The sequence below is a fragment of the Marmota marmota genome, unplaced genomic scaffold (assembly GCF_001458135.2).
Source record: "Marmota marmota marmota unplaced genomic scaffold, marMar, whole genome shotgun sequence".
Lineage (NCBI taxonomy): Eukaryota > Metazoa > Chordata > Mammalia > Rodentia > Sciuridae > Marmota > Marmota marmota.
Window position 1 is genome coordinate 38,788,429 of NW_026000082.1, and position 108,807 is coordinate 38,897,235.

Below are 108,807 nucleotides of genomic sequence, written 5' to 3' on the forward strand. Positions count from 1 at the left end.
TGCCCGCCCCTGCCCAGGCCGTCGGCCGCCCCTGACGCCCCCACCTTCCCAGGGCAAGTTCCAGGGTCTGGACCTGAACGAGGAGCTGTACCTGGGCGGGTACCCCGACTACGGTGCCATCCCCCACGCAGGGCTGAGCAGCGGCTTCGTAGGTAAGGCAGGACCCCCAGGAGCCTGCGGGGCACGGTGGCTGTGGCCCCCTGGCTCATGCTGCCCTCTGCCCCCAGGCTGTGTCCGGGAGCTGCGCATCCAGGGTGAGGAGACCATCTTCCAGGACCTCAACCTCACTGCGCACGGCATCTCCCACTGCCCCACGTGCCGGGACCGGCCCTGCCAGGTCCTGCCATGCCCACACCCCCCCACCGGCTGCCCTGAGTCCTGCAGGGAGGGGGGAAGGACGGGGGCGTCCTTGGCCTGACCTCTGGGGGCTGATTTTCAGAACGGGGGCCAGTGCCAGGACTCGGAGAGCAGCAGCTACGTGTGCGTCTGTCTGTCTGGCTTCACAGGGAGCCGCTGCGAGCATTCCCAGGCCCTGCACTGCCACCCCGGTGCGTGCCCCGCCCTGCCCGTCACCCTGGGTGCTGGCCTCCGCCCCTGCTGCCCCTTTGTACCCACCCCCTCCCCAACCTCTGGGGAGCTCCCACCTCTCACCAGTCCTGCCCAGGAACTGAACTCTTCCCTTCGCAGCCCCCCAGGTTCTCTCCCCGGCTGGTCACTGCTCCTGGGCCCTGCCACCTCCCCATCTTATTACCCAGGAGCCCGTCACCCTACACGGTTACCCAAACGTGGTCTTTTTTTGCGGGGGCGGTGGCCAAGTACAGTCTCAGAGAGCCCCAAGCACAGTCACTTCTTCACGCCCGGCTGTCCCCGCCGTGCAGCCTCTTCTGGCCCCATCCCTCCTCCCTCACGCCCTGGGCGGCCCTCTCAGCTGGCCTGGCCCTGGGAAGCCAAGCCCCAGGGTGCAAAGGACAGAGCGCAGACCTCAGTGTCCTCACGGCCCCTGTGCTCCCCAGAGGCCTGTGGGCCCGACGCCACCTGTGTGAACCGGCCCGATGGCCGAGGCTACACCTGCCGCTGCCACCTGGGTCGCTCGGGGGTGAGGTGTGAGGAAGGTGAGTGGAATCAGGTGTGACACCCACAGGGTCTCAGTGATGGCTGTGGAAGCTGGCCAGGCACTCAGAGGCCAGACTGAGCCCTGCAGGGGATAGTTATTCCCCGGAAGACCTCAGATCGGCTGCGCAGGGTGGCACACGCCTATGATCCCAGCAGCTCAGGAGGCCGAGGCAGGAGGATCGCAGTGTAAAGCCAGCCTCAGCAGTTTAGTGAGACCTTGTCTCTAAAAAATAATATAAAAAAGGACTGGGGATGTGGTTCAGTGGTTAAGCACCCCAGGGTTCAATCCCCGGTACCCAAAAGAAAAAAATCTCAGCTCCCTTGGCCATGCTGTCTCATGCTTACAGCCTGAACCCTTACCTGCGCCCCCACCCAGAATGGCTAACTTATTGGTGGTCCCTACAGTTTGATCTGCTGCCCCAGGGCCAGGGCTGCTGGGCACTGCAGCCACATGTTCTTGAGCCTCTGGGTTGAGGACTTAGGGGTACTGGGGTCCCAGGGTAAGACTGAGTAGCTGTCCTGGATGAGACCTGGGACTCCACTGTCCCCACTGCCCCTGGCTGACCTGTGACTACTGCAGGTGTGACAGTGACCACACCGTCCATGTCGGGCGCTGGCTCCTACCTGGCGCTGCCCGCCCTCACCAACACACACCACGAGCTGCGCCTGGATGTCGAGTTCAAGCCGCTGGCACCTGAAGGCATCTTGCTGTTCAGTGGGGGGAAGGCCGGGCCTGTGGAGGACTTTGTGTCCCTGGCCATGGTCGGCGGCCACCTGGAGTTTCGCTATGAGTTGGGGTCAGGTAAGTACCTGGTACCAAATGCAGGTGAGGCTCTGGGCGCCAAGCCCTGTGTCCTCTTTGGCTCTCGTGCCCCAAGGAGGCGCTAAGGAGCAAATTCAGGAACCAACGCGCCGCTGTCCCTATCCCTGCACGTTTCCCTTGCGTGGCCTTCAGCAGCCCCTGGTTCCTCCATGGGCAGCCCCTGAGGAGGTCAGAAGCTCCCCTGTATGTGGGGGGACCAGAACCCTGGTGCCCAGCTCCACCTGGCGCTCTCCCCAGGTCTGGCTGTCCTGCAAAGCACGGAGCCGCTGGCCCTGGGCCGCTGGCACCGCGCGTCCGCAGAGCGTCTCAACAAGGACGGCAGCCTGCAGGTGGACGGCGGGCGCCCCGTGCTGCGCTCCTCCCCCGGCAAGAGCCAGGGCCTCAACCTGCACACCCTCCTCTACCTGGGCGGCGTGGAGCCCTCAGTGCCGCTCTCCCCGGCTGCCAACGTGAGCGCCCACTTCCGCGGCTGCGTGGGCGAGGTGAGGAACCGCCTGTGAGGAGGAGCAGGAGGGGAGGGGACAGACTGGGCCAACCTGCAGCTAGCCCTGGTCTGGGGCCACTCTCCCCCCCCCCCNCCCCGCTCCCCCCCTGCACCTTGGTTTTCCCCTCCATAAAATGGGGATAATAGCACGATGGCACAGCCTGTGACCCCAGCGGCTCTGGAGGCTGAGGCACGAGGATCGTAGGTTCAAAGCCAACCTTAGCAATGAGGAGGCGCTAAGCAACTCAGTGAGACCCTGTCTCTAAAATATAAATTAAGGCTGGGGTGGGGCTCAGTGGTCGAGTGCCTCTGCGTTCAATCCCTGGTACCCCCCAAAAAAATGATATATATAGGAATGCTAACCCTCACTTGGAAGGACCGTGCTGGGCATCAGCAGGGTGCACAGGTGTTCTTGGCGCCTGGTTCCCAGCTGCTCTCCGCTGTGCCCTTCTCTCTGCTGCCTCATCCATCTGCATCCCTTTAGTCCCTCCGTGTCTCTGTGCCCGCAGGTGTCTGTGAATGGCAAGCGGCTGGACCTCACCTACAGCTTCCTGGGCAGCCAGGGCATCGGGCAGTGCTACGACAGCTCCCCCTGTGAGCGCCAGCCCTGCCAGCACGGCGCCACGTGCATGCCCGCTGGCGAGTACGAGTTCCAGTGCCTGTGTCAAGACGGCTTCAAAGGTGCAAGAGCTGCCCCGGGGCGTTGGGGACACAGGTGGTCAGCGGCACCTCTAGCTCCTGCCCACCTACCCACCTCTGCCCTGGCCTGCAGGAGACCTCTGTGAGCACGAGGAGAACCCCTGCCAGCTCCGGGAGCCCTGTCTGCATGGGGGCACCTGCCAGGGCACCCGCTGCCTCTGTCTCCCTGGCTTCTCTGGCCCACGCTGCCAACAAGGTACCAGGCCTGGCTTCTGTCCACCTCCCTCTGGGGCCCAGGGGCTGGACACCCCAGGTGTCTGTACCCACCAGTTAGAACCTGCCCTTCCCCACAGGCTCTGGACCTGACGTGGCAGAGTCCGAGTGGCATCTTGAAGGCAGTGGGGGTAACGGTATGTACTTGCTATGGCCAGCCAGAGCAGCCATTGTCCCATCAGTTACCCACACCCTCAATTCCACCTCTAAACAAAACAAGTCTTGGAGGGACTTGCCAGGCGCAGTGCTGTGCGCCTGTAATCCCAGTGGCTCTGGAGGCCGAGGCCGGAGGATCACAAGTTGAGCAGTTTTCCTGGGTGCTTGGTGGAGAGTAGCAGAGTGTCCTGCCCTTGCACCTGCCAGGCCTGTGCTGCCCGCTGGCTTGCCGGTGGGTCTGAGTGGGTGGTGTTGGGGTGGTGTGGCCCTGGAGCCAGCGGGCCCAGGTTGCAGGCTTCCCACCTGTAAGCCAAGGATCACCTGGGCTCGGAACAGCCCGGGGCCAGGGACTGGGGCAGCCAGCTGTCCCTGTTTGCTGAGGAATAGGGGTTTCAGAAGCTGTGGGGCTTTGAGGGCTCAAGTCAGACAAACCCTGGTCAACAGGGATCGGGCCCACCCGCCATGGACCCTGTCAGCTGCAGGACATAAGAAACACAGGATTTCAAAGGAAACTGGCTAGACTGAAATGAAGTTATCAAACCACTTTTTAGATTTGCAACAACGTGCTTCTTTATTAGCACATTCAACAGCAGGGTCTTGTGGTGGTCTGAAGAGCTACTGCTGTTTTCAAAACAGCAGGAACTGAAACAATATTTTAAAACATTTGCAGCTAAACAAAATGGCTACTCTAAGGTGATAAGCAAATATTAGTGACAGTCACAGGCCCCGCTACTACTGCTCTGGTTGGTCACCTCCATCCCTGGTTGAAGAAGTATCAGGAAGACGCACAGAGAGGCAGAGTTTCCCCTCCCAGTTCACAGACCCCTAAAGGTGTTGATGGCCCCTCTGCCTGCCCAGGTGTCTGGGTATCAGGGACCGCAGGGTCCTAGCCCCCGGCAGTGGGGTGGGGGGGGGTCAGGGAACCCCCGGGGACCTGATGGGAGCAGGTGTGTCCCCACTCCCACCCCACCTCGCAGATGCCCCCGGGCAGTACGGAGCCTACTTCCACGACAACGGCTTCCTCTCCCTGCCCAGCCGCGTCTTCTCCAGGAGGTAAGAAGGTGTTGGTTGGGACAGCCTGCAGACCCAGGGGGAGGACAGGAGTCTCAGGTTTCTGTCCTCTCCCCCTCTCCTCCACCACAGCCTGCCTGAAGCACCCGAGACTGTGGAGCTGGAGGTTCGGACCAGCACGGCCAGCGGCCTCCTGCTCTGGCAGGGCGTGGTGAGTGGGCACTGGCCCTGAGTCTCAGGACTCCTGGGCAGAGGCTGGGGCAGAGGGGAGAGAGGAAGGTGAAGGCCCCCGCCTTAGAGGACCTCGGCTTTCTAGGCTGGGGACCCTAGAGACCCTGTGCTTCCTTGGCAGGAGGTGGGAGAGGCCGGCCACGGCAAGGACTTCATCAGCCTCGGACTGCAGAATGGGCACCTGGTCTTCAGGTGAGTCCTGGCCCCTCCCACAGGCAGCTGCCACTCCCAGAGCCACCCCCAACACTGTGCCCACCCTTGCCAGCCGCACCTCCAGTCCTGCCCCAGCTCACGCCTTCACGGCCTGTGTCCCCACAGCTACCAGCTAGGCAGTGGGGAGGCCCGCCTGGTCTCTGAGGACCCCATCAATGACGGCGAGTGGCATCGTGTGACAGCACTGCGGTAAGGATGTGCCCAGTGGGCACCGGAGATAAGGGCCCACGGTGCTTCAAGGGGACAGGATGCCCATGATGCCCAGAGAGGTAGCGCTGAGCTTGGGAGGCCAAGTGTGGAGCAGGGGGCAGCTCCCGGCAGGCTCAGGGAAGGCCCTGGAGGCGGAGGCCGCGAGAGGGAAGACCCTGGAGCAGGCTCGGGTGGGGTTCGCGGCCTGCTCTCCAGAGGGAGGCGCTGGGAGCAGGCGGGGGCTTGTCTGGAGCCTGCCAGAGGGGGGGGTTACTGTGGTTGGGAATTCGGGGCGAGGGCCTAACCCAGTTCCACCACAGAGAGGGCCGGCGAGGCTCCATCCAGGTCGATGGCGAGGAGCTGGTCAGCGGGCGGTCCCCAGGCCCTAATGTGGCAGTCAACACCAAAGGCAGCGTCTACGTCGGTAAGTCCCGTGCTGGGCCTTCTGCTGGCAGGGGAGGGAGCTGCCCCCTGCAATGCTGGTGTCCCCTGGAGTCCCCTGGCCTGCTGGGCTCCTGGGCTTCTGCAGCCAACAGGTCCTCTTACTCCACTCCCCACAGGCGGAGCCCCGAACGTGGCCGCGCTGACCGGGGGCAGGTTCTCCTCGGGCATCACGGGCTGTATCAAGAATCTGGTCCTGCACTCAGCCGGGCCTGGAGCGCCACCCCCGCAGCCCCTGGACCTGCAGCACCGCGCCCAGGCGGGGGCCAACACACGCCCATGCGCCTCCTAGGCACCTGCTGCCCCACACGGACTCCGGGCAGGGCCCCCGCCAACCACATCGAGTATATTATTATTAATATTATTATGGTGAATTTTTTGTAAGAAACCGAGGCAATGCCACGCTTTGCTGCTACGCCCTGGGCTGGACTGGAGTGGGCACGCCACCCGCCCACACGTGGACAGGGCCGCAGGCGGGTGGGCGGGCAGGCAGGAGGGGAGTAGGTTGCCTCTGAAGGCCACCAGGACTCGGGGCCGACACGGGGGCTGGGTGGAACTGCCCCTGCTCTCCTGCCCACAGGGGGCTTCCCATCATAGAGTTGGGGTGCCATCTGGGCCGCCCTTGGGCACCCCTTCTTCCACAGAGAGCAAACCTTAGCTCACCACCTGGGGCCTAAGAGCAGGCGCCGCAGTGGCCGTGCCCACCTCTCTCCAGAGCTCTTCAGTGCCCGCTGTGGAACCTGCCTCCTCCTAGACAGCAGGGCCACCTGCCCCGGCAGCCTCCCCGCAAGCCCTCCGGCCTGCACCCCACCCCAACACCCAGCCCAGGGCCCTGCCCTCAGGGGCTGCAAGGGAAACCCCTTCCAACTCTCACTGGCAGCTGCCACAGGCAGAGGCCACCCTGAGAGGCCTCCTGCCACACCAGGCCACACCCCCCACTCATCTGGAGGTGAAGGCCCAGGGATGTGGGGGAGCCTTTGGTCAGGAGGAGCAGTGCCTTGGGCTGGGGAAGCGAGACTCCTGACTGGAGGGAGAGGAGGGGAAGTGACCGCGCTGCCCGCCTGAGAGCCTCAGGACCCAGCGGGGTCAGCGGGCCCTGGACTGTGGCATTGGACCCCTGGCCTCAGGGTCCTACAAGGGACCCTGCTGTGGTCTTTGTCTTGATTTTTCTTAATAAACGGTGCTATCCCCGCCAGGGGTCTCCTGTGTCTTTGACCAGTCCTGCCGGGCTGCACCTGAGGGTGGGCCAGGGTGGGCCGAGCTGGGCCACAGAGACCCTGGAGTGACGCAGGGTGACCTCGGTGAGCAAACCCCTCCCTGCCCTGCTCATGGAGTCGCACCCTTCCGTGATCCCACAGATAGGAGCCACGGCACAGCTGTCCCCCTTCCCCACGCCACGGGACCAGTTACTGTGTGTGCTTTAGCTCCTCACGACTGGGCAGCGGGACTTGCACTGTTCTCCAGAGGGGTAGACAGAGTCTCAGAGGGACAAGTGACCTGTCCAAGGCCTGCCAGCCAGCCAGGACTTGGAGCTCAGGGCGTGTCTGGCCCCAGAGCCCACTCTCTTCCCCAGACCCCCATAGCCTCTCTAGGGACGGTCTCCCGATCCTGGAAGGCCAGCCCACTCTGCCGTAGCCCCCCAGGGGCAACCCGGTCAGGACACATGTGGCAGATGTTGCAGGGTGCACTGCGTCGGAGGCGGAGGCCATAGACCCCAGGTTCCCAGGCCAGGCAGCCCAGGGAGCAACAGCACCACAGGAGGCCCACGAGGAGGCCAGCAGAGGCCAGCAGCAGAGAGGAGGCCAGCGCCATCCCCTGTAACCCAGGGCCTGCCCAGAAAAAGGGAGTCCAGTTAGCCACAGCCTGGGCCCACAGCCCCGTCCCCCTCACCTGAACAGGGACGAGTGTGGGAAGAGCAGGAATGCACGTCACCAACAGCCGTCTGTCTGTCTACCTTCCAAAGCTGCGTCCTGCTGGGCAGGGTTCCCGCTTCCCGGGGGGCTTGTCTGGGCCGTGATCTGGAGGGGGTCTGCAGAGCTGAGAGCCAGGGGCTCAGAGGCGTTGTCATGTGTGCTCCTGGTCCATCTGGGTACTGCAGAGGGACCTGCAACGGGCAGTGACCGCTAGCATACAAGGGACCGCCCCTCCTGGGCACCTCCTCCTGCAGCCTCTGAGTTGGCCTCTCTGAGTGCTTCCGTTTTACAGGCTGAAGTCTCTTGCCAAGGTCACACAGTGGGAGGGGAGGAGGGGGCTTGGACGCCCCCATGTGGGAGCCACTCTGAGTGACTCGCATCTTCCATCCTGGAGTGAGAGGCTCTGACCGTCACATACCAGGCGAGCGCTCTTCCACTGAGCTGCAGCCCTAGCCCTGGTCACTACATCTCTATCAGTACATTCAGTACATTTTGCAGTGACCTGGACGTTGTCCCAGTCCAGGAAGTTGAGGGCGTGTCTTCAGGTGTGGGCGGGTCACCCGTGGGGTCGAGCTACACTCATCTGTTCCTTTGTAATCCTACCCCTTTGACCTGTTTGGGATAGAATGTTGAAACGCCCTTTGTGTGTCCCCTTCTCTTACTGTGCCCTTGGGTATGGCCTTCCTAGATGTCAGGCAACCTGCTAGACTCAGACCCCTCAAACCCAACCCCTTGCTGCATTTGAATGGTTTCTCCTCAATAAAAGGGGTCAGCGCACACGTGCCTGCACACTCTCTCTTTCTGCGGACCCTTAAGGTCAGAGGAGCAGTCACAGGACCCAAAGAAAAAGGTACCTCTGTCTCTTGTGAGGTCATTTCGTGCAGCCCAGTTCCCCTGCAGTGACCCTGACGCCCCCAGCCTGGCTCCCGAGCTCCTTCTCAGGAGGGGACAGTGCACAGGCAAACCAAGCACCTTCTGTGCCCTAAGCACCGCGCTCTGCAGGGCCCTGTCCCCGCAGTGCCTCCCCCCAGCTCCTGCCGCCTCTGAATGGGCGTATCCCCCATCTCACAGAGAAGGACCCGGAGGCGGGGAGCGTTTCATTCTCCCCCTCATCTGAACAGTGTTTCCAGGCAGCCCCAGCTGCTCCAGGGACTAGGGGAGGGACGAGGACAGACGGACAGAAAGTCCTTGGGCTGCGGCAGGAGGATCAGGAGTTGAGAGCCAGCCCAGCAACTTAGCGAGGCCCTAAGCATCTCAGTGAGCCCTTGTCTCTAAATAAAATATTTAAAAAGCGGGGGGAGGGGAGCTGGGGACCCGGCTCAGTGGTTCAGAGCCTCCGGGTTCAATCCCTGGTGCCAAAAAAAGAAGAGTTAAGCCGAGACCTGGCCTGAGGCGAGGGGAGATCCTGAGAGCTCTGAAGAAGAGCCCCGGAGTGTTGTCTCTGCTTTGTGACCTTGAGCAAGACACGGACTCTCTCCAAGGCCTCAGTGTCTCCACGATGAAGGTTTTGAAAGTGTCTCGAGGGTGATGAACCCAGGACCCTTGGACAGACGTCAGGCAGCCGGGTGAGGCCCCCCGGTTCCAATTACGCAGAACATCTCTCCTTTTGATGTCACCCGGGGCCAGGGCCCATCCGAGACGTTTGCCACTAGCCATCACGTCCAAGCACTGAACTGGCTCCTCTCGGTGCTGCTCCCACTCCAGCTGCTCCGGCCTCCAGCTCTGCTGCTGCCCGACTCCTCAGCCCTCCCTGGGGTTCCCCTGCCTCCTACCTCCTGCCTCCCCACCTCCTGCCCCAGAGCCTCCCTGGCAGCCGTTCTGCAGGGCCCAGGCCACACCCGCCACTGACCTCTACAGCTGGCTGCTGGCCAGGAGCCCTGGTCACTGCCGTCACCACAGTTGTCCATGCCCCAGGGGTCACACACCAGGCTCGGTGGGATGCACCTGCCATTCTGACAGCGGAAATAGGCTCCACAGGGTCCTGGGGAGAGAGGGGATGGCTGGATGAGGATCCTGGATCCATAGGGCGTGTGGCCCTGTAGGGAGATGGGGGTGTGAGCAGAGGGCTGTCAGGAGCACCCAGACAGGAGCATGAGGACGGTCTCAAGGGCAGGAGGGGTCAGATGGATGAGGATGAGCCCGCTGGTGGTGGCAGCTAACACTGAGTTTCTGTTCTGTGCCAGGCAGGGTTCTAAGCGTCTCACCCCAGCTTACTTAGTCCTCCCAGCAAACCCATGGAGTACATACTGCTGTTGGCCCCATTTAAGATAAGAAGACTGAAGCACAGAGAGGTTAAGTCCCCTGACCAAGGTCACACAGCTTGTATGTCAGTCTGAGGCAAGCTGGTTCTAAATCCTGTGCTCATAAATTAACACCGGCACATGGTGGTGCGGGTGGGTCTGCACACGTGTGCACAACTCAACAGAGTTTCTCAGTGAGCCTCACACCCCCAGCAAACCCTTGGGTTTTACCTTGCCTTGCACTTGCCCTCAGCTCCTCCTGGAATTCTGTCTCCTGGCAGCCCCTGACCCATGCTCCTCCCATCACTCAAGTGTGACCTTCCCCATCCTGAGGAAGCCCAACCCCCTCACCCATAGTCCTCCCTCCCTCCTGATTTGGGGTCTTCTGCAGCACTCGCTGCATCTGCAGAGCAGATTCACTGGCTGATTTGCTTATGGTCTCTCCCCACCCAGGTCAGTTGCTGGGGCAGGGAGCTACTTTTTTGGTCACTGCTCGATCCCTAAAGCCGAGGGCAGCCCGCAGCACATAGCAGGTGCTCAGCTAATACTCATTAATGAACAAACATGCACAGGGGAGAGAATGGCGTGACTCCCTGCGCAGGGTCAGGCAGCCAGGTTGGCACACCTGGCAACCCGTGCAGTGGACAAAGCTAGCTCACCTGGGACTGATCATCACCACACTCAGCTGTGCACATGGGACCTGGGCCTGGCCATTCAGAGCATTCCCTTTTCTGGCTGCATCAATGGACACATGCCCCATGATCAGATTTGGCCTCAGGACTTTTGCTAGAACTGTAAGAAAACACACTCGCTCTCTATTTCCCGAGGGTGGAGCCGTAAGGGTGACTGTGGACTTGAAGCTACAGGGTCACTTTGTTGCCAAGTCAAAGAGGAGCTGCCTGAGATGGAAACCACACAGACTCACACCGTGCACCCACGGACGGAGAAAGGGACCACAGAGACAGCGCCTGAACTCCTGGATCCAGTTAGACCTGAACCAATTCCTTAATATCCTACTTTTTGGAGCCCCTCCAAAACGCTAAAGAGCTGTGACTTTCGTGGCTCGAGGCCACAGAAGTGAGAGAGGAGGGGGCAGCTGATGTCCTCCCCACCGCAGGAGAGTTGTAACAGGACAGGAGTTTTGGCATCTAGAGCCTATAGGACCCAGAGAGGGGCCCTCTAGATGCTATTAGTCATGGCCCCAGGGATCTAGGGTACTTCATGAAGTTGCTGGGCGAGGGGGTACATGCCTGTAATTCCAGCAGCTCTGGAAGCTGAGACAGAAGGATCACAAGTTTAGGGACAGCCTCAGCAACTTAACAAGGCCCTCAGCAACTCAGTGAGAACCTGCCTCTAAATAAAAAATATAAAGGGCTGAGGATGTGACTCATTGGTTGAGCGCCCCTGGGTTCAATCCATGGTACAAATATATGTTTCTCATATAGTTTATCCCAGAGCCAGCAACTGTGGTAGCAAAGGGGGTCTAAAATCCGAAATTCAGAGCATGCGCAATTCCAGGGAGGAAGAAAGGAGACATTTGACTAAGGGGACAAATGAGCCGGCGTGGGTGGGTGTGTTCCCACCAGCTCGCTGTGACAGGGCTGCCCAGGGCCCGCTGTCAAAGCCTGGTTCTTCCTGACCCTGTGCTGGCGCGAAAGTGCTCACCGTCCTGTTAGTCCTCTAACTGGGGATTTCCTGGGAATGGCCATAAAGCTTCCAGGCTTTGGGAGCTGATCTGCTCACCATCACTGCAGATGATGGGGACATCAGCAGGTGGCTGCCGTCCTAGGAGAACCCACCAGGGCTAAAACCTCAAACTCAGTTTAAACTGAAGAACATCCTCTTGGGGCTGGGGATGTGGCTCAAGCGGTAGCACGCTCGCCTGGCATGTGTGCGGCCCGGGTTCGATCCTCAGCACCACATACAAACAAAGATGTTGTATCCGCCGAAAACTAAAAGAAAAGAACATCCTCTAGCATGAAAGGCCAGCAGCTTGACTTGTGGGTGGGGAGGTCTCAGGCACCCAACCTTCTGGACCAATTCCCACCCATGATGTGAGGGTAACAGTTCTGGCCAGAAGCCAGGTGCAGTAGCACGTACGTGCCTGTGAATCCTGGGCCTGGGGAGGCTGTGGCACGAGGATCTCAAGTTTGAGGCCAGCTTCCACAAGGTAGTGAGAACATCTCAAAAATTTAAAAAATAATAATATCACTGGCCAGCAGAGTTGCTGTGGGGCCTGCCGGAGCCCAGGGGACCACGCAGTGCTTAATGAATCAGGACCTTTAACTTCCCCTCCCAGGGGCCCCTGTTGCTTGAGTGTGTGTCCATTACTTGCAATCACCAGAGGCCTGACCATGCCCTCTGCAAACCTCTGAAGGGCTGAGCAGGAGAGAGGACCAGTGTGTGACTCGTTTAAGTGTGTAAGGTGGCACTTCCTGTGCATAGGTGTGTAGGACGTGAGTGGTGTGTTGCGTGGTGGAGGGTCGGGTGTGCACTTGGTGAGCTGTGTGAGTGTGCATGGCTGTGCCCGCAGCTGTAGGGCGGCCATCTGGTGGAAGCCAGATTCACGGGGTTCTTTGGGTCTGGAATGTCCCTCGCTGGGACACCCCACCCTGCCCCCTGGTCACCACCTCCTACCCTATGTCAGGACCCACGGCCCTCCACCTTCTGTGCCCCCACCTTGCCCTGCTCTCTGCAGCCCGTGTGCTGGGCCCTCTCCTGCCCTTCAGCCCCAACTCACCCAGCCGGAAAGAGGTGACTTCGCCCACAAAGTCCACGCGGGGCTGGCGGCCTCTAGTGACCAGGCGCAGCCCTAGGGAGCGTCTCGAGGATGCCACGGGGGCCGGGATGGTCAGGCCGCAGAGGGGAGGCCCCAGGGGCCGGGGCGCCCCCGGCGGCCCCTCGTAGAACTGCAGGTAGGAGCCGGGGGCGCACGGGTCTGCGGGCGCCAGGGAGGAGTTGGGCCCCCCGGCCCCCGAGGTCAGGCTGTAGACCAGGAAGAAGTGGAATTGGAAGCGGATTCTGTCGCCTGCGGCTGCTGCGTGCATCCAAAACCCGCAGTCCGTGTGCGGAGCCACGAAGTAGAACTTGCGGGACGCGGAGTGCGAGCGCAGCAGCAGCGCGTCCCCGCGCCACGCCTGCCCGCACAGGTCCACCAGGTCGGCTGCGGGGAAAGGGAAACCCCGGGTCAATTCCAAACCTGAGCCCTCTGTGACCCCAAGCAAGTGTCTCACCCTCTCCGAGCCTCAGTTTCATCAGGGAAAATGAGGATGATTAAGCAATCCCAGAATTTTGGTGAGGACTGAGCGATTTAGTTTAATTCAACTCCACAACCCCTTATCCCACAGCCCTGGGTGTGTTTCAGAATTGTCCACAGCACAGAAAAAATGAAATTAACGCGATGTATGTATGTTCTATTAAGCTGCAGTCAAATGACATCCGCAGCAGCTCTCCGAGAGCAAATACCATCTCCAGCGCCCCCCACGGACAGTCACCCCAAGTGGGGCAGACAGGGGCGGTCCACAGCCGCCGGCCAGTCCCAGCCTAGTGCTGCACTGTGAATGTTGGAATCTCAACCAACGGATTGTGGATGCGGACTGGTCAGGGGTCGGGCAGCACCTGGCAGTTAACAAGAGATACTTAAGTGTCAGCTACTACTATTACCTTATTCAAGGATGGAGTGGACACATTTGGGTGCTAAAGGGACTAAGTTTTATACTCCTAATCTTCTTTGCCAGGCTTAGGAACGGGCTCGTAACCTGGTTCTGAACAATGAGACTGAAGGAAGATCTGCTGGGAGACCCTAAGTTTCCTAGGTTTTCCTCCCCATAAAAAAGAGGGAGTGCTGTGTGGTGAGGAGTCCCTTTTTCTTCAGGCTTCTGAAACAGTTGATTGAGGGTGAGATGTCTGGAGCTGCAGCAGTCATCTTACAAGGTGAGGTGGTGAGAATCACAGGGAAATGCTGACACAGTTGAGCTGCTGACTTAGCTCTGGAATCACCTTCAGCCACCTTTTTTTTTTTTTTCCCCCAATACTGGGGATTGAACCCAGCCTTGCTTTACCACCAAGTTACAGCCCCAGTCTTTTTTATGTTTTGTGTTGAGCAGGGTTTCACTAAGTGGCTGAGGTTGGTCTTGAACTTTTGATCTTCCTGCCTGAGCCCTCCCTAATTACCAAGATTACAGGTGTGCGCCTCTGTGTCTAGCTTCAGCCTCTCGTAAGGGAAACAGTGTCTTTACGTTTAAGCTCCATCTAGTATATTACTTACAGACCAAAACATCCCCCTCTAATTGCGAGGATTAGATGAGAAAATGTGTAAGTGTCCACACTACGAAGATTTTTCTAAGCGCAGGGATGGAAGAGGAGGTGGGTCGCCCCGGCAAGGCGGGAGCTCCAGGGGGTGCTCCAGGACCAGCCAGGATGTTGGGCTTCACGGAGGAGGTCTTTCCCTGGCTCAGGGTGTGTCTGTGTAGACCCGCTGTTGTCAGAGCCTGCCTTGGAAGGAGGGAGTTCAGAAAGGGAAGAAATTGGGTCGGGCTCGTGGCTCAGTGCTAGGACTCTTGCCTAGCGTGGGGGAGGCACTGAGTTCGATTCTCAGCACCGCATATAAATAAGTAAAATCAAATTTAAAACGTGAGGAAATTGGAGCTGGGGTGGCAGACAAGCCCGTAAACCCAGTGACTTGGGAGGTTGAGGCAGGGGACACAAGTGCCAGGCCAACCGGGCAACTCAGTGAGACCCTGTCTCAAGATAAAAAACAAGGGCTGGGGATGTGGCTCAAGTGGTAAAGCGCTCGCCTGGCATGCGTGCGGCCCGGGTTCGATCCTCAGCACCACATACAAACAAAGATGTTGTGTCCGCCAAAAACTAAAAAAGTAAATAAATAAATATTAAAATTCTCTCTCTCTCATTCTCTCTTTAAAAAAAAAAAAAAGATAAAAAACAAAAAAGGGCTGCAGATATATAGCTCACTGGTAGAGCACCCCTGGGTTCAGTCCCCAGAAATAAGTTTTTTATATAAATAAAAGTAGAATAACCTTGTAAAGGTCGGGCGGGCAGAGCTCAGGGGAACTGTACTCGCCTAGCTGGGCGAGGCCCTGGTCCTTCTCCAGTATCAGGAAGGGAAAAGAAAAAATAGAGGAAGAAAAAGGAAAGAGTGAGTCGATTGGGCCACTCCCTGTGCCAGGCAGAGGGCCTGGTGTGGGGGACCTTGTCGTGTAGGCACAGTGGTGGTCCCTGACGCTTGTCCTCTTGTCCTTTTTAGGTCTGGGTAGGAACCAGGGCCGGCTCACCCCAGGCCTTGCCTCACCACCAGGCCTACCCAGCCCTTTGCTGCAGGACCCGAGACCTGGAGGGTTGAAGGATGAGGAGGGGCAGAGACGTGTCACAGGCAGGGTGCACGGGCACCTGATTCCCAAGCCACGATAGTTTGCATTTCAAGCAACTGTCCTGCCTGCCCCCAGGCCCCTGCTTCTGGGTGACTTGGAGCTCTGGCCTCTGGAAGGGTTTGGGGTGGACATGGGGATACCAAGCAAGACTGGGCACAGGGCTTCCCAGCCCCCTCCACTCAAGGGGGCCCAGTCCCTCGGGCTGAGTGTGGACTCGGGGGACACAGTCTCCAGAGTGACGGGGCTGAGCCTCCTGGGTGCCTTGGCTGGGCCCATACTCACCTGTCTCCGGAGCAGACGCAGCCAGGGCGGCCATCCCCAGCAGGAGCAGCCTCCGGGGCAGGAGCAGCCCACAGGCGGCCATCCAGCAATGGTGTGCCCAGCAGCGGGCGACCTGAAGATCCTTGGGGCCACAGGGACGGGCCTAGCCCACTATGGGGCAGCTGGCAGGACACAAGGACAGGGAGGCACGTCCACCAGTGACTGTGGCTTCTGCACTGTGGTCTCTGGGCTCCCCCTTCTAGACCCATCTCCTGTGGGACGGGATTGTGTCGAGGGTTGCCATGGAGATTTGGGGCCAGAATGGAGCCCTGGGAGAGGAGGTTGGGAGGACTTGGCTCACCCGTGCCAGACAGGAACCAGGAACTCAGATCCGGCCCAGCCACGGGCCTCTAGAGAGGGCCCCAGGCCAGGAGAGCTGTGGCCTTGGCCTTCAGACCCAGCTGGGGGGAGGCTGAAGATGCCCAAGGAGCCTCTCTGAGGGTCCAGAGAAGGGGCACGTGCAGAAGCAGCAGGGGACCAGGCAGCTGCTCCTTGACGGGCTGCGCTCCTGCCACACGGAGCAGGTCCCCTCTGCCCCAAGTGTTCTTCTCCACTGGTGTCCATGGCTGGTGTCTGCAGGTCATTGTGTCACGGCTCACATGTCACCGCCCCAGACCACTCTTTCCTGGCCTCTTGTCAATAGTGTTCCCTTGGGTCCCTCAATCCCAGCTCCCTGAAATGGCACCGGGTCCGCACTCTCTGGAACCATCATCATTGGTGGGTGTTGTCCTGTGGTGCCAGGGCCTCTATCCCGAGCCACAACCCCAGAGATGTTCCAGTCAGCTCTCTCGCCACTGGGACCAAAAGGCCTGACAAGAGCGACTTTAGAGGAGGAGAAGTCTATTTGGCGCTCACGGTTCCCGAGGTCTCAGTCCCTAGAGGACCAACTCCATGGCTCTGGCCCGAGGTGACACGGCAGACGTCATGGTGGGAAGGTGTGGTGGAGGACAGCAGCTCAGGACATGACAGGGAGTAGCGAGAGCTCTCACTCACCAGGGACAAAAGCAGGTCCCCAGGGCCCCACCTCCTCAGCCACACCCTACCTGCCTACAGTTGCCAGCCAGCTAATCCATTCAAGTAGGTTCAAACACTGATTGGGTTAGGGCTCTCAAAGCTCAGTTACTTCACCTCTGCACTTTCCTGCACTGTCTAACACGAGCCTTCAGGGGACACCTGATATCTAAACCAGAACGGGACTGAACACAGGAGAGAAGGGGGTGTTATCTAACTATATCGGTCCTCAGGGGAACTTGACTGGCATCTTTGGTGCTAGAGAAAAATGCCGTCTAGGGGGCAGTGGAAGAATGAGGGGTGAGGAATGAGGAATCCTGCATGTACCCCAGAAACACTAGGGGAGGCTGCAGGACGCCCAGGAAGGTGGCAGCTCACCTGGAAGCCCAGCTCTTGGCACCTGGGCCGATTCCAGGTCACTGGGGAGAAGAACAGCTGCTGTCCTCACCCATGTGCCCTTTTTATTCTGTAAACTAGGGCAGCAGGACTTCAAAGGCTGAGCCTCCGCATGGGCTGGTGCACTGAGGGTATCGCATCTCTCTGCCCCAGGCTTTCAAGAAAGCTTCATCTGTGGAAGGGGTTCAGTGGTGGAGTGCTTGCCTAGCGTGCAGGAGGCCCTGGGTTTAATCCCCTGTACTGCAAAAGAGAAAAAAAAAAGGGGGGGTGGGGAGTACAGTTTGGCGTTACAAGAACCAGGGCTATGGGAACAGAGTGGGGCACCCCCCTCACCTGGGCAGAGAAGTCAGAATAGTAAACTAAACATATGTTCATAAAATCAGTAAGTAATCAACACTTAATAACAAAATGTGTTGAGTGCTTACGTTGTTTGCATGATGTTTCATCTATTCTTCACCATAATGCCGGGGGTAGGTGCTATTAACCTCATTTTACAGATGAAAAAACTAAGGCACAAAGATGTTAAGTATAGAGATGTTACATAACTAGCAAGTGGGGAGCAGTGTGGTTTCCCAGAGGAGGAATTGTCTGGGCTGAAATCTGAAGTCTGGAGAGAACCCAGCTCCGTGAAGAGCAGGTCAACAGGAGAAGCACACACGTAGCCTGGGAGGCTGGGAGAGCCCACCTTTGAGTTTTTTCCCCAGACATGAGAGAAAGCGCTCCCTTCTGGCCTCAGAGGGCTCACGCATGCATGATGCACACAGGCCAAGCAGGGCGCTTTGTTCCAGTGGGAGTGGCAGAGTCAGGATTTGAACCCAGGGTCTGTCTGACTTCCAAATACATAGTCTTCCCATGACAGCAACATTAAGCAAGGTTTCTGAACATCAAATCATGTGGGGAGACAGTTTTTTCCCCTTTCTGTTGCCCATATATTGGCAGAAGTTGTTAATATCCCACAATACAAAACTCAAGAACGGCTGGGCACCATAGCCCATGCCTGTAATCCCAGCTTCGTGGGAGGCAGAGCCAGAGGATCACAAATTCAAGACCATGTTGGGCAACTTAGTGAGACCCTGTCTCAGAATAGAAAATGAAAAGGAGAGCTGGGGTTGTGGCTCAGCGGTAAAGCACTCACCTAGCACGTGCAAGGCCCTGGGTTGGATCCTCAGCACCACATAAAATCAAAGTATTGTGTCCAACTAAAACTAAATAAAATAAAAATTTTAAAATAATAAAAAAAGAGAAAAGAAAATGAAAAAAGATTGGGGATGTAGTTCTGCGGTAAAGCACCCCTGGGTTCAATCCTCAGTACCAAAAATATATATATATATATATATATAAACCATGCACAGTGGTGCATGCCTATAATTCCAGCCAATCGGGAGGCTGAGGCAGGAGAATGGCAAATTCGAGGTCAGCCATGGCAAGTTAGTGAGATCCTGTCTCAAAAAAAAAAAAGGGGAGGTCTGGGGTACAGCTCAGTGGTAGAGCACCCCTGGGTTAAATCCTCAGAATGGAAAACAAAATACCCCAGCACACTCCCAAAAGTTGTCCAAAAAAAAAAAAAATCTCAAATCTGCCAAGCTTTGCTGTTGTTGAAACCTGGCAAACAACATAAAAAGCTAACCGAGGGTCAATCAATCTGGTGGATAGACCGAGGACACTGACGGGATCACGGGGCAGCAGACGTGCCCTTGGTGGGGGCTTCTTAGGGTGCAGACTGCACAGAGAATACCTGACCGACAGACGCTTAGCCGTGCTGTGAGACCTGCCCCCACCACAGACGCCGACCAAGAATACACAGGAGGGAAAGGGGCTTGGGCCAATAGAGACACCATACAGAATTTTTCCATGCTTCATAATCCTACAGGAGCAGAAATGACAAAAAGATACAATGGGCCAGACTCGGGTGAAATACACGGTAAATGAAACGATGTTCTGGCAGAATAAATTGTCTAAATTACACAATAAACAGCTTCTTCCTGACACCCTAAAACGATTCCCACAGCGCAAAGAGGCAGATAATCAAGCATGAAGACATTAACGATTGTGGGGGACTGAGGGTACAAAAACAAGAGCCTTTTGTTATCGCTTTCAGAATGAAAAGGCCTTTCCCTTGGTGGCTAAACTATCTAAACTATCCTCACCTCTGACACTATGTGTCCTTTTTTCTTTTTAAGGTTTTTTAGTTGTCAATGGACCTTTATTTTATCTATCTACATGCAGTGCTGAGAATCGAACCAGTGCCTCACCCATGCTAGGCAAGTGCTCTCCACCCCCAGCCCTATGTGTCCACCTTTCCTGTAAATAGACTGACCATAATCCAATAGGTTGACTTCATAACCTGATTACCCCAACAGGTCAAACCATAATCATAATTTGTATTCCTAGTCTCCAGAATTATGAAAGAATAATTTGGGGGCTGGGGTTGTGACTCAGCAGTAGAGCACATGCAAGGCCCTGGGTTGGATCCTCAGCCACATAAAAATAAGTAAAATAAAGGTATTGTGTTCAATCACAACTAAAAATAAATATTAAAAAAAATAATTTGGGGGCTGGGGGTGTGGCTCAGGTGGTAGTGCGCTCGCCTGGCATGCATGCGGCCCGGGTTCAATCCTTGGCACCACATACAAATAAAGATGTTGTGTCCACCGAGAACTAAAAAATAAATATTTTTAAAAAATAATAATAATTTGGGTTTTTAAATTTATTTTACTTTTATTTTTTTTGGTACTGAGGCTAGTGTAAAGGTAAAATTTCTAAGCTGATTCTAAGCCGCAAAGCCTGAGTTAAAATGTAAAAGACTGGGCATTGTAAAGTTTCTAAACTGCAAGGCCTGGGTTAAAAAGTAAAAGACCAAGTATTGTTAAAATTCCTCTGCTACCCCCAAAACCTGAAATCCCTGTAGCTGTTAGGACAATACTGGAACTGCCCAGTAAATATTCCCACTGACTCCCTGGTTGTCTAATAACCTGGGACTCTGTGTAACTTGTCACGTAGTCATTTAGGTCCTAAAACCAATCAGTTTGAATGTGTACCCCGCTTAGGAGTGACCAATCACCCCCGTCCAATCTGTTCCCGCCAATGAATGTACTAATCATGTCTCAGAGTTGTTGTTCAATTTTCCCACGCCTCATGATGATTTGTTCTGATGTATGCAAAGCCCCCCGCCCTCCCCAAAAAGTGTACTTAAGCACTGCTTGACCTCTGCTCTGGGCTCTGGGCTGCCCTCCCTTCTTGAGCAAGCCTGCCTGGAGCCTCAGCGTGCTGAATTGGATCCTCAATAAACTCCCTCCTGCTTATTGCATGAAGCCAGTCTCTTGTGGTCTCTTCCTCCGACGCTTCGCCAGACCCTTACACTAGAACTCAGGGGCTCTTTTACTCCCAAGCTACATCCCCAGCTCATCCCCCGCCCCACAGGCACTTATTTTTTGAGAGGGGGTCCTGCTAAAATTACTGAAACTGGCCTAGAACTTGCGATCCTCCTGCCTCAGCCTCCCCAGTTGCTGGGATTATAGGTGTGCACTGTAATGCCAGATTCGTGGGATCCCAATAGACCTCCAGGAGCCGAATCCGATGCAAGCACACAAGAGTCTTTATTGCAAGCTCGAGCCTGGACTCCCGTTCCCGACGCAGAGGTCCCAGGGAGTGAGTCCCAGCCCTTTGTTCAGTAAGATTTTATAAGTTTTGGGGATACTCTATGCGTCACAACATCACACAGCAAATCATTCCATATCGTGGGAAAATCAAACAACTCTTAACATTGATTAGCACATTCACTGGCGGGAACAAGTTGGGTAAGGGTGATTGGGTAGTACAAGAGGGGGACTCATTTGAACTGATTGATTTAGGCCACGAGGGGTGTACATGCTGAACTACATGGTTTCCCAACATGTTACCAACCACCATAAACTACTGGGGGGTCATCTGTCATCCCAAGTATTCTCCCTGTCTCATGTTGATTGCTGGTTGCTAGGGGGTTGCTAAGGGGTTACCTAGCTTAACTGAGTCAGGGACACCTGTTATTTACAGACAAACAACTCAGCAGGGTGGGTATGTGCTTAGGAGTGCTCTGTGGGTTTTTCTAAGGACAAGGGTCACACCCCCTTCCTTAGGACAGACCTTGAGGTAGAAGCTGCTGTTATTTATTTTCAAAAATGGAGTCACATCAGTTTCTCAGCACCACTACACCTAGATTTTTGTTTTTTAAGAGATGGGGTCCATGTTGTCCAAGCCAGCCTCAAACTTCTGGGGTCACGTGATCCTACTGCCTCAGCCTCCTATGTAGCAGGGAGTACAGGCACACACCACCACGCCTGGCTTTGTATGCATTTTGAATGTATAGCTGATGTTTTGAAGGTGGATTGAATGTAAGAGAGAGTGCAGGCAGCTCTGCAGGTAGGAATGTGGGGGGTCACCCACAATAGCGGATTCTTAAAGCCACAAGAGGAGAAGAGATGATGGAGGGAGTGAGCACAGGCAGGGGAGAGGGCCAAAGATCTGCCCTGTAGGCCACTCAAGTTGGCAGGATGGAGAATGAGAAAGAAACAGCAAAGAACATTGGAGAGGAAGGGCCAGGGAGAGATGGGGAAACAAGGAGAGCGTGGTGTCCTGTGAGCTGAAGTGCTTCCAAGAGGAAGGAGTGAACACTGGGTCAAATGCTGCTGATCGGTCTATTAAAATAGGGTCTGAGCTTGACCATGATTCAACATCATGGAGGCCCTGGGCCACTTTCTCATGAGTGGTAGTAAAATTATGGAGGAGTCAAAAAAATTCAGGAGGCCGTTGTTTTGTACTATTTCCAGATTAAAAATCAAAATAGAGGCCAGGTGTTGTTGTGCATGCCTGTAATCCCAGCAGCTCAGGAGGCTGTGACAGGAGGATCCAGAGTTCAAAGCTCAGTTTCAGCAACAGCGAGGCACTAAGAAACTCAGTGAGACCCTGTCTCTAAATAAAACACACAACAGGCCTGGGGACGTGGCTCAGTGGTCAAGCGTCCTTGAGTTTAATCACCAGTACCAAAAAAAAAAAAAAAAGGGGCAGGGGGCGGGGGTTGGGGGGGATGGAGAGGGGAGAAGCAGCTGGGGAGGCTGGGGCTGGGGCTCAGTGGTGGCACGCTTGCCTAGCATGTGTCAGGCACTGGGTTCCATACTCAGCACCACATTAAAGTAAATAAAACAAAGGTATTTTAAGGTCCTTGCTTAGCATCTGGATGGTCATCTTCAGTGACAACCACCATTTTAAAGAAAAAGTTCCTCTTTCCCAGCCCATGGGCCTTTCTGAGAAAGGCTCCCCAGTCTCTCACCCCAACCCCACCCCAACCCCCTGCATTAGGACCCTCCTGGCTCTGATTCCTGGGCCTCCTGAACCCCAGCCTGTGTAGCCTCTCTCTCCTGTGGAGAGACAGCCTTTGTCAGCTCTGACAAATAAACTCTCTGTGATCTCCGCCTGGACTTCATTTCTTGCTTTCCCTTCATTTTGGTGCCAAAACCGGGATGAGGTTCCCCAGTGTGCCCACTCCCCTCTTCAAGGGTCACTGAGCATCTCTGGGCCCCCATCCAGATTCCATCTTGGGACCAGGCCCTCCATTCCACTGAGTGCCCTCTCCGCACCCACCACCAGACATTTCATGTAGACCCCTGTCTCTTGTCGACTTAAACCACCTACGGGTCCTGGGAAGTGACCGTTGATCCTCTGGCACTCCCAGGGTTACCGTGTGTGGTTGGGGGCACCCCCAGTCACAGCTTTCACAGCTACAGCTGATACCTACTGTCTATAGGCAGTTTTTTATTTGGGTCTTGGGTTTTGAGGAAAAAAAAAAAACACGGAGGTGATTGGTTGGGAGTTGTTCCTGGTGAGAGCTTGGCCTTGGGCTAATCTATTCAGCTTCTGCCCCTACTACGTAGTCCCAGCCGGCATCCAAATGCCTCTAAGGGCTCCTGCCCCCGCACTTACCCAGTGCTGGTGACTAACTGTCCTCTTGACTAGGTGATACTAGAGACTGGGGGACGCCCCACCTCTAAACCCGCCTCCACCACGGGTGGCTCCTTATCCATTCCCTCCCAAATTCCCCTAGGCTGCCTCCTGGCTCACTTCTCTAACCTCTCTCTTTCTCTCACCCTGGACCTAAACCCCCCAAAACTTATCTGCTTGGGCAATCAGATCTGGCCTCAATATCCTTTGGATAACGACTCTAAATGGCCACTTAAGGGCACTCTAGATCCCAATATTATCAGGGACCTTTTCAACTATTGTGAGCGGTCGGTCAGGAAAATGGAAAAAGTTATCATATGTTCAGGCTCCTCCTCTCTACGTTCTGAGCCCTCTCTCTGCAACTCCTGCTCTCCTGCACGAGTCCTCTTAGCTCACACCTCCCCTACGCCTGCTTCCAAAGGGACAGAAGATCCTACCCAGGACTCCTTCTCCTTGGACCCAGCGGATGAGCCCCTGCCATACCACAATTCTCTTTCTAATGAAGCCTCCACAGCAACTGTCCCCTTATCCCCTCTGCCCTTCTCTCCTCCTGCCACATGCTCATGGGCTGCTGCTGCCCAACCCTCATCTCTGTGTCCTCTATACTGAGTCAGGGACACCTGGCACTGCAGACCTCTCCTGTTATTTACAGACAAACAACTCAGCAGGATGGGTATGTGCCTAGGAGTGCTCTGTGGGTTTTTCCAAGAACAAGGGCCATGCCCCCTCCTTGGACAGGCCTTGAGGTAGAAGCTGCTATTATTTATTTTCTAAAATGTTGTCACATCAGTTTCTCAGGTTCACAGATGGCTTCTCTGTTATGCTCGAATTCGGGACCCCCAAAAGACCACCAGAGACCAAGATGGATGTAAGCAGCAAAGAGGTGTTTATTGCGAGGTAGCTCGGTCCTCCGCGCACACACAGCAACTGGTGAAGCTGAGAGGCCCGAGCCCAGGGTTTGCAGCAGTTTTACACATTCTTTGGGGAAGGCAGGGACTTCACATACATCATAGCATCTCTTAGCAAATCATCACACACTGCGGGAAAATCAAACAACAACTCTAAAACATGATTAGCACATTCACTGGCGGGAACAAGTTGGGTAAGGGTGATTGGCTAGTACAAGAGGGGGACTCATTTGAACTGATTGGTTTAGGCCACGAGGGGTGTACATGCTGAACTCCATGGTTTCCCAACATGTTATCAAACACCATAAACTACTGGGGGATCATCTGACATCCCAGGTATTTCCCTGTCTCATGCTGATTGGTGGCTGCTAGGGGGTTCCTATGGGTCCTCACCTAGCCTGACAGAGTCAGGGACACCTGGCTCCACAGATCTCTCCTGTTATTTGTAGATAAACAACTCGGTAGGGTGGGTATGTGCCTAGGAGTGCCCTGTGGGTCTTTCCAAGGACAAGGGTCACGCTACCTTCCTTGGACAGGCTTTGCTCTGAGGTAGAGGCTGGTTTTTCATATTCAAGACCAGATTCAAAAGATCTCTAACCAAACTGTGCACCAGCTTCTGTTACAGGACTTTTCACACCCTCACCAAAATTGGAGTCAGCATTGCCCAGCACCTCCTGACCATCACCACTGCCTCAATGACCTCCTGCACCCCTAACAAGGGTCCAGATGCCACTCCTTCCCAGCAGGAAGAAGCTACAGAAGGTTGATCTACACCCCTGTCCCTTAAGGCTCTCAATAAGAAACAAAAAAGGAGGGAACATAGGTCCTTGCTTAGCATCTGAAATAACATCTTAAATAACAACCACCATTTTAAGGAAAAAATTTTGCTTTCCTGCCCAGGGGGGTTTCTGAGAAGGGCATATCACCTCTTCCTCATACCAACCCCACCCTTAGCCACCAGAATTAGGACCCAACCTGCTCTAATCCCTGAGCCTGTCCCATAAAAGTCCTGAACCCCCAAGCCTGTTTTGCCTCTGTCCATCATGGAGAGATGTCCCTTTATTTGTCAGTGTACCTCTGCCTGGTCTTCCTGTTCCTCATTTTCCTTTCACCTTTTAATGCAGTAACTCCAGGCTGAGGCATGAGGACCTCAAGTTTGAGGCCAGCCTTAGCAATTTAGTGAGGCCCTAAGCAAGTTAGCAAGGATCCTATCTCAAAATAGGAAAGAAAAATGAATTGGAGATAACAGCTCAGCAGAAAAAACACCCCTGGTTCTATACCCAGTACAAAAAAAAAAAAAAAAGAAAAAGAAAAAAGGGAAGAAATGATAGGACAGTGGCTAGAAGGAGGATATGGGAATCAAGAGTTTTGTTAAACTTGCTTAGTCTGGCATCAAACTCAGGATCCTCCTGCCTCAGCCTCCCAAATTGCTGGGATTACAGGTGTGTGCTCCACCACGCATTTGCCAAGGATGATATGAAAGTCCAATAAGAGATAGGGGAAGAAATACTGGTCAGATCATATCAAGTGGCAGGGAGCAAATCTAAGCCCTAAATACCTTTCAAATTTTTCTCCTTACTCCAGACCTGTTACACTGCGCCAGTTCATGCCTTCATTATCTCTGGCATGTATTATTGCAATTGTCTTACAAGAGGTTTCTCTGCCTCTGACCTTGACCCAGACTAAAGAAATTATACAAAATGCAAATCTCCATTATTATTCACCAGTTTAAATTTTTAAAAACATTTTTTAGGTGTAGATGGACACAACACAATGCCTTTATTTCTATGTGGTGCTGAGGATCAAACCTGGGTCCCGCCTGTGTGAGGGGAGCGCTCTACCACTGAACCACAGTCCCAGCCCATCACCAGTTTAAAATTTTCAGTGAGTCCCTTGGATAAAAGCAAAGTCTGACTTGCCTTTCAATTCTAATCTCTCATCTCGCCCTGTCTTAGACTTTGTGGCTTCCTGTGCCCTTGGTCTGGAATAATGTCTTTCTCTATCATGACTAAAGTTGCACTAATTTTTATTTTTATTTTATTTTTTTGTAGTACAGGGGATGAAACCTAGAGACATTATCACTGACCAACAAACCTAGCCCTTTTTATTTTTTATTTTGAGAAGGAGTATCATGATGAGGAAGCTATGCCATTAACATAAACAAAACATGTTTCCACAATGTCAATACCACTTTCAGCAGTGGCAATTCACTGAATACCCATGGATCACCTGAGAGTCATAGCAGGTAATCCAGGGTTTTTTGCTTTTTTGGTCCTGGGGGGTTGAACCCAGGGGTGCTTTAAAACTGAGCTACATCCCTCATCCTTTTTATTTTTTAGACAGGTTCTCCCTAAATTGCTGAGGGGCTTGTTAAGTTATGGATGCTGCCTTGGAACTTGTGATCTTCCTGCCTCAACCTTTCAACTCACTGGGATTAGTAGTCATGCACCACCCTCATACCAGTCTGTAGATATTCATAGCTAATAGTGAAATAAAAGAAATGAAAGAACCTGCAATCCTAGTGACCTGGGCAACTCAGGCAGGGGGATTGCAATTGAGGCCAGACTCAGCAACTTCGTCAGACCCTGTCTAAAAAAATTACAAAGGACTGGGGATGCAGCTCAGATGCAGTCCTTGGGTTAAATTCCCAGTACAAAAAACAAAACAAAACAAAACAATCCTAAGAACTTACTCAGGGTACAGAACTGCCAAAGTGCAGGAACTTATTCTAGGGCAAGGTCCAGAGGGACAGATGTTCTTTTTAGGGTGTCATCTGGAGTGGGTAGTCCACATGGTAAGAGAAACCACACTCTGCCAAAGCCCAAGGACAGAGATTGGGGTCCATCACTGTGGGGATTTTCTTGGGCAAGGCTGTTGAGGAGTGAGCAGGTGACAGGGTCCTTGTGCTTTGGTGTCCAGTCTCATAATGATCCTCCATGATTTGATAGGTGTTGGATGACAGGTTGCTTCACTTGGTGGTCTGACATGTTCTATATGCTTATGGGCCTGTTTTTGTTTTTTTTTTTTTGAGGGGGGATTGAACTTGGGAGCACTCAACCACTGAGCCACACCTCCAGCCTTATTTTGTATTTTATTTAGACAGGGTCTCACTGAGTTGCTTAGTGCCTCACCTTGCTGAGGTTGGCTTTGAACTTGTGAACCTCTGTCTTAGCCTCCTGAGCCGCTGATATTACAGGCATGAGCCACCACGCCCAGCTATGGGCCTGGTTTTGTTTTGTTTTGGGGGGAATACCAGGGATTGAACTCAGGGTTACTGGATCACTGAGCCACACCTATAGCCCTGTTTTGTATTTTATTAGAGACAGGGTCTCACTGAGTGTCGAGAAGGGCAAAAGGTGTGACTTAAGCAGTCTAGGGTGAGAAATAAAGAATGTCCACCCGCTTCTGCCCTAGTTAATGCTTTATTCACTCAAATCACTCAATACAATTTCTCTCTATAGGTTCTTTTTTTTTTTTAAGAGAGAGAAGAGAGAGAGAGACAGAGTTTTTTTAAAAATTTTTTTAGTTGTAGATGGACACAATGCCTTTATTTTATTTATTTATTTTTATGTGGTGTTGAGGATCGAACCTGGTACCTCATGCATGCTAGGCAAGCGCTCTATCACTGAGCCACAACCCCAGCCCCAGAGAGAATTTAATATTTATTTTTCAGTTTTCAGTGGACACAACATCTTTATTTTATATATTTTTTTAATATTTATTTTTCAGTTTTTCGATGGACACAACATCTTATTTTTATGTGGTGCTGAGGATGGAACCCAGTGCCCCGCGCATGCCAAGCGAGCATGTTACCGCTTGAGCCATATCCCCAGCCCCACTCTATAGGTTCTTAATCAAGAAATGACAATCCTTAATGTAGGCACTGCAATAGAGATGATAAATTCACAGCAAACAATTCTAGATTAACTCTAAAGCACTCAAACACACTTAATCATGACAGGCTCATGACAGACATTCCCTCTGCATGCTAAGTTCAAGTGTCAGATCAAAAGTCTCAAGCCTTGGGGCTGGGGATGTGGCTCGGGCGGTGGCGCGCTCACCTGGCATGCTTGCGGCCCGTGTTCGATCCTCAGCACCACATACAAACAAAGATGTTGTGTCCGCCAAGAACTAAAAAAAATAAATAAATATTAAAAAAAAAAAAAAAGTCTCAAGCCTTAGGCTTTGAACCAAGACAGGCTTCTCCTGGGGTGGAGCTGAGGGGCCACTTGAGGAGCGGGTCATAGGAAGAAGTTGCAGCTCTCACCAGGGTCAAGATGTGGCTGTAGAGTTTGAGATTGGTGAGGAAAATTCAGAGGATCAGGCAAACAATGAAAAAAAAGTTTGGGATGTCAGTCCAGGTCCTTATTAGGCTCTCAGGCTGTGTGTATCAGTGTAGGCTGGCTGAATGTTTGTTCATTTGCCCCATTTATTCTAAATTTTGGGGCTTTTGACCCCCTTTTAATCCGTTTCAGCTGCCACCAGGTCTCTTATAGTTACATCATTTACCCTGAGGTGAAAACATCCAGTCTGGTGGTCCCCACCCTGATCTTTTTGCCTTTGAGCAAGGACAGCCTGCCTGAAGTTTCAATCTGAGTTTATCAGGGTGGGGAGAAGTGACTTGTTTGTGCCTGAGGGCCATACTGGAGGGCTCCCTTAGGCGTGCCTGGTGAGACTGCAGGTTTCAAACCCCAGTTTTTTAAATGGAGTTGCTTATACTCAGGCCTAAGGCTATTCTTACACTGAGTTGCTTAGTGAGGATGGCTTTGAACTGGGATCCTCCAGCCTCTGCTCTGAAGCCTCTGGGATTACAGGCATGCGGTATGCCTCCGCGTGCTTCTAATTCAGTAAATTCACAGGTGGATAATTTTATTAGCACATTTAATTTATCAGTTTGTGCCTTTCAGTTGTGCTCGGCTCACAGTGATGGGTGGTGGTTTACTCAAATGAGGCGCAGTCATTCTACCTCACAACAGGCCCACTTCATGCTTCGAACATGACCCTCACTGCTCTGCCACTGAAGTTTATTTTGAAACTGATATTTTCCCCTTTCTTTTTTCTCCATAATCATGGGGTACACAAGATTAACCTTCTTCCCACCCGAGGCCAAGTTATCTGTACTTAAGCTCACAGACCACAGGAATGAAGGCGTCTGACTTGGGAGTTGGCAACCACAGACCTAAGAAATGGCTCTGAGGTACTGAGGATCAAACCCAGTGCCTCACACTTGCTAGGCAAACGCTACACCACTGAGCTATAACCTCAGCCCCTTATTTTTGTTTTCATATTGGGGTTTGCACCCAGGGGTGCATAACCACTAAGTCACATTCCCAACCCTTTTTATGTTTTGAGACAGCTGTTTAAGGCCTTGCTAAATTGCTGAGGCTGGTTTTAAGATCCTCTGTCTCAGCCTCCTGAGTCAGTGCGATTACAGGTGTGTTCTACCAAGCCCAGCCCTGCAACTTAGTTTTAAAATTGATGTTTCTTTTCCTTCTTTCCCTCCTAATCTCTCCCTCTCTCTCTTTCTGGCTTTGGATAACCTTTCTTCCTCATCTTACACATCTTACATCTATCTGTCCTTAAGCACACACTCACCACCCACCCACAACAAAGTATTCAGATTTGGGAATGGCTCCAGAAGATCTAAGAAATGGCTCTCTCAGATTAATACTCAATTACAACTCTAGACAGAGAACACAGGGAATGTAGCCTTTGAATCATCTCTTTAAAAGCCCCCGGTTCTTGCTGATGGGCATAATCACAGGTTCTGGGACAGGAGTTCCCTGTGTTTCTCCTTTGCTAGCAAAGCACTAAAATTTTTTCCTTTTTTTCCCAAGCCGTGTTCTCCTTATTGGATTGGCATGGGAGTCCAGGACGGAGCTTTTGGTAATACGGCCCCTGAGCAGTGTAATCTACACGTGCGCTGTGGCACACTATTCCATTCATCCTTTAATTGGTAGGTTAGGGGGTTCTTCGGGGAAGCCTTTTTTCAAGTACTCCACCCCCTACCCTTCAACAAACAGGGAAGGATATCTTTGAATTTCTAAGGCTCGACCCTCATCCAACTCCAAGGGAAGGAACCACTTTTTTCATCACACTCAAAAAATCCAGTTCAAGGTAACCCAGCTGGAGAGCAGTTGACTCAGAAATTCGAGCTTAGACCCCTCCCTCTTAGAATTCTCATTCAAATGTAAATTAACAGCGCCCTTCGCAGCAGGCAAAACATTTAGATAAAGGTTACTTTTTATGCCTCGTGGCAGAAATGGCTGAAAGTAAATGATTTCGTGCCCAGGAGCCAGGGAGGAGGGAGCCAGGCGTGGTCGCGCCGCCCGAAATCCCGTCCATTCGGCTGTGGCAGAAGGTTCGCCAATTTCCACCCCCAGGCTCAGCAAAGGAGCAAGACCCTGTCTCAAACAAAAACAAAATGTAGTTGAGTGGTAACAAGCTCGTGGATTTAATCCCCAATAGCAAATGGTCAAGAAACGGGAGCCCACTGCAAGACCCTGCGCGCGCCCCACACGATCTGCAGCGGCCCTAGCCACGCACCTGCAAGACTACATATTCCAGTGCGCCTCGCACCGAGGGGCAGCACGCAGTGCACGCCGGGACTTGTAGTCCCGTTCTAGCTCAGGAAAAGCCAAGAACGCCCCGTGACGTCAGCAGGGCTCGGGAAAGGAGTCGGAACCAGCTCAGGCTCAAGTTAAGTCTTCCTCAAGAGAGGTGACCCTGGTTTCTGTGGTGACCCGGTTTCTGCTGTAGACAGGGCCCACCCCGCAATCCAGGAGGACCTATGGTGTGCGTTGAGTAGCCTCGCGCGTGATTCCACTGTTAAAGGGGAAGTATCGGAGGCAAGGACACTCAGCCTTCTGCCCCACGGTCGCGGGCTTGTTAGAATAGTGGTACGCAGGACGCTACCCTGGGGGTTGAGACGTTGCTTCCCCCGCTGCGGAGGTGAAGACGTGGCAACACTGCCTTGGCCAGCCTCTCCCCCTTCCGCCGCTCGTCCGGTTAGAGGCGCGGGTGGCGCAGGGGCTGCTGGGAACGCGCATGCGCCCACCGCTGCGGGGAGTACACCTTCAACGTCCGTGGACGCGGGTGGTGTCGGGTGGCGGCGGTGGCGCTTTGCGGCCAGTCGTGCGGGTTGGGCGCGGGCGGGCGCGGCAACAGTGGCGCGCACAGGTGATTGACTGGCCGTCTGGCTGAGAGAGCACTTGGTCCTCTTCGCTGGCAGGTGGCGGAGCCCGTCGGGCGGCAGCGGAGGCGGAGGCGGCCCGGCTTGAGGGGCGCTCGTTGTGCCAGGGCCATGGCCCCGCGGCTGCAGCTGGAGAAGGCGGCCTGGCGCTGGGCGGAGACGGTGCGGCCCGAGGAGGTGTCGCAGGAGCACATCGAGACCGCCTACCGAATCTGGCTGGAGCCCTGCATCCGCGGCGTGTGCAGGTGAGGCCCGCGCACCGGGCTTCGCGGGACCCTGGCGCTGGATCTTGGGAAGCTGGGGCGGGTTGGGGGAAGGAAGACGGCGGCCCTTTGCGTGCATTTGGGAGGCGCAGGGAAGAGCCAGGTGGAGGTTCCCCCTTTCTGCGCTCTGCGCGACCTGGGAAATGCAACCTTCCCGGGCTCTGCGCGGAGGTGATGCTGTTGAAAGCCCTTTAGAAAAGGTGCTGGGTTCTTATCCAGAAGATGGCGGTGGAGGTGGTTGAAGGTAGGGACCGAGAGCAAGCAAACATTGATGGTTTGTCTGTCTTGGCCACAGCTAGGCGTTTTCACTTGTTAAAAGGAACTTGCTGGAAGTGAGCTTCTTCTTGGTAGCCGTGACGCCAAAAGGCCTTATCATCTTAGTATTGTGTTTGGAGAGAGCAGCTTTAGGGAAACCTTTGGTTAACCTACGTCATCTGTACCCTCCATCCCGACTTGACCTTCCCTCACTCTTTGAGATCTAGTATTTTAGTTTTCTCAGTCTTTTTTTCGGGGGCGGGGGTCGTCCTGATTGCATACGACTGCGCGTTTGAGCTATGCAAATGTTGTTCTCTTTTGCTTTCCCTTAGACCTTGCGTTTTCTTAACACTATCTTTTAGATTGAATCGTTAGGCATTGTGGCAGTCTTTTGGCTTTTTTTTTTTTCCGCCTTGTAACTGTATTTCTAGTTTTCTTTCCGGAATGTTGTTGAGTTGACTTGGCCAAGCTGGGCATACTCAAGTGGGTAGCCTTCTTTCAGCAGGCATTTAGTAAATGCTTTCTGGAGCTTTTTTTAAAAAATATATATTCTTAAGTTTTAGGTGGACACAATATCTTTATTTTACATTTATGTGGTGCTGAGGATCGAACCCAGTGCGTTCTACCACTGAGCCACAACTCCAGCCCCGCTTTCTGGAGTTTTTACATTCTGCTGTGGGATCCAGAAGGAATGGAAGTTATGGTCTCTGGCTCTGGAGTTACCTTGTTTAAGAAGTGGAACAAGTGGGGCTGGGGATGTGGCTCAAGTGGTAGCGCGCTCGCTTGGCATGCGTGCGGCCCGGGTTGGATCCTCAGCACTACATACAAACAAAGATGTTGTGTCCGCCGAAAACTAAAAAAAAATAAAAAAATAAAAAAAAAATAAAAAAATAAATAAAAAAAAAAAAGAAGTGGAACAAGTTAGGAAGCTTCCAGAAGTATAGCAAGCCAATCATTCCAAGCTCAGGGCATCTGGGGCACAAGGAGGGTAAATCTGACTCCCAGGTGTAAGTTAGTGAAATGATTGACATCTGCCCTGCGAATTTATTTATTTTGGTACTGGGGATTGAACCCAGGTGCATTTTACCACTGAGCCACATCCACAGTCCTTTTTTACTTTTTATTTTGAGACTGGGTCTCACGAAGTAATTTAGGACCCTGCTAATTTGCTGAAGGTTTGCCTTGAACAGGGTTCTCCTGCCTCAGTGACTGGCCTAAAACATTTAAACAGCTTTGTTGAGCCATATTTTGCATATCATACAATCCACCCATTTAAAGTGTACAATCCAGGTTTTTTTTTTTTCCTCTTGTATATTTGTGGAGTTGTGCAGCCATCACCACAATCTGGTTTATAACATTGTTGGCTTTTGTGTGTGTGTGTGTGTGTGTGCGTGCACGCACGCACGCACGATGGGGATTGAATCCAGGGCTGTGTGCATTCAAGGCAAGCACTCTACCAACTGAGCTATATCCCCAGCCCACATTATTGGCTTTAAAAACAAACAAACAAACAAAAAAACCAAACCTGTACCCATTAGATTAGCACTGTGTCCTGCCTTGTCCCCTTTGCTTGCCTTCCCTCCGAGCAATCACTGATCTACTTTTTGTCTCAGCCTATTCTATACATTTCATATAAATGGAATCACACAATATGTGGCCTTTTGTATCTGGCCTTCACTAAGCTTATTTTTGAAAGTTCCTCTGTTAAGGCATGTATCGTTATTTTATTCCTTAATGGCTGAATAATCTTGTGTGGATGTACCACATATTATTTTTTCAGTGCTAGGGATTGAACCCCACTGCTAACATCCCCAGCCTTTTCATTTTTTATTTTGAGACAGGGTCTTGCTAAAGCTACTCAGGCTGGCCTTGAACTTGTGATCTTCCTGTCTTCTGAGTCACTGGCATGCACCACTGCCCCTGACTATCCATTCTAAAGTGGATGGATATTGTCTGTTTTTTAGGATACATACCTAGGATTGTATCTATTGGGTCATATAGTAATTCTATGTTTATCTTAAAGTGGAACTGCCAAGTTCTTCCCAAACAGCTGCAATATTTTATATTCCCACTAGCATCCTATGAGGATTCCAGTATGTTCATCCTCACCAACCCTTGTTTCCTGTTTTTTTTTTCTTTGTTGTTGTTGTTTTGTTTTTTAATCAGACCACCTTAGTGGATGTGCAGTGATACCTTTCCAGAGTCTTGCACATGCTAGGCATGTGCTTTACCCCTGAGCTACACATCCTCTATCGAGCGTGCTACCGCTTGAGCCACATCCCCAGCCCCAAACACCGCATATAAATTAATGAACAAAATAAAGGTCCATCGATGTCTAAAAAAATTAAAAAAAAAAAAAAAAAAGTTCCCTGTTCTTGCTGATGGACAGAATCACAGCCTTTGGTACAGGAGCCCCCTGTGTTTCTCCTTTGATAGCAAACAATAAACCATCTTTTTCCTTTTTCTCAAAACCCTGTGCTCGCTATTAGATAGACATCTGGGACAAGGACTGAGCTTTCAGCAACATATCTATAGCAGTTTACGTGTTTATTAGTTGATGGACATCAGAATTATTTGTTGGCTATTATGAATAATACTTTTGTGAACGTTTGGTATGAATTTTCCTATGGATGTTTGTTTTCATCCTTCCTGGGAATAGATAGATGTAGGAGTGGACTTGCTGGGTCATATGGTAACTAACATTTTGAGGAATTGTCAAGTTGTTCGGGGGCTCACAGCAACGTGTGAAGATGCCTGTGTTTCCTCACCTTGCACTTGTCTGGCTCTCCTGGTTTTGATTTGCATTTCTTTGAATAATAATAATATTGAACATCTCTTTATGTGTTTATTGGCCATTTATATATCTTCTTTAGAGAAATGTCTATCCTGTTCCAGCTCTGTTCCGTTTTTGTTTGTGCTGCTGAGGCCCTAACTCAAAGCTTTGGTAATGCTAGGCAGGTGCTCTATCACTGAATCCCTTTCCTAACCTACTTGTCTCATTTCCTCATTGGCACACCTCACTTTTCCTCCTTAACCCAAATGAACTCTTAAAAATCACCAGTTTTGTATAATTGGTTTGCTAGGTGTCATGCTCCATGAGCCAGTGCCCTTGTCTGTCCTTGCATGTCATCCCTGCATGTCTTTTCTGTTGTCCAGGGCATGTGTGCCTGGGAGGACTTCATCCCTAACCAACTGTTGCATGAAAGCAAAATCCCCTGCTTAAGCCCAGGCATCTTCTTCTTCTTTTTTTTTTTTTTTTTTGGTATCTGTTAAATTCAAAATTTGGGTGGGGGGTGGGGAGAGTGCTAGGCAAGTCTCTATCACTGAGCGGCATCCTCAGCTCTGCCTTATTATTTATTTATTTTTTTTTCAAAAAAATAGACTTCATGGGCTGGGGATGTGGCTCCAGCGGTAGTGCGCTCGCCTGGCATGCGTGCTGCCCAGGTTCGATCCTCAGCACCACATACAAACAAAGATGTTGTGTCCGCCGAAAACTAAAAAATAAATATTAAAAAAAAATTCTCTCTCTCTCTCCAAAAAAAAAAAATCTGGTACTGGAAGACTTCCAGCTTTGCGCTGGCTCCCCCCCTCTCTAAAAAAAAATAGACTTCATTATATCATTTAAGTATATACCATGCTGTTATGGGAGAGATGTAGATAGTAAATGTTGCCACTGTGAAGTGCATTAACATCCAGCATTTCAGTTATTTTGTGTGTGGGGAGGGGCAAAAGTAAGTGACATCAAGTTTTGTAGATCTTAATTGACTTTGTAATTTTAGAATCAGTAGTTTGGACCAAAAATGATTTGGAATGCTCCCTGCTTTATCTTTTGTGGTATTGAACCTGGTGGAGTTCTACTGCTGAACTACATTCCCAGCCCTTTTTATGTTTTGAGACAGGTTCTCGGTAAGTTAAGGGATGCTTTTGATAAGTTGCTGATTTTTTTTTTTTTTTTTAATTTTTTTTTTTTTTAATATTTATTTTTTAGTTTTCGGCGGACACAACATCTTTGTTGGTATGTGGTGCTGAGGATCGAACCCGGGCCGCACGCATGCCAGACGAGCGCACTACCGCTTGAGCCACATCCCCAGCCCCAAGTTGCTGATTTTTTTGGTACCAGGAATGGAACCAAGGGATGTGAGCCACATCCCCAGCCCTTTTTATTTTTTATTTAGAGACAGGGTCTTGCTAAATTGCTTAGGGCCTCACTAAGTTGCCAAGGCTAGCTTTGAACTTGTGATCCTCCTGCTTCAGCCTCCCAAGCCACTGGGGTTACAGGTATGTGTCACTGTGCCTGGCTAGATGTGTTATAAATTATTTAACCAGTTTTCTATTGATGGACCTTTGGGTTTTCACATTAAAAAAAAAAATATATATATATATATATAGTTGTAGGTGGACACAATACCTTTATTTTTATGTGGTGCTGAGGATCCAACCCAGCCCCAGGTTTTAATATTACAGACATGCTGTGGGTGTTGAGTATCTTCCCATAGATTGTAGGATGATAAATTGGTGGTGTAAAGGGCATGGCTGCCTACAATTTTGACAACTGAGTTGTGTACAGTGCCCTCTTGTAATGTATCCACTTCTGAGGCTGAGAGAGGAGAATCACAAGTTCCAGGCCAGTCTCAGCAATTTAGTGAAGTCCTAAGCAACTTAGTGAGACCGTGTCTCAAAATAAAAAATAAAGGGGGGGGTGGTTGGGACTGTAGCCCAGTGGCAGAGCACTTGCCTAGCTTGTGTGAGCCACTGGGTTCGATGCTCAACACCATATGAAAAATAAATAAATAAATAAATAAAATAAAGGCATGCTGTGTATCTACAACTATTATTATTTATTTTTATGTGGTGCTGAGGATCGAACCCAGGGCCTCACATGTGCTAGGGGAGCACTGCACCACTGAGCCACAACCCCAGCCCCTGCATCTACAACTGTTAAGAAAAGAAAAAATAAAATGGACTGTGGATCTAGCACAGAGATAGAATGCTCCTGGGTTTGATCCCTAGTAGTGCAAAGAGAAGAGAAAAAAAAGATACATGATAAACATTCATACCCTTTAACACTGTCATCTACAGTTGAGTGCCTCTATTACCTGGCCAGAGCATTACCAATTCTCACCACCAATCTGATTAGTGAAAGATAACATCTTTTTTTTTTTGAAGGGAGGATACCAGGGATTGAGCTCAGGCACTCAACCACTGAGCCACATCCTCAGCCCTTGTTTTATATTTTATTTAGAGACAGGGTCTCATTGAGCTCCTTAGTACCTTGCTTCTGCTGAGGCTGGCCTTGAACTCTCAATCCTCCTGCTTCAACCAGAGCTGCTGGGATTACAGTTGTGTGCCACCCGCCTGGATTTAAGATAGCATACAAACTTCCATTTGTCTGTTTTGCTGGAGGCATTGAGCATCTCTTTTTGTATTTACTCTTTGTACTTCTGTGAATGGTGTGAAGGTGTGTTCTAGATTGTGCGGTCATGCTTTTTTTTTTTTTTTTTTGGTGGTACTCAGAGTTTAACCCAGGGGTGTCCTACCACTGAGCTACACCCCCAGTCTTTTACATTTTTTTTTATTCTGAAACAGGGTCTTACTAAGTTGGCAAGACTGGCCGCTCACTTGCTAGCCTCCTGCGTCATCCTTTAGGTGCCCTCCTCCACGCCTGGGAGAGCTAGTAAGATTTTGATTCTGGCAACAGATGCATAAGAATGTTTCTTTTGTGATAATTAAGTGTGATGTAATTTTTTATGTATAAACTTGGTTGTGGTGGCACATAACCTGTGATCCCAGCAACTTGGAAGGCTGAGGCAGGAGGACTGCTAGTTCGATGTCAGCTATTTCAGCAGCTTATCAAGATTCTCAGCAATTTAGTGAGAACTTTCTCAAAATAAAGAATAAAAAGGGCTGGCGATATAGGTGAAAGGTAGAATTTCCCTGGGTTCAATGCCTGGAACAGTAGGAAACAAACAATGGAACAATACCCCTTACTGGCTCTCCAGAGCAAGCTTGCTTGCGTTTTCTCCTATTGCTCCCTGCCATGTCCTTCCTCCTACTCCAAGGTAACTACCATCCTTATTTTGAACACCACAGATTTAGCCTGTGTTAAACTGTGTGCAGCTGTGGTTCCTTCTGCTCAACACTGCAGGATCCATCCACACTGTGGGTAACAGAGTGTTCGTCTTAGTGCCGTGTGGTGTTCCATTGTGTGACTGCATCTCATCTTTCTCTTGGTGATAGTTATTTGCAGTTTTCCCAGGATTTGGAAATTGTGAATAAGGCTGCAATGAACATTCTTGTACATAACATACTTTTTGGTGCAATATGGGTATATGTATGTATACACACACGCGCGCGCGCGCGCGCGCACACATTATTTATTCAGGTACGGGGGATTGAATGCAAGGGTACTTAACCGCTGGGCAACACTCCCAGACCTTTGTATTTTTTATTTTAAGACAGGGTCTCCTTAAGTTGCTAGGGCCTTGCCTAATTGCTGAGGCAGGCCTCAAACTTGTCATCTTCTTGCTTCAGCCTCCCGGGTTGCTGGGATTACAGGTGTATGGCCACTACACCTGGCAGTATATATACTTTCTTTTTTTTTTGAAATAGCATCTCTCTCTCTCTAAGTTATCAAGTCTGGACTTGAACTTTCCATCCTCCTGCCTCAGCCTCTGAAGTATCTGAGATTACTGGGGGTGTGCCACTGTGCCCGGCTTATATATACATACAGATTTTGATAAACAGAATTGGTGCATCATAGCATTTATTTAGCCTTAGGAGATAATGTCATACTGTTGTCCAAAGTGGTTGTACCGTATCATACCACCCATGTTCCTCTGCATGCTGTGTGCTGGTTGTGAAAAGATTATACGGACACGGGAGTAGTTTTTTCACACAGTTGTGGGTAAGACAGCTTTCAAGGTCCTGCTGTCATGCTGGAAGGGGGAAGGGCAAGAGAGCATGTGCACCTGGAATCTCCTTATTTATAGGGAAACTAACAAAGAGTTTTTGATAGAATGTTCTTCCCCAAATAAGGCAGGGGGTGGCCTGGTCAAGCCCCCCTAGGTAATGCCCAGGTCCGGAGCCATGAGGAAGCAAAACTTCTTTGCCCAGTGAAGGTGGAGGCCACCTGGATTCCGCAGCCTATAGCGAGCTGCAATGCCAGACCTATACTCTTGGCTCAAGGCTGAGAGAATGCTTAACGTAGCTCATGGGCAGCCCCCCACAATATCATGCTCTCATGAGCAGGAGAGAGTGCAGTTGCTGCATATTCTTCTAGCACTTGTTAGAGGTGTTGTGGTGTGGCCTGATTTTTTAATTAACACTCATGACAAGTATATGGTCTAAAAAGTACTGCCTATTGGGCTTGGGATGTGGCTCAAGCGGTAGCTTACTTGCCTGGCATGTGCGAGGCGCTGGGTTCGAACCTCAGCACCACATACAAATAAAATAAAGATGTTGTGTCCACCAAAAACTAAAAAATAAATATTAAAAATTCCTCCCCCTCCCCCCCTTTAAAAAAAAGTACTGCCTACTAACTCATTTTGCCTGCCTGCTTGCTTACTTTTTTTTTTGCTGGGGACTGAGTGGGAAGAAATTGGGATCCTCCTGCTTGCTTCAAGCTCCCCAGTAGCTATAATTACAGGTGTGTGCCTCTGCCTGCCCTAAGGTCCTTTATTGTGGATACAGATGCTGTGCTAAATGTACACCTTGCAGGGATCTTCTATTCTTGCCTTTTTATGTTTTTTTTGGTAGTGGGGATTGAACCCATGGGTGCTCTAGCACTGAACTACACTCTCAGCTCTTTTTAGTTTTTGAGAGACTGGATCTTGCTAAATGACAGAGGCTGGCATGGAACTTGCAGTCCTTCTGTCTCAGCCTCTCAAGTAGCCCAGAGTGCACCATAACTCCTTACTATTTTACCTTTCTTTTTCTTTGGTGCTGGGGATTGAACCCAGGGCCTTGTGCATGTGAGGCAAGCACTCTACCAACTGAGCTATGTCCTCAGCCCCTATTTTATCTTCTTATTTATATCCCTAGTCCATCTGGAATGGATTTCTTTCTTTCTCTCTCTTTTTTTTTTTTGGTGTATGTGGTGGTTATCAGGCACAGAACCTAGGGGTGCTTAACCACTGAGTCACAAACGCAGCCCTTTTTATTTTTTATTTTGAGACAGTCTTGCCAAGTTGCTGAGGTTGGCCTTGAACTGGAATGGATTTCTTGTCAGTTGGGTAGGGAGGGCATGGAAGAATTTAGAATTACCTGTTCTCTATGATTGTATTAGTCAGCTTTTGAGTACTTCAATGAAATGCCTGACACAGGCTACTTGTGAAGAAAAGAGGTTATTTAACTTACACAGTTGTGGAGGTTCAAGGGAAGTTGTATGATGTGGTGAGGGCCCTCTTGGGTACCTCAGATCACCTGGGATGGCAAGCAGTCGCATCATCAAATGGGAAGCCAGAGAGAGTCTGGGTGGGGCCAGTTGCAGACAGTGGCAATGACTCTTTGGAGAACTGCCAAAGACTAGACATTGTTTGTGAAACTGCCTTAATTCTTTCCCAAAGGCAGGGCTCCGCATTGACCTGAGGACCTTCCTCTCCTAAAAAACCCCATCACATAAAGGTTCCACCACCTCTGAATACTGCCACCCTGGGGACCATGGGCTCAATCCATGGAACCTGGGGGACCCCAGCAGACTCTCCACATCATAGCTGTGGTTTTAGCAAAGTAGAACAGTGCTACTTGAATGACTGCTAAGAGTAAATATGTCGGAGACTAGAAAAAGTGTGGTCTATAAGCAAAGGGGAAGAAATCTAAAGGGCAGTCAAACACAGGATCAAAAAGTGTGCGACTGTGTGTTCTAAAGACAGGTGTAGCCTGCGTTGGGTGTGGTTGTGCTGGACTAAAGGCCTGTGGGAGCCACCAGGAGGAGATAGTTGAGAGGACAGAAGGAGAGGGTGTTGGTTTGGAGGTCAGGCCTAAGAGCCCCTCGGATTTGCTTCTGGGAATGGTTCCTCTGGATAAAGGAGGCTTGGGCTGTGGTCAGCCATAACTGACCCACTAGTAAGATTAAGAACTTTGTGGTAGGGCTGGGGTTGTGGCTCAGCGGTAGAGCGGTCGCCTAGCATGTGCGAGGTGCTGGGTTCGAGCCTCAGCACCATATAAAAATAAATAAGTAAAATAAAGGTTTAAAAAAAAAAAAGAACTTTGTGGAACTCTAGCTGTCTGTCACAGATCTGGTTTCCTCCTCATGCTGTCAAGGACAGTGGGACTCTTCTGGTTCTTTTTTTTTCAGTACTGGGGATTGAACCCAGGGGCGCTCTACCGCTGAGCCACATCCCCAGCACTTTTTGTTTTTTATTTTGAGACAGGGTCTAGCTAAGTTTCTCAGTGTCCAGAGTGGTGCTTTAATAATTACTCGAAGGCGGATTGTCTTGGAATGCAAGTGTGTATTTGATCGCACCAATCATCAAACACAAAGCTAACTCAGTTCACAGTAATCAGACAAAGCAAGCACACCACAATCCCAAGGCAACCGTGAGTCCCAAGGTACCTCGGATGCCTCGCATGCCTCGCGACTTCTCTTGGCTTGAGAGCAAACATTGTCTCTGTCCAGTGGTTTTCTCCGGCTGATGGTTGGACGACAGGGAATGGTGGAGTCAATCCAGGGATGGACAGCAAGGTGGCCAGTCTCCACTCTGATGCAGCAGGACAAGTGGTTTAAATGGTTTCCAGTTAATATCCATTGGTTGCACCCAGAGGGAGTCGTAACTGGATATGCCCATGAAGTAACCTTGGTAACCATGCATTACTTGGCCTGTCTCTAGATGATAGTCCTTGTCGTCACATCCAGACATTGCTGAGCATGCCTGTGGCCAGTGCTCCTTAAACTCAGGCTGGCCTTGAACTAGTGCTCCTTCTGCCTCACCCTCCCAAGTAGCTGGGGTAAATGATGTGTGCCACTGCAGCAGGAAAAAGTTATACAAGTGGCATGAATACTTTAAAGGCTTTCAATACAGCAAGTCACCAGGATCTGCTCCCACTGCTGTGAGGATTTGAGCATTCCCTTCTTTCCACTCTCAGAAGAAAGAGGGTATGTTTTGATCACCTGTGAAGTTGGACCATGAGGCAGTGTTTTTCAAATGGTGTAAAAAGTCTGGGAAACAACTCATCCTCTTTGGAGAACTGAGAAGTCACACTGTGAGGCAAAGAAAGAGAAAGGAAATTTTTTAGTTTATATTTAGTTAAATAAACCTGTTTAGATAGGGAAAGACTACTTGACTTGCCAGTGAGTGCTCCTGCCCAGAAACTTTTTCCTTTATTCTCAGTTTGGAAGGTAGCTTTTTACAAAGGAGATTAATAGTCTTTTCAGATAGAGTCACTTTTCGGTGCCCTTGCTTGGCTAGGCCCCCTTTCCCGAAAAGCCTACATTTTAGGCCAACTGGATTAATATGGCAATTAAGGAGTCTTAAAAAGCTGCAGGTGTTTTTTGGGTTTTTTTTTTGGGGGGGGGCAGTGTTCTGGGTATTGAACCCAGAGCCTTGGGTATGCTAGGCAAGTGCCCTACTGAATACATTCCCAGCCAGTAAGCTGCAGTTTTTGATTCCTTAAGCTTTTGTTTTTGTTGTTACTACAAAAATTTTTTATTGAGGTATAATCACATACTACTTCACCTTCCACAAGTTTTTTTTTGTTGTTGTTATTGTTGTTCTATGAGATAGGGATTGAACCCAGCACTTTGTGTATATTAGATAAGTGACCTACCACTGAGCTATCTATACTGTAGCCCTAACTTTTGAGATTTGGAAAAATAAAGGTATTTAATTTTTGGTTGGATGGTTGAATTCTTAAGTTTTAAAATATATGCTTAGGCTCAAAAAAGTTAACTTTTGCTGGGCGCAGTGTCACACACCTATAAACCCAGCTACTTGGAGGCCCAGGCAAGAGTATTAAACATTTGAGGCCAGCCTAGGCATAGCTTAGTCATTTCATTTTAAAATAAAAAAGGAGTGGAATGTAGCTTAGTGGTAAAGTGTCCCAGGGTTCAATCCCCACTACTGCCCTTTTCTATTTTTTTGTGGTACTGGGTCAATTCTTTTCCAAATGTGTTTTGCCCTGGTAGATTGGGGATATAAATGCTAGATGACAGGTTTCGATCACTTTGTTATTATGTTTGCTTGCGTCTTTCACACCTAATCTCCACCTTTTTGCAGGGGGTACTTGGGATTTGAACCCTGGGTGCTTAACTATAAGTTACATCCCAAGTGCCCCCATATTTAAACAAACAAACAAAAAATTGTAATTGTAGATGAACAGGATGCCTTTATTTTTATGTGGTGCTGAGGATGGAGCCCAGGGCCTCACACATGCCAGGCAAGTGCTCCACCACTGAGCCGCGACCCCAGCCCCAAGAGCACTTCTGTCACTGGAAAGTTCTTCACATTTGTTCCTGCTTAGCTCACCCACCCCTGTGGGCAGCACTGTTCTGATTTCTGTCTACACAGATTAGTTCCACCTATTCTTGAACTTCATATTAATGGACTATAAGAGTGGTTGTCCTTTTATGTCTCTGTTCTTTTGTTCAAAAAAATTTAGATTATTTATAAGTATTAGTCTTTTACTTAATAGTGTTTGTGGTATGAATATATGATAATTTGTTCCATTGATGGGCACTGGATCACTGGTTATAGGTTTTAATACACTTTGGGGGGATCCTGGGGATTGAACAAAGGGCCTGGCATATGCTAGGCAAGTGCTCTACCACTGAGCTGCACCCCCAGCCTTTGCTTGCAGTTTTTAACTGAGGTGTATAAAAGTTGCTGTAAATTTTTGTTTTGGATACTTGCATTTGGATACTTGCATTCATTTTTTCTTGGTCCCTCATTCTTATGTACAGTTACATTGTATATATGTGTCAAAGTTTAATTAACCAATCTCCCATAAATGGTCGCTTGGCTTGCTTTCATTCAGGCTTTGCTATTTGCAACAATGCTTCAAGCAGTGGCTTTGATTTAACTTATTTTGCATGTGTGCAGGTATGTGTGTAAAATAAAAACTCAGTGGAATTGCAGGATACATGGGTAAATGTACTGGAAAAGTTGTGAATGTCAGAAACTGTTCATCACAGATATCATTCCATTTTTTAGCTTCACTAGCATGTATGAGAAGCTACCTGTGACCCTATGGCCTTGTTAGAGGATAGTACTTTTGCCAAAATGATAGGAAAGACCCAATGTACTAGAATGGGCTAGGTTATGCTGTGGGTCCTGGTAACTCCTAGAGCCTCAGTGGTGGAAAGAAAGAGGTTATGTATATTGCTCCCTGGAGTATTGGTGTAGGTAGGTGGGGTGGGGAGGCTGGCTCCTCCTAGTCACTTGGATACCCAGAGTAGCAGCCGCTGCTTGAAACTTGGAGGATTTCAGGCCGTTAGAGAAATGTTTGTCCTGGAAGTACATGCATGTTTTTTGTTCACAACTTGGTTGACCTAAGCTTATTTCATGGTCCTACTCCTTCAGAAGGTATCCAGCAGGAGAAAGGCCCAGTAAATAGCACTGTTGATGACCACACAAGGCACCCGCATCTAGTTTTATTTTGTGTTTTCATTTGTTATTTATTATTATTATTTTTTCTTTGTGGTCCTGGGGATTGAACCCAGGAATGCTTTACCACTGAGCTACGTCCCCAGCCCATTTTATTTTTTATTTCAAGACAAAATTTCACTAAGTTGCTCAAGCTGGCCTTGACTTTGAGATTCCTGCTTCAGTCTCAAGTAGCTAGGATTATACGCCTGTACCATCTCGCCCTGTTGTTTTAGCTTTGTGCTGCCACAACAAAACACCTGAGACTGGTGGCATAGTGATCATTCTCACAGTTCTGGAGGCTGGGAAGTTCATCAAGGCTCCGGTATCTGGTGTGGGCTCCATTACTGTGCCCTCACATGGCAGAGGGTGGGACGGCAAGGGACTCTGTCCTTACAGGCCAGAAGAATGAAAAAAGAAGAAGCCACCTGGACTGGGGGCATTAATCCCTTCATGTGGGCAGCACCCTTATGACCTGACCATCTTTGGTAGTCTCTACTTCTAGACACTTGCGCTGGGGATTAAGTTTCCAACACATGGATTTTTACATTGTTTTAATTTGGCAACTCTACCTTAAGATTCAGTATCTGATAGGACTTACTCTTGCCTTGTACTTTTAGCAGTTTAACATTTGCATTAAGTCCACAATATATGTGTGCTTGGTTTGAACAATTTTTGTTATAATTGTGTAAGATTTATGACCCACGAGAATGCAGCATAATCCCAGGACGTGTGGAGAAGCAGTGGGTGGTGACTTTGGTGCTAGGGGTTGAACCCAGGGCTCACAAATTGTGGTAAGCACTTGCTCTTCCTCCGCTCTTTTTCTTCTTTCTCTCTTTCTCTCTCTCTCTCTCTCTCTCTCTCTCTCTCTCTTTCTTTCTTTTTTTGACAAGCAGGGGTGAACAGCTGAGTTTGTTTTTTCCCTTCTCAATTTGAGTTCAACTTGGCGCAAGGAGCAGGGCCCTCTGCAGGTGCTGGAGGAGGGTGTTGGCAGCCTTTAAAACTCTACTTGACTATTGACCTGAATTCTTTTCTCCTGGAGGACTTTTTTTTTTAATATTTATTTTTTTAGTTGTAGTTGGACACAATACATCTATCTATCTATTTATATTTATTTATTTATTTTTATGTGGTGCTTAGGTTCGAAACCAGGGCCCAGGGCCCAAGGCCTGTGCTCTACTGCTGAGCCACAAACCCAGCCCTCTCCTGGAGGACTTTTTAGTAGTTAATTTGCTTTGGGGAATTTTTCTTTTTTAACTTGCTCAGAGAAATTGAATTCAAATGAAAGTTCCTAATGTAATACTATTTAACACGCAGAATTTCTAAAGTGATAAGTGTCTTTTTGTATGCCAATGAGGTTGCTCAGTGTTGGTGCTCTTGCATAGCCTCCAGATGGGGCTGGCTGGCTGGGGAGTAGAAGTTGGAACTTTCAGCCTCACCCCCTGGCTTCCAAGAAGGGGAGAGTAACAATTGAATTGATCACTGGTGGCTGGTGAGTTCTTCCATCCTGCCTACCTAGTGGAGACTCCATAAAAATACAGGGCAGGTTCACAGAGCTTCAGGGCTGGTGAATGCTGCCAGGTGCTGGGAACTGGTGCACCCTAATTCCACAGGGATAGATGTTCCCTTTATTATTATTTTTATATATTTATTTTTATTTGTTTATTTTTATGTGGTGCTGAGGATTGAACCCAGGTCCTAACTCGTGCAAGGCAAGTGCTCGACTGCTGAGCCACAACCCCAGCCCACCTTCATTTTTAGTTTTTGGTGCCGAGGTTTGAACCCAGGATTGCTTAACCAATGAGCCACATCCCCAACCCTTTTTTACAGCATCTCACCCAGTTGCTTAGGGCCTCGCTAAGTTGCTGAGTCTGGCTTTGAACTCGCAATCCTCCTGCCTCAGGTTTCTAATCCAAGTTCCTTGTTACTGACCTTTACATACTTCATCACTGTACCTCTTCATTTGACTGATCATCTGTGGCCTTTACAGTGTCTCTTGTAATAAACCAGTAAGCATAATAAAAGTTTGCTCTGAGTTCTGTGAGCCTTTCTAACCATTAAACTAGAGGAAGAGGTTATGGGAACCTTTGATTTAAGGCCAGTTAGGAGTGCTGTAGACTTTTGGTTGGCATCTGAGTGGGCAGTTTTATGGCAGAGTGCCCTCACCCTAACTCTGGTTATAGTGTCAGAATTGAATCTTAGAACACTTTGCCACATCAGATTTGGTCAGTGTGGGAAAAGCCTGTGCATCTGGTATCAGAAGTTAGAGTGGAGAAAAGCACTCTTTCTCTAATGGTGTTAGTTATCAGCAGTGAGAGGATAGGGGCTCTCACGTGACCTTGGTTCTTACGAGTATTAATATTACACAATTTAATGATTGGATAAGTCAAAACACCTTTCATGACTGTTTTAAATTTGCATTTCTCTGGAGTTGAATATTTTCCTCTATAATTTTGTGTGTGTGTAGTTAGTTTGCACCTGGCCCCCGTGTGTGTGTGTGTGTGTGTGTGTGTGTGTGTTGGTATTGTGGATTGAACCCAGGGCCTTGAACAAACAGACAAGTGCTTTACCACTAAGCCACATGCCCAGCCCTTTTTTAAAATTTTGAGACAAGATATCCTTAAGTTGTCCAGGCTGGCTTCAAAGATGGGATCTTCCTGTCTCCGTCTCCTAAGTAGCTAGGTTTACAGACCTGTACCATTATGCTAGCAAGCTTTGGATGTTTTTAGTAATAATTACATTAGTGTTTTTACTTAATTTATTGTTGAAATTATTCTACATTATTTGGGTGTTTTAGTAATTTTTAGTAAAGACTATTTAGAAATTAATATTAGTATTTCTGAATTGGTAGCTAATTTCTCTGAAAAGGAAGCCTACTGATTAGAGTTTATCCTTTTTATCTTTAGCCTACTGACATTACCCAATGAGCTTGCTAATTAATGACTCTCAAGTGACTTGATCCTGGGCATCCTTCCCGCCCCCCATATTTCATTCTGGGGAAATATGAATTTAGGATGCCTACAATTCTTGTGTGCCTGTGTTGTAAGAAATGTTAATGTGCTCCCCCAGTTAAATAATACGCGGATAGGTAGATTTGGAAGTTTCATATGCCCATTTACCCTGTTTAAACTCTAGTTTTTTTTTTGTTGTTGTTTTGTTTTGTTTTGTTTGATTTTGCAAGTTGTTGCTGATGGAACCCAGGGTCTTGCATATGCTAGGTTAGCGCTCTACCACTAAACTACATCCCCGGCCCTGAACCCATGTTCCTGTTGGTAGTTTTATTAGATTCTGGTTTATTCTTTTTTGTTTCTTTCTGATCAAATGAGCCAGTACATGTCTATTTTCAGATTGCCCACCTTCCTCATATGAACATAATGTACTATAGATGCTGTTTAAGACACTAAAATACGTTAGTGTTTTTACTTAATGTATTGTTGAAATTATTCCACATTAGTTACATCTCATTTTTTTGTTTGCTTGTTTTACAGTTGTCTAATACTCCTTTGTGGGTTTTGCTGCATTCTCTGTGTTTGAACATTTGGGTCATTTTAATGTTTGGGGTTAAGTGCTGACTTAATGCTATAATGAGTATCCCTAATTTAAATGTTTTTGCATTTTGTTTAAGTATTTATGTTTTAGAAGTAGTTGGACACAATACCTTTATTTTATTTACTTTTGAGGTCCTGGGTTTGATCCTCAACACTACTTAATGAGCGCCCTACCCCTGAGACACAATCCCAGCCCCTGTTTTTGCATTGTTAAGGTTATTTTTTTTGGAGAATTAATTGAAAAGAGATTTTGAGGTCAAAAGATAGCCTTGTGTAGGTCTGTCAGAGGTTGCGAAATCCCCCGCAGCCAAGCCCCAACAGTTTCCATTCCCAACAGTAGCGCACGCTTGCCTGTTTCAGAGTGTCTTGTGCTTTCTCAGTTTGGCTAGTTTATTGATGATAAGTAGATGACAAATTATGTCTTATTGTAGTTTTAATTTGCTTCTCATCATGAAATTATGGAATTTTTATTTTTTTAATTTACATTAAAAAAAGGCAGCTTTATTGAGATAATTCATGTACCATACAACGCACCCATTTGAGGTGTACAGTCTAGTGGTTCTCAGTATGCTGTGACACTACATTGGCACTTGCTGTTTACACACATGCGCAGTGCTGAGGGTGGACCCAGGGCCACCCGCGGGCTGGGCACATGCTCTGCCATTGAGACACATTCCCAACCACCTAAAAAAGAAGCTCCATAATAACCATTTTTAGTCATCGTTTCTTTCCCCTGTCCCAGGTATTTTAAAATTAAATAATATTTGTTGTTTTCTTCCCTATAGACGAAACTGCAAAGGAAATCCAAATTGCTTGGTTGGCATTGGTGAGCATATTTGGTTAGGAGAAATAGACGAAAATAGTTTTCATAACATCGATGATCCCAATTGTGAGAGGAGAAAAAAGGTAATCCCTCATTTTCTAAGTGATTGCTGTGATTGCTGTGTCATATTTCTGGGTTTTTGTTTCGCCTGTTATTAAAACCATTTCAGACTTCATATTACTTCTTTGCTTTAAGATAGCAATGGGACTTCGCGACTCTGAGACACTCGAGTTGGACCAGTTCTGACTGTTATGCTTTTGAGAGGGAGCTGTGCAGTCTGTTAGCCTTTAGGAGTTTTAATTTGAATACACATTCTCTCTTTGCTTAATTGCATGTTTTATTTAGAACTTAAAATGTCCTTAAAGGAGATGCTAATTTAAGGAACAAGCTCCTAGAAATGACATAACTTTGCTTTCTAGGGCTTATATTTAAGTTAGTTATTCTGTGTATGTTTATATAAAATAATTTTGCTTTAAAAAAGGTCGATATTCCTAATCATAAAACTTGGCATTCACAAAACAGCTGTCATATAGCTATTTTGTTTATTAAAAAGAATAATTCTGTGTAAAATTGCAGATTTTTCAGTCTTTGTAAAGAATATGAGCCTGTTCCCTTCCCCCAATCCCAGTCTCCCATACCTCATCTCTAATCTCCAGGATGTAAAGGAACTGGTCTAGAAACTTTGTTGTCCTACTGAACTATGGCAGTTCAGGAATACAGCAAATAGAAAGGGTATGTCACGCTCAGAGCTGGCCTTTTCTGGACCCTGCTGCAGTACCTGGGTATGAGTGGCTGGAGCAGTCCATGCCACCAGAGTCTCTTCCCCACCACAGAGGTTCCCTTAAGACTGCTTGCCACTAACTGTGGAGGCTGTATACCATGTTGGTTGGGGCAGTCTTAAAACTCTTTAATCTGAAAAATTTTAAATAACGCTCCCTATAGACTTTTTGTTTAAAAGGGAATGAATATCATAATCTTATTTCTGCAGAACTCATTTGTGGGCCTGACGAACCTGGGAGCCACTTGTTACGTCAACACATTTCTTCAAGTGTGGTTTTTAAACTTGGAGCTGCGGCAGGCCTTGTACTTGTGTCCGAGCACCTGTAGTGACTACATAATGGGAGATGGTGTCCAAGAAGAGAAAGGTGGGTTGGGATTGGGAGGGGAGTGTGCCGGCCAGGGCCCTTCTGATCCAGCTGAAGGGAGTGAAACCAAATACCAGGACATGGCAGGCGCCAGGCTCCGTGCTGGGTCCTGTAGAAATGGAGTCGGAATTCAAGGTAGTTTCCCTTCTCCCTCTCTTGTGTAGAGATCATTTTGACATGAAAATGGTTACTGTTCCAATTAAGGAAGCACATTTGGTTATTCTTAGTAAGCTTAAATCTATAGATTTTCTGTGTAGTACTCTGTGATTATAGTCTGTTAATTTGTAGTGATTGGTAAAAATTAGTAAGGCAGAAAAGGTTGTTATTCTGTTGCCTAGTTTGACAAACTTAATAAATATTTCAGTGTAACCACAGTCCTTGGGCCTCATTCCCAATTGGCTGACTTAAGTGAAATTCTCTAAAATTAAGATTAAATTTATTAGCCATGGCAAAACCAACCACTGACATGCTACTGTCCTCGTTGTAAATTTGGCAGAATCAGTTTCACTGTTTCTACTGGAACCACAAACTTATTTTCATGCACAGAATATGAATTATTTTTGAATGGTATTGCTTTAATGCTTAGAGATTTCCTATTTGAGTTGGCTTTCTGAAATGAATTAGATTCTTCTCAAAGATGGAAGGCAGGGCTGTGTGTTTTAAGATTATGTAGGTCTGGGGGCTTCACACTGGGAATTTCAACTCGTGCCTCCCAACTCCAAGACCTGTGCTATCGTTTTATCTTCTCTGAAAGAGGCGCATGGCCCAAGTCTTTGGATCCAAGACAGAAAGCAGGTTTCTTATGCCCATGACATCATGCAGCCCCATAGATAGTGGTAATAGTTTGGTCTTGGTTAATAGCAATCTTTGCTTCAAAACATGGTGCTCAAAAAAAATTCTTTAGGGGAAAAAAAATTTTTTTTAAAGGTACCAGGGCTTGAATTCAGGGGTGCTTTAACACTCGGCCATATCCTGAACCCTTCTTTATATTTTACATAGTGTCTTACTGAGTTGCTTAGGGCCTCACTAAATTGCTGAGGTTGACTTTGAACTCCTGCTCCCCTTGCCTCAGTTTCCCAAGCTGCTGGAATTACAGGCATGTTCCACCACACCTAGCTCAAAAATTCTTTAGGACTTACGATACAGATGAGTGGTAGTGTTTGCCTAACAAGCTTGGGTTTGATCCTTGTGCCAAAGAAAACAAAAAACAAAAAATTTGTAGCAAAAATTACCAAAGTAATTTCTTCAAGGTTTCATCCCTGTAGTTGGATTTTCTTTTCTTTTTCTCCTTTTTTTTTTTTTTTAATCTGGAGATTGAAAACAAGGTCACATCCCCAACCTTTTTTGAGACAGTCAGTCACCCTAGTCCTGCTAAGGTGCTGAGACTGGTCTGGAACTTGTGATCCTGCTGCCTCAGCCTCCTGAATAGATAACATGTGCCACCATACCTAGCTAGTTCTGCATCTTTAAATCTGTGTTCATAGTATTTTATTTAAAGTAGTGGTCTAACCTGGTACAGTGGCACATACCTGTAATCCCAGTGACACTGGGGGCTGAGGCAAGAGGATCACAAGTTCCATGCCAGCCTCACCAACTTAATAGCCTCTTAGCAATTTAGTGAAATCCTGTCTTAACAAAAAAAAAAAAAAAAAAGGCGTAATCCCAGAGGCTGGGAAGGCTAAAACAGGAGGATCAAAAGTTCAACGCCAGTGTTAGCAAAAGTGAGGTATTAAGCAACTCAGATCCTGTCTCTAAATAAAATACAAAATAGAGGTGGGGATGTGGCATGTGGCTCAGTAGTTGAGTGCCCCTGAGTTTAATACCCGATACACCGCCCAGCACGGTGGCACATGCCTGTGATCCCAGCTACTTGGGAGGATGAGGCAGGATGATCACAAATTTAAGGCCAGTATGAGCCTCTTGGTGTGTCCCTATCTCAAAAAGTAGGATTGGGGATATAGCTCAGTGATAGAGCATTCCTGTATTCGGTTCCCAGCATCAGAGAATGAAAAACACAAAAACATTTGAAAATTCTGGAGTATGCTTGTGTATTTTTATGTATGAAACCAGTTCTGTGTAGTTCAGATTGGTTTCCTACTTGTGATCTTCCTGTCTAAGCCTGTTCAGTAGCTGCAATCAGATCACCAGCACTCATCGCTGCACCAACCTGGGATTTGACCTTTTTCACTCAAGTGAGCATTGTGTATTTGAGGTTCTTTTAATTATTCCATTTGTGGCACCACATTAATGAGATTACTGGAAAGTGTTTGGCCATCATATGCTGGTTTTTGATACAAGAATGGATGTCTCAATATGATTTGATACTCTAGAAAGTCGTCATTATTGGTGTTAGTGGTGTAACCATGTATACAGCCTCTTCCCTTAAAGTGTGTGTGTGTCTCTGTGTGTTGGGGAGAGGGTTGGGGGGATAGGACCCAGGGGTCTCAGCCCTTTTTAATTTTTGAGGCAGGTTCTTGTTTGCATCAGATGGCCTTGAACTTGCCATCCTCCTGCCTCAGGTTCCTAAATTGTTGGGATTATAGGCCTGCACCACGGTGTATAGTTTAAATGTAAGGGTGTTTAATTATGTACTCAAGTGGAAAGGAAGTAGGACTTTTAAAATAGAAAGTAGCAACTTTTAATAAATAAACTTCTTTTCAATAGATTATGAGCCTCAGACAATTTGTGAGCATTTGCAATACTTGTTTGCTTTATTGCAAAACAGTAATAGACGATACATTGATCCGTCTGGATTTGTTAAAGCCTTAGGGTTGGACACTGGGCAACAGCAGGTAAGGACTTTATTTACTTTTTAATATTCTGAGAAATCTTTAAAAAAAAAAAGTGTGTTTTTTTGTTGTTGTTGTTGTTGTTGTTGTTATTGTTGTTACTGGGGATTGAACCCAGGGGCACTTAACCACTGAGCCACATCCCCAGTCCCCATTTTTATAATTTTTTTTAGAGAAAAGGTCTTGCTGAGTTTCAAAGGGCCTTGCTGAGTTGCTAAGGCTGGCTTTGAACTCAAGATCCTCTTCCCTGAGCTTCCTAAGTCACTGGGATTATAGGCATGCACCACTGCGCCTGGCTCTTAAGTGTTGTTTACAATGCTTTTTTTTTTTTTTTTAAATAGAGAGAATTTTTATTTATTTATTTTTTTAAGCTTTCGGCAGACACAACATCTTTGTTTGTATGTGGTGCTGAGGATCGAACCCAGGCCGCACGCATGCCAGGCGAGCACGCTACCGCTTGAGCCACATCCCCAGCCCTACAATGCTTTTAAGGGAAGATGAATTAGGACATTTTTTAAAAATTGTGGGGTGGGGCCCGGGGGTATAGTTCAGTAGTGGAGCTCCTGCCTAACATGTATTAAGGCCCTGGGGTTGATTCCCAGTACTGCCAAAAGAAAATTTACATATTCTTTTGTATTTTGAATTAATTGATCTGTTACATAATCCATTACATTACACATTATAATTTCATTTCTGAAAATTCACGTGTACAAACTGGTTCCACATGGCAGGTAGTTCTAGTTCAAAAGTGCTAACTTGAAAATATCAGTAGTTTCTGGAAATTTTTTTACCATTTGTATTAGAGGTTGACAAGCAAAAATACAGTATTTCTTTTCATTAATCCAAACTTGTAGGATGCCCAAGAATTCTCAAAGCTTTTTATGTCCTTATTGGAAGATACTTTGTCTAAACAAAAGAATCCAGATGTGCGGAACATCGTGCAGCAGCAGTTCTGTGGGGAATATGCTTATGTAACTGTGTAAGTCTGTTTCAACTTCTCATGGTACATTTTCTCCTAAGACAGTTGCTTGTGTTATCTGGTTTTCAGTTCAGGTCCCAGGTGTAGCTTTCATGGGTGATCATGGGACCTGGAATATTTATAGTCATATGCCTCCATGGGAACCCATAAGCAAACCACTTGATAATTGCAGTTGAGCCATCCAGGTGTTGGGAACTGTAACTGGTTGGACTTTTGCCATTTGCTTTATGGCTGTGTGGAGTGAAGCAAGAGTAAAATGGGCTGGATAGAACACTCAGAGATGGACACTACCTCTCTAAAAATTTCCGATCATGCAATTCATGGCCTTACTACTTTTTGTTTTTATGTAATTTTTTAGTATGTGTTGTACAAAATTTCTATGAAAGAGAACTAATTAAGATACGATGCTTCTTTCCACCTTTCTAGGATGTACTATAATAAAACATGATTGCTTTTCTCACTCTGATCTTAATTTTGTCACTCTCATTTTATTGTAGCTGCAATCAGTGTGGCAGAGAGTCTAAGCTTTTATCAAAGTTCTATGAACTGGAGTTAAATATCCAAGGCCACAAACAGTTAACAGATTGTATCTCAGAATTTTTAAAGGTATTCACATTTTGGCATTTATTGTTTGTTTTTTAAATGATGTTCTGAATAGTATTTAAATGTATTATGTCAGTCTTTTTGATGTAAGAAGTTCTGTGATGATCTAAAACTTTAGATAAGGTACTGAAGCAGGCTGCATCTTAAAGTAATTTTTGGCTATTACAAGTCATGCATAGTATGTGTGTGTGATGGGGATATCTGAACTTTGTGACCATAAAATTGATTTACCTTTTCATGTCATGAGAATGAAAATGCATTAAATGCAAATATTTTATATCAATGATTATTTACATGGAGATATGAAAGTGGTTCCCTTTTGTTCTGAGTGGAAAACTAAGAGGAAATCTTTGTTACAGGTATAAACACAGCTTATTGCATAACTAATTTTTCAAGTGCTTTACCTACTTCGCTGCCATATTTGTTAGCATGCCTGAAGTAATCATCTTTGATGCTTTGTATCAAGCACTATCTGGGCTGTTGGGAATGACAGTGGTGAACAAGCCAGATACAGTTAGCCTTTATGGAACTGGCAGCTCAGAGCCATGAATACCAGAGAGGGTCAGGAAAATAAATTTAGATAAGATATATTATAGTGTGTCAGATATGCCTGTGGATTGAGAACAGCAAGGAGTCTGGGGTATGGGGGTAGTGAGCCAAATAAATAAGCACAGGGAAAATGATAGAAAAAGAGTAATCGAGGTAGCTAAGGGTTGTAGCAGACAGACCCAAGTAGAGAAGAGTAGACCGTTTTCAGGACTTTGACTTTGAGATACAGGTGCCCTTGGGCTTATAAGCACAGGAGTGACACAGTGCATTTAACCAGACCATTGTAGGTGGGGTTTTGAGAATGGGGTGGAGGCAGGCGCCAGAGTTTGCTGAAGAGTTGATGATAAACACTATTTGGCTTTACATACATATTCAAAGTAGAGCTAACAACACATGAGCACTGAGTATGGAGAGAATGAGTCATGGATTACAAGGGTTTGTGGGCTGATCAGCTGGGGAATGGAGTTGTCATTATTGGGATGGGAGGACCAAGGTGGGAATAGGGCTGGGAAAGGAGCTAGGAGCTTCGAGCTGGGGCTGTAGCTTAGGCGGAGAGTTAGCCTAACAGGCACAGCCCCTGGCTTCTCCCCCGAAAGAAAAGTTTTGACCTCATTAGATTTAAGAAGTGTAGTTCTGGGGAGAAGTCGGGGTGCACAAAAATCGCTGAGGGAGTAGAGAAAGGTGAGGGAACCGGCTGAGCCACCAGGGGTGTAGTTAGAGGACGGTGGGTGAGTGTGGTATCCTGGAAGGCAAGTGAGGAAAGGAAGGGCATCAGTATTGTACTAATCTGTATCAAAGAGCTGTTATAGAAATGTATAGGAAAATTTGACAAAGAAAAAGGGCTCAGTGGTTAAGCATGCCCCTGGGCTCAATCCCTAGAACAAAAATCAAAAGCAAAAACACACCTCACTGAACCAAACCTTTTTTTTTTTTTTTGCATTCTTGACTTAATCTCATGAACCTGATTTAGTAATTTTAAGCAAATATATAGCATTAAATATAATTTCTGCCCCCTTTTCACTATTTTTAAGTAATTTCGCATCAAAGTACATGGGACACTTTTTTTAAAAAAATTACCTAGATTTTTAAAATCACACATTGGATATATAAGCACAGGTAAAACTAATATGTCATCATCTTGATCAGGAAGAAAAATTAGAAGGAGACAATCGATACTTTTGTGAAAATTGTCAAAGCAAACAGAATGCCACGAGGAAGATCCGGCTTCTTAGCCTTCCCTGCACTCTGAACTTGCAGCTGATGCGCTTTGTCTTTGACAGGTGAGAATGGGCATGTTGGAAGTGCATGGACTGAGATAGACTTGTCTTGGGCAGGATGATAAATGGGGGCAAGTGAAACTCTGGATTAGATTATGGAAGTTACACATGGAACCTGTGATTTCAGAGAGTTAGCATGTTATGATTTTATCATAAAATTCTTTAAGCCAATTATATGTAATCAAGAACTAGAAGATTAGGGGAATCTTTTTTATCCTAAGAATTATTAGTAAAAACTGCAGTGAACTGAATCACCTCCGCATTCCTTATTACTGTCAATTTTAAGTAATTTTTTTTTTTACTTACTATAGTAACTTCCACTTCCATGAGGATATGTCTTTCATTTGTATTTAAAATCAAGGCAGTTTTGTTCATATGCACGTTTTATACTTTTCAATTTATATTTGGAATCAGTACTTTGCATTGATACCTTTTTAATCTGTTAGTCATTGTTTATGCAATTATCGAATTGTACAGGCTTTTATGCAAGATTGCTAAACGAAACCTAGCTACTATTGAGTTTATTAAAATGACTTGATAGAGCTTATTCATTGTCTTCTGAGTGTTTTAAATATAACTGGCTTTCCTCTTTATTAGGCAAACTGGACATAAAAAAAAGCTGAATACCTACATTGGCTTCTCAGAAATTTTGGATATGGAGCCTTATGTGGAACATAAAGGTAATATATTTACCAAGCAGTAAAAATTATGAGGGAGATTAGAGCTTGTAATCTATATTCTGATAAATATTGAGTAACAATTTACTGGTAATTTCTGTTTGCTAATCTGTCTGGGAACAGATGTTTTATGAGGTCAGACAAGATGTTGTTTTCCATTTTCTTTTTTTATTTACTTATGTGGTGCTGAGAATTGGACCCAGTGCCTCATACATGGTAGGCAAGCGCTCTACCACTGATCCACAACCCCAGTCCAGTTATTTCCATTTTCTATAAGTAAGCACAGAGTAAACATTAGGTGGTTCATCAACACTGACATGATTAAAGGCAATTTAATTTGTAGCCTGGAATCACATCCTCTTGGGGGCCTGAGGCAGGTGGATGGTTAAGTTGAAATCTAGCCTGGACAACTTTGCAAGACCCTATGTCAAAATAACAAATCAGTGAGTGGTTGGTGGTAAAGCTTAGTGATGAGGTCTCCCAGTTCAATCCACAGGACTGAGAAAAACAAATAATTTGGAAAAATGGAAAGGGTATTTTACTTATTTCTGAATCCACGCTTACTACCTTAGTCTGAATATTGTTGTCTGTGAGTCCTCATAAGAGTTTTATGCTTACATTCACATTTGTTTTCGATTTTTGGTGCTGGGAAGCAAACTTCGATCTTCACAGGTGCTAATAAGCACTATCTACACCCTCAGTCCCGTTCACATTTTGCTAAAGAAAGAAAGAAACAAAACCCGCTTTATCAGAAATGTTATGTGGCGGGGCTGGGGATGTGGCTCAAGTGGTAGCGCACTCGCCGAGCATGTGTGAGGCACTGGGTTCGACTCTTAGCACCTCATAAAAATAAAATCAAGATATTGTGTCCACCTAAAACTAAAAAATAAATATTTTTTAAAGAAAGAACCGTTATGTGACATAGTCCAGTGTTTCTACTGTAATTCCTCATCTTGTAACTGCTGACATGTCCTGGGTTGCTGTGTATAGTTTGAACAAGAACCAATTTTTGCTCCTTTTTGTGGGGAGGGTTCTATTTATCTTATCAGGCGGATGGTTTCTGTTAGAGAAAACATCTTATACTTTTGTTGCTCTTGCCTTGATTAGAAGGACCATTTTTCTTCTAACTTGCTCTTACTACTAATGTAATTTTAAAGCATCCAATAAATTCTCCTTTGCCCCCCAGAAGATTTAGAGGCAGCTTACAATAGAAATAAGCAGAAAAAAAAAAAAACTTTTAAAGAAATTGAAGTTTTGGGGAAGATTGTGTTGAACAAATAAATAAGCTTTCAGATGTGATGCTCTGTCAATACTGTGGTTTAAATTTTCCACATGCACAGAAGGAAATTGCTACAAACATTGCTTCTTGGCCTCATTGTTGTTATATTCATTGAATGAATGAATATGGCTCTGGACACTTCACCTAGTTTGCTTCTTTTCTCCTTTCTTCAGGTTATTGTGTGGAATTAGGGAAGTCTATTGGGTTATTGGCTTTTAGAGTCCAGAAATTGGTTGTGAAATCAGTTTTGGCTTGACTGACTATACCAGGAACGCTCTACAACTGAGCTGTTCCCCTAACCCTTTTTATTTTTTGTTTTCACATAGTCTTTTTTTTTTTTTCTAAAGAGAGAGAATTTTTAAATATTTATTTTCTAGTTTTTCAGCGGACACAACATCTTTGTATGTGGTGCTGAGGATCGAACCCGGGCCGCACGCATGCCAGGCGAGCGCGCTACAGCTTGAGCCACATCCCCAGCCCCTTCACATAGTCTTAGTTGCCCAGGCTGTCCTTGAACTTTTGCTCTTCTTGCCTCTGCTTCCTGAGTAGCCGGGCTTATAGGTGTGCATCCCTGGACTCTATTTTTATTTTGTAGTGCTGGGGATGGAACCGGACTTCACTTAAGCTAGATGTATATCTTGTTCTGCCATCAAGGTAATTTCAGCCCCGCTTTCTGTCGGTCCTGACCCCCCACCCCCCAATTTCTTTCAAGCCAGTGACCAAACCCAGGGACACTTAGCAACTGAGCCACATCCCCATTCCTTTTTTCTTTTCTTTTCTTTTTTTTTTTTTTTGGAGACTGGATCACTAGGTTACTTTTCTGCTTCATTAAATTTCTGAGGCTGGCTTTAAACCTGTGATTCTCTTGCTTCATCTTCCTGAGCTGCTGGGATTACAGGCATGTGCCACCATGCCTGGCCTCTTTTTCTGGTTCTTAATATATATTTCTTAGTTTTAAGTGGACACAATACCTTCATTTTATTTTTATGTGGTGCTCAGGATCAAACCCAGTGCTTCACACATGCTAGGTGAGCTTTCTACCACTTGAGCCAAAACTCCAGCCTTATTCTGGTTTTTAATAAAGCATATGTTATCCTTTTTTTCCCCCTTTTTGTATTGGTTATTGAACCCAAGGGTGCTCCAACTCAGCTGTATCTCTAGTCCTTTATATTTTAATCTTGAGACAGTCTCACAAAGTTGCTGAGGGCATTCCTTGAGTTGTTAGGCATGTGAACCTCTTTTCCCAGCCTCGTAAATTATTGGGGTGACATGTGTGCACAACTGTGTTCAATCACTGCCAAAAAATTTTTGGCAGGGTCCAGGGTGGTAGGAATTGAACTCAGTGGCATTTGACCACTGAGTCATATCTTCAGCCCCTATTTTGTAATTTATTTAGAGAACAGAGTCTCAGTGAGTTGCTTAGCTCCTCCTGACTGAGCCTCCCAAGTCTCTGGGATTTTAGATGTTCACCACCAAGCCCGGCTATTGCTAAAATTTTGATGCACACATAGTGTTTTCTTGAATAAATCACACGTATAACATAAAGGCTGTAATCTGCAGGTTTTATTCATTTAAAATGGCATCAGAATGTAAAAATCTTATGAAGAAATCTCAGTGCAGATTCACCATAATTCTCAATGTTTTCTCTTTTCTCGTTTTTTTTTCCTCCTGAATCAAAATTCCATTGGAACTTCTTGCTGTAGGATGAGAGATAGCATTGACCAAACAGTGTCATCTTGTATCTTTTCTAATTGTCTTGCCTACATATGTTTATATTTTATTTTTTCCAGCTTTATTGAAGCATAATGGGAAAATAAAATTGTATGACCTTAAGATATACTGTCTTATGATACATGTGTTTTGTGAAGCTATTATTTAGCACCATGGAGTTAATTTACACGTCTCATCTCCCATGCTATTTGAGATCCCTGGAACTTAATTTTATCATAACTAGAAATTTGTACCCTTTGACCAATGGCTTGCCTGTTTTGAAAGCAGTTTTTCTTAATTACTTTCCCCCAGTCTTTTTGTACATTTATCTTTTAATGATAGTCTTCTCATTTTACTATTACATCTGATTGTTGTGTTTTTTAACCAATATTTGTAGCATGGAGAGTAGCAGCAGTTTTCGTGGTAAGTGTGTAGCACAGCTAGGCTGCCGGGTAACTTATCAACCCTACTGCCCAGAAGACATTGGTAGAATTTATAGTATTCTGTAATATCTATCGGTAGAATTTATAGAGGGAATGGAGATCCCAAGAGCAGGCTGTTAAGATGCTGTCTTCTACGTTACTTTGTAAAACTAAAAAGTTTTTTTTTTTTTTTAAATCTTAGGTGACATGCGTTGAATTTTGATAGACTCAAGGAATTGTATTCATCACAATTCATGCTTGCATGTAAGAAATATTGTTAGCTGACATTTCTTTATGTTCTCTCTCCTTCTGTAGGTGGGTCTTACGCCTATGAACTCAGTGCAGTCCTCATACACAGAGGAGTGAGTGCTTATTCCGGCCACTACATCGCCCATGTGAAAGATCCACAGTCTGGGGAATGGTATAAATTTAATGATGAAGATATTGAAAAGATGGAGGGGAAGAAATTACAACTAGGGATTGAGGAAGATCTAGGTAAAACCTTTAAGTTGTGAGTGCCCTTTTAAAATATAACTTATTTTTTTTTTTTTTTACTGGAAATATTTGTGATACATTATTATGGCCCAAGATTGTCGTGGACTATCAAGGATATCTGCATTGAAGTGTTCGTAAAATCACTGGAAGTTTTTCTTATTAATGTCTGCTTTTAAAAGAAAACTTGTTTTGCTGTAGAGATGGTTCCATAATATCGTTTTCAGGAAAACTCAATAGCAAATAATTAATTTTTCTCTTACCAGGTTTATTTCATGGGGCAGGTGAGGATTGTGGGAATTAAGCTGAAAAAGATGAAGAGTATACTCAATGTTGTAGGATTTGTTGTTCTTTTCCTTGGGTCAAGATATTTAATTCTGGGAGAGAGGGCTTCATTCTTCCTGTCGAGTGTGTTATCCCTTCTCAAGTGTGATGTGGTGCCTCTGGGGAGCCAGCTGCCTGTGTTGTGCAGTGGCCAGATCTGTGGAAAAAAGCTCCTTGCACTGCTCTCCTTGTTTCCATTGTCTTTGGCCAAAGTACCCGTTTACTTCCAAGTTGTGGACACCCTTTCCAGGTAGAGCCATCTCACCCAAGCTTTTCGGCAACTTCTCCTCATCCCTGTCATTTGGGTTGAGGAATCTGAACAGGAGAAAAGGAATGGGAGTATGCCTGAGTCACCTGCCACTACTGTTTAATGGGTTAGAGCCCGATTTCCTTGGTGTCCACAGGGAGGAGCATTGCAGTTAGGGTGCTCTCAAGGCATATGATTGTCTCTGTGTCTACTCAGGCTCTGACTACATTCTGGAGAAGGACTTTCTAACTTTAAATCACATTTACATGCTTATAGACTTTTCGCAATCTTCCTGTTTTACATAGGGAATACTCAGTTCTTAATAATCATTATATATATTTTTAAAATTTTTTATTTTTTAGCTGTAGATGGACACAATACCTTTATTTATTCATGTGGTGCTGAGGATAGAATCCAGTACCTCACATGTACTAGGCAAGCACTCTACACTGGGCTATAAGCCCATCCCCCATTTATATACTTTTTTTATTGTGGGATTCTTCCTGGGAACACAATTGAGTTATATCTTTGTAAGTATGTATGCCTCACTTTTCAGTGTGGCTTTTTTTTTTAACAGAACCAACAGGATATCTGTGTGTGTAAGAGAGAAAGAGAGAGAAAGAGAGAGAATTTTAATATTTATTTTTTAGTTTTTTCGGCGGACACAACATCTTTGTTTGTATGTGGTGCTGAGGATCGAACCCGGGCCGCACGCATGCCAGGCGAGCGCGCTACCACTTGAGCCACATCCCCAGCCCCTTCAGTGTGTGTTGTTTTTTGATCCAGAGATCGAACCCAGTGGTACTTAAACACTGAGCTGAATCTCCAGTCCTTTTTAATTTTCATTTTGAGACTGGGTCTTGCTAAGTTGCTGAGGCTGGCATTGAACTTGGAATCTTCCTACCTCAACCTCCCGGATTGCTGGGATTACAGGCATATGCTTTGGCACCCAGCTATTTGAGTCTTCTTTAATACTCATTTTAGTCAGAGAGTTATACGATTAAAAGTCCCTTTATGTTGTCCTATCTTCTACATGTAGGTAGTCCTAAAATGTTAGAAGTTAGCTCAGTGGTAGATCACTTATTTTAGCATGTGTGATACTCTGGGTTCAATCCCTGGTGCACAAAAGGGAGGAAAAAAAATGCCTTCAACATTCATTACTGTATTCCATCCTGAACTTGTTTGAGTTATTTTATATTCTGTGTTATAGAAGGTAATGATGCTCTTCAGGTGGAGACGAACATTTTCACTTTCCTCTGTGTGCTCCCTACAGTAGTATAGTGCTCTTCCAACTTTTTTACTCAGGTATTATGTGGAAGAATGGTGAACAACTTTAGTTTCCCTTTGCATTTTTAAAAATCCTTTATTTTTCACCATAAATTTAAGTAGTTCTTAAGAACCTGCTGTGGACTTTGAATGTTTTAGATTCATGTTAAAGTATCTTTGGAATTGTTTTTACAGTGCCCCACCACAATGATGAACAAATAGACTGAGGGCATTCTAGTTAAGTCTTCTTCTGTTTTTTTTCTACCTCAGCAGAACCTTCTAAGTCCCAGACCCGAAAACCAAAGTGTGGCAAAGGAACGCATTGCTCTCGAAATGCATACATGTTGGTTTATCGGCTGCAGACACAAGAAAAGCCCAACACGATGGTTGAAGTTCCAGGTAATCCCTTTCCTTTGATCATACCAGGAATGTGTTTTGGAATGACATCATCAAAGGTTAATGATAAGCAGAGATTCTTTTTATCATGATAAGCTGTTTCCATGTTGTAAATGTTAGTGAAATGAAAGAATAATTACAAAATTTTTTTTAAAGTAGTGAGCTTTTGAAATAAAGAGCCTTAGGACTATTCCATTACCTTCCCCACCCCCACTCCAAAGAAAGGCAAAAGCAGTCTACAAAGGTAATCAGGACTTTTGGTTTTATCTTGTTCAGTTTATAGAACAAAGAGTTACTAACTGCCCAAGGCAGTCTTCTGTTGGCTTTCCTAGTTCTGTGCCAACCTCTGTGGCATCATCCGTTTCAAAGTGGTGTTTTTGAGCCATTTGGTGGTTCTAGGTGACTGGCATGTCATAGAGAAGTAGGTAGGGAGCAGGGGATATCGTTTAATTGCTAGAGTGCTTGCTTTGCATGTACAAGGCCCTGGGGTGTAATTCCCCGCACCATACACACACGCACACATACAAGCACACGTAGTAGTAGGTAGAAGGGGATTTTTCTAGTGTTATTGACGGTTTCTACCAGAATGGGAGACCATAGTAAGAAGTTGTCTCAAAGCTTTAGCTGATACTTGATATCTTTATCCACATTACTACCTGAATTATAAAGTTGTTTTTTGTCTTTTTGTTTTGAATAGCCTTTCTTCAAGAGCTGGTAGATCGGGATAATTCCAAGTTTGAGGAATGGTGTATTGAAATGGCTGAGATGCGTAAGCAAAGTGTGGATAAAGGAAAAGCAAAACACGAAGAGGTTAAGGAGCTGTACCAAAGGTTACCTGCTGGAGCTGGTCTGTAAGATATTCTAGGACAGCACTGTTGTCATTAAGTGCCTTGTGTTGTTTATGTTCACAAAAAATGTAGACTTTTTCCTGCCCTTTCTATACCCCACTTAAGCAGTTTATACGTTTGAAATTACTATGTAAACCAGTAATAACATGATGTGTAGCATTCCCTACAGTTCTCATTATCATGTACTTTAAAATTGGGAAGCTGTTAATAAATTGTAAGGTGTAGGCCAGCACTCTGCAGGCGTGACTTCTGTAGATTTTTCCACTTGGCGAGATATGCATTTGTTTCTAAAGACATATCTAATTGCATTACTCTGGAAGCAGTTTGTCTGTTTTGTTTCTTTGCATATTTTGTGCCCTAATAGTATTAATAGGCATATTTTTATGAGTATGGTTTTTATAGTATTTGATTAACTTGAAATTTATTACTAAATGTTACAAGGGGGATAGAATAGTTTTCTAGTTCATTGATTTCTTTAGATTAGTGCACATAATCCAGCCATCCTTTTTTACTGTTTATCCAAATGTATGCAGTGTCTCAAAAAGGAAACCAACCTTTTGAAGGCTAACATGCCTTTGGTTATAAGTTATGTTTGTCATTTCACAGACAGGAGTTCCCCATATTTAATTGTAGCTGATGGAAGGCAACTTAGTTCTAGGCAGCTTGAACTTATGGTTTTCTCTTTTTGATCTCTTAATTTTTCAATTACAGTTACACCTTTAAACAAAGATGATTACAAATTGCCTTAACAATAGCTTTTTAAAAATCTTTCTAGGGGCTAGGGTTTAGCTCAGTGGAAGAGCTCTTGCCTAGCATGCGCAAGCCCCTGGGTTCAATCCCCAGCACCTTAAAAAAAAAGTTCTTAAAAGTTCTTTTCAAACTGCTTCTTCATTTGATTCTGACCCTTCTTTGTAACCTGTTACTTGAACGCTGTTCGAGGGTTGGGATTATCCTAAAGAATTGGACTGATAATTCAACAGGAAATTATTTGGAAACGAACCCATGATTCACACCTCTAAATTTATCCGCCTTGTTCAAAGGAGTTGGGACCTAGAAATCTGTTTTCTGAACTTGATTCACAGTTTCCTGAATTCTGCACAAGAGAAAAAGACTTCCTGGATCTAAAGTGACATGCTGTTGTGAGGGCTGGGGGTGTAGCTCAGTGGTAGACTGCTTGCCTGGCTCGCAAGAGGCCCTGAGTTCGATTCCAGCACTAAACAAAGAAAAAAGAAAGAAAGAAAGAAATGCTGTCAATATTGTGAACCACTCTATAAACTATACGGTCCAAAGATGTTATATGTCAAATTATCACTGTGCTTCCCATGGCTGTTTTAGTTAGTGTATAAGAACCTGTGCTTATGTTTTTAGAGTATTTCTCCATGTTATCTACACTTTTATCAACTACAAGGTTTCTATATATATTTTTGTCCATTAGTAATAATTTGAATTGTGGGAAGTTACGTTGTCCTTAAAATGATGTAAAAATCTCAAAGTCAATGACCATGGTTTTGTGCTGCCAAAGTCTTTATTATGCATTTTCTAAATCTTTGTGAACATATTTTTTAAAGGGCCAGTTATCCTAATATCTCGGAGGATATGAACCCTTTGGCTCTTGTTATTTAATTATTTAGTTTGAAACATACTTAAATTATTTCTAGGTAAAGTGTTTCAAATATTTTTGGTACTGTGACTGTTCAAATATCTTTGATACTGTGATTGTTCTAGGCTTGTATCTTTCCAAAAGAAAATTTGTTGCATTCAAAAAAAAAAATTTTTTTTTAACTTTGGTTCAGAGAGGTTTTTGTTTTGTTTTGTTTTATTTCCCTTCAGTAAATGTTTTAACAGTTGCTCTCCTGGTTCAAGCACTGAGATGACATACAGTCTGGTATCCTCACCTTGACCATGAGAGTGGTCTCCTTCCTGGGAGTTGGCTGCATGCCTTTGGAAGGCAATACTTTAGCAGTTGACTGCATGAAAAATACTAGGGGCCACCTTTGAGAGCTTTGCTACTGAGTCTTTTTTTTTTTTTAGGGAGAGAAACATTTGTAGTATAATAATTTTGCCACAAAGTCTGTCTTATTTAAATAAGCCTTGTGCTGTACCCCTGTTCTCAGGGACACTCTTGGAGAGATCCATACAGTTCTTAAAAATAAATTAAAAATGGAAAGACCTTGTGAACACAGCCACTCTTCTTTCATGGGTCCCCCAGCACACTAAAATGAAATCTGGAAAATGGCTGAGTTAATAATCAGTGTGGTGTTAGATCACAGTTTCTGCTCTCTTCTGTTCTTACTATAAAACCATACTTTTTCTAAAACTTTGTATCTTATATTGACCTATTTAAAAGCTAGAACAATAAGCTTTGTTCGGAAGTTTTCAATAGGTCTCTAACGGGGGATTGGAAGATGTTAAAAGTACCTGCCTTTTTGACTCAAAGATGTTTAGGGTCATCCTGGGCCTGGATTCCAGCAGATACCTCCTGGGAAAGGAATTACATACACTTGAATTTTCCTATATTTCTTTTCCTTATAATGAGTAGTTTCTGATGGTTTTATTCTTTAGTTGGCAAAGTAGACATTGCCCTCTCTTCACTCTCTCTAGCTTGGGTAGACCAGAACATCTAGTAAATTTTCTTGTATAGTTGCTCTGTATCATAATCTGATTTACCCTTCTTTGAGAGTCTTCAGATGACTCATAATTTTAATCTATGTGATATACCTGGGGCAAGATTAGAGATACTGAGCCTTTTATTTCCCTCTTAGTGCTCATTTATCTTTACATTCTTGAGATATACCCAGTGTGCTCTGTCCTTGCAGGTTAAACTGCATAAATGACAAATAAAAAATTGGAGGTATTTAGAAAATAATTGATCTTACCATGTTATAAGATGCCAGAACTATGTGACCTGTACCACATCTTAAGGTCTCCTGGTTTATATGTTGTGTGAATGCATAATTAACTTTTCTATATCTCTTTCCTTCCAAAAAGCTCAAAATGCTTCATATATCTTATCTTTTACACTCAACAACATCCCTGTGAGGTAGGTAGAAGGCAGGTATTATTACCTTCATTTTACAAATAAAAGACCTGAAGCATAGAGTTTAAGTGACTTGCTCAAGTTCAGTTTCTCATTGGCAGAACTTGGATTAGACTTTGGTCCCAACAGGAGGTCCTGTGCTCTTCCTCCAGTGCCTATCTTAGAGCCTCCCAGTTGAAAGCTCCTTGATGATGTCCAGTTTTAGCTCAGAGATCTGACAGTTCCACATTTTGTTTTTGTAAAGACTGACAAGTCTACAGTGGAAGTTAGTTTTCTAGACATATAACTCTTAGAAGTGTAAAGTTGGTCAAAATAGCTTTGTATTGAAGCATATGCCCCTCAAATCGCACCAAAAGTAGCATCTAATACAAACACGTGAATTCAACCTCTGTATGTTTTCTTCTATGTTTTATGCTGGGACTCACTGGAGACCTTTGTAAGTAATCAAAAGCTGTCCCTTTATTTTTAATTTTGACTTTTAGGGAATGCTGGGATTCCCTTTCTCCAAATTCGAATTCGTTTTGAGATGTTTGGTTTTAAATTTTTGCAACTGAAAAATTGATCATAATTCACTTCCAGTGTACTTTACCCTGGAACTTGTTGAAAATGTTACTTTCTTGAAATAATAATGAGATGAGTGGATCATGACATCAATTTTGAAGGGGGATATAACTTTTTTTAATTGACACCAATATTATTTTGGATGCAGAAAAGTCCAGTAGTTGAAATAGGCTTGTAAAATGCGGTTGTAACTGAGGAGGACGATAATTGGTAACTTGGAGCTCAGTCTTGTTTCTTTTTTAATTTTCAAATGTATATCACGCATTCGTGAAAAGTGTTTATAAAAGTAATTGATGAAATAAACCTAGTGAGGGATGAAGTTGTGTGATTTATGAGCCAGTGTGGAGCATGACTTGTAGTTTCCACACGAGGGTGTCCTGATCAAAGCTCTGCTGTGCTACCAAGCAAGACACTTCTCTGTGTGGATGCGTCTTGTAGAATGGGGTTAATAATACCAGCCGATCTCATAGGGCGCTGTGCAGACTCTCACACTGGCCCCTAAAGCAGAGGAGATGATTAATTGGGGCTTCGCCTTGCTCCTTAGACCACTCCGAGCAATGATCCTACTGATTTTGCTAACTTTGGACAGTGCATTGTCTTTTGAGGAAAGTGACTATATCTTTTAGTACAAACACTGTAAAAATACATAGTGTCTTTCTGTTGCTTTCTTCCTCAGAGCCCTATGAGTTTGTCTCCCTGGAATGGCTTCAGAAGTGGCTGGATGAGTCGACACCCACCAAGCCTATTGATAATCACGCTTGCCTGTGCTCCCACGACAAGCTTCACCCTGACAAAATTTCAATTATGAAGAGAATATCTGAGTATGCCGCTGACATTTTCTACAGTCGATACGGAGGAGGCCCAAGACTAACTGGTAACTCCAGATTTCTTTTCAGCATCCACAGTTCACGTGGGCCAGGCACCGAGGTGCACGCCTATAATCCAAATGGCTAAGGAGGCTGAGACAGGAGAATTGCAAGTTCAAAGTCAACCTCAGCAAGGTTGTGAGGCCTTAAGTGACTTAGCAAAAATAAAAACAGGCTGGGGATGTGACTTAGTGGTCAGTCGCCCCTGACTGGTTCAATCCCTGGTATAGAAAAAAAGAAAGAGTGCATGTGGGCCTCATGAATTGGGGTCTGGTGATTTGACACAGTTAGACCAAGTGTTCCTATAATTTGGAAGAAGGATTTGTGAAATAAAGTAGATGTTTAGGAGTGTTATTAGAGGAAGTTTATATGATGCCCCCTCCGACCCCCACTGTACCAAGTAAATAAAATAGGACCCTTTAGAGAAAACTGTCTTGTGGTAGTTTGTGGGTTTCCATTATTCTCTTCAAAGTATTTGAAACTTTGGTCGATTCTATATCCCAGTCCCCCCAGGCTCTAGGGGATTTCTGACAGGCTGTGGAGTGGTACTCAGGTAACCATCTACGCTGCTGGTTGTTACTTAGTTTACGAGTAGCAACTGCTTGATTTTACCTTGAATGGTAGAACTCTGTATAGCCAGGTGTCTGTGACCTCTTGGTTCTGCTTACTTTCCTTGAAACATTTTATTTTCAGTGAAGAACTGGCAACACTGGTCCCTCTGTAGATTATAAAGGAGGCACAGCAGTCTCCCTCTTTCTGAAGTAAATGCTGTTTTCTGATTGTGTACAACTTTCTTTCCTTTTGGGGGGCGGTGCTGGGAATTGAATTGAAAACTCAACCTTTTCTGGATTTTATTTAGAGACAGTCTCACTGAGTTGCTTAGTGCCTTGCTTTTGCTGAGGCTGGCTTTGAACTCATGATCTTCCTGCCTCAGTCTCCTGAGCTGCTGGGATTATAGGTGTGTGCCACTGTGCCTGGCTATAAGTTACTCCTAACTGACATTTAACTACAGACTTCTGTCCTTATATACACACCTGGAGTTTTGCTTTCTAAATTTCCATTCTAAATCTGGTGAAATTAATAAGCTGTTCAAAGGAACAAAGAGCAATGGAAAAGTCTTTCCATAGAATCCCATTTCATATGATTCCTTGAAGTTTTGCATATTTTAGTCAGGCCCTGTTTCTTTTAGTAGTCTCTGCTTAGAGGATCACCTCTATACAAAGGTCCTTCTATTTATAGTTGTCAGATGTGATGACTTCCCTCAGCCTTAATTATTTGATTATCATCAAATTTGCATCTAAACCTTGTAATGTATTATACTTTGTTTTTAAGTAACTAGAGCAAACTAAAACATTTTGTCTCTTCATATAGGTAACAGTTGCTGTCTTGAAACCTAAATCACCAAAGTAATTTAAGATATATACCCGTGTGCTATATTGCCAAAGTTTGTCACAGTTTAGAATCCCCCCGTTTATGAAGTGTCTACAGCCTTTTCCTAAGGAAGCGTGTGTGAATGAAGAGTTTCTTTTCACTCTTTCTCGCTTGCAGTGAAAGCCCTGTGTAAGGAATGTGTAGTTGAGCGCTGTCGTGTATTACGCCTGAAGAACCAGCTAAATGAAGATTACAAAACTGTTAATAATCTTCTAAAAGCAACAGTAAAGGGGTACGTTGCACAGCACATTGATCATGGTAAACTGAAAATCTAGAAGTAATAACGAAGCATCTTATTTAAAAAAAAAAAAGTTTGGGTTTTCAAAAGAAGGTTGAAGTAGATGGCAAAACTAGATCAAAAGTTAAGTTGTGCAGTTATTAGTGGCCTAGTGACAACATGAGTGTCAAGTCAGCCGCTCTTTGCGGCTTCCATCCACTGGGGAGGAAGGAGCAGAATGTGGCTCTGAAGCCCTGATGGGGTGGGGGCTGCTCAGTCCCCTTCTTCTGTGAAGCCTGTGAAGTGGCTGGTATTGAGGACCCCTGTGGGAAGCTGAAGTAGGATGGCAATCACTGGAGCCCAGTGGGGCATCTCATCAGAGAAGGTCAGCACATTGGAGTATGCTGGGCCCCACCTATAGGGCACCTTTGTGCTCAGGGACATCATTAATGGATGAAATTTTGATAATTGAGAAGTAAATTAATTTCTCTCCAATGAAGATTAATATAGTTGACTATCTTGGGTCATTCACAAACAGCCTGCTGGGTGATGTGCTGTGGTGCAGGCGCAGTGGAGTTCTGCGCGGCAGGTGGAACGCACAGCTGTGTGAATAGGAGTAGAACCAAGTAAAGAATGTGCCTATGTTATTGGCTCAATTAGTATAAATGTAAATAGGAGGTAGGAGAAGTAGGATAGGATGGAAACAAGCTGTTGGATACCTGCAGGTCTGTGTAGTGAGGCCTGAGTTGGTCAAAAGGAGGAAGTGGGTTAAGGAAAACTGCACCGCAGCTGATTTTGAATGGGATTCTTTTTGGGGCGGCCTTCTCAGACCCAGAATGGAGGAGAACATTAGGATGATTCTAGCATTCACTATGTTCCACAGCACTGATGGATTTTGGGTGGGGAAATCCTCCTTGAGGAGTTGGCGTCAGCTAGCGCTTGAGCAACTAGACGAGCCAGATGGTGAAGCAGACCAAAGCAACGGGAAAGTGAACGGCAGCACCTTCAGTAAAGGTACCGCGGGAGCTCATTGTGAAATTAAACATGTGTGTTTATGGTAAAGTTGGTTTAATACCCATCTATGTAATTTGAAGACTTTTTTTTTATTTAATTCAATCTAAATATCTCAGAAAGAGGCAAGGGCAAATAAAAAGTTTTGGTAGGTACTGGGAGTTGAATCCTGGGACCTTTTCCATTGAGCTATATCCCACAGTCCTTTTACACAGTCTCAATTACGTTGCCAAGGCTGGCCTTAAACTTGCAATCCTCCTTTCTTAGCCTTCCCAGTCACTGGGATTAAAGTTGTGTTCCACAGTGCTCAGATAAATAAGAGATATATAAACTTTTGAAATTCAGCAGACTCCTTTCCATGTGGAATTCATTTATGACCAGTTATGTTTGACATTGACCCAGCTCTAGGGAGTCTGTTGCATATTGCAAAGGCTTTATCAGTTCAGTGCATTTTAGTTTCTGGTTTAGGTGCCACACTCATGGGTTGCCCTGGTCAAGAAAATGCATGTGAACTTGTGCGCTTTCCACTGGGGGAGAGGGCAGCTTTCAAATAGCTGTTTGCTTGTAAGTTCTTCAGAGACACCTGAGAAATCTGAAAATGTTTTCAAATACGAAATTGTGCAAATAAAATCATTAAATTTTATTTTATAATCAGCACTTAGTACACAAGAACACAGTCACTGTAAATAGAGGGGTTTTTGTGGTAGTGGTGGTGAGGACTACCACCATTGAGCCACATCCCCACCCCTACCTATCTTGTATTTTATTTAGAGAGAGAGTCTCACTGAGTTGCTTAGTGCCTTGACATTGGTGAGCCTGGCTTTGAATTCATGATCCTCCCTTCTCAGCTCCCTGAGCCTCTGGGATTACAGGCGTGCTCCACTGCACCCTGCTAAATAGTGGCTTTTAATAACAGTTCTTACAGGCACACCTGTGCACCTCTCCCTGTCACAAGCACACCTATGCACCTCTCCCTGTCACAATAATGTAGTTTTTAAAAAATATATTGGTTGAATTTCATGGAGTGAATGTATTATATTTATTTACCCAACTCTGTTTCAGCTTTTTATAATTAGTATGTGAAGATCAGAAGCAGTGTATTCTTGTACCTATATTTTTGTCACATTTTCAGGTTATTTCTGAGATCAAATCCAAGAAATTATTGGATTAGAAAATTGCTACCTAGTGGGCTAGGAATGTAGTTCAGTTGGTAGAGTGATTGCTTAGCATGCATAAGGCCCTGGGTTCAATCAAAAAAGAAAAGGAAGGGGCTGGGCTGTAGCTCAGTGGTCAAGCTCTTCCCTCGAATGTGTGAAGCACTGGGTTCAATCCTCAGCACCACATAAAAATAAATAAAGATACTGTGTGTTCATCTACAACTAAATAAATATTTAAAAAATGAAGGAAAGAAAGAAAAGAAAATTGCTACATTCTGACACATTGGTACATGTTAATGAGTCTCCTTCATAAAGCATATTAAGATTTTGTTTCTGTATCCTTTTTTCAATACAATATAGCAGTCACATTAATTTTTATAAGTCTGACATAAGAAACTGACTTAGAAGTGTTGAGATTTATGTTTTTAAAAAATTATTGAGATTGACTATTTTCTCAGGGGGAAAAGTTAGTTACTCATATTTGTGTGTGACAACAGTTATCTGGTCACATGTTTTGTTTGCCTGTCTCCCTCCCTTTCCCTCTCCCTCCTCCCAACCTCTCTTCTCTGTGTATCCCCCCCCAGGGGGTGTGCGGTTTGTTTTGTTTTGTAATACTATGGATGGGACCCAGGGGTGTTCCACCACTTAACTGCAGCCCTAGCACCCCACCCCATACCCCAAGCATTGAACCCAGGACCACTGAGCCACATCCCCAGCCCTTTAAGTATTTTATTTTGAGATAGGGTCTCACTAAGTTGCCCATACTGACCTCAAAGTTACGATTCCTTTGCCTTATCTCCCACAGAGGACTCTGCCTGGTTCTGCTTGAGTTTTTTTTTTTTTTTTTTTAATATTCTTAAGTTTTAGGTGGATACAATATCTTTATTTTACATTTATGTGGTGCTGAGGATCGAACCCAGTGCCTTGTGCATGCTAGGCGGGCACTCTACCACTGAGCCACAACCCCAGCCCCGTTTTTTTTTTGTTGTTGTTGTTGTTGTTGTTTATTTCCTTTGCTTTTGTGCAGTGATTGGATCAAATCCAGGGCCATGCATGATAGGCAATCATTCTACCACACTACTACACCCATAGCCACATTAGAGGTGTTTGTTGGTTAGCAAGTGGTCTTTGCATGTATAAAGAGTATTTTATTGTGATCTCCAATACTCAAGATTTCTTTATTCATGGTCCCAATGTATACAACTATAAAATTTATTCTGAGTCTGCTTTAGAAATACAGATTTCATCAAGGACTATTTTTAAAAAATATTTATATTTAAGATTTGTTCTTTTTAGATACAATAACTATTAATTGGTAATGCTTTAGTGTGTAGGTAAAGCAGGAAAATCAGATATTGGAAGAGAAATGTTAACAGGAAAAGCAAGCAGAATTTTTATAGTATGTTTGATGTAAAGTTTTTATTTTGTTTGCGTTTGGAGCTTTCTGTTCAATCCATAAAAGAGTAGGTAGGTGAAAATGACATGTCATGAAGATGACTAACTTGGTATATAGCCCAATATTCTGCAGACTTTAACTAGAATTAATAGGATATGTAAATTATTTTTCACATTGGAAGGCACATTTTTTTGCATAACCTAAATCATTAAAAAGCTAACTGTCATTGACGTATTTTTCATTCCTTTTAAGGGAGAGAAATATAATACTTTTGAACAGAACTGTGTAGGAATTACTTGAGTCTAATTTTCAAAATCATTTAAAGTTCTCTTTGTTCCAAATTGTGCGGAATAGCGTGTCTGCTGCTGTTGCCCACCTCAGCTGTGAGAGCAGTTACCTGTATTTCTTTTGATTAGATGAATCAAAGGAAGAAAGAAAAGAAGAGGAGGAGGAATTAAATTTTAATGAAGACATTTTGTGTCCACATGGTAAGCTGGAAGCATGTTAGACTGTTATAAGTTTGACCTTAGCCAATTGTAAATGTCTTCGTGATGTCCCCAACCTGTTCCAGGTACCAGGTCCAGTGCAGTAGTGTGCTGGATCTGAACCATGCTCAACATTAACATTCTGTTCTCCTGCCTGGCTTGTAAGTCCTTCATGTTTTTTCTTAACCTTGCATAAAATATAATCTCCAGTTTCACCTGTATTTAGAGGAAACCCTAGGGAGCAGATTCTTGACACCTAGTGATGTTAAAAACTTCTGAGTTTGGTAGGAAGACTGTTTACCATGTCTGCACCTTCATCCAATTTGATAAGACACAATACCTTTATTTCACTTATTTTATTTTTTATGTTATGCTGAGGATTGAATCCAGTGCCTCACACATGCGAGGCAAGTGTTCTGCCGCTGAGCCCCAGCCCCGGCACTTGGATTGCCTCACTAAACCTTAGCTTTCTAGGTGAGCGACATTTTTATTTTTATTTGTGGCCCACATAACTAGGTGGGGGTCATTCTGGAGTGGTAATTGGGGACTCTCTGGATCCCCAGGCTCAAGTCCTTCTCATTGGTCCACCTTGTCTCCCCATTTGTCCTTTTCACATTAGGCTACAGTAGGAGCACAGCTGTGCAGAGGAGGTGGCTTGAGTGGTGGCAGCATGGGTAGATAGTACGGGAAGGGAGAGCCAAAAAGAGACAGACTTTTACAATGGTGCTTCCACGTCAGTGTTGCCCACCTCAGAGCCTGGGAGGGCGTTGTGACCTGTGCTGAGAGCTGTGGCACATTTCAGGCTTCGTGCTGCCCAACTACGCTAGCCACAGCAGAACAACCTGCCACTTTCTCCTCGTCCTCCCCTCCCTTCCCTCCTCTTGTCATGTCAGGGTCTGCAGAATGGCCAGAAAGTGAGGCAGCGCCCAGTGAGCTCAGGTGCCCCCTGCATAGTGTCTGCCCCTCAGCGCCCCTGCTCTGCTCCTGTCTTGAGCTTCCCCTGGAGCTCGGCGGCGCTAGGCAGTGCCATACTTGGCCATCTGATATTTCCAAGGGATAGCTCCCAGAATTGAATAGACTTAATCCATTTTCTGACTTTTGTTTTTTAACCCCTCCACTTTTACATGCCCTTGCTTTCTGGGTTGGGGCAGATGGTCATGCACTACAGTGGGTCTGAACGCTTCCCAATTTTGCTGACTTAAAATTATTATTTTTTAAAGTCTCATCCATCTTCTTTTTTAACCTTAAAAATTTTTGTTACTTCTATTCTCTTCATTCATTGTTGTAGTTTGCTATATTTAAGAAAACCTCTTGAATGATGTTTCAGGAGGCACTGAAGATAAACATGGTTTTGAAACCCGGCTTTAGGCTGGGGATGCCCTCAGTGGGTGCATGTAGCACGCACAAGGCCCTGGGTCCCGCCCACAGACCCTCACGCATCAATGTCTTGGAGATTCTTGCGATCAGTTTGTTAGGTTTTGTTTCTTTTTTATTTTGTTTGAGTGTGGCAGGTGTGGTCAATCCATGGATATTCATTCCCCTGCGCTCTGGAGGGAGGAGCCTCCTACCTGCCTTGTTTATTATACCTCATTTGCTTCAAAGTTGTTTACTTCTTGTTTGGGGGCTTTTTCATTCCTCTTTGGATGTTCTTTGCCAGTGTTGTTATGGTATGAACTAGATTTTATGGGGTGGGAGGCTGTTTATCCAGAATCTAATCTCATTTTAAAGTCTATTTTATTTTTTCCAGAAGCTTTTGAGTATTAGAATATGCAGTTATGTTTGCATCCCTCATGACTAGTTTTATCTTATTGAGAGGTAGTACTTAAAGTTGGAGTTAGGTAGGCATTTTCTTGAAATATTACTTAAATGTTTTTTATTGCAGGCTACTAGTCTAAAAATTTGTATATTACATGGAAAAATTGATTGTGGTGAAGTTGTACACATACAATCAGTAGGTTAAATGAGAGGGCAGCAGACTATTGGGTCCCCTCTTGTCTCTGCAAGAATTCTGTTTCTGTCCTTCACACTTGAATAAATCCTACCCTTTAAAAAAGAATATGTGTGTGTGTGTGTGTGTGAATATATATGTATATGTGTAAATATATACATAAAGTTAAATTTAGAAACACGGCTAAGTAGAGTGATTTTTTTTATTTATTACCATTTAGACTACAGCAAATGACTTATTAAAATACTTCTTGGCCAGGCACAGTGGCTCACACTTATATAATTCCAGTGACTCAGGAATCTGAGGCAGGAGGATCACAAGTTCAAGGTCAGCCTCATCATCTTAGTGAGGCCCTAATAGCTAAGGAGACCTTGTCTCATTTTAAAATAATAATTAACAACAATATAAAAAAGACTTAGGATGTAGCTCAGTCGTAAAGCGCTCCAGGGTTCAATCCCCGGTAACCACCAACCCCCCAAATAAAAATTAACACAAACTTTTGAATCACTAGCACTGCATAAAAATAAATAAATAAGATAATAATTTCAGAAATAAGGATTGTTTTTTCAATTCCTATGAGCAACGCATGTGCTAGGCAAGTGCACTGCCTCAGAGCTACACACCAGCCCTGTGCTGATTCATACGTTAAAATGTGTGTGTGTGTGTGTGTGTGCGCGCGCGCGCGCTATTGTTTCTTTTTTGAATCAGATAAGACTATACCACAAAATTTCAAAGAAAGAGTCCTTTTGGGGGCTTGGAGGGGGTGTCCGGGGGGCTGGTGCTGGGCTTAATCCCAGGACCTTAGGCTTGCCAGGCAAGTGTTCTCTTTTTTTTTTTTTTAAATAAAAAGGAAAAGGGAACCTTGAAGTTCTTTCTGAATCAGGTTGTACAAGTCTACCTTGATCTTTTTTTTTTTTTGGACTGTGTTGTGTGTCACTACAAGGGATGTACACTTTTTTTTTTTGAGAGAGAGAATTTTAATATTTTATTTTTTGGTTTTCGGTGGGCACAACATCTTTGTATGTGGTGCTGAGGATCCAACCCTTGCCGCACGCATGCCAGGCAAGCGCGCTACCGCTTGAGCCACATCCCCAGCCCTGTACACATTTTTTTAAAAAAACAAATTCCTTAATGATACTTGAGAATAAGGCATTTTGGAGTAAGTGATTTTAATTCAAGAAGTTAAAATGAACAACCTTCTCAGAAAGATTTATAAAAATACATTATAATCTCATTTATCTCCTAATGAATTTATGAAAACAACCATCTTCTCTTGGGATTATTCAAAGCACAGTAAGAGATGAGGGCTAGAAGTAGAGAAGTTGAGTTTTGAGGTGTTAGGATTATGGGGTGTGGTTGAGATGGACCTGTGCGGTTGGACTATGGTATGGTCACATTTCTGATCATCCCTCTGGATATTGCATGGTACGCATTAGGTGTTTAGAAACTCACTGGCTTTATTACTCTTAATGCATGTATAGGTACCTTGCCAACAGGCACAGAGAAAAATGCTTTGGGAAACTTACATGTGCCTGAAGAGAAGTGTGGTTCACTAATTTGTCTCTTGGGAACCGCTGAAAGAATGGAAAACATCACCACAATTAGTCAGAGAGAAAGTCCCTGAAAAGCTAAATGTATCCAATGAAGCGGTAAACTGAGGAGGGTCTGCTAGGGTTTCAGGTTGCTAGGACCTTGGCACTCCAGAGATCTGAGAAAATGCAGGTGTCCATGACTGGTGTCATTCTTGTTGTCTCATGGGATTTTGGAAAGTTGCAGTGGTCTTGAAAATAAGTTGCAAATAGCAAATTAGAGCCAGACTGGAGATGGTTTCAGATTGATCAGTAGGTTGCTTGCTTGAATTGGTAACTTAGACCATAGTTCTGTGAGGCCTGCCCAACCGTGACAACCATCATTTCAATGCAAGATGATTTCAGTAACTATCAAATGGTAGTCGGTGAAGTCTCCAGGGAACAGTGTGCAGACCTTTGAGTGTTGTGTAGATGAAGTTCTGTGAATGTCAGGGCTCTGTTGTCCCTGCCCCGCCCAACCCCCTTTTATTGCTGCCTTAATGGCAGGGAGAAAGGTTTTAAAATGTATGATTCTTGCCTTATTTACTTGTTTTCTGTCTCTTGATTCTCCAACCACAAACCTAGAATGAGGATTTAAAATTGGAGTCAGGGGTAGCTCTTTGAAAATTAAAGTGAAATAAAAAATCTAGAGGGTTTTTGTTTGTTTTTTGTTGCATGTAGGTGTGCCAGTACCCAAAGTGAATCAGATTTTTGCAAATAACAAATAGGACATATGGATTTCTCTAAAGTTCGAGGAATTAGGAAACAGATTTTCTGGAATTTTTCTGAGATTTAAGAAATGAAAAATACATTTTTTTTATCTTTGTTGTTGTTGTTTTAAACATCAGGGGAGTTGTGCATATCAGAAAATGAAAGAAGACTTGTTTCTAAAGAGGCTTGGAGCAAACTGCAACAGTACTTTCCAAAGGCTCCTGAGTTTCCAAGTTACAGAGAGTGCTGCTCCCAGTGCAAGGTACTGTGCTCTCCACTGACACGGAGGAGCGGCCTGCCGCCCCCTCTCCCCCGCCCCGTGCCCCCCACCCTGTCCCCGGGGAAGTGGGGTGTGCTCCAGTGAGTGAGCAGAGGAGGCCTGCCAGGGCTGTCAGCAGAGACAGTTGATTGCTTCATTCTCTTTCAGATTTTAGAAAGAGAAGGTGAAGAAAACGAAGCCTTACATAAGATGATTGCCAACGAGCAAAAGACTTCTCTTCCGAATCTCTTCCAGGACAAAAACCGACCATGTCTCAGTAACTGGCCAGAGGTATAACGCATGCCTCACACAGAAGCCTTGCTGAGGCCTTTGCCAGGACCCAGTGCGTCTCACAGCCGCCCGGAGCTGCGCTCCCTGCCCCTTGTGCAAGGCCCCGTCCGGGCTCTCCCATGCTGCTGCTGGGCAGGGGCTATTTCCATTTTACTGTAGAGTTTGAATTAAAAAAACCCACATTGTTCTTTGAGGGGTTTTTGTGAAAATGGGGTGAATTAATGTGTTCTTTTTGTGATTGTTTTTTTTGTGTGTGTGTGTTCTAGGATACGGATGTCCTCTATATTGTGTCCCAGTTCTTTGTAGAAGAATGGCGGAAATTTGTTAGGTAGAAACCAGAAATTTCCTATTTTCTTTCTTGGAGCTGACTCGTGTTTTTTTTAAGCATTCATGGTTTATGTTTGTAGTACCATTCTTGGTTATTTTTAGTAGCATACACTGAAAATTTTCTTTTAAGTTAAATAATCTCAAGAAATATTGAATTACTAATTACCCTTTTACATATATCTCTTAGTTTTAAATAATTATTTAAGAAATCTTATGTTCATGAGGTATTTATCATCTTTGTCTCTTCTGAATAGAAAGCCTACCAGATGCAGCCCTGTGTCATCAGTTGGGAACAGTGCCCTTCTATGTCCCCATGGGGGACTCATGTTTACATTTTCTTCTATGACCAAAGAAGATTCTAAACTGTGAGTTTCTTTCCTTCTTTTGATTGTCTATTTCTAATGATTTAAAAAATATGTTCTAGAAACATCTCATTCAGTATAAGCAGTCTATTTTAAGAATCTAGTTCACTAAATTACAGTATTTTGGATGTTCTATAGAGTGAACACTTGTCTTTGAAGAGACGGACAGACTATTCCCACAAGGCCGAGGTTACCTGGGCTGTTGTGTGCCCTGTACCCCTTCCTCGCCTGTCTTATTGACCAGACTTGTCCCCACTCCACGCCAAGCTGCCTCTAGCAGACATCTTTTCCAGAATCAGAATCAACATAGTCTTGGTTACAGTTGTTTTTCCTGCAGCTGCCAAGCTTCAGAGAACAGAGAAAGGCTGGGGTTATAGCAGCGGAGCAGAGCTGCAGAGCTGGCCATCTGGAGTTCTAGTGTTTCGTACCAAAAAATTTCATTCTACTCCCCATGTGCCCCCCAGAAGAACTCATCTGAGATTTTGGGTGTTGCCATTTTATTTTATTAAATAATTTTTAATTAACTGTGTTAGAGAAGGTGGTGTGCCTCCAACATTGCCAGAAAGCCATGGGAGAACAAATTGAAAGACGCCAATAAAATATTCCCGAGCTTGGTTGTAGCTCGTGGTAGAGCATGTGCCAGCGTGATAAGGCCTGCGGTCAGTCATTTTCCCCAGGCCCCGAGGACCGTGCTGGATTGGAGTTTATTGCTCTTTAAATTTATTTAAAGGAACAGAGTGTGAATGTATGTTTTCTTCTGTGTTCTTACCCACTTCCCTCCTGCTCCTGTCATTGTAAATGCCAGACATTTAGGAAAATATCTCTAATAATAAAACAGATAAATACATGCTACTGTCAGTGTCAGGGGCACACAATGCAAATATAATTGAAGGACCACATACTTCCTGCTATTCCTGCTTTTCCTTCCTGCCCTTCCTCTCTAGTAATCACTGTCCTAAATTTGGGGACTGTCTTTTGGAATGCATTCTTTGTTTTTTTTTTTTTTTTCTTTTTCTTTCTTTCTTTAGTTGTAGATGGACACACAATATCTTTATTTTATCTATTTTTTTTTAAATGTGGTCCTGAGAGTCAAACTCAGTGCCTCAGGCATGTGAGGCAAGTTCCTTACCAAGCCCTCAGAATATGTTCTTTTAACAAATAATACATGCAGATAGCAATGTCTTGTGTATTGAGGCCATTTTATAAAAATCATATTTATCCAGCTTGTGTTTTCTTTTAACCATATTGATTCATGTAATATCCACCATTTACTTTGACTGAAGCTGTAACTATTTTGTATAAAAAACCTGCTTCATATCTTTTCCCTGGTTTCTTTGCATTATGTAATAGTGTGGATAACTGTATTTTAGGAGACCAGCGATCCTGTCGTTTCTCTTACTCTCCTTGTGTCTTAATGCATGTTGTGTTTTTTTGCACAGTATAGCTCTCATATGGCCCACCGAGTGGCAAATGATTCAAAAGCTCTTTGTTGTGGATCATGTAATTAAAATCACAAGAATCGAAGTGGGAGATGCAAACCCTTCAGAGAAACAGTATATTTCTGAGCCTAGTAAGTTTTCAAATCCCTTTTGGTTTTGATAGTCAAATGTTGATATTTTAAGGGGAAAGGAAAGACTACGTCAATAATTTATTCTCTACTAAAAATGATGACGATCCTGTGGCGGTTCGGACTATCTAGATGGGGACTACCATGTAACAACTTATGTATGATTGATTATTTGTGGACAGTAAACAGATTTCCTTATTGTCATCATTTGCATACAGCAATTCAGTGGAAATCATTACTAATAGTCAGTAATGGGCAACTGGTCATTTAGAGACATGGTTTGGGGTCTTCAGGCCTTGACTGGTGCCTCTTCACCCACTTCTGCTTTTCTTCTCTTTAGAACTCTGTCCAGAATGCAGGGAGGGCCTGCTGTGCCAGCAGCAGAGGGACCTGCGTGAGTACACTCAAGCCACCATCTATGTCCACAAAGTTGTGGACAATAAAAAGGTACTGGTGCCCCCTGTGGCCATGGCTCATCATGATCACGCTTGCTTTGTGTTTACAGTGAGAATTGTTTGGGTCTATACCAGTTTAGTACCAGTGCTGTTTGGAATCATGCTTGAAATTGGAATTGTATATGGTTTTAGCTGGTTGTGATTCTGACGTGCATTTACTGAGCATCAGCTGAGGGCCAGGAAAGGTCTTGGTGCTGCGATGCAATGAAAAAGAAGCCCAATGAGAAGGTGAAGACTGAACTCCTAGATCCACCTGAAGACTTCACGAAGCAGTGAGCCTATGAGAGGAAATCTTGCAGGATGGAGCGAGACGCCTGAGGACCGGAGGTTCCCTGTTCTAAAGGGAGAGACAGGAATGGAAGGGGCTGTTTGTGTGTGGGGCAGTCACCACCAGGAACCAGCTTCGAACAGGTGTTCCAGGCAAAGGAGGGCTGAAGCATGGAGCCTGGTGTGCTCAAGGAACAGCGACCGCCATCGTAGCTAGATGAGTGCTGTCCACTAGAGTGCCTGGTGGCAGAGGGCAAGGTTCAGTGTAAGCTGCGCACACAGTGGCCATAGCCCTGTGCAGCTTTGGAGCACCCAAAATGTGAATATTGTGTTGAAGAACCGGACTCTTAGTTTAATTCATTTAAGTTTAAGTAGGCACAAGGGCCTAGTGGATACCATATTACTCTCTGATGTTCCCTAGTTAAAGTTTATTCCCAGGACAGACAATGATAAGGAATGTCAGACTGGTTTCTGTATGAGTTTTCCATATGCTGTGGATTTGGGATTTTACTCTTAGATGTCAGTCACTGGAGAGTTTTATTCAAGATCATGGTATGATCCGATTTATGGTTTTTAAAAGTCACCCTGGCCATTGTGTTTGGAATTGTTAAGGATGCAAGAGGACTGAGAAAAGGTAGTTTAGAGGCTCAAGTGTTCCTCTGCAAGGGCAGATTGGATTCTAGAACGTTTTAGTTGTAATGATTAGGGATGGCCCTTGGGTAAATCCTGACCTGGATCTCTGGACTTCTCATTAATTCAATTCCAGAACTGGGGGATTGAAGACCTTAGAATACTATTATTTGATTCTAGTTAGCACTTGTTTTAGAAGGGTAACTTATAAGTTATGCACTAGAACTGCTTCACAAGTTCAAGCAAAGGCCTTCATTTCCAAGTTGCTGAGAAAATGAAGTTAATGAATGTATATATCTCAACTTTTCTTCCCCGAGAAGTTCCTTAAACTTTTTGCAACTTTTAGTACATATGTACTTTGGAATTGAGTGTAAAACAGTATCCGTTGTAGCGTATGTTCCGTGTTTTGGCTTAGTAGCTATCACTGATAGTGTTCTGCCAAAGAGCACTTCAAACACCCTCATTTCTCAGTTCTTAAGGATAATTTGGGCTTTGGCACTTCAGTTTCAGGGCTTGAAAAGGCTTGACAATCAGTATCTAGCAAGGTGTGTAGTGTTTTTGATCTTCTGCAAAATAGCATCATTGTAGAAGCTGATAGTAATATCTGCTTTATAGAGATGTCTGAAACTCACGGTGAGCATGTCAAATTGGAGAATAAGTCATAGGGTTAAAAAATTAATATTAAAAAGCACAGAGAACAGCACAGGATTCTTGATCGACTCTTGTGTGTCTTGTCTCACCATGAGAAATGTATCCTCTTGAAAAAGGTGGCCACTGGTCAGCGTGGCTTCCTCAGCTCTGACCCACTTCTCTTTGTGGTCTTCACACATTCAGGTGATGAAGGATGCCGCACCGGAGCTGAACGTGAGTAGTTCTGAAACAGAGGAGGACAAGGAAGAGGCCAAACCAGATGGAGAGAAAGATCCAGATTTTAATCAAGTATGTGTTGGAGCTGCTTTTCATCACACACATTCCACTGACCTCAGGAGAGCACTCCAAGCCCTGACATCTCTGCCCTGTATGGGGCATTGGTTCTCACACACAAACACACGCGCACGCGCCATCCTTTCTTTTTTCTCATTTTGGTGGTTTGCTACAGCTGTCCTGATTTCCCATTAAAGCTGTGGCCCACACCTTCTTCCAGAATTAATACAGTTCTAACCATTTAAAGGGAAAGGCTGAAATGTAATGCAACGTATTCAGCCCTAAAAGAAGACATTTTAAAATAGGACCCATATCGTGGTATGTTGCTTAGTTGTTGGTTATTCACGTATGAAGTGTTTATTTAACTTAGATTCTGATCCATTGAACAAAAGGAACAACAGTGTGAACAATGGAGCGTGCAGAATGGACTGTCCTGTCTTCATCGAGGTGTTTAATGACCAGATCATCTGATACATTATGCTCTTGTTTGCCATTGTGAACAACTTCTCCATCATGATTGACTTTTTTTTGTTAAGACTTCCTACCTCTCCCCAGAGAAAGCTGAGGAACATTCCAGGGATTTGTTAAGGGCTGTGTAGGGCTGTTGTGTATGTGTAGCTTGGTTTCAGTTTTCAGGTCAGACCGCTGTGTTCCCAGCATATTCTCAAATATTTTACCTTAAATTTCTATCCAGTTTCATTTTTAAAGAACGAGACACCTTTAAAGCTGAAATGGGGTATTCAAATTATGGATAGCATTCTCTGAAGCATGAGAAGTATTACAGTAGCCACCTGCTGTGTGTCATGGAGCAGACACACCTGGGCTCATTGGCCACTGCTCCTCCCTTTTCCTCCCTGTTGACCAAGTCTTGGCCCTTAGCCTACCAGAGGTGAATTTTCCTTGTAGTTTCCCAAGGGGTGTAAAGGACATGTCAGAGTTTATTTTCACAGCTCATTGGAATCTCATAGACTAACCTTAAACCACCTCTGAAGGGACAGCTGTTCCTGCTGACAGCTCTAATGTTAAAAGTTCTTATACAAAATTTTGAATTTTGAAATTGTCAACTTTGGCCTGTCCTTTACTTAAGTACTAGCCAAATCCATGCTTTTCTAGCAATGTAAGTTTTTAGTTTCAAGGGGCTACTTTCCTATGATGGGTGATGTTCTTATTAAAATCTGTGTACATGTATGTGTGTGCCTTCTGTTCCTTGAGATTATATACACAAATACTGCAGTAGGCCCACTCTGGGCTTTGGCTTTTCCTTTTCTGGTATTAGGGATTGAACCCAGGAGCATTCGAACACCAAGCTACACCCTAGCCATTTATTTATTTATTTGTTTGTTTGTTTGTTTGTTTATTTATGAGAGAGAATTTTTTAATATTTATTTTTTAGTTTTCGGCGTACACAACATCTTTGTGTGTATTTGGTGCTGAGGATCGAACCCGGGCCGCATGCATGCCAGGCAAGCATGCTACCACTTGAGCCACATCCCCAGCGTCCCCTTTTATTTTTTATTTGGAGATCAGGTCTCACTAACTTGCTTCCTTGAATTGGAGAGCTTCCTGTCTCAGCCTCCTCAGTCACTGGGATTACAGCGGGGGGCACCACAGCTGTTGGTTATTTCTCTTGGTAGGAGTTTGCTAACCTATTGTCTCCCTTTCTTTTTGTCTTCATCTCCATATACAGTCAATCTTCTAAGTCACTTATTTCCAAACAGATTGTTCGATTTTTTAATTGACATATTGGAAATGAGCCCTGGGGGCTGGGGTTGTGGCTCAGAGGTAGAGTGCTTGCATGTGGCACTGGGGTTCATCCTCAGCACCACGTAAAATAAAAAATAATGATATTTTGTCTTTATTGGAATGTGCAGAATTCCAATATCCACCTGTAAGTTAAAAATAAGTATATATATTTTTTCAAAAAAGCCCAGGACGCACCCAGGACTACCTGTGCGTCGTGATTCAGGACTGTGTCCTCTTTCATCTCTTCTTGCTAGGCAGTTTCTCACTAGCCTAGTTGTTGTCACTTAGTAGTATGGTTCAATAATCAGTGGGAACTCTTTTGTTTTCCAATCTTGTATGGTCTGTTTTCACTGATTTATTCTCTGGTAAACTAGGTATGATCAATACATATACTTATTATTCTTAGTTTCTGTTATTTCAGGATTTACTTTTCAGCCTGAGTTACTTAGAAACTACAATTTCAAGTCATTTAGATTTTGAAAGGCTGATTTTTTTGAATGTCTAGTTTTATTCATTGTGGTCATAACCACAGCAATGCTTTTAAACTAGATATGGAATTGCTCTCCTCAGTTGTGGATAACAACAGATTTTTCATTTATAAATATGATAGAGAATGTTGGGGAATGTTGCTTTTTGTGCTGTAATTATTTTTTATACTTTATAATTTTCTTCTGTCTTCCTTCTCCTTGTTTGGATGTTGTAATACTGGAGAATGTTTAAATGTTTTTGGTTCGCAAAAAAGATCTCAAGTCTGACCATCCTAGTTTGGGAAAAAGTGGATAGTCCCTGAAAAGTATCAGCATGTTTCCATCTGCAGATAGCTTCTTCAATTGCCATCATAAATCCTTGCAATAAAAAATGATGCATTTCTGTTTGTCCTTAGTGGAGTTGAACAAATCCCCTTCCTTCTTCTCTAAGCTTGATCAACCCAGTTCCTTTGATGTTATCTGAAATGTAGGTTAATAATACACTTGGTGTTGACTATCACTTAGGTAATCTGGAACAAGGGTACTATACTGGCTTTTGTCAGTTAAGGTGGATATAAATTCTATGGCTTTATAAGGAAGATAATTCTAGCAGAAGCTTTTAGACTATTTAAACCAGTATGTTATCAGTTTTTTAAAATGCTCAGGGCTTTGGTTTGGGATTGTGTTTTGTGCTTCTCAAGTCAAATAATATATTGTTGTAGGTATTTTTCCTTATATTCTCAAGTGTGGAATTCGGGTTCAATTTGACACTCCCGCCCCCGCCTCCAGCAGTTAAGATTGAGAAGAAGTACTTTATCAAAACACCTCCCCCGTCCCCCTAAGTTCACTTGTTTAATGAATCTTTGACTCATTTGTGTTTGTGTGCTGGGCAAAGGCAACCAAGCCTTCCTGAGCCCTGCTGATGTGCGGCTCCAGAACGCTATTCCTCTGTATCCTGATCAACCTGGTGATGGACACGGGGCAGCTGTGTGCATAGTGACCCGAGACCGCCCTACTTATTACAGTTATCACACAGTGGAAACTATGGCAACCCTAGTTAGGGCCTTGGTGTTGATCCATTCAGACCTCCTAAATCAGTCCAAAGAAAAGGATTTTTTAAAAATTCTGCTTTCATTCTCTAATCTGGTTAATAGAAGAATCTTTGCCACATGTTAACCTCTTCTTCTTCTTTGTCTTCTTTTTTTTTTTCCCCTTTGGTAGGGACTGGGAATTGAACCCAGCGGTACTTAACTCCTGAGCCACATCCCCAGCCCTGGGGATTTTATTTTCAGGCAGGGTCTGTCTTTAGTCTCCCTAAGGTGCTAAGGCTGGCCTTAAATCCTCTTGCCTCAGCCTCCCCTGTGGCTGGGATTACAGGTGTGTACCACCATGCTGGCCATTAACCTCTTGATGATCATTTATAAGCATATTTTGGATGCCTGGGGTATAGCTCAGTGCTTGCTCAGCTTGTATGTGTCCTTGTTTGATCCCCAGCACTGGGGACACAAGGGCGGAAGGTGGATTTCTAGGACATTTGGCTCTTATTGTTTTTTCTTCGGTAACTAGAGTCTGCATTAAACCCCATGTATGTCTGTACTTTCTCACTGAACCTTTAATTCAAAGCTGTCACTATATTTCACTTGTAAATGCTTAGTCCTGCATATCCTAAAAGTAATGACGGTGTTCTATATAATACTAGTAATATGCTCATAAGAAGGAAATTAGCAAAATGCTCCAATTATATAATACCCATACTTGAATATGTCTGTTTTTTAAACCAGTGTGCAATCCCAGTATGCATGGTTTTGTGTCGCCATGGGCTGTTATCATCGCTGCCCTGTACATCCCTGTCCCCTTTCTGCCCTCTTTGACATTGACTTTCAGACCAGTTTGATTTCTTGTAGATTGTTCCATGTTCTGGATTTGACTGATGGCCTCCTTATTCTTTTTTAACTCTTTGCCTATGCCTTACATTCCAATTACTCTTAGTTTGTAGTTAGGTCTGAGTATTTGATTACATTTGGTTTCAACTGTTTCCATGATGGGAGGAGGACAATTGGAATTGAACCCAGTGTTGCCTTTGAACTAGGTCCACAGCCCTTTATCTTTTTTATTTTGAGACAGGGTCTCTCTAAGTTGCCACGACTGGCTCAAGCTTGGGATCCTCCTGCCCCAGTCTCTGGAGTTAGTGGGTTTACAGGCTGTGTCACCACAGCTAGCCACTCTGGGAATTTCTGCTCCTTTATTATTCTGAATTTATTTGGATGGTTAAGGGACCAGTAAGCCCAAAGATTTTTTTATTTGCTTAAGAGCTTTATAAGCAAAGGCCACATTGTGGATAAGTTCAGGAATTCCTTTGTTTTGGATTCTATTGTAGAGTAATGGAGGAACCAAGCGGCAGAAGATATCCCATCAGAATTACATAGCCTATCAAAAGCAAGTCATCCGGCGGAGCATGCGACATAGAAAAGTTCGTGGCGAGAAAGCACTAATCGTTTCTGCTAATCAAACATTAAAAGAATTGAAAATTCAGGTGAGGAAATCTAACATTTGTTCAACTGTGCTCTGGACTTAAGAGACATTTATGAATTCTTGCTTCATACCTACGTTCATACATGTATCTGTTTACTTTCAATTTGACCTTTTAAACACCTTTCTGCTTATATAGTGTTAAGCCATTGAGAGAGCAGGGCTTTTTTGATTTCAAAGTAATGTCCCCAAATCAAAACACTCAGTTTTCAAAATAACGAAGAATCCTTCTATGAAGGTGAGAGTGATTTTTTTTTTTTTTTAAATAAAGACTAAAACCTTGAACAAGCTCTGAGTAGCTTTCCAACAGTGATAATTGTTCATTCCATTTAAAGTGTCCTGTGTCTTATTTGGCCTGTTACCAAAATCTGTGACATTTACGGGTTACAAAAGATATCCACTGGCTAACCTGTTTGCTAGGATGAGTTGGAAGTTGTTTTATCAGTAATTTTGGCAGAAAAGTCTACTTGGTAGAATTTTATGATATCTTTAGATTTTTTTTTTCTTTTTTTCCCACCTTTATTTTTGGTACCTGGGATTGAACCCAGGGCCACTGAACCACTGAGCCACATCCTCAGCCATTTTTATGCTTTTTTATTTTGAGACAGGATCTCACTATGTTCCTGAGGCTGCTTTACTTGTGACACTTCTTCCCTAGCTTCCCAAGTCGCTGGGATTACGGGGGAGCGCTTCCCTGCTAGAGTCTTGACCTTTATACAGTAGTGTTTTCAAATTGTGGGTAGAGGCTCACTCAGATCTCCCCCTCCATCCTGCGTGGCTCGAAGGTCAGTGCTGGCAGTGTAGGCTCTATGAAAGCGCCTGTGACAGTGTTCCCACTTGGCGTCAGTGCTAATATATCCCAAAATCTAGGCACAAGGAGCTGATGCATTCAAGATGTCCGTGAAAAAAAAAATCGGGCCTCGATCTGTTTCAGTTGCTGCTTCATATTCAAAACGTTGACTGAGTTCCCCTCTCTGTTACTTTTATGTGGCGTAGTTTACTGGTTATGCATTTTTCTTGTTGCTGATATTTATCGTTGTAATTGAGGCAAAAGTACAGGCTTCCTTTGAGGGTGTTATGTGTTCCAGATTGTCTTGAACAGTATTTCCCTTGGTTGAACCCACGGCTCTGAAAATAAACGTGTTGGCATGAGGTCTTGACTCTGTGATTGTGCCCTTCACATCTGAGCAGGCTTGTTTCCCTCGCCTGCTCTCTGGATGTCAGCGGTAAACCTCGAACATTCAGAACCTTTCAATTACAAAAAGGGCCCCTGTGGATAAGGACGTTTTAGAAGCCTGTGCTGTTCTTATTGTGGACTGCTATTTTTGAAGAATAAATCAGAAGCCAACAGAAATAACCTCTCCTGGGAGCAGGGGCATGGTACCTGGTCTGATGAGCTGTGGAAGGCATCAGCTATTGAGATTAAAACCCCAGACATGCTTTCCTTGGGTGCTTCCTCTGCAGCGGCTCTTTTTGATTTCCTCTCACATCCAGGATTGCTGTGAATCAGAACTGAAAGAGAACAGTGGGATGTGATTTGTTGGGCACAGTGACGCACACCCGTGATCCCAGCAACTCAGGAGGCTGAGGCAGGAGGGTCGCAATTTAAAGCCTGTCTCAGCAACTTAACGAGATCCCAAGCAATTTGTTAAGACCTTTCCTGGGATGTAGGGGATTGCTTAAATGCCCCTGTGTTTAATCCCCAGTACCAAAAAAAGGATGTAATTCCTTTTTAAATTATATTTAGTTTTCTTGCAACACTACAAACGGAACCCAATGCCTTCAGTCGGCTAAGCAGGGACTCTGCACTGACCTACTTCCACACTCCTCATTTTTAAGTGTTTGATAGAACTCTCCTTTGGGAATACTGTGCTTCATCCTGTTAACTAATATGATGACAACCCCTAATGACTATCTCCCAAATTAACAAGTGAATTACAACTCATAGACAGAGAACACGTAGAGCGGAACCTTCGAATTCTCTCTTTAAAAAACCCCCGTTTCTCCTTTGCTAGCAAAGCAATAAATATTACTTTTTCCTGTTTCACACACAAAAAAGTTCTTTGCAAACTAAATGTTTGATCTTATATATATATGCACCAAAAACAATTAGTTGATTTAACCTAATTATTAATTTGCCCACAACCTGTCTGTACTGTAAACTAAATGAAGTATAATTTTTTCCCTTTCTGAGAAGGTGCTCAGTGTTTTACTGCATTATTTTGTTTTTGTGGGCCTGGGGATCAAATCCCCGACCAAACGCTTGCTAGGCCTGTGCTCCACCACTGAGCTATATACCATGAGCCCCATGTTTTCTTATTTTATTCTTCAGCGAGTGGTTTCCTCTGGTTAAAGAAGAGGAGCATTAGCTGGGCATAGTGGGGCACGTGTGTAATCCTGGTGGCTCTTTAGTCTGAGGCAAGAAGATCTCAGGTTCAAATGCAGTCTTAGCAACTTGGCAAGACCCTGTCTCACAAAATAAAAGGGCTGGGGATATAGCCCAGCGGTCAAGCCTCCAGGTTTCATCCTATACTTACTTGGGAGTGGGGCAGTGCTGGTTCACTGTTGAGTGCATTAAACATTCTTGTCCATGTCCTCAGAACACTAAGCATGGGCGGAGTCCCTCTGTACTAGTGCCTTGGGTCTGGGGAGCCTTGGTCTCACAGGGTGACGTACAGACCCGAGGCACTGGGGGAGCGAAGAGCATCCCTGCATTGCAGTGGCTGTCACCCTCACCACACTAAGGTGGCCTTTTGCAGATCTCCTTGGTAGCTCTGCTTGGGTCTCCACGGCTCTCTTCGAGTGCCCTATGCCGACTGCGGGGCTGGCTTGGTGGAGCTGTCCACTCAGTGCTTCTTGCACAGTAGAAACAGGCTTATTGCTCATGAAGGTCTTTGATGCCATGCACTTGGCATTGTAGCTACGGGTCTCTGTGTGGCTTTCAGGGGCTCAGTCTCTGGAGAAGTCCAGATAAGAATGTGGCCCAACAGCTGGGAGAAGACTGGCTTGTGCTGCCTGTTCTTATTTATGTGTGTGCTATTATTAAAAGGACTTCTGAGCCAGGCACAGTGGCACTCACCTGTAATCCCAGCAGTTCAGGTGGAGGAGGGAGCAAGATTGCAAGTTCAAAGCCAGCCTCAGCAATAACGAGGCACTAAACAACTCAGTGAGACCCTGTCTCTGAATAAAACATAAAATAGAGCTGGGGATGTGGCTCAGTGGTCAAGTACCCCTGAGTTCAATTCCTGTCCCGTGTCCATCCCCCTACCCCCCACACAGCAACTTGTGGTCACCATTGATATGCTAGAGAAGCTGTGCTATTCCCTAAACTAGTTCAGGCTGCTGTGCTGGACTTGGTTTTGCAAGTTTTAAAAAACCCTTTATGCTTAAGTCATTCAGAGTGTATTTAAATTTTAAGCCAGAGTTGGGGTGGGTCGTATGTGGCCCCTGCCTTCAAGGAATTCATGTTTTGGGTCCTAGAGACATGACTTAGCCTGAGAATGTCTGATAGTCCCAGGGCTGACTTTGTCACCAGTCTGTTGCTGAAGAAGTACAAACAGAAGGGAGAAAAGTCCAAACAGGTTGCTGGGAAATTTACAGATGGTTTTAAGGAAGAACTTGGACTTGTTGGGGTAGTGATGTAGGGCCTAGCATGGCAAGAGGACAGTGATGACCCAGCCCATGACCATAGCCAGAGTGCAGGGCAGCAGTGTCCGCAGCCCCCAGCCCTCCTTCGCCACACTAGGTCTGTGTCCCCAGCCTCCAGGAGCAGTAAGGTCCAGGAAGAACCAAAGAGTCCGGGTGTGCAACTGTTCCTCAGCTTCCTCCTGGGCCTGCGAGGCTGCTTCTGGCCTTGGAGGGATTCCTGGGCTCAGCAGGAGAGTAGCAGCGGGCTGGCTGCGAACAGTTGGGTCTTTGGGACTCTGCAGTCTTTTCAATTGTAACTTTAGAAACTGTGCTTCATTTATTCACAGCAGGTGTGGGCTCTGTGTTTTGCTTTATTCAGACTTTGTTTCTTCTATGTTGACACAGATCATGCACGCATTTTCAGTTGCTCCTTTTGACCAGAATTTGTCAATCGATGGAAAGGTTTTAAGTGATGACTGTGCCACCCTGGGGACCCTTGGTGTCATTCCTGAGTCTGTGATTTTATTAAAGGTAGGTAACAGCTCTACAACTAAGGAGCTCTGGTCATTTCTTTCATTTATTTATTTATTTTAGTTGTAGATGGACATAATGTCTTTATTTATTTGGTGCTGAGAATCGAACCCAGTACCTCGTGCTTGGGCAAGCCCTTAACCACTGAGCCACAACCCCAGCCCCAGGAGCTGTGGGTTAAAGGACACATGTGATGGTGGTTAAAGCCATCCTGTGCCTCCTGGGAGTGGGGGAGCATGGGGATTATCTTGTCTTATTTTTGGATGTCACAGTAGTGGTGTCTCAACAGCCCCTGCCCATGCCATAAGCCCCTCCTGGCTCCCCGCACAAAGGCTGTACGTTGGCCTTCGTGTCCCTCATTTCCTATGGCATGGGGCTTCCTCCTCCAGGTGTAGACCTGGAGCTCATCTCCTATGACTGGGAGGGAGGGAGAATGCTTTGTGCCCTTTGAGCACTAAGGGCTGACTGTCAGCCCCATGGGCATCCATACTGTGCCTTCTGCTGGTCCCACTGGGCTACTGGGTCTCTGGTCACTGAGTTTCTGTGGGCCGTGTCACACGCACCCCAACACACACCTGTTTTGACTAGCTGGAGAGTTTAACAGCAATAGAAAAAAAATTTGTGCCACTGCCTATAACCTATTTATGAATGCTGGCCCTCAGTCCCCTACAGATAGGATAGAGAACAGATAATGTGATCATTGCGGATGGTAATACTTTAAAAAATCTATCATTTTTTTTTTAAGAGAGAGAGAGAGATTTTTTTTTAATATTTATTTTTTAGTTTTTGGTGGACACAACATCTTTGTTTGTATGTGGTGCTGAGGCTCGAACCCGGGCCGCACTCATGCCAGGCAAGCGCGCTACCGCTTGAGCCACATCCTCAGCCCTAAAATCTGTCATTTTTAAGAAAAATATTAAAAATCTCATGGAAGACAGGAGGGGCTTGTATGATTTTTGTGTAACATAATATTTGCATTCATCCTTCTCCCTGACCTTTCACCTGCCTTCTGGATTTACAGATTGACAACCATTCTGTGAACCCAACCCCTCTGTTTTTGTTTCCAGAACAAGTTGAGGATCCCTTATCTGAATCTCTTGGGACTGGAAGTTGCTTGGATTTCAGGGGTTTTCTGTATTTTGTTTGTTTTTCCCTTCAAAAACTCAAATATTTGCACATACACGTCTAAACATTAAATTCATTTATGATTTATTTGTATGTTATACTAGGAGCTTATTTAATGTAATGGTGTCGTGCATCTGTGTTTTCACCCCAACCCATCATATGATGTCAGGTATTGGGATTTTTCACTTGTGGCAGGAATTGTGTCATGGCCCAGAAGTTCTGGGTTTGTGGGCGTTTTGAATTTTAGATTATGAGGCTCACCTGGTGCCAGCCGGTTAAGCTTAGGCAGCACACGGAGGACACACGTGTCTGGCTCAGAAGCCCAAGTGCCCAAGTGGCCTTATGGGTTTCTTGTTCTGGGCATGGCTTTGCATTCAGTGGATCTTGGAGACATTTGAGTCAGACTGCAGGGGCCTCTGAGCCCTCACTAGTCCCGTCTCCCCTTCCCAAGGGACTTATTTTGTGGCTTCCCTTTTCTTCTTGTTTCTTGGTGGCTTAAAGGACCTTCTCTGTATCAAATGACACGTTGACACATGTAGAATGAGTTCTCAGGTGCTTTTTGTACCCAGGTCTCAATTCTGATGTGATAGGTTAGCCCTGGCATGATGACGCCCACCTGTACTCACTCCTGACCCCCCCCCCTCAACTCCCCCAATGTACTGTTTGCTGTACAGTCTGTGGAATGGTGTTGAGAACCTGTTAGGTTGGTGAGTCCTAATGCTCGTGCATAGACTTCTAACAACCCCTTTTATGGAGGGTCTATGCTTGCAGGCGGGCAGCTGGAGACTGTACTGGTCATTGGCCTCTTTGCCCTTAGAGCTAATCTCATTCTCAGCTTGACATCAGTGTGGGCTCTGCCTTAATACAGAAGTCAGAATTTTGTTTTTGATGGTAAAGAGGAGGAAAAAATGTCGTCATACCCTAATGGGTATTTTGAGAGGACGCTTCTAACTTTTTATTTCTCCCTAAGTCTTAGTGCCGCCACCGGGGTCTTAACTCATGAGGATTACAATGGTTTTTAGTAACCTCAGGGCACCTGGACATTTAGACCTTTCTATCTCCAGAGTTGTTTTGGGAGGGAGAAAACGGCACCAACCCCTGCCCAACAATACACTACTTTGAGGTGACAGGTCTCAACCCACAGTTAGCAGGCCATCGCTGGCTATGACTTGAGGTGTGCTATCTCCTGGACAGCTTATCTATGTTCACCATTTTTGCAGCCGTCAGGGCAGGCGTCTGGATCCCAGGACATTAGTGTTGCACCCCCACCCCCTGCAGCTCTCAGTTGTCTCCTTTGTTTTCCAGGCGGATGAACCGATTGCAGATTATGCTGCAATGGATGATGTCATGCAAGGTAAAGACGAGTCCTTTGAGGAGTCTTGGTGAAGGTCGGGGGGCTGGGACCCCGGGTGCCAAAGCTGTAGTGCACAATGCTTTCCCTTTTTACCTTGAAAAAAGTTTCCAAGTGTTTTTATGGTAGAATTGTACACTATTAGTTTCAATTGATGGTAGGAAGAAAAAAAAGGTGTGTCCGTAAATGTGGAAAGCACGAGGAAGAGGAATCATCCGGCAAACCCGAGGAAGCCATAGTAGGCGTGAGCCAGCAGGTGCCCAACAGGTGCCTGGGAGGGGGAGGGGTTGAAAAAGTATGAACAGTAGTGCAACAGACCCTTCCCCACACACACTCTTATCACCCTTCCTTCAAGTAGCTGTCACTGTCCCTGCCCCACCTGTACCTCAGGACAGCAATCTGGAGTTTGAGTTTCTGCATTTTGAAGAAATAAAGCTTAGAAGGTGGGAACAGTGTCTTCTGCAGCAAGCTGCAGGCCAAGCCCAGCTCTGCTCTCATGCCAGCAGTCCATCTCCTGCCTCCTCAAGGAGGCCAGGGGGTTTCCTTCGGGGGGAGCTGCCCAATTCAAGAACAGACCCTTCAGAGGTAAAAAGCTGTTTCATCTCCAGGGCACCTGCTAGTGGCGCCCACCGGTGTCTGCCCAGCAGAGCCTCAGGCACTTTTACAGTAACTCCATCTGCAGCAGATAGAAGTGGCCACCAGGCAGTGGAAGACTCAGAGCTGGAGCCAAGAGATGTCAGCCAGCCCAAAAGGAACTAGTTCAGGGAGCATGAGAAAGCTTAAAACTCGCCTACAAATAATATAAAGAAAATGAGCAGAAACCCACTGGGCCCTGTATATTGAAAGAGTCATTCGGAGAATAGAAAAGAATTAAACGAGAAGGAATTTGAGGCCAGGTATGGTGGCATATGCCTACTACCAATCACAGTACGTTGGGAGGCTGAGGCAGGAGGAATGCGAGTTTAAAGCCAGCCTCAGCAAAAGTGAGGGGTTAAGCAACTCAGACCCTGTCTCTAAGTAAAATACAAAATATGGGGGTGGGGCTCAGTAGTGAAGTGCCCCTGAGTTCAATCCCAGTACAAAAAAGAAAAAAACAAAAGAAGGAGGAGGAATTTGACAGTGGAAGTGTTAAAACATGGACCCAACTAGAAGATGATGACGGGAAGTTCTGGAAGATTTGTTCTGCAGCAGGCAGTGAGGGCCCGCAGCCTGGCATATGGGGTTGGGATGGGACATGCACTTGGGGCAAGGGTATCCACTAGAAAAGACAGGTGGTAGTGACAGCCTCGAAGAGACTTCTGGGTCTTTTCAGAATTTACATTCAACTTGGCTTGGCGTATGGCCCAGTAGCAGGTCACTTGCCTATCATGCTTGAGGTCCTGGGTCCATACCTGCACCGCCTCCCCCGGCCCCCCCCCCCCCAAAAAAAAAAAGTTGATAAAATGAAATACAGGAATGGTGCCGGGGTTTGCAGGCCCAGAAAGACAGCCACACAGAGAACCAGACAACTAGAACATCAAGGCATCAACCTCAGAAATGACCTCCGCACTGAGGCTGGCTGTGCAGGGAGCCCCACTGTGTCAGCAGGCTGGGTGGGTGTGAGAGGTGGTAGAAGGGCTAATTTTTTTCCCCTTTGAAGAAAATTCAGATGTTATATGAAATAACAATATAAACCAGTTTAGAAACAAGGAGGCTCAATGCCAGAACACGCTACGGGAGTCGACAGTGGCTTCTTCTAGAACCAGGGAGTGGGATGGAGGGGGTTGAGACATAGCTCCCAGGGAGTCAGTCACCGTCTTCCCCAGGCCACTCATTGAGTCCTGCAGAATGGGACCCTCCTACAGACTGACTTCTACTAGTGTTTGACTTTTAAAATAGTGCATGTGTATTGGTTTGCAAAAAAAATAAAAACAGAAAGATCATCATGAGATGAGTGTCATCCATGAGTTCGGAAGCAGTCATTTGCAGGTGACTGAGGTGATTAAAAGTTATTTTAGACTTTTCATCTTGAGGCGTTGAAATCATCTTGTTGCTATCTAACACGACAGTCGTTTCACTTTGGAATTCTTTTTTTTTTTTCCCTCTCCAGTTTGTATGCCAGAAGAAGGGTTTAAAGGTAAGTTACATTTGTCATGTTTTGTGCATGAATGTCAGAGTCAGGCTGCAATTTTCTATTAAAGTGAAGGCTATAATTTGATTTTAAAATTTAATCCAAGTCTAGTCTCATGACTGGAATTAATTTTAGTTAAAAGCATTTTTATTCCGGCTTCTTGGCCTCAGACATGGACTGAGTGCTCTGGCTCCCCCACCTGCACTGAGTCCCTGTGCCTTCGTGGAAAGTCAGGAGCGACCTAGTGGCGTTCCCCCACTCCTCCTGTTAACCCCGTCCTAGAGCAGGACAGTTCAGAGTAGAGAGGCACTAGAGCTTGCTGAGCGAGGTCAGCCCCAGCGGAAGGGCTGCTGAACCCCATGCAGAGTTCAGGTGTTGGCTGGGCTGTGTCTCCTGCACCGTGGCCACCGTAGTTGTGCACCCGTAATACTCACCAATGCATCGGATACAGGCGCTTTAATGTTTACAGATTTAACTGTTGCCATCTTGATTCTTTGCCTGCCACTCTAGAGGTCCAGAGCATGTTTTACCAAGAAATAAGTTTAAATCAGTTCCAGGGGCTCTTTGGTAAACTCTTGGCCTAGGTTGAAAATCTGCCTCTCCATGTGGCTTTATTGTGTCCCTGTTACCACTACAGAGGAACTTCTGGTGGTTAAAGCAAAAAATTTTCTTATATTAAGAATATGAGTTCATATTAAGTTGGAAGTTCACTGTTGATGCGTCCTTGGCAGCAGGACTACATGAACTCAGTGTCTTGGTCACAGCTATACCTGCAAATGTGTTTCTTTCCTCAGGTACTGGTCTACTTGGACATTAATCTTTGAACACTTGCAGACACCAAGAAATGACCAGAGGGGAAGAGGAATTTGACGTTAGGGCATTAAAGAAAAGGTGGATTTAAGGATTAAACCATTACATGACTCTTCCAAAAGGCAAAATCCATCTAAAAGCGACTGTCCCAAATGCCTTATGTCAAATAAAGCAGATTGCACTGATGGACATCAAACTTAAAGGAAATGTTTCAAATTTTATATTTAAGGGGGGCGGTGGCAGGGAGGGGTGAGTAAAGACTGAACAAGTTTAGTAGCCGTAACAGTAAATCATGTTTACAAAGGAGATCTGTAGTCAAGGCGGGAGTGAAGTTCTCTTCTACTTCTTGCTCGAGTTCCATGCAGATGCGCTGGTCCAGAAAGGATTTGTATCACAGTAGACGGGACCACATTCTGCTCAAGTGATTCTTTAGAGACATAACCTGCTTACCAATACCTGTCTTTGACTCCTATCGTACTTTCAATAAAGCATGAAAGTGAAGAACTTGCCGTCATTGTGGAGAAGTGTCTTCAGATTTAGACGCCCCTCGGGCCAGCGCAAGCCCACCAGCTGGTGGTCTTTCCCTGTGTTGGTCAAGTGGAGGCAGCTGCATGTGGCCTGCAGTGAGCAAGGGACTGTCTCTGTTGGCCTCGGGGGCTTTTTGCCTTAGTGCATTTCGGAAAGCAAGGAGAAGGGTTCTTCCGGGCAGTGGGAGCTTCCTCCAGCATTGCTGTTACTCCCAAGTGGGAAATCAGATATTCCTTGTGCATTTGAAAAATCTCACCACCACCTTATCAGAAGAGTAAGTTGAACTGAAGTACATTTGGTAACACAGGTTGTTAGAAAATATGTTCTTTCCATTCTCCAAGTCGGCTGTTTCTCGAAGCGTTCTCCTGAAACACCCTGAAAGGATCTTTTTAAGTCACTTTGAGCAAAGGCAAAACAAATGAGAGTGTAGATGGGGTGTCCTGTTTTATCCAACTCAGAATTATTGTGACTAGCGACAAATAATCAAAGCAATATACTGAAGAATGATGAAGAATTTTTAGATGAAACCTCAGACTAGAGTTTGTTTCTTTAAAAAAAAAAGTTTTCTCTGTGTGTGTGTGTGTGTGTGAGATTGTGTGTGTGTGTGTTTGTGGCTGAGTTGCTGACGCAGGTCTCTTGCATTTTTTGGCCTCAAGTTTGGGCCAGGCCTCTCCCACTCCCTTCCCCCCCTTCCCCTCTGTTGAAAATCAGAATTTAAATAATGGATGGGGAGGCATATTTCAGCTTGAGTACCAGTCCTGAGCAGCATCCATGTGAAGAGCTTTTCACCAGGGTAATTATGGGGTTGGTGGAATCAGGGCTTGGTGTTCCCCTCTGTGTGTGCAGTGTGTTCAGTCTGTGCCCCCAGAAGGCGGGGGTGCTTAATGAGCCAGTGGGGTGCGGGAGCTCTGCGCAGCTCCCTCAGCACCCATCCTGGGGCAGGGCAGAGGGCCTCTGGGCAGGATTGAGGTTGAGCCTGTGCATAGCTAATCCTGGTTTTTAGGTCTCAGTCTTTTATTTGGCTCCAAATAAATGAAGCTGGTGCCTAGAAGTCATAACAAAGAAATGTATTCTTCCCCGAGGTAAATTGTGCTGAAGGTCAGTAGTGCTTGGTGGAATGGCTTGCTTTTCTTTACAGAGAAGCTTGTTTAGGGGGCTGGGGTGTCATTCAGTGGTAGAGCATTCACCTAACATGAGCAAGGCCCGGGGAGGTTCATTTGGGGACCAACATGGACGGGTCAGCACCCTAGAAACCAATTTTTCCCAATTTGATGTTGATACCAGTTTTCAGTTTTTTCCCTTAAGATTTTGCTTGCTTTTCCTTCACGCAGTGGTGCGCAGACAGCCTTTGGGCTGCTCCCTGATCTCTTGCACTTGATCAACTCTGCCCTGGAGGTGCAGGTGGCCTCAGTGCAGAGTGAGCTGGTGATGCTCCAGGAGTGTCTCCTCAGGTTCTTTCTTAAGCTCTGGCACTTTGCCTGGGTTCCCAGTGCTGTTCAGAATCTCATCGGGGCCTGGCAACAACCAGCCCAGGAGCCCGGGCCTCAGAACCACTGGGTCAGGTCTGTACCCGCAGAACTCAGAGCGCCTGGCCTGAGGCCGCTCTTCTCCCTAGGTGATCCATGAGGTGAACTTTGTGGCTCCCCTGCCTCCTACGCACTTTGGGGAAGCAGGTACAAGGTGATAATCTAAAGCCAATCTGCTTGCATGTCAGATCAGGCCCCACAACAGCAATTGGGGGCTTGAGGTTCCCCCTCCACATTTCTGACCATTTAATCCCAGGAGGACGTGTACCATCCTGTGCTGGCACAGGTTGTTGCCACTATCTGAAGGTGGCTTACAATTTGAGCATCTTTCCTTCCTGGGGGAATGTCTGTGTTTAGGAGCCTTGTTGTTTAGAATTTCTGTTAACTTCTGCCAAAGTAACACGCCATGAGAGCGTCTATTTCTGTGCAGTCATCGCCCTGCACAGAGTTCTCAGTCCTGTCAGATGGCCACTTGCTCAGTTTGTGAAGTCAAGAATCTGCTCAATCAGATCCTGCTTAATGTTAGAAACTAATGCTCAGATTGAATAACCTGTTTTAAATACCCAAGCAAACTGTTAAAGCAAACTGAACAGGAAAGCCTGTCTTTCCTGTCACAGGCTTGAGGGAGGAGGGTCACATGAGTGCTCAGCCTGTTCAGAACAGGGTGCAAGCCAATGAGAAGTGTCACTTTCATCTGAAGGATCTCGCCCTTGGGCCTGCAGCTACCCCTGCCCCTTCCCTCTGCCACACTGATGGGCAGAATGTTGGCCTCGACATTATTGGAGCCCTTATTCATTAAGTTCCAAATTAACATCTGCAGAATAGTAGTAACTAATTTGAACAACTAGTTCACTGAGCAGCAGTTCTGTGCCCGGGACAGCCCACCCCAGCCCAGAGACCAAAAGCACACCTCTCTGTTGGTCATGACCCAAACTGGGTGACTTTTCCAGGCCAGCAATGGAGTCGCTTGGACTGAGGATCCACCAGATCTTCGAACAGCAAGCACAACATTTGGGAGGTGTTGAAAAGAGTGTTAGAAATTGGGTCACCTCTGTTCCAGGTCATTTTGCCATTTATCTTGTAGCCAAGAGAAGTTACTGGAACGGGCAGCAATCACTGCCTCCTACACCAAGGATTAAGCAGTAATCAATATTGTTGGTTTAAAATGTTTTTTGTTTTTTGTTTTTTTATTCTTTGCAATTAGACATTTCTTCAGAAATGTGGGACTTTTCTTTCCCCCTGCAAGAGGCCTTGAGCACACAGCCCATGTCCCTAGCCCCTCTCCACGGCCTACTGCTGGACTGCACTGGAGCCCTTCAGCTGGGGATGGTGGGCAGGGTTCAGTCTTCCTGTTTAGAACTTTCCCTGTGGCCCACATAAAACAAAGGACAGTGGCCAACAGCTTCAGTCCCTGTTTATGTGCAGGATCCTGTCCAGGTATTCAAAACACGGCTACAATGTTTGTTGAAGATTTATGCCTTTTGTGAGAGTTTTCTCTGCGGGCAGCTTCAGGTTTTTTTTTTTTTTTTTTTTTTTTTAACAAGAAATCTGGAGCAGATGCCTCTAGCCTCGGGCAGCAAGAGGCAATGCAGAAGACCAGGCCAGACGCTACTTCCTGTCTTGAGATTGTCACTGTTGAGATGTGGCTTAGTGAATCACACTGTCCAGGAGCAGAGGACTCTGAACAGGTCTTTCCTATGTGCTTCCCCTCCCCCAACAAGCACACCTCAGGACCAGTTCTGTCAGGTCGGTGTGCACACTGCCAACCGTGCCACACACTTCCTAAGTTCCTCTTTTGAGCGCCACTAAATTTTAGGAAAGAAGAGGTTGCCAGGTATTGTATGAACTTGAGGTGACATAGGTCTGCTTTTAGAATTGGGACCTGGACCAAGTCTTTGCCATGTCATGCAATGGAGGTGAAACCAAGGTTCCTGCCTAGGTGGCTGCTCCTGCAGGCTCTCCACCCCACAACCCGGATGGCTCATTGGCCTTCCTCACACCACACTGGCACAGGAGGCTGTCCGAATTCCCCTAAGAGCTTGTCCAGCATAAATACTGTGTTAATCGCAAACAAAGGACATCATCTGCCTCCCAACATGCTCAAAAAAGGAAAGGAGGAAAATCCTGCTTTTAAGGGCTAAGACTTTGTAGGCCAGGGCCTGTGGAGTGACACTGCCGCTGGGTGGGGGTGGGGGTGGGGGTGGGGCACCAGCCCTGAAAGAGCTGCAGAGTGGCTTCCTAGTGCTGCTAAGCCAGGAGGGCCCTGGGCTATAGGAAGTGGGGACACTCCAGGGAAGCCATAGGCCTCAGCAGCCACTGGCTGGATTGGAACACTGCCCCTGGCACTTTGGCCACTCACAATTGTGTCTGCCCCCAGCCTGACTTTGTTTTGTAACCAAGGAAACCCCAAGCTGCTGCTAGCAACCAGCTCCTTTTATGATCCTGGACAAGTCTGTTCCCCTTTGAGCCTCCGTCCTCTCTGCAAGGGAGTTGGGTTGTGCAGAAGTCAAGTGGAAGCTCCATGGGAGGAACTGTGGGTCCTCCATCGCTCCAGATCCCCTTCTTCCCACACTCCTGCTCCCTCAGGAAGCTCCAGGCAGCGCCGCCTCTGAGGCTTGGCTCATCAGGCTGCCAGTCACCTCTGGTTTACGTCTGGAGCCTCTGTGGCATCTGGTCAGCTGCCTGTGGCGCGACACTGCTTCTCCTGGTGGGAGGCCCCTGTGGTGCTCATTGGGATCGAATAGTGCAGGTGGACGGAGCTGTTTAGGTTTGGGGCTGGGCTGGATTTTATCTGCACCTAAAACTGTCCTTCCCAGAAAATGAGTTAACATTGTTGCGCTGGACTCATTTGCTGCTGTCCGTCCCCGCCCCTCTGTGTGTCACATGGTTTTTCTTGGAGGGGGGATTGAGTGAACCCATAGGGTTCACTAGAAAAGCCCTGCGGGGAGCTTCCTAGGATCTCACTCTACTTTTTTGACTTTTGTGTTTAAAATGGGGGTAGGGCCTCTTGGTGTGTTTGTGCTTGTGACCCAAAACCCCAACTCCCAAGGGTGGGCCCCCCAGGGTCACAGCCTCTCTACCTCTTACTGATCAAGCACCAGCTAGGTGATCTCCTTTCCAGACAGGCTAAGTCCTTGCCGGAGACGCGCCTGGTGCTGACTCCCACTCACCATCTTGCCTGCCTCTGCGGGGAGGTATTTTCTCAGGCACGCCTGGATAAGCACCCCATCACCACCACCTGCACTTCCTGCCTAGGCCCCCCAAGGCCTCTCAGTACACCTGGAGGGCTCGCTGATGTGCGTTTGCTCCTGTGGGTTCCAGTGTATGGCCCATGCCCAGCTTTTCTCCCCTCTGACCTGTGGGCATGGCTGGCAGAGAGGGAGAGTCATTTCCAAGGGCCTTGTTCCCATGGTAGGGTTCTCCATCCCGACAGCCCTGTTGACATGTGGAGTTCACCACTGTGTCACGAACTGTGTCCATTCTCCAGCCGACTCAGATGTCCAAGGTCTGAAGCCAGCTTCCATTTCTCAGCAGTTGGGAGGGCAAGAGTGGGGCCTGGGTTGCAGCGTGTTAAGTGTTAGAGAAAGAGGAGGCTTGTGCCCGCAGGCAGCCGTGCGTGAGTGCTCAGCCCTGAGTGGTTTGGATTGAAATAGGACAGAAAGCAAAGCTCCGAGGCCTTTGTCCAATCTTCCTTTCAGTTGCCAGGCTCCGTTCCCAGCCCGCTACGACACATGTTGCCTCCTCCCCGGGGGCCCTGGCAGTCTCGGAATGGTGCCCCCCAGGACACACGGGCCACGATAAGGCTCTTGTTGAGGTTTCTTGTAAAGAGGAAAATGCTGTGATTGAACAGTTCTTCCATTATAAAAAGAAATAGGCCCCGCACAGCGGAGCCTGTGTTCCAGGGTCTACTCAGCATCGGCACGGTGCGTCCCCCCATGCTAATAGGCTCTACGGCCCCTGGGGACCCTCGAATCTACTGGTTCAAACCCTGCATGGATAAGGGACCATGAAAGGCTGAACTCACTGCCACTGCCTCAGCCTGCCCCTTCCTCTCGCCCAGGTGGGGCACCTCTGGCTCCGCTCAGTGACCTGCAGTGGGCCATCAACAGGCCTCCCTCCCTTGGGAGACTTCAGGAGCTCCTGGTCTCTGTCTCAACTTGTGAGAAGAGCCCTATTTTGGGAAAGGAGTTACAGAGGAGGAAGGGGCATTGTTGAGCTTGGAAATGAATGCAAAGATCAGTCGGCTCACTGTGCCCCCCAAGAAAAGATGGGTGGAGACGTGATTCTTAAGAGAATCCTGAAGCCTGACTTCCGACACAGATGACCAGCCAGTGCATGCAGCCACTGAAGATCTCTAGGCATTCTGTTGTCATTTCCCAAGTAGCAATGATTTCATCTCCAGGACCAGTGCTCAGCACAGCGTCGTGTCTGGGGCAGTCGCTACACCACAGTCCCTTACCCATCATCCCCAGAAGGCACTGGCCAACATTCGATTTCTCCCTTCTTTTTTCAGCTTTGACCCAACTGTATAGTCCTTGTACATTCCTAGGCAGGAATTGAAAGGCCTCTAGGGGTGGGGTGGGCCCATGGTGAGCAGGTGACGCTCCAGGAGTCTCTCCAGAGCCTCGGCATCTTCCTCTTGCTCTTAACAACTTGCTTTGTTCCACCAGCACCACTCAGAATGCCATCGGGGGTTGGCAGCACCAGCAACATTGCAAAGTTGCAATGCAAATCCAGGAGTCGGGCCCCAGAACACTGAACAGGTGACACATCCACAGGCCACTCCTGTGTTCCTAGAAGTTTGAGGCACCTTGGGCTCGAGCTTTTTCATCTATAGCTGTGGGCGCTTCCCCCAAGAAATTCAGACTGGAAGGAGCGAGTGCTTGATCCCTGTCAGCTTTTCCTGCTTGTGGACAGGTGGGACGAGGCTACTTTGCCTTCCTCTAAACTCTTCTCCTTTGGGGCGAGAGTCTTGGCCAGGTACCATGGCCCTGGTCCCTGCCTCCTGTGGGACTGAACTTGGGCCTGCAAGTCTCAGATCCTGCAGAAGCTGACTAAGGATTGCTGAAGACCTGGGATCTTTTTCTTAATGAAATGCAGTCCCTGTGGCTGGGAAAACAGAGTGGGACTGGCAGTCACTTCTAGCTAGTCCACCGATGCTCAATAAATATACTGAATACATGTCTTGTGTCCTTTCCCTTTCCTGGGCTTTGTGACCTTGGAGGCCCGGTCAGCTTGGCTAATAAATAGTTGATAAGGGGGAGGTTTGTCTCCCCTCTTACAGCCTGTTTCCACAGTTATTAGAAAAATGGGGTAAGAGCCAGAGATCGCAGTGATTCCCCTCAAATGAGTGGTCTGTGAGTTGATTGTGTTCTTAGGGGTACCAGCCACACCCTTTTACCCGGTGTCCCCCACAGCCGTAGCCTTAGAGGCTGCTGTGTTTCCTGGCTTCCTCTGGGGTTCCGCCTTGGAGGGGAGCTCAGTGGAGGAAAGAAGAGGTGTGTGTCCGTGGGCTTAGAACCCCTGGCTCTGTTGGCCTTCAAAGAGAAGAGTCAGTGAGTGGCCTGGCTCAAGTGTCTGCGTTGCTGTTCACTTGCCTGGTGACCTTGGGCTGGTCTCTTCCCCTCTCTTGTCCTCGGAGGTCAGTCTGGGATGGTCTCTGCAGCCCTTTCCTGCTTGGGTTCACACCTTGTGCTTCGGCCACCTCCCTCCGGCTGCCTCCCCTCCACCTCAACAGAGCTCATTCTGCGAGGCTCCGTGCGCGCATTACCGGGTTAGGCTGGGGCGGAGGCGCGCCCGGGAGAAGGTCTGGAGCCTCGGACCGGCTGGCCAGGTCAGTGCGCAGCCTCTGCCAGGACACGCAGCAGGCNGTTGCGCCCTGGTGGCCGGGGTCCTGCCTTCCTCTCTCCCTGCGTCGGGGGCGCCCTGGGTTTCGAGGAGGGTCTGCGGAAAATTGGGCGCGTTTCCTCCCTCCCTGGGGAGGGCCCCGGCCCGAGCGTCCCCTCTGGGGGAGGCGCTCCGTCCTCAGTGGAGGGAAGTGGGGGTCCTCAGGTCCAACGACCCGGAGCCCAAAGGGCGGCGATGTCCTTGCACCCCCCAGGGAGAGAGCGCATTTTCCCCGCCCCCTGTCTGACCCTCCGCGAGCCGGGCACACGCGTCACGCAGTCGGGCGCCCCCTCGTCGCCTCCCAGGCTCAGCAGAATCTGAGGACTCAGTGGGAAATCACAGGGCCGTCCCCGTGCCCTGCAGGCGCTTTAATGCCATCCACGGGCCGCTGGGGCTTGAGGAGGAAACCTCGCATACAACAAACTCATTCACCCCAAAACACCCACTCCAAAGCTGGGATGTCATTGACCCCCAGCTCCACCCCCAGAAGTTCTGGCCCCAGCGAGTGCTTGACCACTGAGTCTTTGTTGGGGGCATAGCACAGACCTGGGTGGGTTCAAGAAGGACAGCCACCTTTCCTGTGGCACTTTGACACCGGTCCCTGGGCTTCCTTCTCCTCCCTGTCAAAGTCAGAGGGCCAGACCCCTGGTGGCCAGCAGGCCAGGTGGCCAGCAGGTGAGGAAGACAAGAGGAAGGGAGGTGAAGGGTACAAATTCTTTCCCAAGGGAGGCTGGGGCTCACGCTTGGGGATCCAGAGGGCGGTGACCCTTCCTTCCTGAGGGTATTTGGTAGAGGAAACTGGGGGCAGAGGTGGTCTTGAGTTTCCTAGTTAATGAGCAAGAACTTTGGCCAAAGGTATCCCCGATCTGGTGCCTAGACAGGCACCGTGAGGAGGTGGTGGCCAGGCCCGAGGGCCCCGAGGTCTCCCCTTTCCCCTTTCACGACCTCAGCCTGGCTCAGAGGCCCTCTGGCAGTTGAAGGGTCTTGGCAAGAGGTGGGTGTGCCTTGGAAAGGATTCCAGGTTTAGGATCAGTCCTCAGGTGGCAGCCGGCACCTTCCCTATCCACAGCAGCATTTCAAGGTGTGGGCCAAGGTCTCCATTGCACAGATGAGAAACCGAGGCTCAGAGAGGCTGAGTTCACTGAGTCACCTGCTGCCCTTACAGTTACAGTTCTCTGACTCCTGTTCCAAAGGTGGATCTCCACAGCCACAGGGTGGAGAAGGGTCTCTGATGGCTGGAATGGTCACAGTGACCTGTTCCCCTTTGCTTTCTGGGGGGCGGGTGCCTCTGGAAGGAGGTGGGGGGATGGACTGGCTTGGCCCGAAGGTCTGGAAGCTGGGCTTGTTTTGCTGTCCCCTCCCATAGCCATGATGAAGTCACACCCTGGGCCCTTCCCAGATCACTGCCTTCTGGGCAAAGCCCTTTTCCTTCCCTCCTGGCCAAGTCCCTGCCTGGCAGGGGTCTCAGAAGGCACCACCCTTCACCCAGGGCTCAGGAGGATTCTCCTCTGGAGAGCTACAGGTCTCCTTCTGGCCTAAAGGTCTCTTACTCCAGACTCAGAGGCCCCTGCAGGCGTGGAGTGAGGGAGCTCTGAGCCTCTGCCCGCCACCTCTTGCCCCTGACCAGCTGTCAAGATCCCGAGCCGGGAGGACCTCTGTCTTCCTCGCCACCTGCCTGTCTGCGGAGCCTTTGTCCTGGCTGTCAGAGGTGGCTGAGCAGCCACACAAGCTGCACACGACAGCCGGAGACCCGCACAGACGGACACACGCAAAAACCGTGTGACTCACAAATACCCCGAGACCCAGACACAGGGACACACAGACACACCCGGGCCAAGACCCCCGCCGCCTGCCCGACCCCTCGCACACCAGAGACGCGCCCTCCAGAGACGCCAGCCCGTGTGCACGCTGCCGGGGTGGTTGTCAGCAAGAGGAAGAGGGCCCTGGGAGCCCTCACCCCGTGGCTCTCGCTTCTTTGGCCTCCCCCACTGCGCAGGCGTGATGTATGCACACGCAGGAAGAACATGAGGAAGCCCCACGCCCTAAAAAATGAACCTGGCAGACATGCTCCTGCACCCACCCACACCCAGGCCACCATGGGCGCACACATGCGTGCATTACGTCAGCTTCCTGCGTGTGGGATGTGAATACCTCATGGCCCCGGAGGTGGCAGGGCCCCTCTGAACACCCCAGCAGAGCCTCACCTCCATCCTCTGTTGTGCTTTATGTGAATCCGGCTTGGCTGCCCTGACGGGTGATTCTCCCTCAATAGCCCCTTCTCTCCTGCCCTCCCCACCGCCTGTCCATGAAGAGGCCAGTGCAGGGGTCCCTCCCAAGACAGGACACTCCCAGCCCCCAGGCTCCATGCAGCCCTGGGGTTCCTTTCCTTTGCCAGCCACCTGACCACGTCCTGGCTTCCGTTCTACCCTCCCAGCAAGGTTGGGGACCAGCTGGTGTGAATGGGGGGATCTGCTCACCTCGTCACACAGCAGAGCTGCTGCCAGGCAGGGACGGTGAGGGACTCTGGGCCCCTCCATGCTCACTTGGGCCCTCACCCTAAGCTGGCCAGAGTGCTGAGTCTCGGTCCAAGCCTGGCCCTGACTTATTGGCTGTGTGGCCTGAGAAAATCATTTTCCCTCTCTGGGCCCAGCTCCAGCTCTGGGAGGCAGCTTGGTCCAGCTGGGGAGGGAGGCAAGTCAGAGGTGTGAGGTGTCAGCCCTGAGCCAAAACGGAAAGGAATTTTGGCTCAGGTGAGCAGCGGTGCCGCATGGGACATGGCTGAGGACTTCCTGCAGACTGGAATCCCTCGGTCCCCGCTAGGTCAGGCAGGGCTGCCAGGCCTGGGACTTCCAGGAAAGGCCCCCTAGAGTGAACCCCAGGAAGAGGGGAACCCAGGGCCTGCAGTTGTAGTTTACATCTGTGGGTATTTTTATCCTTCAAAATGTGCTCTATTTTTAGGGCTACAGACTGGCATTTGTAAGCATGACTCAGAGAGGAGGAAAGAAGCGGCTGGGGGACACCCCAAAACAGGGGTCCCACTGGGATAACCAGCCTACAGGAAGAAAGGAAGCAACATAAGATCTGTCTGCCTGTAGTGTGCTGGCCATGCTGGGGGCCTCGCCTGCACACTTCACTATGCATTTAATGAGCATGTCGTATGTCCCAGAGACTGTGACTGGCACTGGGGACACAGGAGCTAGAAGTGGCGTTCATTGGTCCCTACCATAGCCTGCGTGGTATGTGTCACTGTGCCATGTCTCAGATGAAGAAAGGCCCACGCTGCCAGTAATACCTCTGCCAACACGAGGCCATCCTTTCTTGGGTCCCCTTTGGGAGGAAGCAGAACTGAGTTCTTTTTAACTTGGCCGCTGACGAACTGTACAACTTGGGCAAGTTGCTCCTCTCCCTGAGCCTCTGTTTCTTTTGTCTGTAAAGTAGGGATCATGGTACCTACAGGATGGGTCTTCTTTTCTTTTTTTTTTAAGGTTTAAAAAGATTATTTGGAGCTGGGCATGGTGGCACACGCCTGTAATCCCAGCGACTCTGGAGGCCGAGGCAGGAGGATCATGAGTTTAAAGCCGGCTTCAGCAACTTAGCAAGGCCCTAAGCAACTTTGCAAGACCCTGTCTCTAAATAAAATATAAAAAGGCCTGGGGATGTGGCTCAGTGGGTAGCGCCCCTGAGTTCAATCCCCAATACCAAAAAAAAAAAAAAAAAAAA

General features: G+C 46.4%; 3 protein-coding genes across 7 annotated transcripts in view; 2 read left to right on the plus strand and 1 right to left on the minus strand.

The window, feature by feature from the left end:
- Positions 1-6,768, plus strand: part of Hspg2 (heparan sulfate proteoglycan 2) — a 90,012-nt gene extending 83,244 nt beyond the window's left edge. The window contains exons 77-91 of the mRNA XM_015484794.1: positions 18-152; positions 228-337; positions 440-548; positions 1,014-1,112; positions 1,694-1,915; positions 2,174-2,418; positions 2,930-3,101; positions 3,193-3,315; positions 3,413-3,469; positions 4,466-4,541; positions 4,632-4,710; positions 4,852-4,922; positions 5,049-5,132; positions 5,453-5,556; positions 5,693-6,768. Of these exons, the coding sequence (XP_015340280.1) occupies positions 18-152; positions 228-337; positions 440-548; positions 1,014-1,112; positions 1,694-1,915; positions 2,174-2,418; positions 2,930-3,101; positions 3,193-3,315; positions 3,413-3,469; positions 4,466-4,541; positions 4,632-4,710; positions 4,852-4,922; positions 5,049-5,132; positions 5,453-5,556; positions 5,693-5,865 (1,859 nt within the window). The 3' untranslated portion in view covers positions 5,866-6,768. The remainder of the gene's footprint in view (positions 1-17; positions 153-227; positions 338-439; positions 549-1,013; positions 1,113-1,693; positions 1,916-2,173; positions 2,419-2,929; positions 3,102-3,192; positions 3,316-3,412; positions 3,470-4,465; positions 4,542-4,631; positions 4,711-4,851; positions 4,923-5,048; positions 5,133-5,452; positions 5,557-5,692) is intronic.
- A 338-nt stretch (positions 6,769-7,106) lies between these two features.
- Positions 7,107-15,492, minus strand: Ldlrad2 (low density lipoprotein receptor class A domain containing 2). Its single transcript, XM_048782712.1, has 5 exons — positions 15,396-15,492; positions 12,467-12,889; positions 9,144-9,467; positions 7,528-7,677; positions 7,107-7,402 (listed from the first exon to the last, which is right to left on the minus strand). Exons 1-5 carry the CDS (start codon positions 15,475-15,477, stop codon positions 7,107-7,109), a joined length of 1,275 nt encoding a protein of 424 aa, XP_048638669.1. The 5' UTR covers positions 15,478-15,492.
- A 14,896-nt stretch (positions 15,493-30,388) lies between these two features.
- Positions 30,389-97,656, plus strand: Usp48 (ubiquitin specific peptidase 48). 5 transcript variants are annotated; one of them, XM_048816120.1, is made up of 27 exons: positions 30,389-30,517; positions 30,954-31,159; positions 48,344-48,464; positions 49,370-49,526; positions 52,191-52,318; positions 53,170-53,294; positions 53,792-53,900; positions 55,593-55,726; positions 56,321-56,403; positions 60,127-60,306; positions 62,411-62,539; positions 63,234-63,383; positions 67,659-67,856; positions 69,397-69,511; positions 70,380-70,510; positions 73,477-73,548; positions 77,910-78,034; positions 78,200-78,322; positions 78,589-78,650; positions 78,904-79,014; positions 80,451-80,581; positions 80,919-81,025; positions 82,765-82,869; positions 87,442-87,597; positions 91,626-91,751; positions 94,182-94,230; positions 94,389-95,634. In XM_048816120.1, the coding sequence occupies exons 2-27, from the start codon at positions 31,026-31,028 to the stop codon at positions 94,526-94,528; spliced, it is 3,201 nt and encodes a 1,066-aa protein (XP_048672077.1). In that variant the 5' UTR covers positions 30,389-30,517; positions 30,954-31,025; the 3' UTR covers positions 94,529-95,634. The 5 variants fall into 5 exon arrangements, 4 of the variants coding, with proteins under 4 accessions (XP_048672077.1, XP_048672078.1, XP_015341043.1 ...); XM_015485557.2 differs by lacking the exons at positions 30,389-30,517; positions 94,389-95,634 and adding exons at positions 96,317-96,343; positions 97,132-97,656 and having other exon boundaries at positions 30,804-31,159; positions 62,414-62,539; XM_015485556.2 differs by lacking the exons at positions 30,389-30,517; positions 94,389-95,634 and adding exons at positions 96,317-96,343; positions 97,132-97,656 and having other exon boundaries at positions 30,805-31,159.
- Positions 97,657-108,807: the final 11,151 nt, after the last annotated feature.

What these genes read in the sequence shown, in the direction of transcription:
- Ldlrad2 (XM_048782712.1), bottom strand. Translation starts at nt 15,477, where the DNA reads ATGGCCGCCTGTGGGCTGCTCCTGCCCCGGAGGCTGCTCCTGCTGGGG. An exon ending in TGCGTCTGCTCCGGAGACAG is followed by an intron (nt 12,890 to 15,395) that starts GTGAGTATGGGC and finishes CTTTCCCCGCAG; the next exon opens with CCGACCTGGTGGACCTGTGC. An exon ending in GCAGGACGCAGCTTTGGAAG is followed by an intron (nt 7,403 to 7,527) that starts GTAGACAGACAG and finishes TTTTCTGGGCAG; the next exon opens with GCCCTGGGTTACAGGGGATG.
- Usp48 (XM_048816120.1), top strand. Translation starts at nt 31,026, where the DNA reads ATGGCCCCGCGGCTGCAGCTGGAGAAGGCGGCCTGGCGCTGGGCGGAG. An exon ending in TGCATCCGCGGCGTGTGCAG is followed by an intron (nt 31,160 to 48,343) that starts GTGAGGCCCGCG and finishes TCTTCCCTATAG; the next exon opens with ACGAAACTGCAAAGGAAATC. An exon ending in GTATCTCAGAATTTTTAAAG is followed by an intron (nt 53,901 to 55,592) that starts GTATTCACATTT and finishes CATCTTGATCAG; the next exon opens with GAAGAAAAATTAGAAGGAGA.